Below are 144,179 nucleotides of genomic sequence, written 5' to 3' on the forward strand. Positions count from 1 at the left end.
TTACCGATTTTCGAAATTCCTCATCGAGATCCAAGAACCACTTTTTATTTGCACACATATGATTGCTACATCCTGAGTCAAGGAACCAAACATCTTCTCTCCTTGATTGATTAAGTTCCGCATATGACATCAACAACATTTCTTCTTTCTCCTCAAGCTCGGCATATTTCACTTCCTTCTCCCATTTAGGACACTCATATTGAAAGTTACCTAATTGATGGCACTTATAACACTCAATTATAACCTTGTTGAATGCTTGTTTGCCTCTTCCTCGAAAAGCTCTACGAGCTCAATCGCCTCCTCTTCCACTAGTTCTATCATCATAGGCCACTTTTAATGCTTGCTCACCTCCTCCATGCCAGTTCATCCTTTGCTCATGTACCAAACAACTAATTTGTAACTCGTCAATAGTTAAGGTGTCTAGGTTATTAGACTCCTCAATTAAACACACAACATAGTCGAGCCTTAAGGTCATCGATCTCATGATCTTTTCAATGATTACCACTTACTGCATATTTTCACCATGAATCTTCATCTTGTTTGCTACGGTGAGTGTTTGAGCGAAGTACGCATCAAGACCCTCACCCTTTTTCATATGTAGAATCTCAGACTCCTTCCGAAGAGCTTGGATCTATGCTCTTTTGACTCTTGTGGAACCATGGTACTTCTGCTTCATGGAGTCCTAAATGTGTTTGGCAGTGTCTCTGCTAAGGATCGTCTCCATAATGGTTCGATCAATATCTTGGAACAGATAATTCTTAACCTTCAAATATTTTAGCTTCTGGGCTGTAATTGATTTTTGTTGTACTGTAGTTAGCTTCACTCCTTCTGCTGCAACAAAGACTCCAGTTTCCACCAAACTCCAATACTTCTTTGAGCGAAGAAAATTTTCCATAAGCATGGACCAATGATCGTAATGACTATCAAACTTAGGAATTACAGGTTGAACAAAGTTATTTTCATCTTGCATGCTTTGAATCTCTCTCTTCTCACTCTTCCTTAAGAAAATGCGGTTTCTTTTTTCTCAAAATCAGGCCCCGTGATGGAGCTCTGATACCAGATTATTGTAAACTTTAAACATAAATCAATTCATACAAAATATATGAAATGAATTGTTATTTATTTGAAGCAAAATAGATGGCTTATGGCTTATACAAGCCTTACAATGAGAAAAAATAGGAAACAAACTAATCACGTTTTTCTGATTCTAATAAAGTGGTAAATGACTAAGGAAATAGTCTGACTTTACCAACATGTCCTAAATACTCGGATTTATTAACTGCCTGCACTTTAACAACTTTTGTTGTAACCCTAATAACCCTAACAAAGTAATAAAATAAAATTATTATAAATATTACTATTTATAAATCTAATATTTACGAAACTCTCTCTCTCTCTCTCTCTCTCTCTCTCTCTCTCTCTCTCTCTCTCTCTCTCTCTCTCTCTCTCTCTCTCTCTCTCTCTCTCTCTCTCTCTCTCTCTCTCTCTCTCTCTCTCTCTCTCTCTCTCTCTCTCTCTCTCTCTATATATATATATATCTATATATATATATATATATATATATATATATATATATATATATATATATATATATATATATATATATATATATATATATATATATATATTGAATCATTATGTTGGTAAACTATTTTTAACATATTTGTAAGCTAATTTTAAGGAACATCACTTGATCCTGATCAATTTTTGCATTATTTTCACAAATAGTTTTCTTCTATCCATCAACATCTTTACCTTAATCCTTTCTCCTTCCTCCTTTATAGATAACTCTAAAAGAAAAGTTAATATTAAGTGGTATATTTTCAATGTTAATTCCTTTAAGTTTAATATTGATGGATGTTATTATGGTAATACTGGTTTTGTTATATATGGAAGCCTTATCAACAGGGCCGATCAAATCAACAAAGGCCTGTTCTAATTTAAAAATGGTTTAAATTTTTAAAAAATATAATTATAATAATTAAAAATGACAAATTAAAAATATCATTATATATTAATAAAAAAATAAATTTAATTATAATTGTTTTGATTTTTGGTCAATTTCATTTTTTTATGTATTGAATTTTTCTTTTATATATATATATATATATATATATATATATATATATATATATATATATATATATATATATATATATATATATATATATATATATATATATATGGGTTAAATACACTTTACCCCCTGTAATGTTAGCGAGTTTAGGATTACCCCCCTGGTAAAGTTATTTTTTCAATACCCCCCTTATGTTATGTAGATTCCTTCATAGAACCCCCTAATCTCCAGGTGGCATGGAATCTTGGTTTTTTATTTCAGACGTGGCTTTTTAATTTTTTTATTTTCACATGTGAATCTTCATTAGGTCTCCAGCATGGCATAAACTAGAAATTAGGGTTCCAAATCCATCCCTCTCTCTCTTCGTGAAATCCATCCCTACCCCAAATCCATCCCTCTCTTCATCTTCGTCCGTGTCCCCTTCATCTGGGTTATGGGTGGCAGCAAGGCATCTTCCACGAGTGAAGTTGGAAACGGCTTACCAAGATGTGGATGCAATGAAACCATGAAGTTGTTGGTCTCCAAGTCAATTGAAAACCCCGGTCGCAAATTTTGGAAATGCAGGAATAATATGGTGAGCAATTTTGAAGCATTTTATTATTTTGAGTTTGATTTCGAAATTAATTGTTGGTGGTGTTTGTCTCAAATTGCAGAATGGGTGCGGTTTATTTTTGTGGGATGATTTGGTCAGTGAGTTTGTAGTGAAAGAAACCAATCCGTCCGGATGCCGCCAATGTGAAGTCAACAAGGCTTATTTGATTGAATTTGCTAAAGAGATTGTTGAGGAGATAGATTGCAGAGTCGGAAAGCTTAACAAGTTAGAAAAACTGAAGAAAAAGATTGCAATGGAAAAGAGGAAAAATTTATGGTTAATGTTTGTAATTGGTCTGTCATGGATGTTGATAGCAGCAATGGTTAAGTTAGTCTAATGAGTCTGTCATGTAATTGTTATGTCATTAGTGTTTTTCAGCAATGTAATGTTGAACTTGTAATGTGTTCATCAATGAAATGTAATTTGTTCATCAATCTTAAACTGTCAGTGCAGCATCATTATTTGATTAAACTTTCAGCATTCAATCTACCAATAATGACAGAAAAAAGTTATATCATTATTTGATTAAACTTTCAGCATTCAATCTAACAATTTTATAGTCAGTAATTCTAAAGAAAATATGACATAGTAAACATATAAATAAATTGAAATATATTAATGTAGTCTATCTCTTAAACTTTTTCAGTGCAGAATTCAAGGTGAATGTAATTAAATACTTTGGCTTTTTCTTTAGGTCCTGCAGAATTCATGGTTTTGTTGTAAGATTAGTGCACAGACTAGCCATGGCTCTCTGCAGAATTCATGGTTTATGAAAAACAAGAAAAAAATGTGACAGACTAGCCATTGTGTTTTATAGACAATACACACCAATAATGTTAAACTGATACATTAGAATTGATCATCACAGTAAGTGCATATGTTTGTTACAAAAGGATTACAAAATACATGTCTTCAAAGATCAGTTGGCATTACAAAAGAGTTTTCCAAAAGGATTACAAAATACATAGCAGAAACATAATAATCAGTCCCTCATTTTGAAGTGGGTATGTCTTCATTTTCTGGTAGGGTAATTGGTTTGTCACTAGATATTCCTTCACCTGTTATGGGTCTTTTAAACCAACTCAACTTGATCCTCTCACTTTGCCTTCTTTTGATGATAGGTTTTTTTTCAACCCTTTTTCTGGATTGTTTTGTGATTGAGGCAGCCACACTAGATCCTGTTTGACTCATAATAGTTGGAACAGGCATATCAGTTGGAGGCTGTGGATCAGTTGGAACAGGCATATTTGTTGGAACAATCATATCAGTTGTAGTTGGGGCAGGCATATCAGATGCAGTTGGAACAGGCACATTTGTTGGAACAGTCATATCAGTTGCAGTTGGGGCAGGCATATCAGTTGCAGTTGGAACAGGCACATTTATTGGAACAGTCATATCAGTTGCAGTTGGGGCAGGCATATCAGATGCAGTTGGCATATCATTTGCAGTTGGCATATCAGTTGCAGTTGGCACATGTCCTTTTTTAGGTTTTCTCTACAATGTAAGACACAATGTATGGTTGTCATCACAATGCATATCACAATGAAGAATGTAAGACAGAATGTAGAATGTAAGACAAAATGTATATCACAATGAATTACCTTTCTTTTAAGTGCATTGGGATCCTGAGTGGTAGCCTTACAAGTCATAGCATTGTGACCAAAATTATCACATTTGGTGCACTTATATGCAACACCAGATCTTCTCTTCCTTGCACCATCCTCTCCACTTTCTCTTATCTTAATCTTCTTAGGTCTACCAGGACCATTTTTATATGCAGGTGGTAGAGGTGGTTCCATCTCAACTTCTGGCCACATATCTTGACCATTGATTGGACTTACTGAAAATCCATAACATAGTGCAAACTTTTCTCTTGTGTAACAAGCATCAACAAATTCATCAGGGTTTTGCTTTCTATAACTCAGAGCAGCTACAGCATGCCTACATGGAATTCCTACTAATTCCCAAAAATTACAACTACATGACCTTTTAGCAATGTCAACAATAAATTCATGTGTGTTGTAACTATGTGTAACCTGAAAAGTCTCAGCAATTGACCATGTTGGCAACCAATGACCACTCCTGAACACCTCATTATCTAACCTTCTCCTAGGTATTGGCATCACCTTATGTGGCCAATTTTCTAGTTTACTTGCAGAGGTGGATAACCTATTCATCAGATATTTTCTTATCCACTCACACATTGTGAGTATAGGTTTGTCCCTAGCAGCTAGAATGGTAGCATTAAAAGACTCTGAGATATTATTCATCAATGTATCACATTTAGGGTAAAAAGAAAAGGCATGCTTACACCAGCTTTTGGTAGGAACAGCCATCAACCAAGTCCAAGCATTGGGATCTGCATTCTTCAATTCATTCATCTTTTGGACCCATGCCTGATAGTATGTGGCTTTAGCAGCTCCCATCATTAAATCTCTAATAAGGGCTCCTCCACCAAACCTTTTCTTGAAATTAGCATACAAGTGCCTAAGACATAATCTATGCTCAATAGTATCAGACAATTCTTCAAATACAGCCACAAGTCCCTGATACAAAATAGAAATTTTTTCAACATTTAGAGAATAGAATAATTTGCAACAGAAAGATAGAGTTAAATACATACCTTCTGTTGATCAGAGATAAATACATATCTTCTATCCTGACCAATGTCCTCCATTAGTAGTTGTATAAACCATCTCCAACTCTCCTTTGTTTCATTTTCAACCACACCAAATGCCAAAGGGAAGTATTGATCATTAGCATCCCTGCCTACAGCAATAAGTAACTGTCCACCATACTTGGTCTTTAAGTGACATCCATCAACCCCCACAAATGGTCTGCATCCATGAATAAAGCCTTTCTTACAGCCATCAAAACAGAAATAAAATGACCCAAACCTTGGTTGTATGGATGGACTAGGTCTTTCTACATTTATCTTCACAGTGTTGCCATGGTTTACCCTTCTTAGTTCTTCTGCATACCTCCATATGGAAGCATACTAATTGTCAGCATCACCTTCAATTATCTTCTTGGCAATTAGCTTAGCCCTCCATGCTTTTGCAACAGTAATACCCACAGAATATGTTTGCCTCATATCTTGGATGATGTCTCTTATCCTGACTGTATCAGAAGTTTGCATCCTCTTTACCACATGCTTGGCCACCCACTTTGAGCTAGCAGACTTGTTGTTCAAAACCCTAGCACATGTGTGCTTATGTACAAGTGTTTTTATAGCAAAAGTCTCCTTGTGGCCCACCTTAGAGCATAAGACTAAAAACCCACATTTATGCTTACACACCACCCTTACCCTATCTCCCTCATTTTTCACAAAAGAAATTTCCCTCCCATTAAGCACTGACCACTCACGGATAGCTGCCCTAAAGTCATCAAGTGTGTTGAATTCCATACCCCACTTGAATATAAAGTCTTTGTTTAGATGCTCTTTCCTAAACCTAGCATACTTGGGCCTTTCTTCATCACAAGAATCATCTGGGTCAGAACTATTCAACTCATCACTATAGTATACATCATCTGAATCCATACTCTTATTGGGCTCCTCCATACTGTTATTAGGCTCCCACCTAATAGGCTTAGTAACATCTATTCCTTCAAAACCATCAAAGTAAGCAGTAGCTCTTTCATCTTCACTGTCATCTAACCCCTCTACCTTCTCCTCATCTAACCCATCAATTCCATTATCAGGGGGGTGGTCATCATCATTCACACATTTAGGTTCCCTATCAGCAGGGTCCATGTTCCCAGTACTATGTTCAACATACAAATCTCCTTTCACATTCATTGCACTAAAGTATAGAGCAAAATCATCAACAACATCATCATCTTTCCTAATCAGAAAAAAACCATCTTGAATTTCTAAAACTTTTGTCCATACCCTAACACAATCAGCCTTATACCCTAACCTGTTCAACAACTTCTCAATGTTATCCATGTTCCAATTTGAAACATGTATCCCATTAACTGTCGTATCCGTACCCCCTCTGTATATAATTTCTTCTTCAAAAACCCTGTAAAATTCACCCCCATGGTGGAGTGTAACACTAAAGTGTTGTGAATCCTGTCAATATATTATACCCACATGTCAAAGATTGTTGATTTCAAAATTTTACCCTACGACATTGATGAACTTCAAATTTTTACTAACCTCGGACTTTGGACACTTCACTGAGCTCGTCTTCACTGAGCTGGATCGCTTCTTCGTATTCGCTGAGGTTGTCTTCATCTTCGTCTTCACTGCGGTCGTCTTTCTCGTTTGCTTCGTTCCCTGCATTCTTCTTCTTCGTCTTCGTCTTCCCCTGGAAATTTCGTCTTCGTCTTCCCTGCTATGTTCAGAACCCTAATTTTCTAAGGGGGTATTTGAAATTAAAAAGTGTAAAATGACACATAATCACTTTAACAAAATTAAAAATATGCCAGGTGTAGGACCTCTTATTAGATTCCATGCCACCTGGATATTAGGGGGTTCTATGAAGGAATCTACATAACATAAGGGGGGGTTTACAAAAAATATTTTTACAGGGGGGTAATCCTAAACTCGCTAACATTACAGGGGGGAAAAGTGTATTTAACCCTATATATATTGATTTTTTATGTATTGGGTTAAAAAAAATTTTTTATCAATAGAAGAAAATTGGACTTCTGGAAATTTTAGAGCTTTTTATAATAGAGCTTGTTGCTCCTGTACAGAGCTGACCCGCTTACTAGAGTTCATAAAGATACTTATATTAGAGTTTTTTTTTTGTAATCTTGATCGAACAACTTCTATTTTAACTGAACATCGGGGATTGGTTCATGGTCTTAAACAAACTTGTAAGCTGAGTTTGACTTATATTTTAGTGGAGATGTGCTCTCTTACTGTGGTCAATATTGTCCATTCTAGAAAAACATATAACCTTTATCTTTTGCCTCTTCTTAATGAAGTTTTAGCTCTTATGGATTGTGAGAATTGGAGATTTTGTGAAGCGTGCAGGCAAGCTGATCAATCTTCGCTCTTAGTGGATGTCGAACCTCAAAAAATATGATCATTAACGAAGCGTATCGCAGGCCCGCGAAAAATGTGTTCGAATAAAGTTGCCACCGAACTTTATTTAATTCAATGAAAAAAAAACTATATCGATAAAACCTTTGAAAAGAAAATGGTAATCGCAACCATATTCGGGTTCGGGAGCCGATTACGTAAGGAAAATGTATTAGCACCCCTCATGTTCATTGTATTGTTAGCTTATGCCATTTGTTTTCTTCGAGTTATCACAAAGGAAAAGAGAAAAAGGAAGGGGTCCCAAAAAAGTTTTTTTAATTAATGTGCTTGACAAGATTGCGGGTATCGCTCCTACGTATCTCCAGGTGCGATGGAGAACTCAAGGCTACACAGTTATGGTTAGAAAATGTTTGTTTGTTGGTCGACTTTAGCGAAAGCTATTTTATCACAATCGACAGAAAAACATCGCTTGCCCAAAACAGTTACAGGAGCGGGCGTTTGCATCACATTGAATGGATTTCTACATATCAAAATTCACGGAAAAACGTCACTTATCTTAACTCACACATGTGTGAACGAAGCGTTGTTTTGCATCGTCTTGAGACGAAATATCTTTCGTTTGTGAAAAGGGTTTGAAGATCACGCGGCGACGAGAAAAAGACAAGTTTGATTAGTTAGATTGTTTTTAGGTGGAAGACGAGTATTCGAACATAGAGCTTTATAACATTGTCCAAATATTCGGGGAAGGGGAAAGTCTACATCATCTTTCCTTTTTCTTCTCATTGATTATAAAAATTGTGTGGCGAATTGAGTTGAGGTTCATTTAGCATAAGGCAATTATTTACACAGGGAGCCCTGCAGCATTGCCCAAATAATCGGAAAGGAAGAAGGTGTACGACCATCCTTCTTTTTCCTTCTATAGGAGAATCAAAATTAATTCAAGTAATTATTATGTTTTAATATGGAGGACGAACGTTCGAACATAGAGCTCTACAATATTGCCCAACCATTCGGGGAAGGAGAAAGTCTACACCATCCTTCCTTTTTCATCCACCTTGTTTGTAAAATAAAATGATAAGTATTTAAATTTGATTAAGAAAATACACTCAATATTGATTAGGGTTTGATTTGTGTAAATGAGAAATGATTTGAGAATGATTTGAAGTTAATTTGAAAGTTGAATGAATGGTCAATAAGAAAATGGCTCGACGTTGGATCGAGTTTTTATTATTTATTCTTCTTTTGAAAAGTGATTGATTTTAATCTTGAGTTAGCAAATAACTAAGATAACCAAACAATCAAAAGGAAAGCAATAAAGTTATACAATCAATATAACTCGGGGTAAGGGATACATTTTATCGAATAGGGAATGAAATAAAGATAGGAAATAGAAATAAAATTGACACAAACCAAGCCAAAAGATAGGAGACAGTAGTGTACATGATATATGCACAACACATGTTCATTGTAATTGAATCGAAAGAAGTAAATAAAAAGTGAAGTATGCACGGATCAAGATCATAATATGAGTATGCAAATTGATGTCACATAATGCAAAGACGTGCAAAGCTATTAAAGTAGAGTTCGAGTCTGATTTAAGCGTAACAGCGTTGGATCGTTGTATGCTATCTTGAATCGAATGAATTGCTAACGTGAAATGTATCATCGCAAAATGGAGCGGAATGAGAAAGAACTTGAAATGCTCAAAAATGAAATCGTAATAGAAAGGAAATTTAAAGTGCGCAATGGTAGAGTAAATAGTATCATACCACAATAATGTAAAACTTGCAATTGAAATTGAAATAAAGGTATTACAACAAGACGCATACAAAACCATACGCAATATGCTCAGAGCCGGTTTGGGAATATCGATAACAAAATCAAAATGTCGTACGCAAACATCATAACACGGAGAAATCGTATCAATATATAAAACAAAAATCTAGCAGCATAACAACATATAAATATCGAATTCGCGGATTCAAATCCGACTTATCGCAATCAAAGAAAGTAAAATCAAATAGCAACAACAACATAAGCGAAGTTACATGAATAAAATCTCAAATAGAATTTTACAGCATTAAAATTCAAAATAAAATCTCATGCATTTGCAACATAAAAGAACCGAAAAAAACTTTGCAAAACTGCTTAACACAATGCACATATCATATCGAATCATGGTGCAAGTCTCATAATGTATGCGTCAACTACGTGTTTAGAAGATAAATGAAGTTCCACTTCTGAAATTGTAACACAAATGATAGAAAACAAAATACAGTAGTATGACATAATGTTCATCATTATTAAAAACCATGGACTCCAGAACATCCCGCCAAGAATCGAGTAACCAATGCTCGATACGAAAAGAGACAAGTAAATCTAAATATTAAGTTATTAATGCTTAAACGTAGAACATAGTCCAAACAAGCTCAAGTGAAACTAATATATCAATTATTGCTTGCAACTTTAGTTGCATCTGAACAACTATTGATGTGCAAGTCCTGGTACGCAACCCATATGCTACTCGTTTTTCTACTTGCACTAGTGTTGATCGAAAATGCAAAATGGAATCAACAACAACCAAACATCTGAATAATTAACAGGAGAAAATGAAAACCAACTGACACTATATAAGTTGTTGTTGTGCATATGTTACTGAATCGAGTATAAGTGTGAGTGACTCGTCGAAATGTAGCCTAAAAACATAGTGATGAGTTATGTTGGTGTCGAAACGCAACCTCCAGTTTTGCTATTGTTGAAACACAACCTCCAATTGTGTTGTTGTTGTCACCTAAACCATGTTATCGCGATTTTGTTGTTCGAAATAGAGCTGCGAAAATTGTTGGAGACGAGTTAAGGTGATTACCGGCGAGATGATGGCTTGTGAAGGTTGAATGGCGATGATAGGAGTTGGATTGACGAAGGGTAGTTTTTGGTGGAGGAGTTAACATCAGTGGTTGAGGTTCAAATGTTGTGTAGTTTAAGTTGTGGACGATTGGTTTTTCGGTAGTGGTGTTGGATGTCGGTGAAACTCACGATGGAAGAGTTACATTATTGTGTTTCCATGCGAGGTTATGTTGTTGGAGGGAGATTTCATTGTGGTTGATGTCTGTTTGATTATGAAGGGTGATAGTGTGGCGGTTCAAGGTGGTCCAAGGTGAGATCGATGGAGGGAGTGTTGGAAATAAACCCTTTTTGTGTTTAGGAAAAGTGTGTGGGAGTATTAGAGGCTTGAATAGAAACTTGATAGATAGGAGAATTATTTATGGAAGAGACAGCTTTGTATTTTTGCTTGATACAAAAGTGTAGGATTACATCTCTATTTATAGTACTCTAAGGAGAACTCTAGACACATTAATTCTAGAGATAGACATTCAAAGAGTATTCTAGAAAATATTACAATCTTAAGAAATATCTATACACTCCAAATACCACAAGACTTTTCTAGAAACATTATCCAAAATAAACTAAGCCCAAAAATCAAATAATAAGGTTAGGCCCAGATCAAAAGTTTAATATTTTAACATCCCCCTTAAAGTTTATTTGTGACTCCAAGCATATTCCTTAGCCTCACGAGAGTTTCCAACTTGAGTGGCTTGGTAAAAATATCAGCAGATTGATCTTGAGACAATACATACTTCAACTTCACCTTGTACACCCATCTTATTCCGATTTCTTATGTCCTCGTGGAATTATAGTAAGTTCCCGTGTATTATTATTCGTGATTGACTTGATTTCTTCATCCATGACGTCTCTCCACTTTATGTGTTTTGCCGCTTCTTGATAACTTAGAGGCTTAAAATCACCAAAAAGACAAAAAAATGTTAATGTCATTTCTGTTTTCGGTTACCTCATAAAGCTCTTCAATACTCCTTAGTCGTAGTATCCTCTCACTTGAGCTTGTTTCATCCAACCTTGGTGTTGGTGAGGCCGGTGGTGTAATATGTTCTGTAAGACCCCAATTTTGACCCTAAGATCCCTCATGTTATCTCATCATATGTATTAGCATTGGGATCACACTTTGGCATTCTCCTTACCCCGCTTTCATTGGGTTTGTTTTGGGAGAGATCACCAAGCACCATGTGATCATATCATACTTGTATTTTATCATTTTACTAACCAAAATACCAAAAATATGTCTTTGTATTTTCCTAACTCTTTTGTAGGTAAGGCATGATCCTCATTGATCTATCAAATCCATATCTAGGGTTTGAGACCCTCATGGCTAAGAGCACAACCAAGGATTGATCCACAATGTCTCTAAGCATCACATATGAGTCCCAATGATCTTCACATGTTATATTGATCAAGCTTTCTTCAAGAGTTTGGAGGTGATTTGCCTTGGAAACCCTAGTTTGACTGGGTATCTTGAGTAACTTCTCCAACAAGCTATCTCACCAATTGATCAAATTTATCAAGGTACACTTTAAAATCCATCATCTTATGCATATACGATCTCCCATGAGCCAATAAAGTCAAAATAATTGAAGGTTAACAAGTTGGTTGATGGTGGTTGGCCAGATGAATTCATCTGATCAAAACTGGGTCTCCCTAGACCCTATCTCCTACAATTTTCACCATATGAAAATGATTCCAAGATCAAAGTTACTCTAAATGACATTCCAAACAACTTTCATGTTTCGACCTAGAGCTAGGTTTGCTTGGAAAATCATTTCCTATGTTAAAACATTATAGGTCATTTTGTCTAAACCCTAATTTGAAAGTCAACTTCCCAAGCCCATAACTTGCTCATTTTTTATGATATTAAATATTTCCAAGTTTTAAAATTAAATTCAAAATTTCTACTTAAACTTTTATGTTTATAGTGAGAGCTAATTCAACTTTTATGAGCATGTGATATGAGGAAACATTATAGGTCATTTTTGACCTATACCATTGAACAAATGATTTTTCCAAACTTCAAAAGTGAATAACTCTACAATTCTAAATACAAATGACATTAAATTGGTGACCATTGTTAAGGTCTTTGAAAGAATTACAACTTTGATTAATACACTTTTCTCATTTGAAACTCACATAAAAAGTTAAGCAAGGTGGAATATTGAGATATATGGCTTGACACTTAGAAAAGTTTTCAACATGTTGAAATTTCCAAACTTCCACCTCCAAATTCACCATGATCCAAGTTCCAAATGAAAAAGTGTTCAACATCAAACTTGTTCCCTTGATCTAAGCTTTCCAAAGAACCCAATTTCATGCATTTTGGATAAAGTTTGCAAGGTATGCGCATGGCTTTAACAGAGCTGCATGATTGGAAGAAATCATTTGCCAAAAATCACATTTCACATTGCCTTGACATCCAAGCATGATTTGAACTTCATAACAGATGCAAGTGGACCAAAATGGATTGCTTCATGGGTATGTACACGCCTATGCAAGCTTGTGCATGAAATGTCCAAATTTAGCAATTTTTCAAGTGTGCAAATATCAATCCCAATTGCTATAAATACAGGCCCTTAGAGCTAAATTCAAACACACCTTGCGTGTCAGCTTTGCCCCCCAATTCAAACCCTCTCATTTCAAAGGAAAACCTGATCATTTTCAACTTGAAAATTGAGTTTGAATCTCACTGTTTGGAGATTCAAAAACTCCAGGATCTAAAGCCTTGTACCATTGCTAAACCTCTCATGCAAGCTTCTCAAGTGTGATCAAATCAAGTTTGAAGCAAGCAACATCAAGTTTTGCACATCATTGAAGGTAAATTTCAGAAAACTTCATCTCTTCGATTCTCACTCAATTCTCATCAATTCTCTTGGATCTTTGGTTGTCTAAAGTCCTACCAATGTAGGCAAGAAGATTGAGTTGCTTAGAGGTCAAATCGAAGAAACTCAGTTGACACACCTCAAAATTCAACTCCTCATATCTTTTTATATATTCAGAGTTAGTTAAAATTGAGGTCAGTTTCATGCTCTATGCCATTTTTTCTTTCAGATCATGTCCTCCTTTTTAAGTTTGGTGATGGTTAAGGGTGGACCAGTCCGGTGAAGTCCACCGAAGAAGAAGACAGGAGCTCTGGCTCCAGCGGTGTGTTGGCACGTCTCCCAGCCACAAGATCCATTCAAAATGTTTTAATCCTAAGCGTATATATTGATTACCACGCGTGTGATTAGTTGACTCAAGTGCATGGTGGATTGCGCACGCTCAGCCACTTGATCTGCCACCTCAATTAATGAGGGAGATCAAGTGGCTCACATTTTTTTTTGTTTTTTTTTGTTTGATTTCATTTAATTTTCATTAATTCATATTAATTTTAATATTGATCCAAAAAATATGAGAGTTTCACCAAAAAAATTTAAATAAATTCCTCTTTCATATTCTGAATAAAATTTATTTTTTGGATCATTATTAATATTTTTCATGATTTAATTGATTTTATGATTATTTTTAATTATTTAAAAATACTTTTAAGTCTTTAAAAATTCTGAATTTTTTTCTCCAAAGTCCTTTGACCTTGTTTGACCTATGATAAATCTCATGGCCATTTCTTTGGTGTTTTAATGAGGTTTTAGGAATTTGACAAATCATATTTAATTTAAATGCATTATTTTAGTATTTTTAAATGAAATAAATGTCAAATAATTGTGTTGATCTCTTGTGATAATTTGTGTAAGTTTGACTTATGTTGTTGGGCCTTGGTCAAGGTTGATTTGACTTTGTTAAGTTAATATCATTGGATTTAGGGGATTGATGGAATGTACATTCCATCTCCCAAAATGAATGAATGATATTAATTTGGTAAAAGTCATCCTTTGACCAATTTGAGTTTTGATCCATTCCCCTCCCTCTTCATCTATTTCCCATTCTTTATGCATTCACCTCATTTGGCCTATGATGTCTCTAAATCCTAAGGCTAGTTGATTGTGAAATCAACATAAGTATGGATGAGATTAGACCACCCATTTTGCATATTCTTTTTGTGTGTGGTATATTTCATGAGCATAGTCCATTATACTATGTCTCTAACATGCATTAACACCAAAATTCTATTGTTCGGTCTCAAATAGTTGTGACTTCTACATAAGTCCAATTACGATTGCTTAACATAGCGCTAAATTTTTGACACAAATGGCATATCATTCTAGTTAGTGAGATTACAAGTCTCCCCTCTTTCATGGTATTGTGTGGAGACTTGGCATTTTTTCCTTCCTTTGGAAGATGTCTTGGTTCAAGGATCCATGCTTGTGATAAGTGGGTTGAGTGTTCTCCAAAGAATGACTTAAAATGAAAAGCAAGAAGCAAAACAATACTAAATTCTAAATTCATTAACAACTAACATTTAATTTCAAGCCATTTACTTTAATGCCATTTAATTTCAAGTCTTTATTCATTTGCCATTATTCATACCATTCTAATTGTTCATGTTAATGCCATTTTCACTTTGTCCATTTAAACCATATTGTGTGATATATCTTGTTTGTTTATATTTTGTTTGTTTGAATGGTCTTTGACCATTAATGTACATAATAACAACAAAAACCCTAAAAGACTTTTGTGTGGACTGTTGACTTGATCTTGGACAATTGGACTTAGAATTTAGGCAACATCTCCATGCTAAAGGACTTAGTTAATGCCAACTTTCTGTGAAATCAAGTGCTTGCAATTTGAACTTTATCTGTCACATCTTTGAAGATCCCTTTGAGTTCATCTGCAACATGATCATTGTGAAGTTGTTATTTTGAACCTGTGACTTATGGAATTCATCTACTATATGGGCTATTTAGAAGAAGATCATGGAGTTGCTAAGCTTAGATGTGGCTATCTTTATTTGATGCCTTGCTCTTCAAGTTGATATAATTATGCATTGTGTGTTGCTTGATTCTAAATGTCCAAGGGAATTTGAGTTTCCATATGACATTCTTGTCTATTGGATTGCTATCCATTGGTCAGATCTTTTCAACTCTTAACTTTTAATTTTATGCATAGGATTAGTCTCTTCATATCTTCCCCATTTCTTTAATTTCAAAGTCCCTCCCCCCTTTTTAAAATCTTCTTTGATTGAACTAGTTTTGTTCTAAAACTTTGACCACTTTGCAAAAAATAGAAACTTTGACCTTATGCCATTGCATTTTTTTTAAAACTTCTTTTCTTAATCAAATTTTTAAATAACCTTAATTATACTTGACTTAAACTTTCAAAAAAGCCAAAAAGAACTAACTCATTCAAACCATTTTTAGGCCTTTGTGTCTCTCAAACTTAATTTTTGTTAAAAGCAATGCATATACTTTGAAATTTATACCACAAACTACGAGGTTTTGATCCCTCATTTTTATGTTGGTACGTAGGCACAAGTCTGAAGGTCTTGTCAAACACAAAAATATAATTAATGAATTCTTTTCTCATCCCCCCATTCTATTTGTTTGTATACATCACTTTGTACAAAATACATATGCACACAAAAAAGGGCTCCCTAGGAGTACCTAGGACACTTTGGGTGCTAACACCTTCCCTCTGTGTAACCAACCCCCTTACCTGAAATCTCTGACCTTTTATTAGTTTTGATTTGAAATTTTTTTACTTTTGGGTTTTGTTCGTACTTTTCCCTTTTCCCTTGGAAACAATAAAAGCGCGGTGGCGACTCTGGTTTTATTGACGTCTAGCTTATCCATAGCTTGATTGTCGCATCTCGAAAAATACGATTCCTCGTGATGGTCGCGGAAAAATTTAATGTTCGAACAGAGTCGCCACCGAACTTTATTTATCCCAATGAAGGGATATGGAAATATCGATAAAACCTTTGAAAAATAGAATAATGGTCGTCGCAACCATATTCGGGTTCGGGAATGGATTACGTAAGGGGAAGGTATTAGCACCCCTTACGTCCGTTGTACTCAACGGGAACCTTTTAGTTCTAATTTGCGTTTCGAGTGTTAATTTATGTTTGTTTGTTATCTTTGGGTTATAAAATATTAAAAATAGAAGTGGATGAGAACCTCAGAAAGGGAAAGGGGAGGTTTTTTATTAGTGTGCTCGCGAAGATACAACAATCTCCTGCCTACGTATCCTTATGGTGCAATAAGGAAATCAGAGCATTCGTAGTTCGGGGACTACGGTTGGTTGGTGTTTTTTTAATGAACAATTGTTTAGATCGCATCCTAAAGGCTAAACGTTGACTTGTCTACTCTCGGCGGAGGCTTAAGCATTGGGTTGTTATGCGCATTAGAAAGGATTAAACAGTGTTCTTTCTGAACAGAGTTTTGGTCACACGGGGGTAACAAGTTGACTCAATATGTTTGATGTTTAGTTTGATTGGTTTTGACCGCACGAGGGCGAGGAAAGGATAGGTTTGATATGTTAAGGTATTTTATTGGATGCTGATTACTCGGATGATCGAGTAAGACAACTCGTATCCTAATAATCGGGAAAGGGAAAAGAAGACTCTAAACCGCTTTCTTTTTCATCCTTAATTGTAAAAGGATTTTCATGATGATTAAGGTGTTTTTGAATGGATGACGAATACTCAGATAGTCGAGTAAGACAACTCGTATCCTAATAATCGGGAAAGGGAATAAAAGACTCTAGACCGCTTTCTGTTTCATCTTAGTGATTGTGAAAATAAGTTTGTGTATGGTCGATGTATTTTAGAATAAACAACAAGTGCTCGAATGGCTGAATAAGATGACTCATATCCAAGCATTTGAGAAGAGAAGTTGAAAGCTTAAAACCATCTCCCTTTTCGTATAGTTTGTGATGAGAATGATTTGATTAAGTTATAAGTTGGTGGAAAAATGACAATTGTTCGATTGACCGAGTAAGAGAACTCGTATTCAAACAATTGAGGAGAGAAGTTGAAGACTCAAAGTCATCCCCCTTTTCATTTAGCTTATTATGAAAGTGATTTGACTTACGGTATGAGTTAGCAAAGAAATGACAATAGTTTGACTGACCGAGTAAGAGAACTCGTATTCAAATAATTGAGGAGAGAAGTTGAAAACTCAAAGTCATCTCCCTTTTCATTTCTTATTGTAAAATGATTCAATTTGTTTGTGCTTAGGTGGATAGAAATGACGACTATTTGACTAACCGAGTAAGAGAACTCATATTCAAATAATTGAGGAGAGGAATTGAAAATTCAAAGCCATCCCCCTTTTCATTTCCAAATGAAATGGTGTTTAATTGTGATTGGGTATTTTAATATGATTTGAATGAAAGTACTCGATATTTGATCGAGGTTTTAATTTTCTGTTTTGTGAATAAAATGAATTCTATTTAGTGTATTATTCTTCTACTCGATAAATCGAATAGGTCTCGTTGTAAGAAAGCCCAAGAGTAAGCTATGTGAGATTGATGGCGATGCTTTAAAAGCGATCGACTTACAAAGGGTTTTTGAAAAATTGGCTCGACATTTGAATCGAGAATTGTGTGATTTGTATTTTTTTGAAATTGGTTTGGGTTGATGATGAGATAAGTCGGTCCATTTTTTATTAGCAAAGTTGTTTGATTAAACTTTAATTAAATCGTCTAACTAAGGTAATTATAATTAATTATCAAAATTATTTGATTTAAAAATTAGTACAATCAAATAATTAAGTTAATTAAAATTAATTAACAAAATTATCCTAATTTAATCAAAACTTTAATTAATTGATTTTTTTCAACAAAAAAAGAAGAGAAATAAATGATAATATAAAAAATATGAAATAATCGAATTGAGTCGGTGTGCTCAAACCGGTTTGTACATGGCGACAATGGAATTGAAATGTCGTATGTGGATCAAAACGCGGTGAAATGTACAATTGATTTATTGCAACTTTGACGGTATATCGGCATGAAATTGCCGAATCCGTTGAATAGAGAGAATGTGATTTTGAATACAATGAGATTAATTAAGAACAACACAAAATCATATTTACATATCAGAAGGGTGTATATACTGTACTATAAGACATAATAGCAATTTTGACAAAAGCTAGAACCTAAATAAAAACATTACTCAAAACCAAATGGAAGTCAATTGGAAATACAGTTTTAACTACCATGATTGTGGCTGCTATTTCAAACCATGTAATCAAAATATATAAAAGGTATCACCATTTCTAAAGTTGCTTTCCAATATACACATGATTGAATTCTTATCATGGTCTATTTCATTTCTTTGGTTCTGTTACCGCATGAGTTTAGCGGAATCATATGCGATTTAAGAAAGTATATATAATTAGAACCATTGATTTCTCTTATCAAATATAATAAAAACAAAATAAACTAATTAGTGAAAAATGCAAGATTTTCATAATAACAAAAAAAAATTATAGTTCTAATACTACACCAGTATTGTACTATATTGCACCTAACAATAAAGAAGTCTCAAAATTCATCTAATATGAGAAATTAGCTTATGGATATTAGAAGTTGAAAGAAGCTTTGAGAACATGAGAAATTAGAGCAAAAATGACAGATAAAAGAAAATAACTGTATATAATAAAAAATGAATGAACTTATGATATCATATCTAGAAAAAGAAATAATGAAAGAAGATGAGGTACTTGTTCTTTGAACACAACGACGCCATGAAATCGTAGATTTTGTGTCAGATATGCAAAGTGGTAGTGAGATTGAGCGCCAACAACGAAAAGAGGGAGGATCCGCTTGTTGTTGGACGGTGAATCGGTGGTGAGTGTATGGTTGACTCAAAAATGGCGGTGGAGCTTATGGATGTTGGCGGTGGCACGGGTATCACAAAAGAGACCGATGTTGTTTTTTGGAATAATTAGTAACAGAGGTTTGGTCACCTGTTTGAAGATCTTGGTAGTGAAACAGATGCTCTGATCTTCAGCGACGCTTGCGGCAATGAGGTCTGATTGTGTTCTTTGATTAGGCTAGCTAGATCTTCGTCGAAAGTTAGGGAAACCAACGCGTCGAGGTCTTCGACGGGTAAATGGAAGAGGAGATTCGACGGAGTTGATCATTGAGCTATTGAAAACACGGCGGCACGCGGAGGGTGGTGGTAACGGTTGTTTTCAGGAGAAGGATTTAAGCTTCTTTTTTTTTGCCATTGAAGCGTGATTGTCGTTGGGATCTTATTTCAAACCGTTGGCTCACGTGTTGGCTTGGATGTGTTAGCCTGTAGCAGCTTGGCATTTGGAAGTGTGCTATTGTAGCTAGTAGCAACTGTGGCTTTCGGCGCCGGTGTTTTTGGTAGCTGCAGCTGGTAGCAGCTTTTTTGCAGCGCATTTCCTTTCAGTTTGTTGTAGCAGAGAGAATTAAAGTGGATGAGTGAGGATTGAGTGAGGTTAGCCCGCGTGTAGGTAGGGTGGTAACGTGTAATAATGTAGAGAGTTTTTTTTTTTAGTCATGCTTTTCACTTCTTTTCTTTTGTCTTTCTTTTTGCTTAGAGTGTACAGGGAGAGAAAGAAAAAAAAGTAGGTGACGTTGAGAGAGGTGAGAGAGTGAGTTGTCAAGTGAGTGTGTGGGTACCAATTGTAAAAAATAGGAGTTCAATGCTAATTTCATTTTATTATTTTTTTGAAAACAATTACTATTATTTAAAATTTTCTATTAAAAAATCCTAATAAATTATTCGATTTGAATAATTTCTAATTATTTTAGTTGAATAATTAACCTAACAAAAAATAGTGATCGATTATAAATATAAGCCAGATATAAATTTGCTCGAAAAATTAAATCGTACACACTAAAATGATCAGCACAAAATATACTTATTGAAAAAATACAGTGTTTCTTCAAATGCTGAAATAAATTTTCATCGGTTAAAAGGCTCAGGCGGGTCAAAATGCAACCGAAACAGTCGCTGAAAAATATAACGGGTATACCAGTTTAAACTACATGAATCGTAGGTTAATAATACTGGCATCTGCCATTTTAAATTTGAAATTTTTTACCCGCTGATTCTTGCACGTTCTTGAAAAAAGATTCAACCGATCTGTCTGTATTTTCAATAAATTTATCCTGACTGATATTTTAGGTATTATTAATGATAAAATGCATGTTATGTTGTACATATGATGTAAACTGAAAATTAAATCGAATTTATGAAAATTTAAAATGCCCGGACAAAATTGGGGTATGACAAGAAAACCTCGATCCAATATCGAGTATTTTCATTCAAATCAAATTAACGTATCCAATCACAATCCAATACCATTACATTTGGAAATGAAAAGGGGGATGGTTTTGAGTTTTCAACTCCTCTCCTCGATTGTTTGAATACGAGTTCTCTTACTCGGTTAGTCAAATAGTCGTCATTTCCATCCACCTAAGCATAAACAAATCAAACTATTTCATAATAACAAAACGAAAAGGGAGATGACTTTGAGTCTTCAATTTTTCTCCTCGATTTATTTGAATACAAGTTCTCTTACTTGGTCAGTCAAATAATTGTCGTTTCTCTAAAAACTTCTAAATCAAGATTAAATCAAATTATTTTCACAATAAGCTAAATGAAAAGGGGGTTGACTTTGAGTTTTCAATTTCTCTCCTCAATTGTTTGAATACGAGTTCTCTTACTCGGTCAGTCAAACAATTGTCATTTTTACAAACATACAACTTAATCAAATCATTTCCATAACAAACTGTACGAAAAGGGAGATGGTCTTGAGTTTTCAATTCCTCTTCTCAAATGCTTGGATATGAGTTGTCTTACTCAGTCATTCGAGCACTTGTCGTTTATTCTAAAAATACATCGACCATACATAAACATATTTTTATAATCACTTAGATGAAAGAGAAAGTGGTCTAGAGTTTTCTATTCCTTTTCCCGATTATTAGGATACGAGTTGTCTTACTCGATTATCCGAGTATTCGTCATCCATTTAAAACACCTTAATTATTATCAAATCCTTTCTATAATTAAGGATGAAAAAAGAAAGTGGTCTAGAGTCTTCTATTCCCTTTCCCGACTGTTAGGATACGAGTTGTCTTACTCGACTATCTGAGTAATCGTCATCCAACCAAAAATATCTCAACACAACCAGTCAAACAAAATATCCAACACATTAATCCAACTTGTCGTCCTGTGTGACCAAAACTCTTTTCAGAGAGAACACTGTTAATCTTTTCTAATGCGCACAACAAACTAGTGCTTAAGCCTCCGCCGAGAGTAGACAAGCCAACGTTTAGCCTTTAGAACGCGATCTAAACAGTCGTTCATTAAAAAACACCAACCAACTGTAGTCCCCGAACTACGAATGCTCTGATTTCCTTATTATACCATAAGGATACGTAGGCAGGAGATTGTTGTATCTTCACGAGCACACTAATAAAAAACCTCCCCTTTCCCTTTCTGAGGTTCTCATCCATTTCTATTTTTCAATATCTTATAACCCAGAGATAACAAACAAACATAAATTAACACACGAAACGTACATTAGAACTAAAAGGTTCCCGTTGAGTACAACGAACGTAAGGGGTACTAATACCTTCCCCATACGTAATCCACTCCCGAACCCGAATATGGTTGTGACGACCATTATTCCATTTCCTCAAGGTTTTATCGATATTTTCCTATCCCTTTATTGGGATAAATAAAGTTCGGTGGCGACTCTGTTCGAACATTAAATTTTTCCGCGACCATCGCGAGGAATCGTATTTTTCGAGATGCAACACTTGATGATCATGAATTTACCGCTACATGTTCCTCTATCATTGGTTGTTCCATTTTGTCTTCTTCTTCAAAGTAAGGAAGAAAATCGTACCTATCTTCTTGAACACTCCAATCCCAACAATCTTCTTCTTCGAACTCCGCATCACAACTTATGACGATCTTTCCACTATTTGGATTATAGAGCTTGTACCCTTTGGAGCTTAAGTCGTAACCCACAAATATATACTTCTAACTTTTATCATTGAGCTTTGTTCTCCTTTCATCTGGAACGCGGGTATAGGCAATTCTTCCAAACACTTTGAGGTGAGAGATCCCATGCTTCCAAACACTCCATGCTTCTTGTGGTGTCTTCTCGTGCACTCTTCTTGTTGGGGAACGGTTTGTCAGGTAAACAGTACATGCCACTGCTTCGGTCCAAAACTCTTTCGGCATCTTCTTGCTCTTAAGCATGCTTCACACCATGTTAAGTATGGTCCGATTCTTTCTCTCTGCTACTCCATTTTGTTGAGGTGATCTTGGAACTGTTAGTGGGAGGATGATTCCATGGTCTTCACAATATTTGTGGAACTCATTTGAAATGAACTCTCCTCCTCGGTCAGATCTCATGACCTTAATGGAAAGACCAACTTCTTTCTCCATAAGAGCTTTGAACTTCTTAAAGTTTTCAAACACTTTTGACTTCTCCTTCAAGAAATAAACCCATGTCTTTCTAGAATAATCATCAATAAAGAGGATAAAATATTTACTATTACCAAAAGAGTTTGGATTGATTGGTACACAAACAACGGTGTGTATGAGCTCTAGTGGTTTTGTCGCTCTTGACGTTGATTCCTTTGAAAATATTTTTCGGAATTGCTTCCCAACTAGACATCCTTCATATAGTTGGTCTGGGTGGTTTATACTAGGCAAGCCTCTCACCATCTCCTTCTTTGACAAACATTTTAGACTGTCGAAGTTGAGATGTTTGAATTGTAGATGCCATAGCCACAAAAAGTTGGTATAGCAAGTCTTGAGACACTTTGCAACATCATTTTGAATGTTCAAGAGGAACATTCTATTCTTTGACATAGACACCTTATAAATCAAGTTATGTATACAATCTCTTAAGAAAAGATTGTGTTCTTTCAAGTGGATGTCATAGCCTTTCTCTAATAATTGTCCCAAGCTCAAAATACTATTCTTCATGTTAGGAACATAATAGAAATTGGGTATAAATTGATGACTCCCATTCTTTAAGCATATAAGAATTTTACATTTGCCTTTGACCTGTATCTTTGAGTCATCTCCAAATGATACATTGCCAGTTGTCGCTTCATTGATCTCTACGAACATGCTTCGATCGCCGCACATGTGATTGCTTGCGCCGGTGTTGAGGTACCATTTGTTTATTTTCTCTTCAAGTTGGTTTTGGCACGCAGCAAAAAAGTTTATTCTTCTCCGCCTTTTTCTTCTACAAAGTTAGCTTTCTCCACAACCTTCTTCGAGAATCTACACTCAAATGCATAATGACCTATCTTGTTGTAGTTGAAGCACTTGATTTGTGATTTATCACACCTCGACCATGAATTTCCTCTTCCACGACCTCTTGTTGCTTGTGTATTCCAACTTATTTCTCCATTTTTAGAGTAGTTGTTGTAACCGCCCCTTCCTTCTCCTCCATGTCTTCGTCCACGCCCACGATCTTGGCCACAACCTCATCCTCTTTGGCTCTTGTAATTCGCATAATTTGTTTCCTTTATGTTGACTTATAGTAGTTGCTCCATATCCTCCTTTTGTTTAATTTTTCTATTTTGTTTTTCTTCGTATGCTTGTAAGGAACCCATAAGTTGCTCAATAGTCATGGTCTTTAAATCCTTGTTTTCTTCAATGTTGGTAACAATGAAGTCAAAACTTGGATTTAAAGTGCGAATTATTTTCTCCATGACTTTCACCTCATTAACATCTTCTCCATTTCTTTTAAGTTGATTGACTACAACCAATAATCGAGAAAAATAATCAGAAATTGACTCATACTCTTCCATAAATAAACATTCAAAATCACCTCTAAGAGTTTGAAGACGAATCTTTTTCACATGTTCCACTTCTTTGTTGCAAGTTTGAAGTTTGTCCCATGCTTCTTTGGCCTTCGTTGTGTTGCAGATCTTCTCAAATGTATCTTCATCCACCGATTGATAAATGAGGAAGAGAGCTTTCTTGTCTCTCTTTCTTGACTCCTTCAATGTCTCATTCACACCTTGGCTTAGCGAGGATTCATCTTGCTCCTTGAAGCCTTTCTCAACGATATCCCACACATCTTAAGCTCATAGTAACGCCTTCATCTTGATAGTCTAATTGTCATAGTTATTCTTTGTGAGCATCGAAATTTAGAAAGGGAAACCTCCATTCACCATTTTTTGAGGATCTTGAAGCTCTGATGCCACTTTATTGGAAATAAACCCTTTTTGTGTTTAGGGAAAGTGTGTGGGAATATTAGAGGCTTGAATAGAAACTTGATAGGTAGTAGAATTATTTATGGAAGAGAGAACTTTATATTTTTGCTTGATACAGAAGTGTAGGATTGCATCTCTATTTATAGTACTCTAAGGAGAACTCTAGACACACTAATTCTAGAGAGTTCTTAACTCTAGATATTCAAAGAGTACTCTAGAAAATATTACAATCTTAAGAAATATCTAGACACTCCAAATACTACAAGACTTTTCTAGAAACATTACACAAAATAAACTAAGCCCAAAAATCAAATAATAAGGTTAGGCCCAAATCAAGTTTAATATTTTAACAGGGAGTATGAAGGTGTTTTATAGTTGGATATGGGCAGTGTTTGAACGACGGAGCGGATGAGGTGTTTGAGTGAGAAGGGTTTAGGAAGTGATTTAAAGATGAAGAAGGTGAGCTGAGAGAAGAATGGAGATGATGAGTAAGGAAGACAAAGGTGGTGGTTTGTGTATTCAGAGGAGAAAGATGGTGTGAAATAGAGGACATGTTGGCAGCGAAAACGAATGTGTGCCATTTCTTACTGAAGGAGAAAGAAGATCACGTTATTGAAGGAAAAATGCTTCAAGAGTTTCATCTTTTTTTGTTTCTTCATACCAGTCATCCTCTCTTTCTATATTAAAAAGAAAATTTTCAATCCTCACATAGAAGTATCACGTTATCTCTTTCTATCATCAATTTTGTAAATTTTTGAAAACAAAATCTTCCATCTGGCAACGCGTAAATCGTGTATGGTCCAAAACGGTTCTTCCACTCCCTTCTTTGCAGTTGGCAGCGTGTATGATCACATGGATTGGTCAGCGTGTTTCCTCTTTGCTGTCAAAATAAATTTTGATTTTTTCTAATTCTTTTATTAGTTTTTTTTAACTATAAAAATAAGTTTTTGGATAATTAAATTAAAACAAAATACATTCAAACTAAATAATCTATTAATTCTTATTAATTATGCCGATCATTTTGACTAAAAAATAAAAATAAAAATATCAAAAATGAATAAAAATTGGGCGTAAAAATACTCAAAAAATTAAAATGAATGCACTAAAATGATCAGCGTGAAATAAACATCTGGAAAACATACATGTTTTGATCAAATTTTGAAGTAAAAAATGTCCGATTGAAAGGCTCAAGCTGATTGAAATGTGACCGAAAAAGGAGTCGAAAAAATAAAACGAGCACGTCAGGTTAAACTACGTGAATCATAGATTAATAAAATTGACGTCTGTAAGCTCGATATTTAAATTTTCCTCCTGCTAATTTTACGTACATTTAAGAATTGATTCAATTGGCCTGTCTGTATAACCGAAATTTAATTTTAGTCAACATTTTAGGCATTATACGAGATGAAATGCATTTTATGTTATGTAGATGATGTAAACGTCACGATGTTAGTATATATTTATTGAATGAGAGACAAAATTGAGGTATGACAATGGACACCTTAATATTGTTGACATTCATATCCTCTCTTAGTTTATCTATTCTTCTTGATATTAATAGTAGAGTGGTGTATTTCCCTCGTGTTGTTTCTTAGCTATGTTTGAATTAATGGGATATAACATAGTGGATCAAAATGGAACATAACACAATGAAATGGAGCAGGGAGGAATGGCATATAAATCTCACTCCATTGTTTGAGTATTTTATTAACAATACCCTATTCCATTGCATACACCCCAAATCAGATGAAATAAAAAACGAAGGATTAGATGGGAAGGGATTGCATGGATTTCATCATGTTCCATTCCACTTCATCCATTATTTGCAAATCAAAACAATGTAATCTCATTATTTACCACCCAATTCCTTCCATACCATGGATTCAAACATTTCATTTAGTTTCATATGGTTTGTTTAGAATGGTGATATGCGATGAGATTGGATGAAATGAAGTGATAAATAACGAGATTTCATTGTTTGAATTTGCATATAATTGATGGAGTTAAATCGAACATGATGGAATCCATGCCATCCTATTCCATCCAATCCTTCATTTTTTTGTTTCATTCAATTTGGATTGTATGCAATGGAATGAAAAGCTGATAATAAAATATTATAGAGAGATAAATGCTGTTATGTTTTATTCCTCAACTCAAGGCTGGTTTATTAAGGGGAAACATAATTAATTCTCTCATTAATGGAAAATAAAGGAAAACAAACAGACATAATGGAATTGTCTAGAAAATAATAAAATAGGGAAATATCGATGTATTTTCCAACACCTACCTTAAGTTATTGTGTGTATATATATATATATATATATATATATATATATATATATATATATATATATATATATATATATATATATATATATATATATATATATATATATATAATGCCCAACTTGTCTATCAAATGCTCAAAGGTAGGTTTTACCAAGCTTTTGGTTAGGATATCCGCAGTTTACTGACTTAAAGTCACAAAAGGTAGACATATGATTCCATCATCTAACTTCTCCTTTATGAAATGTCGATCAATCTCAATATGCTTGGTTCTATCATGTTGAACTGAGTTATGAGCTATGCTAATAACAATTTTACTGTCAAAGTATAATTTTAATGGAAACTTAATTTTCATCTTAAGTTCTTATAGAACTCTAAGGATCTATAATCCTTCATAAATACCTTGAGACATAGCTCAAAATCACCTTTTGCACGATTTCTTGCTATAAATCCTTGTTTCTTGCTCCTCCGTGTCATAAGATTACCCCACACATAAGTATAATATCCAGATATTGATATTCTATCTGGTATTGAACATGCCCAATCAACATCAGTGAAGATATACACGTTTCTTTCACTAGTCTTCTTAAAGAATAAGCCTTTTTTTGGGATTTCCCTTCAAATATCTCAGTAAACTATAGAGTGCCTCAAGATGTTCCTCGAAAGGAGAATTCATAAACTGACTTACTACACTAACTGAGAAAGAAATATCAGGTCGGGTGTGTGAGAAATAAATTAGTTTCCTAACCAATCTCTGATATTTTTCAGTATCAACAAGAACATTACCTTCTCCCGAAAGTTTAACATTAGGATCCATAAGAGTATTTGCAGGACGACATCTATCCATCATGTTTCTTTCAATAAGTCTAGAATGTATTTGTATTGTGAAACCATAATATCATTCTTTGACCTAGCAACCTCCAAACCAAGATGATATCTCATGAATCCCAAGTCCTTGATTTCAAAGTGTACTGCTAATTTCTCTTTTTCTCTTTCCATTTTAATTGTATCGTCTTTAGTAAGGACAATATCATTAACATAAACAATAAGGGCAACAAATTCCCATCGTGGGGGAACTTTCTAATAAAGGTATGCTCAACATGTTCTTGAATGTACCCTTGTTTCTTCATGGGTTGAGTGAATTTTTCAAACGAATCTCTAGGGGACTGCTTTAATCCATATAAAGACTTATTTAGTTTGCATACATTTGATCCAAACTTATTTTCAAAGTCAGGAGGAATGTCCATATATACTTCTTCCTCTAGATTGCCATTGAGAAAATCATTCTTACCATCTAACAATTGTATGTGCCAATCCAGGTTAGCAACAAGATAAAATAATTATGATAGTGTTCAATTTTGCAAAAGGAGGAAATGTCCCTGAGTAGTCTATACCATAGGTATGAGTAAAGCCCTTAGCCACCAAACGAGCCATGTACCTTTCAATTGACCCATTTAAATTGTACTTCACAGTAAATCCCTATTTACATTCAACTATTTTCTTGCCATCTGGTAATGTCGTAACACTCCAAGTTTTGTTCTTTTCAAGAGCTTTCATCTCCTCAAGTACAACTTCCCTCCACTTTGGAATATCTAGAGCAACTTGTACACTTTTTGGAATTTCTACACTAGACAACTTTAAGGTGAAGGAAGACAGAGATGAAGACAAATTTGAATATGGTATAAAATTGGAAATGACGTGCTTAGTTCAAAATCTCGCAGGTTTTATAATGGCAACAAGATCATGTATATCATGATACAAAATATGGCTATCAGAAATAAAGATAGACTTACCTTTCCTTTTTTAGGAGGTTGATCATTCCCAGGTTCAGATTCCTAACAGTGTTGACATGTGGACTCATCCCTTTCTCTATGGTGTTTTTTCACAAAAACATCCCCTTTCCAAGTCCTTTTCCCCAATTCAAATCTATTTTCTTAAAGTGGCTCATTGTTTTGTGGCATTTTAATTAGATCATCATTATCATTGTTTTTCAGGATTTTCATTGTTTTGTACAAGAGAAAATGTAGGCTCAGATTCACAAAGTTCCTTACTCATAACATGAGTAGAATCAAATAAAGAATCATGGACATTTTCTATTGGTGTAGAAGTACAAGTCTTTTAACTTTGTGGTACATGCAAAGATAAAAAAAACTCATGTCCTCAATTTAAAACGAGCTTTCCTTTTATGTCCCCCCTTGAAGACGAGTGTCATAAAAAAAGGTTTATTTTCAAAGAATGTAACATCCATAGTGACAAACATTTCTTGTTTTTTTTATCAAAATATTTATATCCCTTTTGGGTTGGGAGTATCAAACAAAAGCACATTTATAGACGTGGTTCAAGTTTTCCAACATTTATGTTCATGAACAAAGACTGTTCAACCAAAGATTTTTAATGTCAAATCAGTTAAAATACGAGTCCTAGAAAAACATTCTTTGAAGGTATTAATTGGATTTTTAAAATTGAGAATTTTGGAGGGTATTTTGTTAATTAAATATGCATCTGTTAAAACAGCTCCGCCCTACAAATAATTTTGTACTTTATTCGAGAAAAGTAAAGCTCTAGCAACCTCCAATAAATGTCATTTTTTTTGGCAACTCCATTTTGTTGAGGAGTATTATGACATGAATTATGATGTACAATCATTTTTTTAGAAAAAAATCATCCAACATAGTGTTAAATTATTCTTTGTCATTATCAATTCTAAAGACTTGGATATTTGTTTGAAATTGATTCTGCATCATTGTAAAAAAATTCTTTACAACTTGACAAACATCTGATTTCCCCTTTAACAAGTATGCCCAACATACTCTTGAATGGTCATATATAAATGTGATAAACAATTTTTTGAGAGAGTCTGTACTTGTACGGTTTGGGCCCTAAACATCATCGTGAAACATAGAAAAAGGTTTTAATGATTTATAAGGTTGTATTGGACATTGGGAACGACGATGCTTTGCAAACTCACATGCTTCACATTTAAATGAAGAAAAGTTTTTATTATGAAATAACTTAGAAAATAAGTGTTTTAAGTAACAAAAACTAGGATGACCTAATCATAAATGTCATACCATAAAAATGTCATATTTATTATTCAAAGCAGAAAAATACTCAAAACGAGAACTTATTGTTTTTAAAGGTAATTGTGATGCAAATCCAATGTCAAGGTAGTAGAGGCCTTCACTCTTCTTAGAACTGCCAATCATCTTCCTCAAGTTTAAATCTTGAAACACACATTGAGATGGGAAAAATTAGTTTTATAATTTATATCTTGGACTAATTTACTAACGAACATTAAATTGCATGATAAGTTAGGAACATGAAGGATATTTTTAAGAGTTAACACCGAAGACAACACAACTGACCATTTACATGCAATGGCTGAAAATGAGCCATCTGCGATTTTTCTTTTATGATTACCTGTACATGGACTATATGAAGAGAATAAAGTAGATTCACTTGTCATGTGATCATAGGAACTTGCATCTACTATCCAAGTATGACTATGACTGACACTAAGATATACAAAATTACATTTTGTTTCTATAGAACAAGAAGGAGTTGGAGACTCGAGACGTTTGAACAATTTGTCTAGTTATTCTATAGTGATTGGAAGTTGAGTTGAAGAGGATTGTTGCCCTTGATCATAATTACTAGCTAGAAATGCACGACCATTTTTCTTATTCTAGTTAGGAGGGTTTCCTTTGAGTTTCTAACAGGTTTCACGCGTATGCCATTCACGCTTGCGGTGATCACACCGAAGAACTTTGTCTGACCTTTTTCCCTGGCGAGGTTCCTAGTAGCCAAAGGCGAGCCTTCAAATTCAGAGCTCCGTGGTGTCTTGCCCATCATAATTTCTTGTCGTGCCTCCTCCCTTCTTATTTCTGCAAAATTTTCACGAAGAGTTGGCAATGACATTTTTTCCTAAAACTCTACCTCTTACCTTATCAAGATCTTATTTAGCCCATTGAGAAACATGAAGACACAATCATTTTCTCTCCTCTTTAGAATAAAATAATATCATATGCGCACCTCCAATTATCATCATAACAAAGATCCAACTCTTGTCACAAGGCCAACAACTCATTGTAATAAGCAGTTACACTCATGTCACCTTGTTTTGCATGCCATAACTTTGATTTTAAACCAAAAATTTGGAAAGAGTTTTTAATATCTGAGTATGTTTCCTTAACAACTTCTAACACATCCTTTGTAGAAGGCAAAAACATGTAAGACTTACATATTATAGTTCCTATCAAGCTTACCATCCAAGCAATAATCAAGGAGTTTTCAGACTTTCATTATTTGTAAAGAGGGTTTCCTCTTATGGTTCAGCTATTGCTCTTGTTAAAAAATCGCTTCCATTTGTTATCCAATACCAAGTGAATGGTTTGGGCCCATTCATTATAGTTATTTCCATTCATCTTAAGAATATTTATCTTGAGGGAGTACGAGGAACTCTCTTGGTCATTACAACCTATGTTGGAATTATTGTCACCATAAATATTATTGTTCTTGTTTCCATTGTTGCCGCGATTATCGTCGTTGTTTGCGACCACCTCCATTTTCTATGGTATTCCATCTCCTCAACCACCGATGTTTCCTTTGCCACTGCCATTTTCGCGTCCACCACCATCGCAACCACCGCCATCTCCTCTGCCACCACCATTTTCGCGGCCGCCATTATGCTCTACGCCTGACTCAGGTGGTTGTTCGCCATGGTTCAGTGTAGGCATGTGTTGGGGAAGACCACCTGTTATGATTCGCCATAAAAGACTAAACATGTATGTGAAGCAGGTCAGGTAAGGAAACAGGTTGAACATAGATTTTTTACAGTTGTGGAAAATTTTACATTTGCACCCCTAACCTAGTGCTTTGGTACTATATTGAGAGATAATAGGTAAAATGTTGTTATGTTTTATTCCTCAGCTCAAGGCTGTATTATAAAGAGGGAATACAATTAATTCTCTTCTTAATTGGAAAGAAATGAAAATAAACGGACATAATGGAATTGTCTAGAAAAAATAAAATAAATAAATATCGATGTATTTTCCAACAAATACCCAAACAGATTGAGATTTATATTCTCTTCCTCTTAGCTTCATTTCTTTAGGGTATGTTTGGATTGATGTAATGAAATGAATTGGTATAACCATATGTTCCATTGTTTGGATTAATTAAAAATGGATGGAATGGACCAAAGAACCTGATGTAATGCATTTCATCATATTCTATCATTTTTTTTACTTTTTGATTTAGGCGGAATGATAAAATTTCTCTATTCCGTCATAAAGTACCCAAAACAATGGAATGTTATCTTTATTTCATTCTGCTCCACTCCACTTCATTCCACTCCATTGCATTCAGTTGCACTCTATTCTATCCCATTCGTTTTATCGTATATAAACATAATATTATGTTTCATTATGCTCCACTCCGTTATGTTTCATCGACCCAAAAAAAAAATTTAACCGACCCTTCTTATTTAAAAAATATCAATGATTGATTCATTAAAAAAATTATGTAAGTTGAATAATATATATAAGGCTTAATATCATTTTAGTCGTATCTTAGCCTCGATCATGTAAATTTTTTACCCATTCTACTCCACTCCATTATGTTTCATCATCCATTTTCTCTTAAAGAATTAAGAGATGCGTGTAAATTTTTTTTTAAGTTAATGAATTAAAATAACTAAAAAAAATTTAACAATAAAGTTTTTATAAAATTTCTAAAAATATCAGAATTAGCCCAGGTTCACCGTGTCGGAAATCAGTGAGTTTGAACTCAAGACCCTGAAGAAACAACGAAATGGTGAAGGGCGTAATCGGAGAAGAAACCCGATTCCAACCCATTGAGGATCGTCTCACCAAATCCGCATCTCCAGCTGAGGCACTTTCTCTCTCTTCAACAATCTCCCTCTCTCTCTCTCTCTCTCTCTCAACAATCTCTCTCCCAACTATCTAACTAACCAACTTCACTGCAGGTAGGTCTACTGATCGGAAAATTCAGCTCCACTTTGGATCGTCTTTTCCTCTTCGATTTGATTCCAACTCCTCCCAATGATTCCGGCGACCCCGCTTCTTCCATCACACAACCCGATAAGAAAACCGCTTCCAAATCAAAATCTCAAACCCCCGATTCTTCTTCTTTGTTCATTGATAAGGATTGGGTTTCCGAACACGCTCGTCAGGTTCATTTATACTCTCTCTATTTAATCATAACGATTATTGTTTTTTGATGTTTGCATTTGCTGATTTTGATTTCAATTGTGTTCTTGTTTAGGTTTCGAGAATGTTAGTCGGTGGTATTAAGGTTGTTGGTGTGTATGTTTGGGTCAGTGATAATGCTTTCAAGAATTCAACCATAATGCTTTGCCAGGTATATACATGTTACTAAGTTCCGGTTAATTTGTAGCTATAAGCAATAATCCAGACCAGAGTAGTCAATAGCGGCGCTATCTCACAATAACGGAGTGGAGCGGAGGCCAACCACTATGGAAAGAGCCTTAGCGGTGCAGATCACTATAGCGGCGCAGCCTAATATAGGGTAAATAGAGGGATAGCGGAGCAGAGCGGTTTCCCTCTGAAAAACCAAAACTACCCTTAAAGAGTCACATGTGCTTTGATTTATGAATATTTTATGAGTTGAGTTATTTGTTTAATTTTACATCAAACATATGTTTATAATTATTATATGTAATTTGTCCAAAAAATGATCAAATAGAGCAGCATCCCACTATATGTTATCCCGCTATCCCACTTTTGGGGTTGGCCAGTCCGCGCCGCTATCCGCGAATCACTACTCTGATCCAGTCATAGTTGTCCAATACAACACTAATATTGACACAGACACTAATACTAATATAATTTCAGATGATGGAGGTAATTAAACATAACCACACGTGTTGGTGTCATACACCGGAGGCGTCTTAATCCGACGGTGCTACATAAGCTCTCTAGGTTCGGTATTTAGTCACTTTTTACCCTTTTTCTGCCTTGCAGACAGTGAAAGGAGTTGCTGAAGCAGCACCACTTTCAGAGGCTAACTGGGGTGAAAGACTGCTTCTTCACATTTGTTATGGCCCGAGAAGGTAACCCGAATTCTTCTATTTTGTTACACTTCCAAAGGGGCTTTTTAGATTATAATATATATTTTTTGTTTCTGGTGTGATTTGGTGTTTGTTCTATTACTATGTGCAGGTGGAATTGTAGAAACTGCTCACTATCTTCAAATATTACATCTAGTAGTCTACGCCCTTGTGAATTTAAACTGGGGAAGGTCTTAAGTTCTTTCCAAACTTTTAGATGCATGCACAACTTTAACCTTAGGTAACAACTTCACAAATTTAGGATATTCTTCTATTTAATGACTAGAATTCAACCGCTCTTAATATTGAGTTTTTTTTATACGGCATCATGTCTTACAAGGTTACCTATATTGCATGATGGTGCATCCAAGTTCCAGACATTGAGTGATGTTCTTCATCATGCAATATCTCTTCATGCCAAAGAGCTTTCAGATGCAAAAGCCCTGATCGATGGTAAATTGGTAAACTATTTTACTTCTCAAGTTTCTTTTTACCTTTCGCTATTGTTATCATTAGTCAGAAGTAAGAAGCAATTATGTTGTCGATTCCTTAGTTGTAACATGTATGCCTCCTATGACATGTGTATTTATTGTGATACACTAGCTTTCTGACCTGAATATGCATGCCCAAAATGGTTTTTGTAAGCAGATTTAGTTTTGAACTTTCAATAAGAGTAACATTTCAATATCCACAATCTGCAAGATATAGCTTTCATGTGCATCAAGATATTGGGTTAGTGATGTCGATGACGGAGAGCCAAAATTCCGCCATACCGGCCGCTTTGCGGCACCGTTATAATTGTTGCGGAAAAAACTGCAATATGGGCCGTTGTTTACAATTGCAGCAAGCCCCAAAAGCACCATGTATATCCGCCATAGCGGCCATTGCGCTGCTAATTGATAACACTGTATTGGGTGGAGGCTGCACTGCAACTATTGAGGTTGTTAGAATATAACAAAAGTATCATATTACATCTTGATATTATCTTAAACTGCCGGATAAGATTAGTTTCTTCTTAGAGTATCTGTCAAGGTTAGTTTTTATGAGTTATTATTGCCATCTGTTTCCCTGTTCAATTAGGATTAGGAGTCTTCTATTGTATCCCTATTAGCAAGGGTTAGTGCTAAATTTTTTTGTACCATCTGATCATTTGTCATAACCATATTTAAGACTCAATTATAACATACTAGAATGGTGAAGATAATTGAAGAAAATAAAAATGAATAAAATGTAGATTTGTAAGCAGGTCAGAAAATTATAAGCTACCACTTATAGACATAATGATGTTCATAGTTCATTTCCCACATGATATAATATTAAGAGAGGTTGCTATTATTTGTGGTTTGGACTGGAATTTCTTCAAAGTATAATATATACTCGTTTGTATAAAAAGAAGTTTAACATGCAAATTTTGTTACGAAAGCATTTTTCTTCCACCCACTCTAGATTTTGTTAATCTTCCTCTGATTTTTGTTTTTCTATCTCTTCTCCCACATGTACGTTTGCATTGCATTAAACTGTACGAGACATTTCTCTGTTATCATTTTTCATTAAAAATGTTTATTTTTCTACAACTTTAGGTTCTTGATAATGAGCCATGCTCATCAGATGGTGTGCATGAAGTTGAATTGCTTATACCATTTTTGAATAATAGTTCTATTGAAGGTATATTTTCCTTCAATCTTATATCATATGAATATTCTCGTTACATTAGCTCTTATTATTTTTCCAGTTGGTTTAGAACTTCATTTTCTAACATTAATTGTTAATATCTTATAAAGCATACAGCCAAAAAGATGTTTCTGGTATTCTTTCCTTTTGTGGCACAATTTGTTCTTTTGCATACCTGAATTCAAAAGAGCCAATCTCACAAGCTGTGACTGATATAAAGGTGAGTAATAATACATGATGAAACTTCTGCTCTTTTATTCAAGGGCTCTTTAAGTTTGGCATTTGTTTGGAAATATCTTACCGAAGTATGGTTATTTGATGTACTCCCTCTCATGTGTTTATAAAGTTAAGTGATAACTTCACTGACTCCTCTTTATCACTTCTGGATCTTTTCTAATATTGTCATGGATCACAATTATGTGCATAGGGAGATATCATTACGAGCCTGCAGAGTAGATTGGATATAATCCGTGATGAGACAGATGTTGATTCAGATAACCATCATGATGTTGGAAGGCAAGTAAGTGATGATGATGTATCAGTTGAAAAGCCCGTTTCCCAACTTGTGCTGCATTTATTGAGGTAACTAGTTTGTGGTAGTATCTACAATATACCATTCATTGATATACTCAAATTTTCTGTTCTAAGAAAACAGTATCTAGTGTATATACTTGTTCCTGAGTCCTTATGTATGCAATTAGATGCTTCATTGCCTTCTAAGTTTTTATCATCTGCTACTGGATGGTGCAATTAGATGCTCCCTTGCCTTATAAGTTTTTATCATAATTTACTAGATGATTTATTTGGCGATGACGAGGATATTACATCATTTTTTAAGGCTATTGCATTTAATGACTTGAATTATTGTTCACAGCAGTGTTGTCAAATTGGGGCCATGGCGGATTGCGGTTGCGGGAATTAAACATAGTGCCATGGAAAATCTGTGGCGTTGTGGATTTTACATTGCGGCCGCCACGGGTTTAACGGTCATGGCGGTATGGTGGAAATTATATATATTTTTTTAAATCTGAAAAATTATTGTCTTTTTTACCCCACCAGAAAGAGAATCAGACCCGAAAGATTATAATTGTGGTTAAATACTAATAACACCTATTTAATAATAGAAATACTCTAATTAAATATTTATAAAACCAAAACACTCTAACCTTACCATTTTACACACCACAATCTTTCCACAAACTTTTCTTTTCTTCTTCTCCCTCTTTTTTGAGATCCGAGTGTGAAGAAGAAAGGTCTTGGAGAATGGAAAGGTTATAGTGTTTTGGTTTTATAAATATTTAGAGTATTACTATTATTAAACAAGGGTTATTAGTATCTAACCACTATTATAATTCGTTTGGGTCTGTTTACTGGTTGGGTAAAAAAACAAAAAACCGACAAGAATTTTCAAATTTAAAAAATATGCAATTTCAGCCATGAGTGTTAAACTCATGGCTGCCGCAATGGTGCCACAATACAAAATCTACAACGCCACATCTTTTCCATGACACTATTTTGAATTTTCGCAACCGCAATCCGTCATGGCCGCAATTTGACAACACTGGCTACAACAGAGACAATGTTTGCTGATGTGCTTAAACTTAATAGGGGGCAATGGTTTCTCCTTTCTCAGTGGGATCATCAACTATCAACTAGCATCTCCTGTAAATTGTTATTTTGGCTTCTGAAGATTTCATTAAATAATAAATCTATTATTATTTTTTGACAGAAAAGAATGCAGTCTTCCCTTTCCTAGAAGAGTTTTCGCACCATGGTTAGCAGGAACATATGTCTGTGATTACTTGCAGCCTTCTGAGACGGTTGAGGTTTGGTTTCTATCTGTGTGTGAATTTTGTTTACATGTCTGATTTAGTTTTAAAGTCAATTACTTGCGATTTGTTCTTAGGTTTTAAAAGATCACTGTATGGAGTTGTTATCCATGAAAGCTCCAACGGAGGTCTCTACAATTTTGGAACCAGAAAAAGAAGATGTATCTTTCAAATCTAAATCTTTCTGGGATGTAGCAGTGCCCTCTTATTCAGAAACTCACCTCGTGGAGGACAAGTTGAAACTCGATGGCAGAGGAGAGAGTTCTAGTAATAAATCGGCGAAGTCAGGTCAAATTAGTGTTGTAGCTGCTGGCCTCATCCTTCTACTGTCTGTCTTAGTTGGTTTTGTGTTATTTGTCCTTAAGGGTTGATGGCTTTATCTCTGCATAAATTCTCTCATCTCTCCACAACATGAATGCACATTTCACATAGTTTTCAAAACTGCAGGCTTTGATAACTTTTATACTTTCGAACTTTACAGCAGCAGGTTTGGAATTTGTTTTTGAAGGAATGAGGAAGATCTTGCCCAATCGATTTTCAATACTCTTTTCATGGTATCAACAGCTGTAACAAAATCATCATCATGTACTTGTGGATTATGGACAATTTAATTTCAATTTTATAGCAATAATAGCAGGATAAATATTAGACTTAAAAAAGGACGGTATAAATATTATACTGTATAATGATGAAATAAGATGCAATGCATATGCTCTTAAAACATGTCTTCCTCTGTTTTTGTCTTTAAGATTACAAAAATGGTGTCTTTTAAATTATAAAAATCACGTGTTTGTTTTTAATATTTAAAAATTGCTCAATGATGAACTTAATATTTGACTGGACATCAAGAGTAAAAATATAAATTTAGGGGCTTTTGATGCTAAAGATATGATAGTGCAAGATATGATAAAAAGTTGGTAAAAATAAGATAGATTAAAATTTATTCTATTATGTTTTCTTATTTAAAGTTGTAGATTTATAAGGATCATCAAAATATAGATTTATAAATTTATTTTATTTGTGTTTTGCTAAATATAAAAATTAAAATTTTATTCATTTTATTTTACTCAATTTATTTTGAGATGATTCTATTTAGTTTTAATTTTAATAGGTTTGAGCTTAGCAATTATTTAGAGTACTGAAGAGAGGGGTAGTTTAATTGGTTAGTGCTAGTTGAACTAAAGATTAAATGAATTGGAGTGGAAAAGAAGAAAAATAATACTAAGAATTAAACTACTCTGCCACCATGAGCCTTTTGCCTCTACCACCAAGCTGTCTCCAAATAGATTTCTCTGCTTATTCATATGAATTGAAAGTCCCCGAATTCTTTTGAAACCCTGTTTTTTCTCTTTTCTTAAAACTAAAATCGTATCATGTTTGAGGAAAATATTTTGTTACAGAGATGGTTAATTGAACTTGTTATGATTTTGAGTTGTAAATTTTTTTTGTTTGAGACCCTAGCCTTCCATTTAACTTTCAAAAGTGAGACATTCTTTTTGGTATTAGACAAAATTTTATAAAAAAAAAAGTAAAAATGGTGAAAACCCTTGTTATGTTAAAATTTGATTCGGAGATGCACATTTGGATGCACAAAATTAGGGGTGGCAAACGGGCATGCCCGCCCCGCAAAAGCCCGCAAAAAAACGGGGTGGGGCGATCATAGTTGAGGATGCGAGCCTAAAACTTAGACTCACCCCGCAAAAAAGTGAGGGCGGGGCGGAGAAAGTCCGCGGGCACTGCACTCTTTAAGCTTAAAAATGCAAAATTTTATGTAAATACACATGCCCGCAAAAGCCCGCGAAAAAAACGGGGCGGGGCGGGACAAACACATTTGAGGGTGATAGCCTAAATCCTTGGCCAGCCCCGTATAAAAATGCGGGCAAAACGGGCATGCCCAGCGGGCCGAGCCCGTTTTGCCACCCCTACACAAAATGTTGATTTGGAGATGCATTTCTATAACTCCCCTTAGTTCATTAATTAGTGAGATTTTCGAAGATACATCTTCAAAATATGCCCTGTTAGATCAAAGCAGAAACAATGATAGAACGAAAAATTAACATAAACGTTATATAAATTTAACATTACATGTTATTAAAAATAGGTGGTTCGAGACGTTGCAACATTCTTATAATATATTTGACTGATATTTGAATCATCGCATCCACTTCAATTAGACTCTTTGTTGAGTAACAGTAAAAGATATTTTACATCAACTTCAAATCATCACCCGTCTTTAGTTCAAGCATGATGAACCACATCTTCTCTTCGTTGTCTATCGAGGATGAACGATACTCGAGCTTGACAACTTTCTGATTTTCTGGATATCATAAGAGAATATTCAATTTAGTTTTCCGATCGACAAAAAATATATTCTAGCAGATCCAAAATTAAAGTGGAGTTTCAACTTATATATCAAATATCTAAAGATACTACCAAACTTCCAACTATGCCCTTTTTGTTCAAAATATTTACACATGCAAAAGGGCAATGATAAATGTCCACAATAATCCCACATTTCCTTCGATCCCTCAAAGACAAGTGACATTAGTAATAGGGTTTTTTTTACCGAGATAACCCACTTTTTCGAAAAAAATCCCAAAATACCCCAGTTTTTCAGAAAATTTCCCAATCTACCCCACTTTTAGGAGGAGGCGCCAATTGAATTGGCGACTCCCTTAAAAAAGCCTCAAATGGAAAAACCTCCAACATGAAAGTTGTAGATCTTTTCAAGACAATTAATTTGGACATAAATTTTACATCATTTGGATTTTTTATGAGAAAGTTATGGGCAGTTGAAGTTGGACTTCTGAGTTTTTCAACTGTTATCTGACCTATAATATTTTGTATTATTGCATGTGTTTTTGTTAGAGTTATAAACTTTTGTCCAATATAACAACTGAAGTAGACATCTTAAATTTTCCAATGCACTTGGTCCCACCTCAAAATAATTAAAAATGAGTGAGTTAGGTCCTTGCGAACTTGACCCAAAATTAGGGTTTTTGTCAAAACATGTGTATGTGAATTTTGCCAAAACGGACCAACTTCAAGCCCTTCTGTTTGAATGATAAAAACCTCAAATGACAAAACCTTCAACATAAAAGTTGTAGATCTTTTCAAGATAATGAATTTGGACTAAAAGTTTGCATCATTTGCATTTTTTTGAGAAAGGTATGGGCACCTGAACTTGGACTCTTTGACATTTCAACTGTTATCTGACGTATAATGTTTTGCATTATCCCATGTGTTTCTTTTAGAATTATGAAATTTTGTCCAACATAACATTTGAAGTAGACATCTCAAATTTTGTAATGCACTTAGTCCCACCTCAAAATAATTAAAAATGAGTGAGTTAGGTCCTTGCGAACTTGACCCAAAATTAGGGTTTCTGTCAAAACATGTGTATGTGAATTTTGCCAAAAGGGACCAACTTCAAGCCCTTCTGTTTGAATGATAAAACCCTTAAATGACAAAACCTTCAACATAAAAGTTGTACATATTTTTAAGACAATGAATTTGGACTAAAATTTTGCATCATTTGCATTTTTTTTGAGAAAGGTATGGGCACCTGAACTTGGACTCTTTGACATTTCAATTGTTATGTGGCCTATAATGTTTTGTATTATGACATGTGTTTATTTTTGAATTATAAAATTTTGTCCAACATAACAATTTAAGTAGACATCTCAAACTTTCCAATGCACTTTGTCCCACCTCAAAATCATAAAAAATGAGTGAGTTAGGTTCTTGGGTAGTTGACCCAAAATTAGGGTTTCAGTCAAAATATGTGTATGTGAATTTTGCCAAAATGGAGTTTAGACAAAGAAACCTAATGTTTGGAGTTTACACAAAGATAAATTTGATATAATACGACTTGATATTAATAAAATTTGGAGTTTACAGAAAGAATCCTAATGGTGATGACCGGGATCACCTAACCGACCTCCGGTCCCACATCCCCTAGCTACCCTAACCCTTGGCCCTAACCCACGTTGACGATTCTGCACCGGTGTTTGTTCATCTGATGGTCCAGGAGCGTCATTACCTCCTACAGGAGAAGATGCGTTGAGGTATTCAGCCAACTCAGCATAGTCTTCAGTATTCAATGATGGTGTACCGACGTAGCTGAGCTCATGACCCATGCCAGAGAAGTTGGGGTGTGGTTGACTCATGGATGGGCGACCGGGACGGTTGAAGGGAGACATGGGTGTGAATGATGGGTCTAGGAAAGGTTGGAAAGGTTGTTGGTGTGTTTGGAAGAGATATGGTTGTGGGATGTTTTGGTATTGTGATGTTTGGGGTTCTTGGCTACGGTAGGAGGAGGGGCGGTTAGTGTTTTGGCTAAGGCGACTTTGGTAGGGTGATGGTGTGGGTGCGAAGCGATGTTCGGTCTGAGGTTGATGGTCCATTTGTTGGTGGTGGTATGGGGGATGTTCTTGGTATTGGGGTTGGGTGAATGACATGTTTTGGTTGTATGTTTGTGTGTTTGTGGAACGGAAAGTTTGACGGATAGGTGGTTGTGAGTAACCGGGCTGAGAATGTTGTTGGGGGTTAGATGTTGATCCTTCTTGTGTGTAACTTGTCTGGCGTGGGTCGTAGATGTACATATCATCGGTGATGAATTGAAATCCAACCGATCTGTACCAAGCCATATAAGTACGACTTGGTTTTACCTCATTTGGCATGACTGCGTCAGTTAAGACATGGTCATGACGGTGCTTCCACTTGCGACACTCCGATCTTGCGAAGGTTTGCCAAGGGTTGAAGTTCCATTGGTCGTTCACTTTACGCATATGCCATTCTCCTAGGCTAGCTGGGGGATCTGGGATATTCTGGACCATACCGAACTGCAGCTTCACACGATCGGTGTTGTGCATCTCCACTGTTGTGAACCGTATTATCGGTGTGCATGCTGTCCATACGGCTGCGTCTTCAGGGTTGACCTCATGCTCATGATCCAGATTAAGGTATGGACGCCAAATGAACTGAAATGTTAAAGAAGATAGGATTTAAATGAATGTAGAAAAAGTCAACATAATATGACGAAGTAATGAAGTTATTTTGCTTATGTCTGTCGGTCGAAGGTGATCCAACAGGTTGCGATACTGAGTAATACAATGTCTCGGACATCTGCTGTAACTCATACCGCGTGCCGACCATCTACACCAAAAAGTTAAAATAAATTAGTTATAGGTACTAAACTGTAAGGAAGTAAGTAAAGATATAACAATTTAAACAACTTACTTTTTTGCATATGGAAAAGTGAAAGGGTTGTTATTGACCGGTGCTAGAGACGGTAGTCTTGACCATCCCCATGCTTGTAGCAAAACAACACATCTAGAAAATGTAGATGTGTCTTTGTGGGAGTTTTTGCACAACGAACTATAGAGATAGGCTAGACATGCGGATCCCCAACTGTAACTACCTATTCTATCTACATGTCTAAGTAGAGGTAAGTACATAATATGCATGCTAGAACCACTACCTTCGGGAAATAAAAAGGATCCTAGTAACAACATAATGTAACACCTAGTTTTTATTATTCGAGCATCTTCGGTAGAATGCTCATCTAAATATAAACTATTATAATATGACTTTAGGCGTGAGAGTAGTATACCTTGACCTCTAGCATTATCATCTAACAAATCAGTTTCTAAAAGCTCCATGCAAATTGAACTTGCATAGTTGGTCTTACCATTAACAACTTTGCCTTCAATTCGTAGTCCTAAAAGCATGTAGACGTCTTCCAACGTCACGGTACACTCACCGGTTGGAAACCAAAATGTGTGTGTCTCTGGCCTCCATCTTTCGCATAAGGCTAGAATGAACTTGTTATCTATAGACCAAGACATAATCTTGCTAATCTGACCAAAACCGGCGAGTTCAACATAAGGTTGAATCATCGGGTCCATTGGGACAAATTCGTGGACTCGAGTTCGAAACCTTGATACATCCTATAATAGAAATAATATAACACTTGACTAAGTTGGTATTTCAAAATAAAATGGGGTTGGTGGAGATGAAACATAAAAAATTAGTATAAGAAAAAACTTACGTATGTTGCGATGTTTGCAACTGTTCCTCTGTGTGCTTCGTCCATTGTGAGTAAAGACATATTGTTGGGGAGTTGGTGTAGATGAAATTGGAAGATGTTGTTGAAGATGAAATTGTAAAAGAAGTATTGTAGATGAAGTAGTGAGAATGTTGGTGTGGAAGAATTGTTGAAGGAGTGGATGTATTTATAGGCAAATGGATGAGAGCATAAAAATTTGTGTTTGCATGGTGTCTCCACCTCATTTGGCGACCATGTACAATCCTAAAGAGGGGGCGCCATTCAAATTGGCGACACCATAGGTACATGAATGCAAGGCTAGTTCTAAATGCTTGGTTTCGAGGACTGACTCCATGGGGTCACCACTTGAATTGGCGACCATGTACAAGCCTTAAGTGTAGGCACCAAACCAATTAGCGACACCATCTGCATGTCTGACACGTGGCATTCTTGTCTCATGCATGCTGAACAACTCACTTGTGGATGGCTTGCATGATTGACACATCATCTCTGACTATGTTACATGTCCGACACGTGTCTGTCTTATCTCCTGCATGCTGATAACTAGCTTCTTGATAGCTTGCATGGTTGACACATCATCTCAGACTGTCTTGCATGACTGACACATCATCTAAGACCTAGCTTACATGTCAGATACGTGGCTGTCCGGTCTCCTGCATGCTGAAGAGTCACTTGTTGATAGCTTGCATGGTTGACACATCAACTCACACTGTCTTGCATGACAGACACATCATCTCATGACTAGCTAGCATGCTTGACACATCAGCTCACACTGTCTTGCATGACAGACACATCATCTCATGACTAGCTAGCATGCTTGACACATCAACTCACACTGTCTTGCATGACAGACACATCATCTCAGAACTGGCTTGCATGCTTGACACATTATCTCAGAGTAGCTTCAATGTCCGACAATCATCTCAGAACTAGCTAGCATGTGAGACACTGATACCATCTATTTAAGTGTCTTACTATCAACATCCAAGACACTTCACTCACATTCATCTGCACTTGCAAAATAGTTTTCATCTCCAAAATGTCATCTTCATCATTATACAGTGTCAATGTTCACTGCAACGGTGAAACTTTTGAGTCTGAGCTTCATGGTTTTTGTTTTAGAAACACTGATACCATTAGAATCACGGTGAAGAGAAATGCAACCTTTTTGCATTTGAAAAAAAGAATACAATCCTTTATAGGATCAGGTATTGTGTCAAAGATCACATATCAAAATCCTATATTTTTTGAGAATGGTCAATGCAAGTTTTTCCCCCTTAAGGCACGAGACGATGAAGATGTTGAAAACATGTTTCTTAGTCATGAACATTCAGGCATGGATTGTATCGAGTTGTACATTACTCTACAACCATGTATACCGTCTCAACAATCTCAACTAACCGATCAGGATGCAGCTGGTGAAGATGCTGCAGATGATGCACAATGGTCAGATGAACTCAACCCAGAAGCAGAAGTAAAAGTCGGCGTTGTTGATGAAGAAGAAGAGGAGACCGAGATACAGGTTGATCACATGCTGAACAACGACGATGAAGATGATGCTCAACCACCACCAATACCTCCTAGTCATGCCTATAATCCTCCTCAACATATGACAAATATTGATCTTCACGACGATGAAACATCCGACAGTGTCTTCTATAATCTGTATCCGAGACCAGTAGGCGAATTAAAGGTGGGAGATATGTTTCGTACCAAAGAAGAATGTCTCTTGGCAATCAAAAAATTCCACATGAACAACTTTGCTGACTTTACAGTGAAACACACTGATTCTAGAAGGTATGTTATCGAATGTCGTAACATGCTTTGTAAGTTTCGTTTGACTGCATCTTACAAGAAGAAAAATGACTCTTGGGAGATCGCTTCAATAGACCCACCGCACAGTTGCATTTCAACTAACGTTGAACAAGATCACCGTAAACTGAGCACAACTTTGATATGTCAAGACATTCTGCCATTGGTAAATAAAGACCCATCAGTGAAGGTGAGTATAATTATATCCCATATCCGAACAACATATAATTATACTCCATCTTATAAGAAAGCATGGATTGCAAGGACAAAGGCTGTTGAACAGGTTTTCGGCAACTGGGAGGATTCATTCAAGGAATTACCACGGTTTTTATGGGCACTAAAAACTTATGTCCCGGGAAATGTGGCAATTATGGAGACAGTGCCAGCAATGATGCCAGACGGAACCTGTGCTACAGGTAATAGAATATTTCACCGTCTCTTTTGGGCATTTGACCCGTGCATCAAAGGTTTCGCTTTCTGCAAACCTCTCTTGCAAATTGATGGCACTTGGTTATACGGAAAATACAAGGGTACTTTGCTCATGGCGGTTGCACAAGACGGTAACAACAATGTATTTCCCATTGCCTTTGCTCTTGTTGAAGGTGAAACGGCTGGTGGATGGGGTTTCTTTCTTCGACATCTCAGAACGCATGTCGCTCCACAAGCCAATCTATGTTTGATTTCTGATAGACATGCTGCCATTGAAAGTGCCGACAACAACCATGACAACGGATGGCATGATCCTCCTTCTATACATGTCTACTGTATCAGACACATTGCACAAAACTTCATGCATGCTATAAAAGATAAGAATCTTCGCAAGAAGGTGGTGAATGCTGGGTATGCTTTAACTCAACCGTCATTTCAATATTATCGTGATGAAATTCGACTGTCTAATGAAGACGCGGGGAGATGGATAAATAACATCCCAGTAGAGCAGTGGACAAGAGCATTTGACGGTGGTTGTCGATGGGGCCACATGACAATAAACATTGTGGAATGCATGAACGGGGTTTTCAAAGGAATTCGAAATCTGCCGATAACCGCCTTGGTAAGATCAACCTATTATAGGTTGGCTTCTATGTTCGCAACCAGAGGTGAAAGATAGAGTGCAGTGTTAATGTCCGGACAAGTATTCAGTGAGTGTTGCATGAAGGTCATGAAAGAGGAGAGCATCAAAGCTACGACACACGCTGTAACAGTGTTTGACCGTCATAGACAAAATTTCAGCGTCCAGGAAACAATGGGCAACAACGAGGGGAGACCAAATTTAGCCTACGCTGTTAGACTACACAGAAGTTGGTGCGATTGTGGAAAATTTCAGGCCTTCCGCATACCTTGCTCCCATGTCATTGCAGCATGCGCTTATACTCGTCAAGACGCTTACACCCATTTATCTGATGTGTACAAGGCCAACACCATCATGAATGTATATAGTCAAAGCTTTTCAGTACTACCAATGGAGGATTACTGGCCTCCATATGAAGGAGATATTGTTTGGCACAATGAAGAGATGCGTAGAAAGAAGAAAGGAAGGCCAAACAGCACACGTATCAGAACAGAGATGGATTCCATAGATAAACTGATAAGATTATGTAGTATCTGTCGTCAACCAGGACACAACAAAAACAACTGTCCCAATCAAGGAGCATCATCTAGATCTTAAGCTTTTTATAACATTGTATCTAGATCTTAAGCTTTTTGTAACATTGTATTTCTGTAACAATCAATCATTATATATCATTAAGTTCTTGTTACAACGAGTTTCATAACCAACATCAGTACAAAACATCTGAAAACATAAATAATTCTAACTGATTACAACAATCAAATTAATGTCGTCTCGACCGAACATCATTTCCCTAGCATCCTTATCAGTCTTCATTCGCACCCAACCAAAGATATTGTCAAGTCTCTCAATACTTCTGATTTTTTCCCCTTCTGGTATTTTCCCGTCTAACCATTGAACCAGCTCCCTCTTCAGTTGATCTAACGTGGTGATGTTCCAAAACAGCATCAGCAATTGAGGTTTGTCTCTCGCATAAATCACCTTACCGTATCGGCGACGAATACCAAACATGATAGCCAAATGATTATATGAGTTGTGAAACAATTGGTCACATAACGCATCTATTTATAAGACAAAAAAGGCATTTTATGAGGGAGTCGCCAATTGAGTTGGCACCTCCTCTTAAAACCTACACATAGGCGCCAATTGGATTGGCTAGGGCACCTGCCCTAGCCAATCCAATTGGCGCCTCCATTCAAGTTTTAACAACAGTCGCCATATGAACAACTTTCATGTTCATCAAAAATCCATTTGAAACTTGGAAGCTCATCATTCATTTCAAAACATTATAGGTCATTTTGACAGAAACCCTAATTTTGGGTCAAGTTCGCAGGGACCTAACTCATTCATTTTTAATTATTTTGAGGTGGGACCAAGTGCATTGGAAAATTTAAGATGCCTACTTCAAATGTTATGTTGGACAAAATTTCATATTTCTAAAAGAAACACATGCGATAATGCAAGACATTATAGGTCAGATAATAGTTGAAAAACTCAGAAGTCCAACTTCAACTACCCATAACTTTCTCATAAAAACTCCAAATGATGCAAACTTTATGTCCAAATTCATTGTCTTGAAAAGATCTACAACTTGCATGTTGGAGGTTTTTCCATTTGAAGCTTTTTTAAGAGAGTCGCCAATTGAATTGGCGCCTCCTCTTAAAAATTACACATAGGCGCCAATTGGATTGGCTAGGGCAGGTGCCCTAGCCAATCCAATTGGCGCCTCCTTGCAATTTTTAAGAGGAGTCGCCAATTCAATTGGCGCCTCCTCCTAAAAGTGGGGTAGATTGGGAAATTTTCTGAAAACTGGGGTATTTTGGGATTTTTTCCGAAAAAGTGGGTTATCTCGGTAAAAAAACCTAGTAATAGGACCTCTCATTTTAAAATTTCAAATATCTCCCACCTTTTTTTTCCAAATTTTCTCACTTTAATATAATTCTCTCTCTCTTTATTTTCTCTTCCCTTTTTTTTAAATATAAATAAAAAAAATTAAACTTCTTTTTAATGTAATAAATAAAAACACATAACAATGTTGAATTTCAAAACACACAAATTTAGTCTCAAAAGAAAAACATTATTATTTTATAATTATTAAAAAACTATTCATACTTGTTAACAAATTATTTATAGTTATAAAATTAATAAATTATTTAGACAACTAACGAATCATTATCAACACAATATCTATTTTATTTTTAATTAATAATTTATATAATTATTGTTTATTTTACAATTAAGTATTTCACTTCAAATAGACATGTGTATCTAAACATATTTTATATTGTATCAAATTAAATAATACTCCATAAGTGGCACAACTAACTTTTTATATAACGAGTCGCTGTGAACAATATCTATTTTATTTAAATAAACACGTGTATTTATTTAGAAAAAAATTATTTATTTTTAAATATCAAAATTTCCTTTTTTTTCCTTTCTTTTGTATGGGTACTTAATACAATTGAATTTATATGATCATGATTCCTTTTATAAATATGTAGCTCATTTATATTTTATACCGAATCAAATTGGATAATACTCAATAATAGTAAATATAACTAACTTTTCATCTCATGGATCATTATCAGGACAATATTTATTTTATTTTAATCAACAATTGTGATTTTTAGAGATAATTTTTTTTTCTCCTTTCAACAAATTCTTTTTTTTTCTTTCAAATTTTTATGTGTATTTAAATAGATCTTATATCATATTAAATAAATTTACCCGTGCAGACGCACATGTATCTTTCTAGTTATGCCATTGAAATACACAAATGTATGATGTGGATATGTAATCATTATGGTTAGTGTTAAAAAAATGAAATTAGAGACCCTATTTATAGAAGTTGTATAGCAATAAGACCTTACAAATATGATCATATTTGCATGAAATACTTCAAAGATACATATTCAGATATGCCTTTTTTCTCTTTCAAAAAGTAAGGATCTCCCGAAGAAGCATTTTCGGATAATCCCCTATTTTGTTTTTTTAATTAATAAAAAAAGTGCATTCAGAGATGCATCTCTGAATCTACCCAAAAATTATGCAGAACAGAACCATGCTAATTATGCAAAGCAAAATTTGAAAAACAAAAAATGTCCAAAAAATACCATCCAATTTTACAATATTATGTCGTGTGCTACTTACAAAAAGTGTTACTTTGAGTTGGTGAACGCATCAAAACATATGTTAGAGAGTCTGGAAAATGTGAGTCAACATGTTCAAATTATGAAGGAGACCGTCTCGTGGAGTTGTCACTTTGAGTTGGTTTTACTTTTTTAGGGGCACTTTTTGTTTTAACGGGTTCCGACCGTGGTTTCAAATTCGATGTTTCTGGATATGCAATCTCCCTAAGTTGCTCTTTGATGTGCAATTTCATGATGTCATCAACTTTCATGAATCTCTCTTGGATCACTTTCCACTCGATCATGATATATATGTTTGATTTATCATGCTTCATCACACCATCATTATCAAAATGAAGCCTTGTCCAGTGAGTGCAAACTTCTTCCATACATATTAGTTTTTAAGTTTCAACTTCTTTAAGATAAGCGAGACTGTTGATCTGGTAATCTTTGCACATTCTGCATGGCCTCGCTTTGAGATTTCTTTAGCTTGCCTAAGCGAGGTTGTTGTCTTTGCACAACTGAGAGTTTATGCGTGCTCTCGCTTTGAGCTCACTTTGGTTTGACTAAGTAAAAGTGTTGTTTTTGAAGAATTTTGAGTTTCTGTTTGCTCTGGCTCTGGGCTCTCTTTGGAGCTCGCTTTGAAACTCGTTTTGAGCTCGTTATGCGAGGTTGCTGAAACTTACTTCCTTGCTTTGCTTGACCAATCTTCTTGACTTGCACAAACACGTACAAAATTGGTTGGAATTAGGTGTAAAAGGTAGAAACTAATAATTTTCCTAATAAAACTAGTATTTCCACTATAGTTGGATTTTTGATAAGAAAAACTTGTGAAACAAGTTAATAAGTGTCCTCGTTCAATACATTTACCATATTTTGACACTTATCATTTATGCCACCGTAAAAACATCCGACCGCGTCATATTATCTGGTATTTTCTTGAAATCATATGTGTGATGTTCAGAACTGTCACAAGTGGAGCAAATAATTTAAAGACCTTCATACTGCACGTTGTGCCAGTGGTCATTAACATTGACCTTTTCGACAACCGACAAAGTCAGATTAATCTCCACGCAAATTCTCGCAAACTTTTCTCTTCCTACATTCAAAATAAGATGTAATGTTCGCTATATGCTCTTAAAACACGTCTTCCTATGTTTTTGTCTTTAAGATTACAAAAACGGTGTCTTTTAAATTGTTAAAATATTGTGTTTCTGATTTTAATATTTAAAAATTGCTCAATGATGAACATAATTATAGTATTTTACTTGACATCAAGAGTATAAATATCAATTTGAGGTCTTTTTGATGCTCAAGATATGATAGGGGATGAAATATGATAAAAAGTTGATAAGAATAAGATAGAGATAAGGTTAAATTTATTCTATCATGTTTTTTTTGAGTTGTTAATATATAAGAATCAACAAAACTAGTTTTATAAATTTTTTCTATTGTTGTTTTTAACTAAATAGAGAAATTAAAGTCTTACTCATTTTATTTTGTGATTATTTTATTAGAATTGAAAATCCTGTGGAAACCCTAATTTTTCTCTTGTCATAAAACTAAAACTAGATCTTGTTTTGAGGAAAAATAATTTGTTATAAAGATGGTTAATTGGCCTCTGTTCTGATTTTGAGTTGTAAATTTAGAGCATTTCTCTTTCCACCCTTATATGTGCATACAACACCCTTGAAAATCCAAAACTACCCTTCATGTGTCCGGAGATGCATCTCCGGATGCACCAAAAATCACGCCAACCTTTTCTTTTCTAAGTTTCACCTCAGTTTTAAAAAAATTATGGTCCGTAGATGCATCTCTGTGTATTGTTTGGGTGTACTCGGAGATGCATCTCAAAAATGCCCCCTGAATCATTTCAGAACATGACCATTGTCCCAACATCATAATTTTTTGAGGTCAACTTATATTAAAGTAAAATCAAAATAAAATGAAGTTATATTAAAGTTAAATAAAAGCAAGAAGTCATACATTATTCCAAAAAGTCAAGACTATACATAACATTTGTTCGAAAATACAAAAAATAATACATCCAAACATAAACTAACTATTGGGTAATGTCTAACCCCATCTCTTCTCCTCCTGTATTGCACGACATTATGTAACTCGGAAACCATGAGCTCCACGAGGGCCAACTGGATAGTACCATCCTTAAAGAGTCATGCATCTATGGCTCATCTACCTATCTCCGTAACATGTCAACATGTCATCGTTACACTATAAATCTACTCATCATGAACCTCAAGTATCTCCTGGTTAATTGGCCTAGGTGGTATTCCAGGAGCGTCTGGTGTCACGATAGGATGTGACACCCTATAGAATCATGTCATGTAGCCCTTGATATAAGCCTAATGTACATGAGCTGGCTTCCGACGACACTGCTATGATACCTGATGACTCTCGAAATCATCCAGCATCGCTTGTAGATCCCAGTGGCAGACCCTGGGAGAAGAGGATTCACTAGGAGGTCTCGGAATAATCTGCAAGTAGCCAAACTGGTGTATCACTCGCTCGGGAAGATAAAGATACATAAGAGATGATCCACATGCCAATCATAAGGAGTATAAGGAAATGACGTTAAACTGACGTGTCTGACGGTGACCCTCGTATGGGTAGAAGCAAACGTCATTTGGTACCATACACCAAGATAGACTCTGAATTGGTCGACCACACCATTCCCCCTGTATGGAATAAAAGTGGTTGTACGTGACCAATCATCATTGTTGGTAGGTGCAACTTCCCATCCGATGATGCGAGGGAAATGAGAGATGACCCATCCCTAAAAGTGATTCAGATACAATATTAATAACAAATGTAACAAATGATATATAGAAATATTAGTAAAAAGAAATTACCGTAAGAAACATGCACTCTTTGTCATATGCTTTGTCTTCCAAAGGCAACTGTCGCCCATCTTCAAGTACAAGTAGATCAAACATGCGCCCCCTAGTTGTACTTGTGAATCACAGTCAGGTCGGTTAAGTACTTAAGGTAGACCACATCGAGATAAGTTGAACTTTTGTCCATAAACATGGATTACGCCTCGCTTTAGAATTTGCACCCTCGTGTTTGAACTTGCAACCCCACGTTGCAATTCGTGTCTCTCATATCTTTTCGACCGTTTCACCATCGATTAAACCATTTTTAATATCAAAACAAAAACATTTAATCATTTTCAAACATCTTTCATAAATCAGATGAAAAAGGAACACAATTTAATGTCTACTACTCTTTTCCTCGATTGTTTGGATACGAGCTATCTAGCTCGAGCATTCGAGCATTCGCCATCCGTTTAAAACTCCTAACCTAATTCATCTTGAACCTCTTCCTTAATCGAATCTTAAGTGATCTTATTTTCATAATAAATCGAACAAAAGGAACGATTTAGTGTCTACTATTCTTTTCCTCTGAATGCTTGGATACGAGTCATATAGCTTGGCCATTCAAGTATTCGTCTTCCATTCAAAATATCTTAATGATATCTAACCCTTTTACAATTAATTGGGTGAAAAAGGAACACTTTAGTGTCTACTACTCTTTTCCCCGATTATTTGAATCCGAGTTGTCTAACTCGACCATCCGAGCATTCGTCATCCATTCAAAAACATCTTAACCAATCAAAATTGTCTTTCCTTTCCCCCAATCAAAAACCTTTTCACAAATGAACACTGTTTAGTCCATTCTACCGCGATACAAACAAACGCTTAAGTTTCCTATGCGCGAGCATACAATCAATGTTTAACCGCTAGAAAGCGACCTAAATATTTGTGCACTAAAATCAATCAACCAACACTAATTTTCTACCATGAACTACATAGATTTAAGTTCTCCATCGCACCTAGGGATACGTAGGAGTGAGATTCAACGTCTCGCCAAGCATTATAACAAAAAATCCAAAAATATAATTTGTCATGTTAGAACTACGTCACTTTGATTTTCTCATTGCACCTGAGGATACGTAGGAGCAAGACTCGCAATCTTGTTAATCACCATAATATTTTTTTTACGACCTTTTCCTTTTTCTTTTCAGATTTCAATAACTCAAAGAAAACAAATAAACATTCTATCGCAAATCTAACTAAATGGTTCATGTTGAGTATAACAGATGTGAGGGATGCTAATACATTCCCCTCGCATAATCGACTCCCGAACCCGAATTTGATTACGATAATCATTTCATTTTTATTTAAGGGTTTTTATCAATATTTCCCTTTCCTTTTCGAATAAATAAATTTCGGTGACGACTCTGTTATCATTATAAGTATGCGAGCGCTCGTGATATTTTTTGCACCGCGACAGCTGGCGGCTCTCCAAAGAGAGTAGAGCCTAATTTAGTTAATTTTGCAATGAGCGTTAGCTTTGTTTACTTGCTTTCTTCTACCTTCTTTTCTTTATCTCTTTTATGTTATTAATATTGTCTACCTGCTATTATTTTCTCTTTGTTTTTATTTTGAGAGTTTTATCGATATTTTCTCTTTCCTTTTGGAATAAATAAAGTTCGGTGGCGACTCTATTTATCATCTCGAGCGTGTGAGCGCTCCAGTTCATTTTTCATGTCGCGATAATATGAAAGAACAGCGTCTGGAGATGCATCTCCGGACCACCTACAACAGTTTGAATAAATGTTGTTTACGGAGATGCATCTTCGAACACATCTTTTACGCATATGAAAATGCATCTACGAATTAAATTTTGACATAATAGGGTGTCTCTTCAATTTGGACTGAGAAATGACTAAAATAGGTGCATCCGAAGATGCATATTAGGACGCTATGAGCATTATGATCTTTTCATAGTGGTGTGAGATAACACTTTAGGGTGGAAAGAATTTTTGTTCTAAATTTATATACCTTAACTTTGGTTTAAACCCTAACCCTCCATATCACTTTCAAAACTGAATTTGGGCTTGTTCACTAAAAACAATTGGTAGAGTTAAGAGCTTAAAAGCTCATATAAAAATTCTTCATCAAGAAAAAATTCACAGAAATTAAAGCACAAGATAAATGATCCAAATTGAAGAAATCGTAAGATAAAGTGAAAGAGATATTAAAAAAAACAAGAAAACTTGAGAAACATGTATTGATGAGTTAAAATACTTAAAAGCAACCATTAAAGAGGTCTTAAGAATCTACCCTAAAGGTCAACTTATAATTCCAAGGGAGTGTACACAAAATTGTGTGATGAATGGTTATCATATACCAATAAAAAGTTAAGTCATAATCAATGTTTTGAAGACGTTCCATTTGATGCGTGAAGGAGAATTTGTCATGGTATAAATTATGGTAGGACAAATATTGAATTGACTCTTGCTATGTTGTTGTATCATATTGATTGGAGACACTTCCTAATGGAATGAATAGTGAGGATTTGGATATGACTGAGCTATTTGGAGCAGTTATAAGAAAATATGACTTGTAATTGATTTCAATTATTTCTTTCATTGCAATAGTGCTGAAAAGTGGAAACTTTCCATGGTAAGGAAAAATTTAGGAATTAATTTAGGGGCTACTTTGTACGCCCATAGGGGAAAAAATAAAAAGTGTCCATGAAATCCGAAAATACATCTTTGGCTAGACCTATAATACACACACTTCAGCACTTTGTAAGTGAACCACCCTCATTTTATCTAAAACTAGTTCAGAGATACTTCTTTGTAACAATGTTAGGGTGATTATGTAAATATACGGAGATATATCTCCGGAATAAGCTCTATTTTGTCAAACCAAAAATAATTGTGCAATTGAAAGAACAACATAAATTAGCATCAAAATACTTAACATTACAAAGATAATTTCTATCATAGATTTAACATTACATTACATTACGAATAAATAGTTCAAGACGTTTTGACATTTTTAGAATACCTTCGATTGATATTGCAATCGTCGCATCCACTTCAATCAGACCCTTTGTTTCGTAATAGTAAAATGGACTCCACATAACCTTTAAATCTCCATGCATCTTCAACTCAAACTTATTGAATTGTATCTTCCATTCGACGTCAAACGAGGATGAACGATACTCGAGCTTGACAACTCTTTGATGGTCTGAATATCGTAGGAGATTATCCAATTTGGATTTCAGATCGACGAGAGGTGTGTCCTCGGTGACTCTAAATTGAAGCGGGGCTTTGCGCCATTAAAATACACAATGCAAGATGACAATATGTATTCATTCTAGTGTGGTGTGTTTTTGTAAACAACATGAGATGAGATATCCCATATTTATACAAGTTTTAGATAATTATGGACCTTAGAAATCCTATCATGTCTCAAAGGATATTTCAGATATGTATTTCCGAACACATCCTTTTTTTTAATATCCTTTTTCGTCCTGTATGTTTATCCCGAGGTTCATTTTGGTCCCTTAACTTAAAAAAAGTCCACATTGGTCCCTTAAGTCATCAAAACGTACCATATTAGTCCTTTTTGTGTAATTAGCAATGAATTAGCGACCAAGTTTTGAGTTTTTCTGTCGCTAATTTGACGAAAAGAAATAATATGACATATTTAGAAAAGTTAATGGACTAGTATGGACCTTTTATAGTTAAAAGACCAAAATGAACCTTGAGGTTAACATACGGGACCAAAGAGGATATTATACATTTTCTCTCTCTTCAAAATTAGGGTTTCTACAGAGATGCATTTTCAAATTATCCCTTGTTTTGTAGTTTTTGCAATTAAAATGGGGTGAGTCCGAAAATGCATCTCCGGAATCGCCCGACAGACCCGCTGTTCGTGCAGAACCAGTTATATGCACAGACAAAGATAATAGTTTGAAACATAACTTTTTTCTTCTAATTCGAAATGGAATTTTTTCCTAGAAACCGTATCTTGTCAGATTAATAGACACCCTATATTATATGCACTTGATATGTGACCCATATCAGGGAAGCACATCCAGTTTTTCACCAGTGTCGAACCGCTAACACAAGGAATAAGAGCATTGTCAATTGCATCGAAATGTTATTTTTTCCTATATAGAGATGTGTATGATTCCCTACGTGTCTTTTAACTCTTTGAGAAGTTGTTGGCGAACAAGAGTGTGATTATTCTCTCCTTTATCGAGCAAAGATGACATACATTTGGGATGACCTACTAATTTATGACACAATTCGTGATTATATACCAGAAACCACATTAAATTTCCATGTACTATTTGCCTTAAGGTATCCACGCACCCTAAAAGGGCACTCACACTTTCTCGTTTCTTTGTCATCCTATTTCAACTTTCGAATAGGTTGTTAGTATGTACTTGCCACTTTTTTTACATCTTATTGTTACAAATGTATGCTTATATCATAACCACTATCAGACCTCCAAATTACAACGCCAAACCCCAATTTGCCGGCCTCCGTGCGGATCCATTTGAGCATATGTTCTCAAATAAAAACTCATGTTTACTTGTAATTTGTTCACGAACATCTACCTCAACATCAACCGCTTTAACATCTACCTTGATATCAACAGGTTTAACATCATTTTCGACATCAACCAATTTAACATTATCCTTCACTACACCCAACTTAACATCCATAAACACAATAGATTTGGGAAAAATAATAGGGTGCACCATATCTACGACCAATCATAAAAGAAAAATAGATTTCATATTCAAATTCAACTTTATAACTATCTGGAAGTGCATATCCAGGACACATGCAACCTAATCCGAAAGTGCATCTATGGGCCAAATGTTCATTTTTCACAGCAAAACCAAATTAAAATTAGCAATAAGGAAGGAAATACATGTACATTACCTTGAATTCCAACTTCTTTTGCTCCTTTTGATGTGATAAAACACAAGAATGATGTTTTGAGTGCAAAATTTGATTGAAAGTGGAAGGATGTTTTTTAAGGGTTTTGAAAAAAAATGTAGTTTGATAATGAGGAATAAGAACATGCAAGGTGGTGTTTTATTCAATTTCCCATTTGACGAGTCAAGAAATTTATTTTTGGATTTTTCAATGAGTTGTGAAATTAACAAGCTCAATGAATGAATACACATCCAATGAGATTTAAGGGGTTATACGAAAATGCATCTTCGTATTTACCCTTTCACCGATATGGAAATGCATTTCCAAACTAGTTTTTGGAAAAAATGGGCCTGTCTCACTTGCAATGTCTTTTTTATGTATATTTGGTGCGTCTGGAAGTGCATTTCCAAAATATGAGAATGGCGAAGGCGGATTTCCAAAGGATGGTCCTTCATCCCATGAGGTGGGAAAATTAACCCCCTTAAATTACTATCTTCATGGGCCTAATAACTCCACATCATTGATAATATATATAAGGGATTGTTTACTACACCCTTAGTGATGCTTCCACAACTCGATGAAAAATAAATAATGTTTTTAAAATTCAGAAATTCACTTTCAAACGCACAAAAAATGTACACATCCCAATCAAGTTACAAAAACAGAGCAAAACGAAGTTGAACAAATTCGAAACTATATTTCCATAAGCCTCATCTCTTATCTCTCTCAAACACATGTAACCCATTTTCTTTAAACTTCCTTATTATTTTCTCCCATTCATCTCTAAATTATATAGCACTCTTCCCTGTTTCCTGCAATTTCTTTCTTCAATCCACCATTGCTCTTCTTTTCCAATGTTTGCACTTGATTCCTATTACTTATTTCCTTTGTCTCTCCATTGTTAGTTTTCTTCTTCGTTTCTATTTTTTTAGCTTAAAATCCTTTTTGGGCCCATATCTTAACTTCAGGGTTCATTTTGATCCCTTAATTTAAAAAAGGTCCATATTGGTCCATTAACTCTTCAAAAAGTTACGTGTTAGTCCTTTATGTCTAATTAACGATAAATTTAGCAACCAATTTTTGAGTTTTTCCGTCGCTAATAACATCAAAAGGACTAAAAATATTTAGAAACATTTTGAAGAGTTAAGGGATCAATATAGTTTTTTCTTAAATTAAGGGATCAAAATAAACTCCAAGGTTAAGATATAGGACTAAAAAGGGTATTAAACCTTTATTTTTATTTCTATTTTTTATTTTTAATTATCAATCACCATTTTTTATTTCATAAGGAAAAAATCACTCTCAATGTCTCATAATCACATTACTTTATAGGATTTTATTGAAAAATATACTTTTATTAATTAATCATCAAAACACAAGCAAACATTCAAGGCAAATTTATGCTTACAGTATTTCTACTTATACGAAAATACAATTCCAAACAATTTTTTTATTTTTAAATTAAGAGTGTCCCACTTACAATATGTTTTGATGTGCATTAGGCGTGTTCAAAAATGTACTTCTAAAATTTTGAAAGGACAATTTTGAGATTCATTAGGTTGTTTCTTTGATGTAGGAAGACTGGCCGTATGTATCTAAGAACAAGTCGCGCATCAGAAATGTTCGGCTGCCTTTGTGTAAATTTGACGTCTGATGTTAGAATGACTATTATTATACCTTTTGCGGTGATATATGAGCATTTTTAAGTCATCTGAGTTTGCTAGAATGACATATATATATATATATATATATATATATATATATATATATATATATATATATATATATATATATATATATATATATATATATATATATATATATATATATATATATATATATATATATATATATATATATATATATATATATATAAGGCCCCTCTTCCATTTCAAGTGGTAAAAGCTTGATAGCATGATATTATCATAGTAATAATTATTAATGCATGAGACACTTTTAGTGGGGGGAGAGAGAGAGAGAGAGAGAGAGAGAGAGAGAGAGAGAGAGAGAGAGAGAGAGAGAGAGAGAGAGAGAGAGAGAGAGAGAGAGAGAGAGAGAGAGAGAGAGAGAGAGAGAGAGAGAGAGAGAGAGAGAGTAAGGAAATAAGGATTGATATTATTGAGTGTTGATTATGTTACAAAATTGAATTACAAAGTATCTATTTATATACACCTAAGTGATTTGACTACTAATAACAAATATTACAACCCTAAATTTTAATTAACTTTGGACTTGGGCCTCACACAACTTCAATTATATTACATATCTCAACATACCTCTATAATCCAAGTTGTCAAACATACGGTAATTATAGTCGATTTGAATTATTCCTAATTTCTTTCTTAAATTTAGGAATCTGTCGATCTTCAATTCTTTGGTGAAAATGTCGGTCAATTGTGCTTCACTTGAGCAATGTCTCACTTCAAGTTTACATCAATTTACCTTCTCTCTAAGGAAATGAAATCTAGCTCCGATGTTCTTACTCCTTCCATGTTGAAATGGATTCTTCTCCAAATTTATGACTGACTTGTTGTCGATCTGCAACACCAGATTTTTCTTCACTTCGACCTTCATCTCTTCCAACACAGATTTGATCCAGATTGCTTGACACACAACATATGGTCCTGCTATGTATTCATTCTCAAACGATGACAATGCCACCACAGGTTGCTTTCTTGAGCACCATGAGATTAGGGAACCAAATACTTGAAAGAAATCACTAATTGTGCTTATTCAATTTTCCTTATCTCCACACCAATCATCATCTAAATAGCAAGTAACCATAACTTTTAGGCTTTCAAAGTCTCGTCGAAATAGAATTATATAGTTTATCGATCCTTTTAAGTATCTAAGGATTCTTCTTATAGCCTTCTTGTGTGACACCCTTGGTTAACTCATGTATCTGCTCACTAATCCGACTGAGAAGCCTATATCAAGTCGAATGTTACACACATATCTCAGAGATTCAACAATTTATTTGAACAAAGTTGCATCGACTTTGTCTTCCTCTCCATGCTTCTCTAACTTTAAATTTGGTTTGACAGGCAAAGATGCAGGAGTTGAATCATCCATCTTGAATCTCTTTAGTATCTCTTTGACATACTATCTTTGATGTAGCATCATATCTTGCTTATACATTTTGAAATTCCATGCCTTGGAAATAATACGAGTTTCCTAGATCCGACATTTCAAATTCCCTCATCATCCGCTCTTTGAACTTCGACAAGTTCTCCAAGCTATTTCCATCTACTAACAAGTCCTCGACATATAACAGGTGATTGTTATATCGTGTTCCACAACCTGAACATAGACACCCATACCCATATTTTCATTTGACAAATCCTAATTCGACTAAGTATGAGTCAATCTTCTTATTCCATTCCCTAGGTGTCTACTTGAGTCCATAGAGTACTTTGTGTAACTTGTATACATTCCTTGCTTCCTCCTGAATCAAAAACCCAGGAGGTTGTGTGACATAGACTTATTCGTCTAAGGGACCATTCAAAAATGATGATTTCACATCTAAGTGAAATGTCGACCAACCTTGCTTACATGCCAAGGCGACTACTAGTCGAACAATCTCCAATCTTGCTACTGGTGTGTATACTTCAGAGTAGTCGACTCCTGCTCTCTAAAGAAAGCCTCGAGCTACCAATCTTGCCTTATGTCTTGCTATCGATCCATTAACAGTGTGCTTCAACTTGAACACCCACTTCACTTTGATAGCTTTTGTATGTGTTGGCAATTCGACTAACTCCCATGTGTTGTTTCTTTTGATTGCTTGTAACTCTTTGACCATATCTGACTTCCACTGTTTATCATTTAAGGCTTCTCTATAGTTGATTGGTTCAACACATGTAAGTAAGGAGAAATGAACTAATTTTCCATCTGGTGTGACTTCATCATCACTAGTCACTTCATAGTATTGAAGTCTTGTTGGACGAGCTCTAGGTCTTTGAGGTTTTTGACTAGCTACACCATCTTCTACTTTGAATGTGTCGAGCATGTCAGCAACTGATTTGACTTAGATTGGAATATCGACAATATCTTCGACTTCGACATTATTACTTGCTTCGTCTAAATCATAGATAATCAATGGCTTTTCAATTGCATCACTAGGATTCCAATCCCAGGCAAAATTTTCATTAATCATAATATCTCGACTCATCATGATCTTCTGATTAATTGGATTGAATAACCTGTATGCACCGGTTTTATGATATTCTACCAGAATCACAGGTTCATTCTTATCATCAAGCTTCCTTCTTCTAGCATCAGGAACATGCTTGTAACAAATAGAGCCAAACACCTTTAGATGACTCACTGATGGTCGTTTGCCACTCCAAACTTTTTAAGGAACCTTGTTCTTCAACTTCTTGGTAGGGAACCTGTTCAAAATATAGATAGCAACGGAAACATCTTCACCCAATAAGGATTTTGGCAAATTCTTCTGCTTCAGCATGCATCTTGCCATGTCCAATATGATCATGTTTCTTCTTTTTGCTATTCCATTATGTTGAGGCGTATAAAGAGAAGTTACCTAATGATCAATACCATGTTCTACACAAAATTCCTCAAACATGTTTGATGTATATTCGTAACCTCGATATGTTCACAAAACCTTGACCTTCTTTTCACTTTGGTTTTCGACAAGTGTTTTGAATCTCTTAAATATTGAAAATACTTCGTCCTTTCGCTTGATCACATAGATCCAAAGCTTTTGACTATACTCATCAAAAAATGAGACAAAATACTTATTTCCACCAATGGTATGATCCTCAAATGGGTCCCATACATCTGAATGTACCACTTCTATCATGCAAGAGGATCTCATTGGCACGGTCAAAATGAAATACTTTCTGGATTGCTTTCCGACTTAGCAACCTTCATAAAGTTTTTCAGGCATCTCAAGACTTGGTATACCAATTACTATCTATTGAGTAATAAGTTGATTGAGTAATCGAAAGTTCAAATGTTCACACCTCAAATGCCACAACCAACTATGCTTGTGGTCGACAATAGTTTTTAGACATTGTACTTCAGTCAAAATGATCATGGTTTTGAATATCATATTCTTCAACAAAGGAGTTTTTAAGACCAAATTATTCTGAGTGTCGAACAGTTCCAAGGCTCCATCTTTCATAATCACTGAGAAACCTTTTTCGACCAGATGTCTAATACTTAGAAGATTGCACTTCATTCCAGGTACATATAGTACATCTTTGATCATAACTTTTCTTCCATTGCTCCTTTGAATAAATATGTTGCCAGTACCTTCTTCTTGCAATGAGCTATTATCAACAAGTTTGACCTTGCTCTTCTTCGACGAGTCGAAATCTGCTAACCACACTTTTCGACTAATCATGGGACTCAAGCGGCCAGAGTTGAGGAACCAGATCTTAGAGTCAACATGGTCATATACAACTACAACTATAACCACCATATCTTCATAGTCATCTAAATCTTGGCGTGCAAGGTTCGCTTCTTCCTCCTTGCCTTTTGACGCTCTCTTGTCTTAGTTGTACCAACAATTCTTGGCCAAGTGACCCCATTTTTCACAGTTATAACATTGCACACTTTTTTTCTCTTTGTCTTTCTAATAGGAGTTTCCTTATCCTCTTTTTGAGGATTTAGAAGCCCTATCATTGACCTTATGCTTTTGAGGGTTCGACAAAGACTTCTTGCTCCGAGTCTTGTCTCATTTGCCTTTGAACTTGTCGGAACCACCATGCTTCTTCCAAGCCTGAGCCTATAATGCTTGTATCGAATCTTGAACCCATTTCCTTTCGAAAATCCTAATCTCATGTGCCCCAAAGAACCAACAAAATCTTCCACTTTCATGGTTTCAAGATTGTTGGATTCTTAAATGGCTACGATAACATGATCAAAGTGAGAGATAAACATACACATTACCTTCTCAAATATCATCTTATTAGTTAGGGTTTCACCACAACCCTTCATGATATGGACGAGATTTTTCACCTTTGACACATAACCTGTAATCTTTTCATCTTCTCCCACCTGCAGCAATTCATACTGCCGTCGCAAAGTCTGCAGTTTGACGACTTTGACTTTTTCACTTCCTTCATAGTACTTGACAAGAATATCCCATACCTCCTTCGCCGATTCAACATGTGAGATCTTGTCAAAATTTTCCAAATCTACCACTGATTGAATGCAATATGCAGCATTGTAGTCTTTCTTTTTTGCCTCCTTGTCCGCACTCTCTGAGCATCAGTTGCATTCTCAGCAAGCTCAGTGGCGCCATTAGTAACCACTTCTTGGGTTTCATGAAAGTCGAACAAGGACTGCATATGTTTTCTTCACCGGATCCAATTCTTGCTGTCAAGAATTTGAAGAGAATTTGGAGTGCCATTAGTACCATTCATCTTTGCAACGATTGATTAATAACCCACGATCCCAGAAACAAAAACACTGACGTGTGATTCTTGAAAACACGATAAAAAATCTAACTGGAGCTCTAAATAGTAATTTGTTAGTGTGTGATAAACTTTTAATGAGGAGAGAAAGAGAGAGAACAAGAAAATAAGGAATGATATTATTGAATACTGGTTATGTTACAAAAAAGAATTACAAAATATCTATTTATATACACCTAAGTGACTTGACTACAAAATAACAAATATAAAAATCCTAAACTCTAATTAACTTTGAACTTGGACCTCATGCAACTTGAATTATATTACATATCTCAACAATAAGTCACTACACTACTGCTGCATATACAATCACAAATAAGATTAGGTGCATTTGGCAAGTTTTAGCATCTCGATATCAAATAATATTATAAAATCAAATGTTTATTTTAAATATAATATTGACACGATCAGAGTTGTCAGATTCAAATTTTTACCTTAATTTGTTTTGCCCGAATAAAATCGTAAAGTTTATCTCATATTAAAATTATATATATATATATATATATATATATATATATATATATATATATATATATATATATATATATATATATATATATATATATATAGTAAATGTATTAATAATTTAAAATTTTAATTTAATTATAAAAAATATACTAAATCATCCTGATAAAATATAATATTCATAAATTTGTACTATCAAATTACATACATTATCCACCAAATCATAAAAAGTAACATTCAAAAGATTATTCAAAAAACAAGAGTTTTATAAGTTTTTCAGGTTCAAAAAAACAAGTGTTTTCATTTTCATCTTCAACTTAATTGAAAGTTCAATCCTTCTGCAACATCAACTTCGTTAGTGTCTTCATCTTCAACTTGATCAAATTCTTGAAATTTTTGCCCAAATAACCAAAATTTTCAAATAAATACCCAAACTAACTCACATTCCCACATATTTTTCAAACTAACCCACTGTCAAACAAAAAAAAGTTCAATACAAAGGTGACGTCAATTCAATTGGCGATAATGTACAAAAATTAAGAGGTGTCGTCAATCCAATTGGCGAAGTGTACAAACACAGAGGAGGGAGAATACACTCTCTCTTCTGTGTCTGTACACTGTAACTAATTGGATTGTCGACTCCTCTTAATTTTTGTACACTTTCGCCAATTGAATTGACGTCATCTTGTGTGTTGAATTTTTTTGTTTAAAAGTGGATTAGTTTGAGAAATACTTGGGAACGTGGGTTAGTCTGGGTATTTATTTTAAAAAGTTGGTTATTTGAATTATTTTATCCAAATTCTTCTTCAAAATATAATGGACATTTTAAAAATTGACAAAAAAAGGTAAAATCGGGTCAAAGAGAAAATCCAACAATTTTACACGATTTCACCGATTTTCAAGCAATTTAAATCGTTTAACATCACCATAAGAGACGATTTTACATAAAAAAAAATTTTTACCTGTGATTTAACATATAAAATGCTAATTTAAAAACATGAAATATATAGAATATAAGTTTTAACCATGATTTTAACTAGCTCAGACACAATTGATTTTAGTGACGTCACTAAGTGCCACATCTTAAATCGTACTAGATTAAACCCCACAAAAAAAATTGCACGACAAGTGTCACTCACTTGTTTAATCCTACTAAATTTTTTATTTTATATCTTAGGGAATTTAACATGTCACTCCCGGGTTATACTTGGTACCCCTATAATATACATGCTTTTACTGTTATGCCCTCGCCTAAAATTACCGTTTTTCATAAAGCATGAGTAAATAGCAGAAATTTCAAAACTACACCAACAGTTTTGTAAAAATGTGCAAAAATACCAGTAACTTCACAAAAAATATTGGCAACTCCTGTTTTCTATTAAGAAATACCGACATTTTGAAATTTCTCGTATTGATATACCAGTATTTTTGAAATATATGGTATTTAACAAAAAGTTCCGGAATTTTTGAAAAATTCGATAGAGATTGAGGTATTGAATTTTTTTTCTCATTAATTTTGTGAAATAAATGTCCAAATAAAAGATATATATAAAATGAAAAATATGCTACATATACGAATACAAAACAAATTATGATGACTTCCTAACTTCGTATTCCTAGTCCCTAATACGTCCCGCATATGTTGTTTCCCATGCTTTTGCATCTTCAATATGGTTTTCTCTCCAACGACAATGACAAAAGGCAATGGAGAATCAAGTTTCACCTTTACCTGAACCTAATGATTATTGTTGACAAAACCAACAACAATGATTTTATGCCTACTCGTATACATAGCTGGAGCTACGACAATGGGGAAGGTGAGCCAAATACGACATTGTATCTATAAGCAATAGGGTAACACATATCAGGAATCATCATTCATTTATCCATACCCTTCACACCCAAGGTATCTACTCGCAACACAATCTTAACTGTAGAGACAATGTCATAGAATAATTGAGAATACAATTGAGGGTGTTGATGAACTTGAGCATCTAACTGCGTCCGAACCAAAGACCATGACTATTCGCCTCATCCAAGTAGAGCTGCAATAACACGAAAACCATAATTTCCATGTTTACCAACATCAACAATATCATCAATCTATGTATGTAAGAAATGAGGAATCTGAGAGAAGCAAACATGTCTCAAAGATTCGGTGGACAGTTGACTTCCTGCCGACATACTTCATGGTTGACTTCCAGTTTGTTTTGTGCATGATCTCTTCGTAGTCTGTCTCCCTTGCGAGCCCTCAACATACTCCTACTGTGAAGGATCATGATGCACACCGCTCTCTTCACCCTTTATGCTCTTATAAACTCCTTTTTTTGGCTTGTACTTCACTGGCGGTGGACACATAGAAGTTATGGATGGATGTGTTAGTTCCTGAATCTTTTTCTTCATCTCCATCTATCCTACAATATCCAAAGTATTGAATCCACCCTAAAAACCATAAATAGAAAGATATGTTAAATCATGTTTAGTAATGTAATAACATCAAACTCACATCCATGTAGTTGCTCGTTGTTGTGTTCCCTAAATGAGGGATTTTATTAGTCCAAGCAGCAACAAACCTTTCTTTATAAGGTGTCAACCATGTTTCACGTACTTACTTAACAGATAAAGGATATCAGCACAAACAACCTCAAAGTGCTTCAACTGTTCCACAAATTCAATCTCTCTATTTGAATACATGATGTTGTTCCATATATGTATGTCATGTTCTTGTCTTTCTGATTTAACATACTCCTTATACTTCATACTAACGTTTTTTGAAATATGGAATGAACACAACAGATTAGTTGAGTTTGGAAACACAACTTGCATGACATTCACCAACGCAAGTTCCCGGTTCATCATTACAATCTTTGGTAGCAAATTCTCGGAAGAGAACAACTCTTTGATCTTCTCCAATGTCCATGTGAAATGCTCATCCCTATCATCTCTCAAACAGACAAAGCCAATTGAAAACGTCAACTTCGTTGACGTAACACCAACAATCTCAAGTAGTGGTAGTCGATACCTGTAGGATCACGATGCATAATCACTAATCAACAACTAACCAACAATCAAATAAATCAAAATCCTCATTTTTAAAGTAGTGGTAGCCATTACCTATTCATTTTGTATGTGCAATAAAAAATCAACATCAAATAAAACATATTCAACAACTTCACTGAATCAGGATGTGTCAAAAAGATATCAACAAGAACATTTGAGTCGCCCCTATTTCTAGTCTAATACATGTATTTCTCTCCATGAATAAGACTCAACAACATTTGCATTTCCGTCAATGGGCATCTCTTGCTTGTATTGTATGTAGCTCTAGCCTTATACACTTGGATAACGCTCGTGAGATTTTCTGATTCTCTGTCTTTCAAAACAACAACCATGTACCTTGGAGCCACATTATACTTCGTCATGTCATTCATAAATTGTCTTTCATGCTCTTTTAGACGGTCCAATATGTCATGGCTATCTAAATCCTTAGATTGTTGATGGTTGTGAAACCCACACCTAACCATCACCTTCCAACCGCTACCACTTGTCATTGGTCTCCGTCTAAAAGTACATTTTTCATACTATAAATGCCTTTTGAGGAATTATTGCTTTCAGATGTATTCCTCCTTTTATAGTTTCCTCCTCTCTCACAACCCATAATCAATTTATTTCTCCTCTCTCGCATCTCATTTGCGATATAAGAACGAACAATGACAACAATAATACCATATTATTTATCAATGGACTGTGCCTATAATAATTCTTCAGACTTTGAGGGAAATATCTTTCATTTTCAACATATAAAGAGTAAAATATCAATATCATAGGGACGAAGGTTTTATTTTTTGAACAGGTTAAAAAGAAAACATTCAGCATCGATAGTGTAGAACTGCATATAATCTGTTCAAGCCAAAATTATCGATAATATTTTTGATTTTTTCAAACAATTACCAAAAATTTTAAATTTTTCGATATTTCTTTGTCAATAATTTCAAAAAATTTGATAAAATTGTATGTTTTTTTCTAGAATATACCGAATTTTCTTATATTTCTGATATAAATGGAAACATTCTACAAAATGCCAAAAAAAAAATAGTACCGAAATTTTCGTCTTTAACTACCAGAATTTTTAAAAATTACAGCTTAAAATAACATGATACATAATTCAAACAACAAAATAGAATGTAATAGATCTATTTATGGCCGCTCTCGCTCCATTTCATTCACAAAGCCTAAAATTTCAAATAACAATTGATTCACATTCAAATTTCAAATTTCAAATAAGTAACACTACTTTTACCATGGTTCTGAATTTGGTCACCTTTTTGGCTACTACTATCAATTTTCACAAATATCCTTTCTTTCTGAGGTGAAAGAAGGGGTCAGCGATTAAAATGTATGATGAGAAAAACAGGAAGGGAACTGGGAAAGTAAAAGAACATCTCTATTATATTTCCATGTAAAAATCAATGGCCATTAATGAATGTTAAACTGGAGCAATCGTTGTCATCATCATCTTGAAAAGTTGACACCTAGCTTTCTTTGCAGAAATCATATAACTGAAGAAAATCTTCTCATGTTACTTTGTTGGCTCATTCGCAGAATGTTTCTCGTCAGCAACATCACTGGGAAGGTCAAGGCCGTGTGGAATCTTGCCAGGATAGTTGGTAGAGGACTCATTTGATCCAATCATCCTGCAAAATTGAAAACTCAGAAACTGTTTTTTCTGCAGAAGTTTTAGTATAAGTTGTTCGGTAAATAAGATGCTCACCCTCTATCGATGATAACCACTGATCGCAGCTCACAGTTAGCAAAGCTGTTGAAAAAGAAAGGCAAAATTTTACAAAGCCACCTTATTATTAATTATCTGTCATATATCCCCAAATTTGGATTCATAAAAAAACAGTTTGAAATACCAAACAGTGCATCGAACCAGAGAGACATTCAAATTATAGACAGTCCGGATTCAAGGTTCAACTAGTTGAACCGGTCGGTTCAATTTTTAGAACATTGTAAGAAAACATTACTTTTAGATGAATACTTACTGTGTGCAGATTTCACTCTTCACATTTGGATGGCAATCATTTCCAAAAGCACTTAGAGTATGAAAAAGAAAACCACTGTGAGTAACAACAGCAATCTCTTTTTCTTTACGTGTCCACAACCTGGATCAATACAGAAATATGAATAGAATAGATATAATCATAGTAGACTAATATAACTATCTGTTTCAGATGTTGTGCAATGCACTAGAAAGATGAAAACCGAACTGGGACACCATAGGCATTGTCTTGATGTCTTAACATTATCAAATTAAGTGCAAAAGGGTAAAAAAGTCAATGTTTTCAACCAATTAGAAAAAATCAGGTTAAATCTTGACCATAGTAATGTGGACCTTTTTTTCAGTATGCTCAAGCTTTTGGCTCTCCCTACCTTTTTTTTCAATAACAGTCTTGTTAAATATGCATAGTCACCGATATGAAACATGACTTATTTAATCACTTACCATTCCAAAAATTTCAATCCCCGGGCAGCAACTTCTTCATTCTTCTCTCTAATATCAGGTTTCCACAAAATGTCGTCATCAGACTCTACCTAAACATAGTTCGTACAAAGCATGAGTCCTGTCTAACCAAATATCAATCATACCTTAGCTATTATCCACTTTTTGACTAATCAAAATAGATCACTTACCAGTGAAAAATCAATTGCTGGAAACATATTCTTGTACTCAGTGATGTCCCTTCTCTTATCACAAGGATGCACCCCCTAAATTACCCAAAAAAAAAAGCATAACACAGAAACAAAGTTTAATACAATGCCATTCTTTTATAAATAATAAAATATAGTATCCATTCAATTTTGAAACTTCTCTTTGCTCATCATAACCTAATCTAATTACTAGCTAGTAGCTACATGATAGAAAACAACTGACTGAAATTAGGAAAATCTTTGTATAACAGTAGAAGTTGGGCAAGGTTATTTTGGACTTCTCTACTTCTTTAAATTAGAATTTGCGCCCAACAATATTTTTAAAAGCTCTTGATAAATAAAAGTAGCTTATTTTGTGCATATACACATATGAAGAGCAGTCTCTTACTACCCTCTCAAATAACAAACCCATCAGTATAAGCCGATAGGCCCTAAGAATTTTGAAAACCAGTCATGTCGATCCATTGCTCAATAGGAAAAGAAAGGAAAAATATCTAGTCAGAAACTCATGGTTTGCAGGTGGCGCGATATCAAATCTAGGTAGACTTTGATACCATCTTAGAGTTTGAAATGGCCCAAACTCAAATCCAAAATCTAACTCAAGTGGTGAGAAACTAAGAATTGCATAAGCCTTATAAGAACTACTTTGACCATATTTATAGTTAATGTGGGATCCAACACACACCCCATGTCTTCATCCTAATCAACAACCTTGAAACTATTTAACATGACTTGCAAATCTCATTTAAAGATAAATTAAAGTAAAATGAATTGGATTAAAGAGTTAAAAGTAAGGGACTGGGAAATATATCTTACCACAGCTCCCAATAAACTGATATAATGATTTCTATTAAATTCAAGAAACAAACAGCAAATGATCAAACACAATATGACATCATTTTCCAGATTAATCAAGAAAACAAACGGATGATTGACGTAATTAGTTGATACAATAGCCCAGACTCTATACTCCAAAGCAATAAAATCTTTATCATACCAAATGCTCTCGGCAAAGCTCCACTGCTGTAAATGGTGGCGAATTCTGACTAGAAATTGCAGAACGACTGCTATTCCCCACATTGTGATTCATCAGAGGAGTGGCATCAATCACATCAGTGTTTTCCCCACCACCAAAGACTCCAACTGCTGTTTGCATGGTCCTGAAATGAAATGTCTAGCAATTTGAATAACCCCCTCACCCTACCAGAACTTGAAGGGAAAAAAATCTAGCAGAACACTCTTGTTTGTTTACAGATTTGCAAAAAAATAAACATTCTGTGAAAATATCAGTGTGATCCCACAAAGATTACATAATATGATACATTTTCTCTGAATGTTTGTGCTCCGTTAGATTTTTGTCAATAAGAGTCATAAAATAGGCGTTGGCAGAAACTTCAGAGTTTCATTCACCCTAGGAAAATCAGTAAAACATTAGACTTTAATAATAATTTAATATTTGTTGTTTTACATATGGTCATTTGAGTTCATTCTGTCCTTTCAATTCACATCGCCTATAAGTAACAAATCTTGACAAAATGCGACTAGTACCAAAACTATGGGAATCCCAAATTACAATCAAACTATACCTTAACAAGGGGGAAACAATAACTAGCTCAATTCTTTCGGAAAGACCGCTTCCCTTAACATGCTCTCTCAGATTATCAACCTGTCATATAGAGCAACAAATATTGTACCATGATTTTCAAAAGTTAACCTGAAAAATCGAGGGAAGAACCAGCTAGAGAGAGAACTATACTATAATGAGATGATCGCCAAGACAAATTTCTTTCATGAGAAACAAACTGCCGATATACTAAGGCATAACGCTGATACCAAATTCTACAGAAAGTCTACAGCATTTTTCTTCTTAACTGGGAGATTATACATTACGCAACAATTTTTTTTTTCATTCTGAAGATCAGCATCTTATGAAATATCTATAATAAATATTATACAAAAATGGAAGGAAAACGGGCAACAAGCTGTGCCGCTACCCCTTTTTGGACAGCATTTACCTGTTTCCAGCCGAGAGGGGTCAGGCTTGCATCAAGAAGATCATAAGATAAGTACGCCTTTGGGTCCTTCTCTCCTTCAACATTGTGAAACCCTTGGGCATGCCTAACCTATATTCAAGATTGGATAAGTTCACAGTTGACAATAATACTATTGAAATAAAGCAAATGATCTTCTCAATAACTAAAACATAACATACTCCAATGCACAAAGCTAAAGTTGCCACAAACCAGGTGAAGAGTTTTACAACGGTGCAACGGATAAAGAATGCCTTGACCCGAGGAAGTATCCATATCTACAGAGACAGGAAAGGAAAGCCGAAAAGAAAGGGTGACTGCCAAAGTTCATCAAACTAGTGTACTGTATAAAAGCAAAACTGCGAGCCCATATATTGTCTTCCTGAAATATAACCAATAGCTCTAAAAGCACACAACACAAGTTTGTTGATTACCCCTCCATCTTAACAATAAGTGATACATTTTCAAAAACAAGTTTGCAACTGAACTATATAAATTATTATTATTATATGCATCAGTCCCAGGTCATTTTTTTCTGCTTTCATTGCCAGCCATGGCAACTAACTACCTACTTGATAAGGTTCGTAGTTATCCATGTCTTAGAGATTCAACAAAGTTTTACGTTGACTATCGACTGCCTAACACAACCCTCTCCTTTTATCCGGACTTAAAATTGGCTATGCATAGCAAAGCTAACCTAGACACAATTATTACTCTTTTTTCTTTTATGGTATCACGAAACGGGAGTTTTCCTAGCACTCCTCTTATGTTAATGAAATAAAGAAGTCACTAAAATCTCGTAGTCTTGAGTTTATAATTTATTTTTTATTAGGTTATAATTTTTTAATAGACAAATTTAAATAGCTTATAACTTACTTCCTTTGTTTTTTTTTATTATACATTATTTTGAGAAAAATATTTGTACCAAATTATAAATTATTTTACAATTTAAAATGAATTATTAATATTATTTTTCCTATTATAATCTTAAATATTTATAATTCTTTATTTCTTTCAAATTTTTTCATTGTTTCATATAAAATTCTTCATAATTTCTCATTTAAATTATTACACTTCTAAACATGGTGAAATTGGTCAACAAAGTTTTAAGTTGACTTGTCTGGCAAATCCCTACTTGAAAAGGAACGATCAATTTCAATTTTTAATATTATCTTTTTCAATTTTACCTTTTAATTAATATTTTTTCATCATTCCCTGTTCATCCGCTATAAACTAGGTTCTATATGCTATAGTTCCACCAATATTTTCTTTGTATCTATCTTTCTATTAAGTGGAATCGCTATATCGACCTATCCTACACAACGAAAATTAAACTTCAAGCCTGATCTCGCTTCAACTAATCACAACGATGATTTCAAGAGTTGATTCAATAGTATAATTAACGCCAATAAAATAAAAGAGCATGCTGAAAAGAATAAAACAGGTAAATCTAAAGAAAAATAAAGGAAAAACGAAGAAAACGAAGCATATCGAAAACCAGTAGGGTACTATTTCTACATAATAACCGAAAACGAACAATTCCTCACAGATTCATCGTCACTGGTATTATATTATCGAAAAAACTAGATCGTTGAAGATTAATTTGAAGCAAAGAGCATCGAAAACGTGTATGAGAGAATTCATATACGTAACAGAAGCGAAGAAGAAGAAGATAGGAGCGAGAGAGAAAAGGAAGTGTACCTGATGCGGTTGAACAAGAAGAGATGCGAAATGAATGGGAAGAACGTTGAGGTGCGCGGTGGCGAGAATGTGAAATACGAGTAGGGACAAGATTGGAATTATATGATAAGATAGGGGTATTTGGAGGAGTTAGCAGAGTAATAGGCATGGCGTGAGTGGAATAATAACTGAATAGAATAGAATATATTTGCCGAATTTGTCTGAACCAACAACTGCCTCTTTGGATGGCTTATCATTCGGTTCACACATGCCACGTCATCGGATGACTCACACGTTTAACTACTATCCAATTTTTTTAAAAGTTAATTTAATTTTCTTCTTTCATCCTTTAAAAATAAATAAATTAGTATTGATGTGTTAAAAATTGTTTGGTTAAACCAATTCAATGGATACTTGTGCAAGGACATCGAATGCATCAGATGTATGAACGTAAGTTCGAACATGGGACAACCTATTTATTCATCTTTAAAAGTGAATTTCAACCACTAACTTATTTAAGATTAAATATATTTTTGGTCCTCATAAATATTGTGATTTTCACTTGTAGTCTCTCAAAAAATTTCGTTCAAAAAATTATCCTTTTAATATTTTTCGTCCCTCCAATCAACGTCTGTTAACAAAAGTTGATGTGATACGCCACGTGTAAGTTTTTTAGTGATTGGACACAAACATGGCAATGCCAATGTGACAAAGTAGCCGACTTAGAATACTGCATGGCTAAGGTCAACACCATACTTGAACCCATAAAATTCGTAGCTAAAATCATAGTTGATTTGTAGTAAATTCAAAAACTAGAAAATATATCTAATTTTGTTTACTATTCGTTAATGATTTTCATTGAGTCATCTTTATTAAACGGGAGAGCGATGGAAAAAAATTGATTGGTGGATATATATGTTTAAAACAAACAAAAAAGGTCCCGTTGCGAAGAGAGAAATTCAAGTTAACATCTATGATAGAAAATATGGAAGGTCACGTTGTGGAGAAGACTTACGCACACCAGTAGGGATGATTGACCAAATAGAGGATAGTCTATAAACCAAACCATTGAGAATTATTTTGATTTAAACAGTTTATCGTTAGACATGATTCATTATGAGACATTAGGATTGTTATATTCGATTAGCAAACCCTACTTAATGTGAAAAGGATTTGGGTATTGCAGTTCATAAACTATCACGAATAGTTGTACTGGTGCAAACAATGTACCAATAACAGAGAAAAGGTTAGAGAATTCATTTTACTGTTAGAATATGGTATGTTAATTTTGCATGGTTTTATTCTCTTTTGGGATGTGGGAGTCTTGTAGTATCTTTTCTTAATTCTGTAATAGTGTTTCTTTTTGGCAATTCACTATTATTTTCTAAATCATGTTTATAGTGCTCCTATAGACTTTTAATAATTTGTTTTAGATCGATACTATTGGAATTAAATCTAAAATTTTGAGTAATTCCGAGTTAATTTTGATGAACAAGATTCAATCACACCGATCAAATTTCCTCTTATTCTTCACTCTTCACTCAAGTGAATCAACCAACCTTGAGTGATAGATTGCATTGTTGCATAATTATGATGAGAACAAGAAAAGGTAATTGAATTGGAAGGGTTAGGGTTTATCAAGAGAGGGTAGAAGATGAATTGATTATGCAGAGTTTTTCTCTGGTCACAAACGGTGACTCTTTATTCCTTTTGCAACTGCAAAATTCCAGTGTCTACAATAATAGGGGTTACTATCTATTTATAGATTTTGGGCTTACTTGCTTCTCAAGTAAGGCACAAAATTAACCTAACTAACTAAGCTAAACAAACAAATAAAGTTAAGTCTAACATTACTGTCGAGACACCTTTCGACATTTTGACACCTAAGTGATTCGTCACTTCCTTAGTTCTGTCGAGCAACTTGCTTCGACACAAGGAATTACAATTCAACATACCATATAATTCATTGTGACTAAGCTATCTACATTCATCACATACCTTAACTTCTTAAACACTTAGACCTGCACTCCCTTCGTCATGATGTCTGCAATCTGATTCTCAGTTCTATAATGTTCCAAGTTCAACTATGTTTTTGCTACCTACCCTCGAAGATAGTGAAACCTTATTTTAATGTGTTTGCTTCGTCCATGTGCTATCGGATTCTTCGCCAGATTGATAGCAGATATGTTGTAGATCTTCATAGTAATCGCTCCATGATTCTTCCCTATAATCTCTTCGACCAAATTCACCATCCAAGTTGCTTGACAAGCACAAAAATAAGCATATATGTATTATGCTTCACACGACGACAATGTCACTACTGGTTCCTTTCTTGAACTCCAAGCAACTGATGCACCACCTAGCATAAACACATATCCAGTTATGGATTTTCTATCCTCAGCATCACTACACCTACTTGAGTCGATGTATTTCACTAGTTTGCATTCTTTTCCTTCATCAGTTGCAGGAAATAAAATTCCATAGTCGAGAGTTCCTTTGCGATGCCTTAATATCCTATTTGTTGCTGCTAGGTGTGATACCTTTGACTTCTGCATGAATATACTCACCATACCTACACCATATGCTAGACCAGGCCTTATGTTACAAAGGTATCGAAGTGATCAAATGAGTCTTTTGTACTGTGTTGGATCGACATCATCTTCATCTATGTCTTTCGACATACGCAATCTAGGATCAACTGGAGTCGAAGTTGGGTTGCAATCTTGCATCTTAAATCTTTTGAGTATTTCATCTGGATATCTTCTTTAGTGCATCATCAAGCATATGCCACTCTTGTAGAATTCGATGCCAAGGAAATATGAGAAATTTCCCAGATATGACATTTCAAACTCATCACTTAGGTCATGTTTGAAATCTTCAATCTCCTTCTTGTTGTTGGTGTAAGCCCTAGTGGCCAATACTTTTGGTACTTGTATCGAATTATTTATTAATAATAAAATGCTTTTTTCTTTATTATGTTTGTTTAATAAAATCCATAGAATAACTAGTCCGTTTAATGTATCAAGTGTGACTTAATCATGAGATCCCATTAAACATAAGGACATTAATCTTAAAATATCCATAGTCGAGCTTTGTTGTGAAGTGGGATAGCATTAGAGCATTAAGACTATTATGTATATAGACTGATGATCACATCTCATGGATCATGGATAATGAGTTATCAAATCTTAAACATATGTATGAATATTAGGAGTAATATTTATACTGGATTGACCCGCTATGAGAGTACTATATAGAATGTTATGCAAAGTGTCATAAATTATTCTCATGGTGATAGTGGTGTATACCACCCTTCGACCTGAAACCACTATGGACCCTAGATGTAGAGTCGAGTGCTTTATTGCTGATCAAACATTGTCCGTAACTGGATGACCATAAAGATAGTTGATGGGTACTCAACGAAGCATGCTGAGGGACATGAGTGACCTAGATGGAATTTGTCCATCCTGCATAACAGGATGAGTGTCTAAGGGCCCAATATTGAACTGGAAAAGGATGACATGATCTATGTCTTGTGTTCAATATAGACATAAGGGCAAAAGGGTAATTATACACATAAGTATTATCACAAAAGGATTTGTCAAATTACATGACATTTTCGTGTCTTGGGTAACAGTGATGTGTTGCTAGATATTATTCACTGTTTTATTATGTTAAATACGTGATTTAATATAATTGTCAATGCCGCGAAAACCTACATGGTCACACACAAAAGAAAGAATTGATGAGACATAAAGTAAATAAGGAACACTGTAAGGTACGGTGCACCTAAGTGAATTGTAGATCATCGTAAGGTACAATGCACTTAAGTAGAATAGGAAATATGGTAAGGTACCACGCACTTAAGTGAATTTAGTATATCATAAGATATGGGCCACATACACTTAAGTGAGCTTTTTAGCTTACAGCCCACACAAGTGGTTCTATAAATAGAACCCTTGTGCAGAAGCATTTAAACAGATGAAAATTTCGTCTCTCTCTCTCTCTCTCACACACACACACACACACACACATACACACACACACACACACACACACACACTCAAAGCCTTCATTCGTAACAGCTAGCACTGAGACTGAAGGAATTCATTCGTGTGCACTGAGTAGAGGGGTTGTCACCATTCAACATTCGTGATCACTTTTTCGATCTGCATCAAGGGTTTCAATCGCCACAAGAGGTAACGATTCTATCACTGATCATGCCCATTCGTAAGGATCACTAAAGTAGAAATTTTTAATTTTCGTTGCGTTTTGGATCACTATTATCCTTCAGTGGTATCAAGCCACTTACGAAAACATGCATCTGATAGCTGTTTATTTTCTGTATTTTCTGTATTAATACGGTTAAAAGACAAAATGAATCAAAGAATAAACGAGTAATTAAATTTGGCATCATGTGTGTACGATTTGGATGATTGATGTTGACTATGCTTCAGAATCCGACGTTAGTATGGTGAAGCAACGATACATAGACCGTCCATAGGTTAAACAATTTAGATCGATCAAGTTATATATATGATATAAGTAATTCTGATGCAAAATACGGTATATATGATATATTGTGTCTCTTTCGTTCATTCAAACACTTAATGGTTGTTTTCCTTTGAGCGATCAATGGTCATTTGCTTCGGAATCCGAAGAAAGTATGGTGAAGCAATGACGTGTTGATCAATCATACTGAATTAACAATTGAGGTGTGTTTGACGGTACGAAATTGGTGCATTAGGGTTCATGACAGTACAAGGGTAGTGCAATCAAAGAGTTATGCGGTTAGGGTTGTGACTGCGCAAGAGTTGTGCTTTAAAGTATCAAGTGTTGATGCGAAAATAGACTTCAAATGAATTGTTCATTAAAATTTTGCATCAGGGCACTTCCCCTGCAACCCCGCAGGAGGCGCTGCCCCTAGACCCCCGTCTGCTGAACGGTCAGCGGAACCACCGTGTGCTGGCCGGGCAGCGAAACCCCGGACTAACTATGCGTAGTGTGATCAGTCGCCGAAATTTAATTTTATTTATTTAATTAACAAAATTTAAATTAATAATAATAATAATAATATGTTTATTATTATTGTCTTGTGGTGATCGGTTATGGCCTTAGTTTTCCTTTATTTTGTTTTGGGATTTTAAAATACGACCTATGTGTCGCGCCTCTCTTTTAATCTTTTAATGTGACTTATTTTCTCATCTCACTCCCTCGTATGTAAAACGAGTTTCTTTTATGTAATGTAATGTTATGAAGAAAGAGAAAAATACAATATCAAAGGAGGACAACCTTGAAGATCTTGCTTAGAGAAGCTTAGATCGTTATTAGGTTAGCTTAAGTTCTCTCATTGGCTTGGGAGAACAATTGCGTCAGGGGCCATAACTGTTTCATTTTATATGTGTATTGATGCATGTGAATGTATGTTGTTGCATGTGAGAGACGATTTATATGATAAATAAGCCGGTGAGATCAGAATAATTGCAAATTCCCTTAAATTAAATATTAAGTTTATGCTTTCCAAGTTTTAGCACTCATCAAGACTAGTATCAAATAATGTAGGTTTCGCCTACGCGAGGTGCATGTTCTATATTAGTAAGGTGCGATGGGATAATTGTAATATCCAGTTGCTAAAACAATGGGTCAAACTTAACTAAAAAAATTATAATAAGATTATATACGTTTAGTAGCCAGAGTTGGAAATGATCCATGTGATGGATTGGAATAAGAAGTTATTCACCCAACTAAAATATTCGAGAGTTGTATTAGATACAATTGAAAGGAGTTCCTACCTAAATAACCCAATTTTGTGTAATCCGCCTACGCGAACTTAAAACAAAGTGAAATGTGGATCTCGACCCACTAGAAAATCTTCCAACGGGATTTTCCGAATCAAATGGTGAGGGTCATTTGTTTTGAGTAAAATAGTTGGAGCATATTTAATTAAAGGCCTAATTAAATATGTTATTTTAGCGATACTTATATTTTCATTATTTTTCATGTAGATTACCATGACAACAAACACCTCTAACAATATTTTACGATCAATCCTTGATAAGGAAAAATTGTCTGGGACAAATTTTTTGGATTGACACCGAAATCTGAGGATTGTCCTCAAACATGATAGAAAATTGTATGTCTTGGAGAAACCTGTTCCTGAAGAGGAACCTCCTAGTTCCGCACCTAAGGCAGAAATAGATGCTTATAAGAAGGATGTCAGTGATGCCAATGAAACTTCTTGCCTCATGCTAGCTACCGTGAACTCAGAGTTGCAAAAGCAACATGAGAACATGGCAGCGTTCGATATGATCAAACACTTGAAGATGCTCTATCTAGAGCAGGCAAGGCATGAAAGGTTTGAAGTTTCAAAATTCCTTTTTCAAGGAGCGTTAGCTGAGGGAGCCCCTGTAGGTCCCCATGTTCTCAAGACGATTAGGTATGTGGAGAACCTTGAGAGGTTGGGTTTTCCCCTCAGAAAGGAAATTGCGATTGATTTGATCTTGCAATCATTGCCAGATAGCTTCATTCATTTTGTCCTTAATTTCAATATGAATGATATGGAAAAATATCTTCCTGAACTGCTAGCCATGTTAAGAACTGCTGAGCAGAATCTGAAGTCAAAAGGGAAGCCCATTCTGATGATCGGAAATGGAAAGAGAAAGAACAAAAGACCCACTAAGCAGGGTGGTAAAGGGAAAGGCAAGAAAGTTGCCAAACCCAAACCCACAACTCCTGCTTTGAATCCTAGTGGAGGAATATCAAAGGAAGGCCCTTGCTTCCATTGCGGTAAGACCAGACACTGGAAGAGAAACTGCTCAAAGTACCTAGAAGATAAGAAGAATGGAGTAGAGACTTCAACTTCAGGTATTTTTGTTATTGAAATTAATTTATCTACTTCTGCATCATGGGTATTAGATACTGGATGTGGTTCTCACATTTGTACCAATGTGCAGAGGCTAAAAAGGAGTAGAGATTTGGAAAAAGGTGAAGTTGACCAACGAGTTGGCAATGGAGAAAAGGTGGTTGCTTTAGCCGTAGGAACTTATGTATTGACTTTACATAGTGGTTTAATAATCCAGTTAGAGAACTGTTATTATGTACCTGCGATTAACAGGAATATTATTTCTGTTTCTTGTTTAGACAAGTTTGGTTTTTCATTTATAATAAAGAATAATTGTTGCTCCATTTATCGGAATGATATATTCCATGTTATTGCACAAATGAACAATGGATCATATGTCCTTGATCTTGAAACGCCTATTTATAACATTAATAATAAAAGGATGAAACCTAATGAGTTAAATCCAACTTACCTTTGGCATTGTCGATTAGGCCACATAAATGAGAAACACATTTCCAAACTCCATAAAGATGGACTCTTGGACTCTTTTGATTATGAATCATATGAGACATGCATATTTGTTTAATTGGAAAGATGACAAAGTCTCCATTCATAGGAAAAGGTGAAAGAGCTAATGATCTTTTGGCCCTCATACATACTGATGTATATGGACCATTGAACATACCAGCCAGATGAGGTTTTCAGTACTTCATCATATTTACTGATGATTTCAGTAAATATAGTTATGTGTATTTAATGAAACACAAATCAGAGTCCTTTGAAAAGTTCAAGGAACTCAAGAATGAAGTACAAAACCAAATAGGTAAGAATATTGAAACTCTTTGATCAAATCAAGGTGGTGAATATTTAAGCTTAGTGTTTGATGACCATCTGAAAGAGTGTGGGATTCTATCCCAACTTACTCCTCCTGGAACACCCTAATGGAACGGTGTATCTGAGAGAAGAAATCGAACCTTGTTAGACATGGTCCGATCCATGATGAGTCACGCCGATCTTCCAAACTTCTTTTGGGGACATGCACTATTGACAGCAGCTTACACACTTAACCGTGTTCCATCCAAAACGTTTGTGAAGACACCATATGAGATATGGAGTGGTAAGAATCCACATATGTCTTACATGAAGATTTGGGGTTCCAAAGTTTATGTGAAACGACAAATTTCAACTAAGCTTGAGCCCAAATCCGACAAATGCTTATTTGTGGGGTATCCTAAAGAAACAAGAGGGTATTACTTCTACAATCCTTCTGACGGCAAAGTGTTTGTCGCTTGAACTGGAGTTTTCCTAGAAAAGGATTTTATTTCCAAAGGAATAAGTGGGAGGAAAGTAGAGCTTGAAGAAATTCAAGAATCACAAAGCATTGATAAACCTATGGAGGAATTAGAGTAGGAAACGCAAGTAATTGTGGAAGAGCAACCTGCTCAAGTTCAACAAGACCAGTGTAGGTCAAGCAGGATATGTCACCTACCTGAGATATATGATTATCTCATAACTGATCAAGGTGATGTATTACTCATGGATCAAAATGAGCTTGTGACCTACCAAGAGGCCATAACTGGTCCCGAGTCTGAGAAATGGCTAGAAGCCATGAAATATGAAATGGATTCTATGTACACAAACCAGGTTTGGACCTTTGTAGAGCCTCATGTGGGAGTTAGCCCTAAAGGATGCAAGTGGGTCTTCAAAAAGAAGACTGACATGGATGGTAAGATACATACCTATAAGGCAAGACTGGTTACAAAAGGATATAAACAAATTCATGGGGTTGACTATGATGAAACCTTTTCACCAGTTGCAATGCTTAAATCTGTTCAGATTTTACTTGCTATCACTGCATATCATGATTATGAAATATGGAAGATGGATGTCAAAATTGATTTCCTTAATGGGAATCTTCTTGAGGATGTGTACATGACACAACCTGAAGGATTTGATATACCAGAAGAAGCCCAAAAGATATGTAAGTTACAAAGATTAATCTATGGATTGAAGCAAGCTTCTAGAAGCTGGAATCTTCGTTTTGATGAAACAATAAAACAATATGGATTCATCAAGAATGAAGATGATCCTTGTGTCTACAAGAAGGTTAGTGGGAGCATGATCGTCTTCCTGGTATTATATGTAGATGATATATTACTCATTGGAAATGATGTCCCTACCTTGCAATAAGTAAAGTCTTGGTTGGGGAAATGCGTTTCTATGAAGGACCTAAGTGAAGTAGCCTATATATTAGGAAGAAGGATCTATAGGGATAAATCACAAAAACTGCTTGGCCTAAGTCAGAGTACATACATAGACAAAGTGTGAGACGCTTTAATATGCATGATTCTAAGAAAGGATTCATACCTATGCAACATGGCTTGTGTCTATCAAAAACATAATCCCCTTCAACTAAGGAGTAAAGGGGTCGTATGAATAAGATTCCATATGCATCTACAATAGGATCTATCATGTATGCCATGTTATATACTCGACCAGATGTCTCGTATGCTTTAAGTGCAACGAGTAGGTACCAATCTGATCCCGGTGATGCTCATTGGGTAGCTGTCAAGAATATCCTTAAGTATTTGAGAAGGACTAAGGACTCATTCTTGATATATGGAGGTCAGGAAGAGCTTGCTGTAATTGGATACATAGATGTTAGCTTCCATACAGATAAGGATGACTTTAAATCATAATCTGGTTATGGTTTTGCGTAAACGGTGGCGCTGTGAGCTGGAAAAGTTCAAAGCAAGATACAGTTGCTGATTCTACAACCGAGGCCGAGTATACTGCTGCCTCAAGTGCAATAAAGGAAGATGTTTGGATCAAAAAGTTCATTAGTGAACTTGGCATAATTCATAGCATTGTGGATCCCTTTGATCTCTATTGTGATAACAATGGTGTTATCACACAAGCTACGAAGCCTAGATCTCACCAACGATCCAAAAACATACTTAGGCATTATCACCTCATTCGATAGATAATAGATAGAGGAGATGTGAAAATATGCAGAGTACCTACACTTGACAATATTGCTGACCCACTGACAAAGCCTCCTGCACAAAAGAAGCATGATGGCCATATTAGATCTATGGGCATTAGGGGTATGCCTGATTGGCTCTAGTGCTAGTGGGAGATTATTGGTGTAAGCCCTAGAGGCCAATAATTTTGGTACTTGTATCGAATTATTTATTAATAATTAAAGTCTTTTTTCTTTATTATGTTTGTTTAATAAAGTCCCTAGAATAGCTAGTCCGTTTAATGTGTCAAGTGTGACTTAATCATGAGATCCCATTAAACATAAGGACATTGTTCTTAAAATATCCGTAGTCGAGCTTTGTTGTGAAGTGGGATAACAATAAAGCATTAAGATTATTATGTATATAGACTGATGATCACATCTCATAAATCATGGATAAGGAGTTATCAAGTCATAAACATAGGTATGAATATTAGGAGTAATATTTATACTGGATTGACCCGCTATAAGAATACTATATAGAATGTTCTGCAAAGTGTCATAAGTTAGTCTCATGGTGATAGTGGTGTATACCACCCTTCAAACTGAAACCACTATGGACCCTAGATGTAGAGTCGAGTGCTTTATTGCTGATCAAACATTGTCCGTAACTGGATGACCATAAAGATAGTTGATGGGTACTCAACGAAGCATGTAGAGGGACCTGAGTGACCTAGATGGAATTTGCCCATCCTGCGTAATAGGATAAATGTCTAAGGGCCCAATATTGAACTGGACAAGGATGACACGATCTATATCTTGTGTTCAATATAGACATAAGGGCAAAAGGGTAATTATACATATAATTATTATCACAAAAGGATTTGTCAAATCACATGACATTTTTGTGTCTTGGGTAGCAGTGATGTGTTGCTAGATATTGTTCACTGTTTATTTTGTTAAATACGTTATTTAATATAATTGTCAATGCCGCGAAAACCTACAGGGTCACACAGAAAAGGAAGGATTGATGAGAGATAAAGTAAATCTGGAACACCGTAAGGTACGGTGCACTTAAGTGAATTATAGAACATCGTAAGGTACGGTGCACTTAAGTAGAATACTAAATATGGTAAGGTACCACACACTTAAGTGATTTTGATATATCATAAGATATGGGCCACATACACTTAAGTGAGCTTTTTAGCTTACAACTCACACAAGTGGTTCTATAAATAGAACCCTTGTGCAGAAGCATTTGAACAGATGAAAATTTAGTTTCGCTCTCTCTCTCTCTCTCTCTCTCACTCACTCACTCAAAGCCTTCATTCATAGCAGCTAGCACTGATACTGAAGGAATCCGTTCGTGTGGACTGAGTAGAGGCGTTGTCACCATTCAACGTTTGTGATCACTCCTTCGATCTGCATCAAGGGTTTCAATCGCCACAAGAGGTGACGATTCTATCACTTATCATGCCCATTCGTAAGGATCACTAAAGGAGAAATTTTTAATTTCCGTTGCGTTTTGGATCGCTATTCTCCTTTAGTGGTATCCGAGCCACTTACGAAACCATGCATCTGATAGCTGTTTATTTTCTGTATTAATATGATTAAAAGACAGAATGAATCAAAGAATAAATGAGTAATTAAATTTGGCATCATGTGTGTACGATTTGGATGATTGATGTTGATTATGCTTCGAAATTCGATGTTAGTATGGTGAAGCAGTGATACATCGATCGTCCATAGGTTAAACAATTTAGATCGATCAAGTTATATATATGATATAAGTAATACTGATGCAAAATACGGTATATATGATATATTGTTTCTCTTCCGTTCATTCAAACACTTAATGGTTGTTTTCCTTTGAGCGATCAATGGTCATTTGCTTCAGAATCCGAAGAAAGTATGGTGAAGCAATGACATGTTGATCAATCATACTGAATTAACAATCGAGGTGTGTTTGACGGTATGAAATTGGTGCATTAGGGTTCACGAGGGTATAAGGGTTGTGGAGTCAAAGTGTTATGCGATTTGGGTTGTGACTGCGCAAGAGTTGTGCTTTAAAGTATCAAGTGTTGATGCAAAAATCAACTTCAAATGAATTGTTCATTAAAATTTTGCATCGGGGCACTACCCCTGCAACCCCGCAGGGGGCGCTGCCCCTAGACCCCCGTCTGCTGAACGGGCAGCGAAACCACCGTCTGTTGACTGGGCAGCGGAACCCCCGGCTAACCCTGCGTAGGGTGATCAGTCGCCGTAATTTAATTTTGTTTATTTAATTAACAAAATTTAAATTAATAATAATAATGTGTTTATTATTATTGTCTTGTGGTGATCGGTTATGGCCTTAGTTTTCCTTTATTTTGTTTTGGGATTTTAAAATACGACCTACGTGTCGTGTCTCTCTTTTAATCTCTTAATGTAACTTCTTTTCTCATCTCACTCCCTCGTATGTAAAATGAGTTTCTTTTATGTAATGTAATATTTTGAAGAAAGAGAAGAATACAATATCAAAGGAGGACAACCTTGAAGGTCTTGCTTGGAGAAACTTAGATCGTTATTAGGTTAGCTTAGGTTCTCTCATTGGCTTGGCAGAACAATTACGCTAGGGGCCATAACTGTTTCATTTTATATGTAAGTTGATGCATGTGAATGTATGTTGATGCATGTGAGAGACTATTTATATGATAAATAAGCCGGTGAGATCAGAATAATTGCAAATTCCCTCAAATTAAATATTAAGTTTACGCTTTCAAAGTTTTAGCAGTCATCAAGACTAGTATCATATAATGTAGGGTTCGCCTACGCGAGGTGCATGTTCTATATTAGTAAGGTGCGATGGGATAATTGTAATATCCAATTGCTAAAACAATGGGTCAAACTTAACTAAACAAATTATAATAAGATTATATACGTTTAGAAGCAAGAGTTGGAAATGATCCATGTGATGGATTGGAATAAGAAGATATTCACCCAACTAAAATATTCGAGAGTTGTATTAGATACAATTGGAAGGAGTTCCTACCTAAATAACCTAGTTTTGTGTAATCCGCCTACGCTGACTTTAAACAAAGTGAAATGTGGATCTCGACCCACTAGAAAATCTTCCAACGGGATTTTTCGAACCAAATGGTGAGGGTCATTTGTTTTGAGTAAAATAGTGGGAGCATATTTAATTAAAGTCCTAATTAAACATGTTATTTTAGCGATAATTATATTTTCATTATTTTTCATGTAGATTAACATGACAACAAACACCTCTAAAAATATTTTACGATCAATCCTTGATAAAGAAAAATTGTCTGAGACAAATTTTCTGGATTGGCACCAAAATCTAAGGATTGTCCTCAAACATGATAGACAACTGTATGTCTTTGAGAAACCTGTTCCTCAAGAAGAACCTCGTAGTTTTGAACCTAAGGCAGAAAGAGATGCTTATAAAAAGCATGTCGGTGATGCCAATGAAACTGCATGTCGAGGTGGTGAATATTTAACATTAGAGTTTGATGACCATCTGAAAGAGTGTGGGATTATATCCCAAATTACTCCTTCTGGAACACCCCAATTGAACGGTGTATCTGAGAGAAGAAATCGAACGTTGTTAGACATGGTCCGACCGATGATGAATCACACCGATCTTCCAAACTCCTTTTTGGGACATGCACTATTGACAACATCTTACACACTTAACCGTGTTCCATCCAAAAAGGTTGAGAAGACACCATATGAGATATGGAGTGGTAAGAAACCACAAATGTCTTACATGAAGATTTGGGATTGCGAAGTTTATGTGAAACGACAAATTTCAACTAAGCTTGAGCCCAAATATGACAAATGCTTATTTGTGGGGTATCCCAAAGAAACAAGAGGGTATTACTTCTACAATCCTTCTGAGGGCAAAGTGTTTGTCGCACGAACTGGAGTTTTCCTATAAAGGGATTTTTTTTCTAAAGGAATCAGTGGGAGGAAAATAGAGCTTGAAGAAATTCAAGAATGACAAAGCACTGATACACGTACGGAGGAATTAGAGTATGAAACACAAGTAGTTATGGAAGAGCAATCTGCTAAAGTAGAACAAGACCAGTGTAGGTCAAGCAGGATACGTCACCTACCTGAGAGATATGGATATCTCATAACTGATCAAGGTGATATATTACTCATGGATCAAGAAGAGCTTGTGACCTACCAAGAGGCCATAACTGGTCCAGAGTATGAGAAGTGGCTAGAAGCCATGAAATCTGAAATGGATTCCATGTACACAAACCAAGTTTGCACCTTGGTAGAGCCTCATGTAGGAGTTAACCTTATAGGATGCAAGTGGGTCTTCAAAAATAAGACTGACATGAACGGTAAGGTACATACCTATAAGGCAAGACTGGTTGCAAAAGGATATAAACAAATTCACGGGGTTGAGTATGATGAAACCTTTTCACCAGTTGCAATGCTTAAATTTGTTCGAATTTTACTTGCTATCGTTGCATATCATGATTATGAAATATGGCGGATGGATGTCAAAACTGATTTCCTTAATGGGAATCTTCTTGAGGATGTGTACATGATACAACCTGAAGGATTTGATATACCAGAAGAAGCCCAAAAGATATGTAAGTTACAAAGATTAATCTATGGATTGAAGCAAGCTTCTAGAAGCTGGAATCTTCATTTTGATGAAACAGTAAAACAATATGGATTCATCAAGAATGAAGATGAGCCTTGTGTCTACAAGAAGGTTAGTGGGAGCATGATCGTCTTCATGGTATTATATGTAGATGACATATTACTCATTGGAAACGATGTCCCTACCCTGCAACAAGTAAAGTCTTGGCTGGGGAAATGCTTTTCTATGAAGGACCTAGGTGAAGCAGCCTATATATTAGGAAAAAGGATTTATAGGGATAAATCACAAAAACTGATTGCCCTAAGTCAGAGTACATACATAGACAAAGTGCTGAGACGCTTTAATATGCATGATTCAAAGAAAGGATTCATACCTATGCAACATGGCCTGTGTCTATCGAAAACACAATCCCCTCAACTAAGGAAGAAAGGGATCGGATGAATGAGATTGCATATGCATCTGCAATAGGATCTATCATGTATGCCATGTTATGTACTCGACCAGATGTCTCGTATGCTTTAAGTGCAACGAGTAGGTACCAATCTGATCCCGATGATGCTCATTGGGCAACTGTCAAGAATATCCTTAAGTATTTGAGAAGGACTAAGGACTCATTCTTGATATATGGAGGTCAGAAAGAGCTTGCTATAATTGGATACACAGATGTCAGCTTCCATACAGATAAGGATGAGTTTAGATCGCAATCTGATTATGTGTTTTGCTTAAACGGTGGCGCTGTGAGCTGGAAAAGTTCAAAGCAAGATACAATTGCTGGTTCTACAACCTAGGCCGAGTATATTGCTGCCTCAAGTGCAGCAAAGGAAGCTGTTTGGATCAAAAAGTTCATTAGTGAACTTGGCATAGTTCATAGCATTGTGGATCCCATTGATCTCTATTGTGATAACAATGTTGTTATCACACAAGCTAAGGAGCCTAGATCTCACCAACGATCCAAACACATACTTAGGCGTAATCACCTCATTCAAGAGATAATAGATAGAGGAGATGTGAAAATATGCAGAGTACCTACACTTGACAATATTGCTGACCCACTGACAAAATCTCTTGCACAACAGAAGCATGATGGCCATAGTAGATCTATGGGCATTAGGGGTATGCCCGATTGGCTCTAGTGCTAGTGGGATATTGTTGGTGTAAGCCCTAGAGGCCAATACTTTTGGTACTTGTTACGAATTATTTATTAATAATAAAAGGCTTTTTTCTTTATTATGTTTGTTTAATAAAGTCCCTAGAATAGCTAGTCCGTTTAATGTATCAAGTGTGACTTAATCATGAGATCCCATTAAACATAAGGACACTATTCTTAAAATATCCGTAGTCGAGATTTGTTGTGAAGTGGGATAACATTAAAGCATTAAGACTATTATGTATATAGACTGATGATCACATCTCATGTATCATGGATAAGGAGTTATCAAGTCTTAAACATAAGTATGAATATTAGGAGTAATATTTATACTAGATTGACCCGCTATAAGAATACTATATAGAATGTTATGCAAAGTGTCATAAGTTATTCTCATGGTGATAGTGGTGTATACGACCCTTCGACCTGAAACCACTATGAACCCTAGATGTAGAGTCGAGTGCTTTATTGCTGATCAAACATTGTCCGTAACTGGATGACCATAAAGACAGTTGATGGGTACTCAAAGAAAGCATGCTGAGGGACATGAGTAACCTAGATGGAATTTTTCCATCCTGCGTAACATAATGAATGTCTAAGAGCCCAATATTGAACTGGACAAGGATGCCATGATCTATGTCTTGTGTTCAATATAAACATAAGGGTAAAAGGGTAATTATACACATAAGTATTATCATAAAAGGATTTGTCAGATCACATGATATTTTCGTGTCTTGGGTAACAGTGATGTGTTGCTAGATACCTCTCACTGTTTATTATGTTAAATACGTGATTTAATATAATTTCCAATGCTGCGAAAACCTACAGGGTCACACACAAAAGGACGAATTGATGAGAGATAGAGTAAATAAAGAACACCGTAAGGTACGATGCACTTAAGTGAATTTTAGAACATCTAAGGTACGATGCACTTAAGTGAATTTTAGAACATCTAAGGTACGATGCACTTAAGTAGAATACGAAATATGGTAAGGTACCACGCGCTTAATTGATTTTGGTATATCATAAGATATGGGTCACATACATTTAAGTGGGCTTTTTAGCTTACAACCCAAATAAATGGTTCTATAAATAGAACCCTTGTGCAGAAGCATTTGAACAGATGAAAATTTCGTTTCTCTCTCTCTCACTCAGTTAAAGCTTTCATTCGTAGTAGCTAGCACTGAGACTGAAGGAATTCGTTCGTGTAGACTGAGTAGAGGCGTTGTCACCATTCAACGTTTCTGATCACTCATTCGATCTGCATCAAGGGTTTCAATCGCTACAAGAGGTAACGATTCTATCACTGGTCATGCCCACTCGTAAGGATCACTAAAGGGGAAATTTTTAATTTCCGCTGCGTTTTGGATCGCTATTCTCCTTCACTTGCAACTTCCTGTTATTAACAAGTCATTGACATAGAGACATAGTATAAAACATTCACTATTTCTTCTTCTTACATATACTCCATGCTCAGTTATGCACTTCATAAATTCCTTCTCCCTTAGGAAACTGTCTATCTTCTTATTCCAAGCTCTTGGAGCTTGCTTAAGTTCATACAGGGCTTTATGTTGCCTGTATATCTTGCTTCCTTCGCCATGTTTCACAAATCCAACTGGTTGTACAACATAAACTTCTTTAGATAAGGGGCCATTCAGGAATGCACATTTAACATTCATTTGACATATGTGCCAATTGTTCATGTTTGCTAGACCAACAACCAACCTGATTGTTTCAATCCTAGCGACACGTGCAAAAACTTCGTCGAAGTCAATTCCTTCCTTTTGAATAAATCCTTTCACCACAAGTCTCACTTTGTGTCAAGTTACTTCTCCTTTGGGATTCAACTTTACCTTGTATACCCACTTCACATCGATTGCATTCTTGTCTTGAGGCAACTTGATAAGTGACCAAATGTTATTGTCTCCGATGGACTTCAATTACTCATTCATTGCTTTCACCCACCTAGAATCCTTCAATGCCTCAATTGCATTGACTGGTTCGATATCTGCATAAAAAGCATAGTATACCAGCTCAACTTCATCATCAACCATATCATTTGATGTAATCACACATTCTTGCAACCTTGCAGGAACATGTATTGTTTTTTGAGGCCTGCTTGTACTTGCTTGACCTCTGACTTTTTCCTGTCGAACTTCTCTTTCGACTTCACTTGTTGGTTCTTTACATAAGATTCTCACTAAATTCTTCTTTACATTTTCAGTTCAATCCCATTCCTTAAGTTCATCCATGATCACGTCCCTGCTGATCACTACTTTCTTGTGCACTAGGTCGAACAACTTGTAACCTCAAATCGAATAATATCCTATTAGGATCATCTGACTCGATTTGTCATCAAGTTTTATTCTCAACTAGTCTAGAACATGTCTATGTGATATATATCTAAATACCTTCAGATGACTTAAGCTAGGCTTAACACCAGACCAACATTCTTTTGGTGTAATTCCTTCTAGCTTCTTTGTCGGGCATCTGTTCAAAATATATGTTGCTGTCGACACAACTTCTCCCCATAATTCTTTGGGTAGAGGCTTGCCTTTCAAAATACTTCTTACCATATTCACGATGGTTTTATTCTTTCTTTCTACCGTTATATTCTGTTGTGGAGTGTAGGATGGCACCATCTCATGCACAATCCCTTTTTTTGCACATAATGGGTCGAAGTCTTTCGACATATATTCTCCATCACCATCAATTGTCAAAATCTTGAGCTTTCGACCACTTTATCTTTCGATCATATATTTAAACTTGGAAAATAACTCGATCACTTCACTTTTCTTCTTGATAAGATAAGTCCATAGTTTTCGACTGAAATCATCTATGAATGTGACAAAGTATCTGTTACCTTCAATCGAATCCACATGGATAGGACCACATACATCAAAGTATATGATTTCAAGAATTGTCTTCGAATTGCTTCCTGCATCCTTGTTAAAGTTGTTCTTGTACTGCTTCACCTGCACACATTCTTCACACACTTCCTTTGGAATGCCGATTTCTGGTACCCCGAAACTATATTCCTTCTCTTCAGATCTCTGATGTCTTTGAAATTGAGATGACCAAATCTATAATGGCATATCTATTCATCCCTGTTAGCTGTAGTTTCAAGGCACTTGTGCTCCATCACTTTAAGTTAAATTCTGAAGGTTCTATTTTGAGACATAGGTGCCTTCAAGGTTAACCTTCCACTTGAGTTAAGAACTCTCACCATCTTCTCTTTGATCGACACTTTGTAGTACTTTTCGACCAAATTCCCTATGTTGAGCAAATTACTTTTCATGCCTGGTATGTATAGTACATTGGAGATTACTGACCTTTTGCCATCTTTCCTCATAATCAGAATATCACCAATACCTTCAGCTGTTAGAGTATTGCCATTTGCAAATTTTACCATGTTCTTCATTGAGGGTTCATGTTGATAAACAAATATTTTCTACCAGTCATGTGTGATGAGCATCCTGAGTCCAAGTACCATTGGTCCTGGAATCTTTCTTCATCTCTGTTGTGACCATCAACAACATCTCTTCTTCTACATGCTTTGCAAACTTTGCATCAGTTTCCTGATTCTTCTGTTTTTTAGGATAATCACTTGAGTAGTAACCATTCTTTTGACAATTGAAACACTGAATGTGACTTTTATTAGGTTTTCGACCACCACCTCTTCCTCTACCTACAAAACCTCCTCTTTGGTTACTTTGGTATGAGGGTCTTCTCTGATTCGATCACCCTAATTTTTGCTGATTTCAACCAGTCGAATTGTTGTAGCCTCATTTACCTTTATTGTCGAGCCACTTCCTTTTGCCTTTCTTTTCTCTTCTTGATTGCACTGACAAAGCCACATCACTCTTCGATTTACCTGCAGCTCTTTCAGTTATTCTTTGCTCATGAGATTCAAGCGTAACTTGAAGCTCTTCCTTTGTCAATATTGACAAATCTTTCGACTCTTATATGGATACTACCATGTGGTCAAAATTTGGAGTCAATGAACCCAAGATCTTTGAAACAACTGATCTTGATGTCAACACTTCTCCACATACCTTGATTTGATTCACCAGTTTTGTAACCCTAGTGAAAAAATCAGTTATGTTTTCATTGTTTTCCATCTGAAGCAATTCATACGTTCTTCTGTGAGTTTGTAACCTCACATTCTTCGCCTCCAAATGATTTTTCCAAAATTTCCCATGCTTCTTTCGCTGATTCAACATCACTAACCTTTTCGAAATTATCAGAATCAACACATTGATGAATTATAAAGAGAGCTTTATCATCTTTCTTCTTCAATTCTTTGTGTGCAGCCTTTTCTTCATCTACCACGTTTGCTGCAAGCGATGTCACTCTCTCATTCACAAGATCTCAAAGATCTTGATAGCAAAAAACAACATTTATCTGCTTGCACCAATTCTCATAATTTTGATTCTTCAGAATTGGGAGACTCGTCGGAAAATGCATGTTTGGATGATTCGACGTGTTATGCTTCCAAGAATCGCTCAGTCAGTGCTCTAGATACTAGATGTTGGAATTAAACCCAAAACTTTGACTAATTTCGAGTCAATCTTGGTGAACATGATTTAATCACACATATCAAATTTCCTCTTGTTCTCCACTCTTCATTCGAGTGAATCAACCAATCTTAGTTGATAGATTGTATGTTGCACAATGATGATGAAAACAAGAAAAGAAAATTAAATTAAGGGAAAGAAGAGGGTTAAGGTTTATCGAGAGAGGAAAGAAAATGAATTGATTATGTAGAGTTTTTCTCTGCTCACAAACTGTGATTCTTTATTCCTTTTGTAACAACAAAATTCAAGTGTCTACAATAATAAGGGTTACTCCCTATTTATAGATTTTAGGCTTGCTTGCTTTTCAAGCAAGACTCAAAACTAACCTAACTAACTTAACTAAACAAACAAAGTCAAGTCTAACATCACTATCGAGATATCCTTTGACATTTTAACACCTAAGTGATTCGACACTTGTTTACCTATGTCGAGCAACATGCTTCAACACAAAAAATTACAATTCAACAGATATGAAATTGGACCGATGATCTTGTAGAGTTTTTATAATTTCACTTTTTTTTAATATACATGAATGTTTGAATGTTAATTTGTCATTTTCAAGTTGTCATTGTCCTTAGTTTTCTTAACATTTTTTCTGAATCTTCATAAACATTGATATATTTTTTTTTTATCATTTAGTGACAGGTGAAAGATTAATAGCATGTTTGGTTTAGCTTTTCACCAATCAAATTCACGTTCAAATGCCACTCTGCCGTGATTTTCTAGAAGCTCCAAAAGGTAGTTTCTGTGTAAACGTGAAAAGCTACCGTGATTTTTTAAAATTCAACGTTAAACCAAACACACTATAAAGCTCCAATTTCCATCCCATTTTTGCTTCTATAGAATAGAGCTAAACCACTTTTCCCTTTTTTTTCCACTGTACACATTATTAGATTTCACAATTTCGCACTCAGATCAAACTAGCTTGTTTATATTCATTGAAAACAAACATTTTAATATCGAAAATCGAGATATATTACTTTTGTCCATTAACCTTGTTTTTATGGTACTTAATATTTTTGTGTTTGGGTGACAACTCTTGGGACATCAAAAGTTCTTGAGGCCATTGGCCGCTGCAGCTCAACAGGAGGCGCCAGCGGAAGGCATTGGATACTTGACCCTGTTGACGGCACTGGATCACCATGTTCAAGGTCTGAAAGTTTTTTTTATAGATATTATCTTGTTGGTGATTAGAGTTTGATTTTATATGGTAGTCTACGACCTAATCTCTAATAGAAAAATTATTATTACGATGACATATGCAATGATTAGATTTCTCTATCTCTAGGTTTTCTTAGATTAAAGATCCTCGACATGCCTCATTCTTCTGGTGGACCTCCATTGATGCTGGTAAGTCTGTTTATTGTATTCTTTTTGTGGAAGAAAAAGAGCTTAGCGAATGTAATTAGAAATTGTACCAGCATGATGTTGCACAGTCTTGAAGCAGTAGCAAATGCATATTGAATATTAGATATTAGAAAGTTAGAAACCTGTTTTAGTGGCTATTATTCAAATTTGTCAACTATTTTACAAAATCATCACTGTATGGCTGCGTTTGTTACAGCTTTTTTTTCAAAAAAATCTATTTTTTTATTAAAAAATCATTTCTAAAAATTTTAAGAGTGTTTGTTTCAGATTTTTTAAAAATGATTATGTTAAAAATGATTTTTTAATTAAAAATGAAAAGCTGATCCAAGTAGCTTTTACATTTCCATTTTGCAATAGATGAGAGAGAAAATGCAAATACAAAACACGGAAGGTTTCATCCAAAGCAAAGTTACATAGTTATCCTTAAACTTTCTGAAAATTCTGGAAAATACCCTTCGAGGATTTAGCTTCATTTTGTTCAGAATTGTGAACAGTGTCGTCTTCTTCCCTCTGCTTCAATGGCGGCGTGAGCAGTGCCGTCTTCTTCTTCTTTGCACCAGGTAAAAATTATCACGAATCTTCTCCTTCTTTAATGTTATCTGGGATTTTCAATTTTTCAACTTATTTTGTTAAATTTGTAATATAGGGTTTTCAACTTATTTTAAAATTGAATTCTGGAACTTGAAGTTATTGGTAATTCAGGTTAGAACTCTTTGTCATGGTTAATAGTGAAATTCATGGTATGAACAATTTAAATGTGGTAGCATATTGTCATGGGTTGGATGTAGTTGCTTAGAGTTGTTTGTTTGCTAATTGTTCTGTTCTTGAAATATCTCATGTGAGCAATTGCTTCACCTAAGGCCGATGCCAAAATGGTGATTAAATTTTTAAAGAAAAACATATTCTCACGTTTTGGTGTGCCTCGGGTGTTAATAAGTGATGGATGATCACACTTTTACAATACACCTTTGGAATTTTTTTTACAATATTATGGTGTAAAGCATAAGGTGACTACTCCCTACCATCCACAAGCGAATGGTCAGACGGAAGTTTCTAACCGGGAAGTTAAGCAGATCCTGGAAAAAACAGTCTCGAGTTCAAGAAAAGATTGGCCATTAAAATTGGATGAAGCTTTGTGGGCGTATCGTACCGCCTACAAAGCTCCTATTGGACTAACTCCATTTCAGATGGTATATGGGAAGACTTGTCATCTTCCGGTGGAAATGGAGCATAGAGCACTATGGGCTCTCAAATTCTTGAACTTTGACTCCACTTTAGCTGGAGAGAAAAGAAAAGGACAACTCCATGAATTGGAGGAATCACGAAACAACACTTACCATTCAAACAAATTGTACAAGGAAAAAGTGAAAGCGTACCATGATGGAAAGGTCCGTCATAAAGTGTTTAAAGTTGGACAAATGGTACTGCTTTTCAACTCAAGATTGAAGTTGTTCCCTGGTAAGCTAAAGTCAAAGTGGTCAGGATCGTTTGTTGTCAAGGAGGTGGGCAACTATGGGGCCATTGTGGTTGAGGATCCAAAGTCACATGAGAGCTGGACTGTAAATGGACAAAGACTAAAAGTATACCATAGTGGCGAAGTGAATCGGGATGTCTGTGTCATTTCTCTAACCGGACCGAGATAATCATTGAACCGTCGAGCTCAAAACGACGTTAAACAAAGCGCTTGTTGGGAGGCAACCCAACGTTGTAAGTTTGCATTTAAAATTTTGTCAATTCAGTTGTTAAGATACTCTATTGTGTTTCTTTTTATGTGAAATTGGGTTCTGTCCACTGCCAATAATTTTTTGAAAAAAATTCCTTCAGTTCGCCCCGCGAACAGCCTTCGCCTCGCGAACTGAATGGAAAACTTCAGGTTGGCGCCGCGAATAGAGTCCGCCCAGTGAACTGAGCGTGGCAGAACCTTTTAAGTTCTGTTTTATGTTATTTTCATTTCATTTTTATTTTCACAAACTCAAAATTCTCTTCATCAACCTCACTACCCCACTTTTAAAAAAATCAACTATTCCTCTCCATTTCCAAAATCCCAACTTGTTACCAAGAACCAAGTCAAATTCAACAAGGTATGTGTGCTTTCTCTTCCCGTTCCCTTTTTGTTCCTCATGTAGGTGAAATATGGTTTTGCTAAAATTTGAAGTAGATGCTGAAAATAACCTTGCATGTCTATAGAGGACTCAAATTAGGATTGAATTAGGGATTGTGGTTATGATTATTGAAAGGCACCTATGAATTAGGGATTGTAGGCGTGAGCAGTAGAAACCCTAGAAGGCACCTGTGGTTTTCCTGGTTCGCAGGGTTCGCGCCGCGAACTGGGAAATTCCAATTTCATGATTTCTGCTTTTGAATGCTAACTTCTTTTATGGCTTTTGTGTGGTTGTTCTGATTTTTGTTGCAGATGTCAAAACGAACAAAAACCACGGGTGCCGGTCCTTCTCGTTCCGTGCGACGATTCACAAGTGATGAGCATGAAGAGAGATTCGACAAATTGATCAAACGAACCATTCAACTGGAAAGATTCATCCGCTTGTCGCCGGGTGGAACTTATAGGAAGTTGGTGTCGAATTTTGAAAGAAGAAAGTGGAATAAGATTTGTGAACTAGAGCCGGAAATAAATTATGACATTGTGCGTGAGTTCTACACCAATGCTCTTCAGCTGGAAGAGGGAGTGGCATTTCACTATCAGACAAGAGTGAGTGGAAAGACCATTTCCTTCAGCAGAGATGCGATCAACGCGTATTTAGGTAATCCTCTCATCTTGGCGGAGAAGGGGCGGTGCGAGTACTGTGCCAAAGAAATGGCCAACGATTGGGACCTTCCGAATGTGAGAGCTCACCTATGCCTTGAATGAAGGACTTATGATTTAAATGATCAGGGATTCCTAAAGTCGTGGAAGAGAGAAAGTTTGAACTTGGAAGCAAGGGCATATTTGGTGCTTCTATTGAATAATATCCGGCCAAGGAGCCATAACACCACCATTCCATTGGATGTAGGATGCCTATTGTACTACATCATGATTGGTAAATCTGTAGATGTGGCATCCATCATTGTGGGGGAAATGCGCAAAGTGGCTACTAGCGGGAGAAAGTTCGGTGGGAAAGCGGGTGTTCTAACATATCCGAGGCTGATTATGGGACTTTGCCGAAGGGCAAATGTTCCCATTCCGGATGAGGTAGACTTGTCTATCACTAGTGTTATTAACAATGCTTATGGGACTTCTTCCTCTAGACCTCGAGCCCGCAGTACTCCAGTATTCGATCAGATGGCGTTCGCTAATTATTGCTGTGAGAGCTTTGAGGCCTCTAGGAGGTCTCAATTGTAACACCCCAAACTGCTTTCAGGGTTACCGACTGACCCCACAAACCAACACGGGTCTTTTCAGCATGCTTTTTCATCACTCACATGCTTTCCGAGAAACTTCCCAGAAGGTCACCCATCCCAATACTACTCAAAGTCAAGCACGCTTAACTATGTAGTTCTTATTGGTCAGGCTACCGAAAAGAAGATGCATCTTGTTGGTATAGGTAGTACCAATTAATCTTTATAAGCCTTCATTCAACCATACAGTCCCATACCTGCATAGAAGAAAGACGGGGATCAAAGAAATGGAAATTGTGTAGAGTTGAGTGTTTGGGAATGCTCCCTTAGGATAGACATTTTTGTTGAATTCTCTTAATCATATCCTTTCTTGTAACCCAAGCCACATTACAACCCTTGAAAGACCTCTTGATTCTCATTTTTCACATGATTTGGTATTTGTTTTGATGCGCATGATTCGAGTTGTTGTTGATTTAATTGCTTGGAAGAGTGAAAGTAAACCTTCATGTTATTCATCATTATTATGATGTGTGTATAAGTTTGATTCAATTTTGACATGTATGGCTTTGAATTCCTTAGTATGATTTATGCACCCAACCATTGCTCTTATTCATGTTTTGTCTAGCATTGAGATAGGTGGATTGAGAAAGTGCCATACACTTTTGAACCATTTGAATGTCATTGGTTAATCCTTGTTTCAATCTTTTGTTTCATTGCTTTGGTTGTGTTGGTGAAAACTTTTGTTTAGGGACAAACAAAATGGTAAGTTGGGGAGAGTTGTTAGGGACCAATTAGTACTACTTTCCATATAATTTTATTGGTCCCTTTTACCAATTTTTAATTTAATTACACACTTTTATCCTCTCAATTTTATTGGTCCCTTTTGTATAATAACAACCAATCTCTGTGGATACGATATTAAAATATTTGTCGGAAATATACTTTTCAACAAGGGCTGAGAGAAAACACAAACATATTGTTGAATTTGGCCTGACATTACTAGCACAAGCCAAAATGCCCTTACACTATTGGTGGGAAGATTTCTCCACGACAGTTTATCTCATAAACAGTCTGCCGTCTCTAGTCACTCAAAATGAAAGTCCTTACTCACTAATCTTTAGAAAGGAACCCAACTACAACTCCCTAAAACCCTTTGGGTGTGCTTGTTATCCCTGTCTCAAGCCCTATAATCAGCACAAACAGCAGTTTCACACAACCAGATGTGTGTTCTTGGGCTATAGTAACTCCCACAAAGGATACAAATGCATAAACTCTCATGGAAGAATCTTCACCTCAAGACATGTTGTCTTCAATGAAGAACACTTTCCATTCCATGATGGGTTTCTCAATACAAGAAGTCCCTTGAAAACACTAACTGAATGTCCATCTGCCTCTTTTTCTTTGCCTACTGCAGGTAGCTCACATACTAGAGAAGCAACACCTTCAGATGACAACAATCCTGATGTCGAACAAGAACAAGTCAGTCCAACTACAAATGATTCAACAAGGAACATTCCAATTTCACATGACCTTGTTGAACCAAGCACAACCATCAACACTCATTGGACTAGGAGCAAGGCTGGAATTCACAAGCCAAAGCTGCCATATGTTGGGTTAGCTGAAACCTGCACAGATGAGAAGGAACCAGAAAATGTCACATAAGCACTTACAAGACCACAGTGGAAAGAAGCTATGGGTAATGAGTATCGGGAACTCATGTCAAATCAAACCTGGGTTTTGGTACCATATCAAGGCCAGGAAAACATCATTGATTCTAAATGGGTCTTCAAGACCAAGTACAAAGCAGATGGGACAATTGAAAGGAGAAAGGCAAGATTAGTTGCAAAAGGATTTCAACAAACAGCTGGACTAGATTATGAAGAGACCTTCAGCCCAGTTGTCAAGGCCAGTACAGTTTGAATCATACTCTCAATTGCAGTGCATCTCAATTGGCAAGTCAAACAGTTGGACATAAACAATGCATTCCTTAATGGCTACCTCAAAGAGACTGTGTTTATGCATAAACCAGAGGGATTTGTTGACTCAACTAAAACTGAACATGTCTGCAAGTTATCTAAGGCAATCTATGGATTAAAACAGGCCCCAAGAGCCTAGTTTGACAGGCTTAAAAATGCCTTACTCAATTGGGGTTTCAAGAACACAAAAAGTGATTCCTCACTCTTCACTTTAAGAGGTACATACCACATCACCTTTCTACTTATATATGTGGATGATATAATTGTCACAAGGAACAACACCATATTTTTAGAATCCTTCATCAAACAACTCAATGTTGTGTTTTCCCTTAAGGACCTTGGTCCACTACACTACTTCTTAGGCATAGAAGCTCAAAGAGATGCATCTGGTATGTACTTAAAGCAATCGAAATACATAGGAGACGTCCTGAGAAAATTCAAAATGGAAAATGCTTTATCTTGTCCAACACCTATGGTAATTGGCAAGCAATTTACAGCTGAAGGGGAGAGGTTAAAAGACCCAACCGTGTTCAGACAAGCTATAGGAGCATTGCAATACTTAACAAATACAAGGCCTAACATATCATTCTCAGTTAACAAGCTCAGCCAATTCATGAGCTCTCCCACTATAGATAACTGGCAAGGCATCATAAGAATATTGAGATATCTTTAAGGTACCATCCAACACTGTCTACACATTAAACCATCCACTGACTTGGACTTAACAGGCTTCTCAGATGCAGATTGTGCCACAAGTGTGGACGATAGAAAATCCATGACAGGTCAATGTGTCTTCCTTGGTGAAACACTTGTTTCTTGGTCCTCAAGTAAAAGGTAGTTTCAAGATCTAGTACATAATCAGAATATAGAGCACTGGCTGACCTAGCTGCTGAAATAGCATGGACTCGTTCACTCCTCGATGAGCTAAAACTCCCTCTGCCAAGAAAACCAACACTGTGGTGTGATAACTTGAGTGCCAAGGCATTAGCTTCAAATCCAGTTATGCATGCTCGATCCAAACACATTGAAATTGATGTGCACTACATCCGAGACCAAGTGCTGCGAAATGAGATTGTTGTGGCCTATGTTCCATCAACTGATCAAATTGCTGACTGCCTCACTAAAGCATTAACTCGCACACGATTCAACCAACTCAAAGACAAACTTGGGGTGACTTCCTCACACATCAGTTTCAAGGGGGGAATTAGAGACAAGATCCCTTAATGTGTGGATCCAATAATTTACCTTGACACTGTCAATCAATATAATTAGTGTAATTACTGTCAGCATTATTTGTTGCCTTATTTGCTTGTAGCATCTTAATTCTAGCCTTAATCATAGGATCATGTATCTGCCAGTGTTTGCTATATATATATATATTGTACACTGTAATCACCAGAATATACAATAATATTATTCTTTACCTATCATTACATTTCCAACTAACATATCATAAATTGTTTCCAATAAACTCGCATTAACATTCTTACAATTACTTGTGCTATTAGATAAATTCAAATAAGATAATCCAAACAAATCCATAAGACATATCAGCACTTATGTTTTAAGTTGTTAGTGCTAATTAAGTTGTTTATCCAAAAATAGAAAAACATGACAAAGTTCTTGTCAAATTTTCAACAAGATCCACCAATGTTGGTTTTTTTACAAAAATAACTCAGTTTTTCAAAAAAAATCTCAAAATAACTCTATTTTTAAAAAAAAATCCCAAACTACCCCACTTTTAGAAGAAGGCGCCAATCCAATTGGCGACTCCTCTTAAAAATAGAGTGCATGCGTCAATTGGATTGGCTAGGGCATATGGTGCAGCCAATTCAATTGACGCCTATGTGTATTTTTCCAAAGGAGGCGCCCATGTGTATTTTTCCAAAGGAGGCGCCAATTGGATTGACACCTCAGTGTATTTTGCAATTTTTTTTGTTATAAATAGATGTGTTGTGTGAATCATTTTTCCACATCTTATTTCATCATTTGACAATCATGTTTGGTGTTCGTCGCCGCTATGGAAAGGTGATTTATGCGAGAGACAAACCTCAGATGTTGATGCTCTTCTGGAACATCACTACTTTCGATCAACTGAAGAGGGAGCTGGTTCGTTGTTTAGATGTGAAAATACCAAAAGGGAAAAAAATTATAAGTGTTGAGAGACTCAACAGTATCTTTGGTTGGGTGCGAATGAAAATTGATAAGGATGCTAGGGAAATGATGTTCGGACGAGATGACATCACTTTGATTGTTGTAATTAGTTAGACATATTTTGTTTTTAGTTTGCTTATGTTGTAGTGATGTTTGTTGTGAACCTCGTTATAACAAAAAGTTAATGATATATATAACAATTGAGGGTTACAAAAATCCAATGTTACAAAAAGATTATGACCCAGATGATGCTCCTAGATTGGGACAATTGTTCTTATTGTGTCCTGGTTGATGATAAATACTACATAGTCTTATCATTTTATCTGTCGTATCCATTTCTGTCCTGATACGTGTGCTGTTTAGCCGTCCTTTTTTCTTTCTACGCATATCGTCATTATGCCAAACTATGTCACCTTCATATGAAGGCCAGTATTCCTCCATTGGTAGCACCGAAAAGCTTTTATTATAGACATTCATGATAGTGATGGCCTTGTACACATCAGATAGATGGTTGTAAGCGTCCTGGTTAATATGGGCGCATACTGCAATGACATGGGAGCAAGGAATACGGAAGGCCTGGAATTTTCCACAGTCGCACCAACTTCTGTTAAGTTTGACAACATAGACTAAATTTGGTCTCTCCTCGTTGTGGTTCATTGTTTCCTGCACGCTGAAACTTTGCCTATGATGGTCAAAGACTATTACAGCGTGTGTGTTAGCCTTGATGCTCTCCTATTTCATGACTTTCATGCAACACTCACTGAATACTTGCCCAGACATTAACACCGCACTCCATCTTTCACCTCTGGTTGCAAACGTAGAAGCCAACCTATAATAGGTTGATCTGACCAAGGCAGTTATTGATATTTATAATGCCTTTGAATACGCCGTTCATGCATTCTACAAGGTTTATTGTCATGTGGCCCCATCGACAGCCTCCGTCAAATGCCCTTGTCCACTGCTCTACTGGTATGTTATTCAACCATCTTCCCGCATCTTCATTAGACAGTCTAATTTCATCACGGTAATATTGAAATGATGGTTGAGTTAGAGCATACCCAACATTCACCACCTTCTTGCGAAGGTTCTTATCTTTTATTACACGCATGAAGTTTTGTGCAATATGTCTAATGCAATAGACATGGGTAGAAGGAGGATCAAGCCATCCGTTGTCATGGTTATTGTAGGCATTCTCAATGGTAGCATGTCTATCAGAAATCAAACAGATATTGGCTTGTGGAGCCAGATTCATTCTGAGATGTCGAAGAAAGAAACTCCAACCACCAGCAGTCTCACCTTCAACTAGAGCAAAGGCAATGGGAAAGACATTGTTGTTGCCGTTTTGTGCAACCGCCATAAGCAAAGTACCCTTGTATTTGTAGTATAACCATGTTCCATCAATTTGAATAGTAGGTTTGCAGAATGCAAAACCTTTGATGCATGGGTCAAACGCCCAAAAGAGACGGTGAAAGATTCTATTACCAGTAACATAGGTTCCGTCTGGCGTCATTGCTGGCAATGTCTCCATAATTTCCACAGTTCCTGGGACATATGTTTCTAGTGCCCATAAAAACCGTGGCAATTCTTTGTATGAATCCTCCCAGTTGCCGAATACATGTTCAACAACCTTTGTCCTTGCAATCCATGCTTTCTTGTAAGATGGAGTATAATTATATATTATTCTGATATGAGATATAATTATACTCACCTTCACTGATGGGTATTTGTTAATAAGCGGCAGAATGTCTTGACATATCAATGCAACACTTAATTTACGGTGATCTTGTTCGACGTTAGTTGCAATGCAACTGTGAGGTGGGTCTATTGAAGCTATCTCCCAAGAGTCGCTTTTCTTTTTGTAGGATGCAACCAACTGAAACTTACAAAGAATGTTACGAGATTCGATGACATACCTTCTCGAATCTGTGCGTTTCATTGTAAAATCAGCAGAGTTGTTAATATGGAATTTTTTGATAGCTCTCACACATTCTTCTTTAGTGCGGAACATGTCTCCCACCTTTAACTCGCCTTCTGACCGTGGATCGGGTTATAGAAAACACTGTTGGATGTTTCATCGTCATGCATATCCATGTTTGTCATATGTTGAGGCAGATTATAGATATGACTAGGAGGTAATGGCGTTGGTTGAACATCATCTTCAATGTCGTTGTTCAACATATGATCGACCTGTATCTCGGTCTCCTCTTCTTCTTCATCAACGATGTTGACTTTTGCTTCTGCTTCTGGGTCGACGTCATCTAAGTATTGTGAATCAAATTCATCAAATTCATCCTGACTGGTTATTTGAGATTGCTGAGATGGTATACTTGGTTGAAGAGTAATATACAACTCAATACAATTGCAGCCAGAATGTTCATGACTAACAAACATGTATTTAACATCTTCATCATCCCTTACCTTAAGCGGGGAAAACTTGCATTGATTGTTCTAAAAAAATATTGGATTTTGATACGTTATCTTTAACACAGTACCAGATCATATGCAGGATTGAATTCATTTTTTCAATGCAAGAAATTTGCATTTCTCTTGATCGTAAGTCGAATGGTATCGGTGTTTCGAAAATAAAATCCGTATAACTCAGACTCGTATGTCTCACCATTGCAGTGAACATTGACACTATATTTCAGTGAAGATGACATTGTGATATTTCTGATGCAGATGAAAATTAATTTCTTGCTGTAGATGAATGTGCGTTGATTGTTGGATGTTGATAGTAAGACACTTAAATAGGTAAGTGATGTGTCTAACATGCAAGCTAGTCTGAAGTGATGTGTCAAACATGCAAGCGAGTCCGAAGTGATGTGTCCAGCATGCAAGAGATAGGAAAGCCACGTGTCAAACATGCAAGCTAGTCCAAAGTGATGCGTCCATCATACAAGAGAGAGGAAATCCACGTGTCACACATGCAAGTACTAGCTCCAAATGAATTGGCGCCTCCTTACAATCCTTGCACATGGGCGCCAATCCATTTGGCTACACCATGTCTTGCATGCATGCATACCTCGTAACCAAGCATGCAGAGATAGGCGTGTCATGCATGAGCCTATGGAGGCGACAATTTGAATGGCGATACCATTTAAAAAATGCACATGGGCGCCAATTCATTTGGCTACCACATGCAAACACATTTTTCTATGCTTCACACTTTTGCCTATAAATAGGAATGTACCTCTAACATTTCTTCCACACCATCACTCACTACTTCCTCTACAACATCAAATCTTTCATCTGCAACAACCTTTTTCATCTGCACCAACCTTTTTCATCTCCGACAAGATGTCTATCCTCACAATGGGCGAATCGCACAGAGGAACAGTTACAAATATATCAACTTATGTAAGTGTTGTATTCTTTTGTTATTTGTCTAGAGTACCATTTCAATAACATATCAACTTAGTAAAGTATTTTCTTGTTTCTTTTATAGGATTATTCAAGGTTCCGTACTCGGGTCCACGAATATGTCCACATGGACCCGATGATTCAACCGTATGTCGAACTCGCCGGTTTTGGACATATAAGAAAAATTATGTCTTGGTCGGTGGATAATAAATTCATTCTTGCGTTATGCGAAAGATGGCATCCCGAGATACACACATTCTGGTTTCCAACCGGTGAGTGTACCGTGACATTAGAAGACGTCTACATGATATTGGGACTGCCTATTGAAGGTAAAGCTGTAAATGGTAAAACCAACTATGCGAATTCAATTTGCATGGACCTCTTGGATACTGATTTGTTAGATGATAACTCAAGATGTCAAGGTATACTCCTTTCACACCTTACGTCATATTATAACAGTTTACATTTAGATGAGCATTCTACCGAAGAGGCTCGAATAATAAAAACTAGGTGTTACATTATGCTTTTAATTGGTTCTTTTTTATTTCCCGAAGGTAATGGTTCTAGTATGCATGTTATGTATTTACCTTTACTAAGACATGTAGATAGAATAGGAAGTTATAGTTGGGGATCCGCTTGTCTGGCCTATAGCTCTTTGTGTAAAAATTCACACAAAGATACATCTACCTTTTTTGGATGTGCTGTTTTGCTTCAAGCATGGGGTTGGTCAAGACTACCGTCCCTAGCGCCCGTCAACAACAACCCTTTTACATTTCTGTATGCACAAAAGTAAGTTGTTTAAAATGCTATATATTTACTTACTTTAACGATTATTATCTCTAACTAATATTTTTACCTTTATGGTGCAGATGGTCGGCACGTGGTATGAGTTATAACAGATGTCTTAGACACTGTATTACCCAGTATCACAATCTCTTGGATCACCTTCGTCCGACAGATGTATGGATAATAACCTCATTATTTCGTTATAATTTGTTAACTTCTTCTACCAAGTTTATAATCTAAGTTACTTTCACATTTCAGTTCATTTGGTGTCCATACCTAAATTTGGATCACAACCATGAAGTCAACGAAGAAGACGCAACCGTATGGACTGCATGCACACCGATCATAAGATTCATAACTGTGGAGATGCACAACAGTGATCGTGTGAAGTTGCAGTTCAATATGCTTCAACACATCCCGGATCCCCCCGGCAAACTAGGAGAATGGCATATGCGCAAAGTTAATGACCAATGGAAATTTAATCCATGGCAAAGCTTCGCCAGTTCTGAGTGTCGCAAAAGGAAGCACCGCCATGACCATGTCTTAACTGACGCAATGATTCCTAATGAAGAAAAACCAAGTCGTACTTATATGGCTTGGTACATATCAGTTGGTTTTGATTTTATCGCCGAGGATATGTACTTATACGACCCACACCAACAAACTTACACACCACATGCCTCAACATCTAACCCCCAACAACATTGTCAGACCGCCTACATATAACCCCCTATCTGTCAAACTTTCCGCTCCACAAACACACAAACATACAACCCTAACATGCCATACACCTAACGACAATATCAAGAGCATACCCCGTACCACCACCAACAAATAGACCATCAACCAGAGACTCAACATCGCTTCGCACCCAACACATCACCCTACCAAAGCCGCCTTAGCCAGACTATGGCAATACACTTTCGATGCATACTCAAGACTATACTGATTTGTCTGACTATCTTAACATGCCATCTCCTGCAGTTGGTAGTGATGTTCCTGGCCCCTCAGATGCTCAAACACCAGTGGTGAATCATCAATGCGGGTTAGGACCACGGGTTCGGGTAGCTAGGGGATGTGGGACCGGAGGTCGGTTAGGTGATCCCGGTCATCAACATTAGTATTTTTTGTGTAAACGAGAATTTATATTAATATGAATTGGTCCTATTTCGAAAATATGTATCACGTAGACTGCTTAACAAAAAATTGCAAAATACATTGAGGTGCCAATCCAATTGGCGCCTCCTTTGGAAAAATACACATGGGCGTCAATTGAATTGGCTGCACCATGTGCCATAGCCAATCCAATTGGCGTCTGCACTCTATTTTTAAGAGGAGTCGCCAATTGGATTGACGCCTCCTCCTAAAAGTGGGGTAGCTTGGGATTTTTTTAAAAAAATTGGGTTATTTTGGTAAAAAATTCACCAATGTCCTTGTCATAATTTATCAAGCAAAGAACATCATAAGATACCATAGAGAGAAGATATCATCAGAATATAAATATATATTTTCTAAATTTGTAAAAACTTACCAAATAGAGACTATTCAAGCACTTATAACACCCTTCAAGACCTTGAAAACCATTGACATGTTTGTCTTAAAACCATTGACATGTTTGTCACTACTCAAAACAATTGTTTGTACCAAAGAAGATAGATGTTTTGGCAACCAAACATAATGATAGACATGATATCAAATAGAATTTCAGAAATTGACAAGGCTGCAAATGAAAATGAAGTTTGTAAAAATAATATTTTACTTGATATTAAACTAACCAGTGTCTTAGTACAAAGGATGGGGACAACAAATACGAAAGACAAGATAAGCATAATTGATTTTACATGTTGATTGAAAGATAACCATATCCATTGAGTGAGTCAAAGTAAGCAGAGAGACAGGTTGAGTACTCGTAAATGTTTGAGCACGTTTTCTGAATTTTCCAGATAGAAGTTGGAAGTTAGAACGATGGTCGTGTAAAAGAAAATTTTAATTTGGTTATGTTTGATTGTTATTATGTGACTTATTTTCTGTTGATATATGCAGTTGCAGGCGAGTTACTTGAGGACAAACTATGATTCAAGTTTGGGATTGTGATGACAGTCCGTCATTGCATAAATTTAGTGGAAGAATAGAACCAAAACAAGTGAAAGATGAGCTAAAATGAAGAAGGAAGACCAATGAATGAGGAAAAAATAGATAAGTATGAAGAAATTAGACTTAGTGAAAAATTGGATGAAATAGAGAGCAAAACAGGCAACTTTCGGGAAAAATCACGCGCACCATCACGCGTGCGATTGTTAGCTGAGATTTTGATGCCAAGGTTAGATTAAGTATGATGGAAAAAATAAATATTTTTAGGATGTTTTGACTTAGAAAAGAAGTATTTTGGGAGATCTTAGTCGAAGAGGTCCTTTGTATAAGAGGGAAATACTGGTTTTAAGACTTAGAAATATTTCTGAGTTTAGACTGCAACTTCGACGGAAGCAATATTGAGGTTGCGTTCGACGAAAGGTTTTAAATTTTGAATAGGATGATAACTATATTTTGTCCTTATCCATTATCTAAAAGGAAACGTGTAAAGCTATGGCGAAGTGAAGGCATGCAAGCGAAACGTGTCATTTTCTGGAGAAAAGACCGTTGATAGCGGTTATTTTCGACTTAGTATAAATAAATGTCTTAGTGTATAGGATTTTAGTGTGTTCAATCATTGTACAAATACTCACAAATTACTCTAAGTATCTAAGTGTGTTTGAAAAACGAGTTCGTTGAGAATGTACGTATGAATCACCATATTTTTATTTCAATTGAAGTCATTTGCAGTTTATCAATTATTTTTTCTTATTGCAATTTACTTTGAAGTTCTTTATTTTAATTCCTTCATAAATTCTGCATTTTACTTTTGAACTTTAAACAACATTCTCAAATCACGGGCATTGTCGAAGTGTTCATAGACTTTCAAATATAAGTTAGCAAGAGCACATATCCTAGGGTTCACTGGTTGATCCTGTAAAGTAAACCATTTTTGGAGACCTGAGCTTGTTTACAAATTTTCACGGTAAACAAATTGGCACGTCCAGTGGGACGATGCTATTGTTAAAACATTTTTCTTTTTGAATATTTTTGTATAAGTTCTTCATTTTACTATCTCTCTAACTTCGTTGCATGAGAGTAAGAAGTCGTAAAATAGCCACAAACAACGAGGAAAGACTAAGGAGAGGATACGTAAGGAGGATGGTAAATCAAAATCCATAAAATAATCAAAATCCACCCAATAATAATGGATAACCACCCTCTTCATCTTCGACAGAGGGAACTACGGTTGCAGCGTCTGTATCTGAACCTGTACCATCTACGACAAGTACGACGCCTGTGTAGCCGATTGCCCAAAGTGGACCTATTTTGTCTTATGGATGGACACATGGTCTACTAGTGACCCCCCCCTCCAGTGGGGAATAACTTATTCAAGCCTTATATGTCTGGATTCTCAATGCCTTTAAATGGTCGCGAACAGCCTTATGGCATGCCAACTTCGATGATGGCAAGTTTGCACAATATAACATCAACGTTTACAGAACCAGTGGTGAACACGACTTCGCCACTACAAGGATCTAGTTCAACCATTAATAACATGATTAGAATGAGTCAACCCTTAGGGATGGGATTTCCTATCCACACGTATGATCTTACCAACAATTCTGCGGCAGTAATAAGGTAGCAGATGGACGAAAGCAACCATGAAATGGTCCAAATGTTGGCTAACCAAATGGGTACAATATTTAACCCTTTGATCCAAAACACTATCCAAACAAACCAACAGATGGCAGCGCAGATGACGCACATTGCTTATTTTTGTGGTATCCCACAACCTCCCTGACATCCCCAGAGGAAGTGGATGATAGAAAATCAGAGGATAACCCTTAAAGAAGACCCCACCATTAACCAATTCCAACAAAACCAAAGAAACGTACCCTAGGCGAACATGGTAAATCAGGGAGTAGGAGTTGAACCCTTAGGTCCTAAGCCACAAATCCCAAGGGAGAGACAACAAAGGGTAGTAATGGTGAATAGGAACAAAGATGTTATCGAAGTCATACATCATATTTGACGTGATGATATGGCGGTAGACAATAACCTGGCAGCCATGGTCGAAAGAATCATGGCGCGAAATGGGGTGAATGTTGACCTTCATATGCCAAATTACACATCACCATTGTATAAATATATTCTGCAATCAGAATTACCCCCTAGGTGGAAAGTCCCCAAGTTTACTAAGTTTTCTGGGGACACTAATGAGTCCACTGTCGAACACGTTGCGAGGTACCTAATTGAAGCAGGGGAAATTGCTAATAACGAGAACCTAAGGATTAACTACTTCCCAAGTTCCCTTACAAAGAATTCCTTTACGTGGTTCACCATGTTGCCAGCAAATTCAATCCATGATTGGACTCGACTGGAAAGATTGTTCCATGAACAATTCCAGATAGGACAGTCGAAGATCAATTTGAAGGAATTGGCCAGTGTTAAACAAAAATTCTCTGAACCAATAGATGATTATTTGAATAGATTCTGTTTGCTTAAGGTCAGATGTTTTACACAAGTTCCTGAGCATGAATTGGTCGAAATAGCCGTTGGTGGCCTTGATTATTCCATTAGGAAGAAACTAGATATCCAATATCTAAGGGACATGGTCCAATTGGCTGACAGAGTTCGACAGGTATAACGCCTGAAGGATGAAAAGGCTAGAGCAAATAAGAAAAACATGAGGGAAATAATAGACTATGTTGAATTGGATGAAGATGATCCAGAAACGTATAGTGGTCCTTTAAATTTCGAAGAAAGCGAAGTTGACCTCGCTGAACTAAAGCAAGGACTGCCTTATTCCTAAAAAGTCCTGGCGCCTTCGAATGCGAAAAAGCCAGTCGAACCAGAAAAGAGTGATATTTTCCCTAAGAAAACATACACCTTCGACGTCACCAAGTGTGACGAGATTTTTGATTTATTAGTTAAATATGGCTAGACGATACTGCCTCCTGGTGCTAAAATACCTCATATATAACAAAGAAAAAAGAGGGGGGTTTTGTAAATATCATAATTTTTTGGGCCATAAAAATTTGCAATGTTTTCTTTTTAGGGATCTTGTGAAGAAGACTATCAGAGACGAAAGGCTCAAGTTTGGAGACAAGTCAAAGTCTCAAATGAGGATTGATTCAGATCCTCTCCAGGTGGCAGGCACCTACTTGACTGAACCATATTTTGTTTATATGGTGGAAGTGTCTGAGGGTTGCGCCAAGAAAGTTGTAATGGTCGAAGCTACTGAAGGTTTCAACCAAGGAGTCAACTAAGGATTCAACAAGGGAACCACTGAGGGTTCCATTTAGGGAGTCAATTAAGGCTTCGACAAGGGAACCACTAAGGGTTCCATTCAAGGAGTCACTGAAGGCTTCAACAAGCGGATCATTGAGGGTTTCAGTCAAATGATCACAACAAATGAAACTACTGAAGGTTTCAGACAGATTAACAACATAACTAAGGCCACTGAAGGCCTTAGAGTCAAGTTACATGATTTAGACATCACTAGGGGTGCCAGCTTAGTGGTTAACATGGTCGAAGCGACCCAAGAGACTACAATGGAGGTGGACGAACAAAGCCTCAGGCAAGAGGAGTATGTCAAAGTAGCTTATCCCAAGCAAGATGAAAACTTGGTCAAATTCTTCATCGATACCAGAGAAATAAATTCAAGGTGATGTTGTGCCCAAGGTGCAACTCATATTTTGATAGAAAGGCAGCAGAAAACGTCGAGGGGGTTTGACTAGCCAAAATAGGAGAAAATGGAGAGACACTAACAACCTCTTTGCCTTCGGCATGGGGGGAGTACCCAGGAAGAAAGAGCAAGGAAGACCAGGACCCCATGGCAACAAACCAGCCACCTTCAAGCCTACAGATGATGCCCCTAAAGGTAAGTGGGTGAATCCTATCGAAAGAGGGGAGCAAGGCCATAAGAAGTGGCAAAACTTTGAAGTAGAGAGGGGTTCCTTACTGGCATACCGTAAGGAATTCCAAACCTCAAAATAGTTAGCCTATCGCTCTGAAAACTCCAAGGAAAAAACCATATGTCAAGGTCTCAATGAAGGAGACAACAAAGGAGAAGAAAGGCTGAGCGAGAGGCTGGAGAAAAAGCAAAGGTCGAATCAAGTAGTAATGTACCCCTTAAACAAGACAAGAACAAAGTTAAGAAGCCTGTCGAAAGGAAGCTCTTTTCCTCTCAAAAGGAGGAATCTGGAGAGAAGCCTGACCAAGCAGTAGTAGAAGATGATATGCTGACAGATGATTTCGACATAGATTCAGAGCCATCATTGGATATCACATGTAATATGGTGTTTTTGTTGGCTAGGGAATACGACCAAGTTATGGAGATAGAGGAACCTGAGGATGCAACTGATTTGGAAATGGCCAGGCATAAGCCAGTTTTCTATTACATAATGAACAATGGATGCGTGGAAGAGAAAAATGCCTTTTTTGAGAGGTCCGACAAAGGAATGAAGAACCACTTAAATCCTCTGCTTATTAAGGGCAAAATGGAAAATGTTTGAGTGAATAAGATCTTAGTAGATGGTGGAGTGGTTGTGAATTTGATGTTGTATTACATGTTGAAAAGAATAGGGAAAATGATATTAACACTAAACCCTATAATATGGTTCTATCGAACTATGAGGGAAAAATTGGTACTACAATAGGGGTAATCCAAGTGGACCTCACAGTTGGAACCATCACAAGGCCAACCATGTTTATGGTCATAACGTCAAAAGCCAACTATAATCTTCTTTGGGGTCGAGAATGGATCCATGGTATTGGTGCAGTCCCTTATTCACTACATCAACGAATTTCAATATGGAAAAATGATGGAATAATGGAGAATATTGAGCCGGGCCAAAGTTATTACATGGCGGAAGTCAACTAAGTGGATAAAAGGCACTTTGACAAACACCTGTCACACATTGCCCCATGTAATCCTGCAAGGTTCGACTTTACGCCCACTGACAACGCGTTCTGTTCCCTTTACCTACACTCAATCTATGGGTTCCAATGGGATAAGGAGGTAGTAAGTGAGGAAGATTTGAGATTTTGAGGAACATAAGAAATCTTACCAAATGGCTAGGGAAATGAATTTGATGACGATGTCTGAGTCAAAGACATTGGAAAAGATTTCGTCTTATATAGTCAAAAACAAATTAAATACGACCTTAGAGGCTGAAGTCAAATACACGGTTGTCGAAACCATGAGATATGAAGCGCACTTAGAAGGTCCTGGTAAGGACTTCAAGCCAGAAACACCTGATAAAGTTCAAGATGAAGTGCAAGGCCAGAGGCTCGTCGCCATTTATGATGACGAGCCTTTGGGTTTCGAAAAGGATCCATTGGAAAATGACATAAAAATGCTAGCACAAGATCCTTTAAAAGAGATCGACTTGGGAGAGGGGGCAACCAAAAGACCAACATACATAAGTTCCAACATTATCCTTGAACTCAAGGTCGAAGTAATCCAGTTGTTGGAAGAGTACAATGACTGCTTCGCCTGGGATTACAATGATATGTCGAGTTTAAGCAGGGACCTGGTCGAACTAAAGTTGCCCATAAAGCCTAGGAAGAAGCCAATCAAGTAGACTCCAAAATGTTTCGCACCTGAAGTTCTGTCGAAAATCAAGGAAGAGGTCGAAAGGCTTCTCAAATGTGAATTCATTCATACGACCAGGTATGTCGAATGGATTGCTAACATTGTACAAATCATTAAGAAAAATGGAACTTTGAGGGTTTTCATTTGACTTCAGATATTTGAAGGTTGCAACCCCAAAGGATGAATATCCAATGCCCGTAGCAGAAATGCTTGTTGACTTCGCTGCAGAGTACGAATATCTTAGTAAGCTCGAAGAATATTCTAGGTATAACCATATTTTCATTACTGACGAATATGTGCCAAAAACAACATTTTGATGTCCTAGAGCCTTAGGCACCTACGAATGGGTGGTGATGCCTTTTGGCCCAAAAAATACAGGGGCAACTTATCAAAGAGAAATGAACTCTATATTTCATGACTTTATTGAAACTTTCATGCAAATTTATATTGATGACATTGTGGTTAAGTCTGTTTCGGGAAGAAGTCATATAGACCATCTTCAACAATCGAAAGAATGAGGAAACAAGGTCTAAAGATGAATCCTCTTAAATGTGATTTTTGTGGGTAGGTTGTGAATTTTCTAGGCTTTTTGGTCCATAAGAAATGAATCAAAATTAACCAAAATAAGACCATGGCCATCATGGAAGCAAAAGCACCATCAATGAAGAAGGAACTGCAGTCGCTGCTAGGAAAGATCAACTTTCTAAGGAGGTTTATCTCAAACTTAAGTGGCAAGACTCAAGCCTTCTCACCTCTACTTCAACTCAAGAAGGAAGGTTTTGAATGGGGGCAAGTGCAACAAGAGGATTTTGACAAGATTAAAGACTACCTTGTTCATCCTCCAATTATAACGCCTCCTTGTAGGAATAGAAGTATGAGATTGTACATATCTGCATCTGATATGACTTTAGGGAGCATGTTGGCTCAAGAGGATGAAAATGGCGTTGAAAGAGCCACTTACTACCTTAGTAGAGTCTTAAATGATGTAGAAACTAGATATAGTACAGTCAAAAAGTTATGTCTATGTCTATTGTTGATTCTAAGTGTTGGCAGCAATTTTGGTAAAACAAAGAGTGTTCACAAGATGTCATGTGTGATGTCTTAACATGAGATATCCTATGTACCTGCTGGAGTTAAAGAACATGTGCAAGCAGGATTGTTTCAGAATGCCACATACAATGACAAGGCTTCTGATATTGGTTGTACCTGCTGGAGCTTATATGGAAGACATGTTCATGCAGGATTGTTTCAGATGACATACACAATGTCATGGTATCTGATATGGTTGTACCTGCTATAAAAGGAAATTGGATTATGCAGGATTTTTCTAGGATGTCAGACCCGATGTCATGACATCCTGTACACAGAACATTCAGTATGAATGTCTGGTGTTTTGTGATTGCACAAGTATTGGCAATCATTGGTTGATTGAAGATATGGCTACCTGGCGCATTCAATCAGGGATTTCAACCCGATTTGATTATTTTACAAAGAGATCTATACAGCTGTTATAAAAAGATTTGATTGGAAAATATATTTAGGGTTTTCAAGATATCCAAGCCCAGCAGATTGCTTCTATAAAAAGGGGCTTAGAAAACCTGTTTGAACACACAACCAAGACTGAGCGAAATTTAGAGAGAGAGCTAGGGTTTGTGTCTGTAGGTCATTCAAGTCATCCATTGATGATTGAATTGGACTGATTTGTCTTCTTGATCAAAGTTGTGAAGCAAGATCAAGAGTGTGTCTTCTTGATTGAAACTGTGAAGTAAAATCAAGAGTTTTGTAATTGAAAACTATTTTCTTTTCACAAGGATTGTTGTTTAAAATCACGGGTGTGTGATTGTAAGGGAAGTGAGTGGGTTCTCATATCTAAGAGTGCTTAGGTAGAAGTTGCACGGGTAGAGATTAGGTGAGAAAGACTGTAACTTATTGAAGTGTACGGATAGTCTTTGAAATAATTCTATTATAGTGAATTTCCTTCCTAGCTTGGTAGCCCCCAGACGTAGGTGAGTTGCACCGAACTGGGTTAACAATTGCTTGTGTGATTTGCTTTACAAATCTGTTTATATTTCCATTGTGTATTAACAGATATTAATGTCGTAACATCACCTTCGACATCTTATATCTGATACCAGAATTTCAATTGGTATCAGAGAAGACATCCTGCTCTGGCTCTGGGTGAGATCTAGGGAGAACACTTTCTGGTACAATGGAGATGGATGGATGATTTGTTCATAGGCCACCAATTTTGGATGGTTCTAACTATGACTATTGGTAACCAAGAATGGTAGCCTTTTTAAAATCCCTTGATAACAAGGCGTGGAAAGCTGTCTTGACAGGCTGGGTGCATCCTGTTGTTACTAAAGAAGGAGAAGCCACTACTGAGAAAAAGCCTGAAGAACAATGGTCCAAGGAGGAGGATGACCTAACCCTTGGGAATTCTAAAGCTTTGAATGCCATCTTCAATGGAGTGGACAAGAACATCTTCAGATTGGTAAACAATTGTGAAATAGCTAAAGATGCTTGGGACATTCTCAAGACCACTCATGAAGGCACATCCAGGGTAAAGATGTCTAGACTACATCTACTCACCTCCAAGTTTGAAAACTTAAGGATGAAAGAAGAAGAGAATATTCATGAATTTCACATGAGTATCCTTGAAATTGCTAATGCCTCAGGAGTCCTGGGAGAAAAGATGACAGATGAAAAACTGGTAAGAAAAATTCTCAGGTCACTCCCCAAGAGATTTGCTATGAAGGTAACTGCAATAGAAGAATCTCAAGACATCTCCAACATGAGGGTAGATGAGCTAATTGGTTCCCTCTAAACCTTTGAGTTAGGGTTAAATGATGGTGTTGAAAGGAAAACAAAGAGCATTGCCTTCATGTCAAACACAGAAGAGGATAAGAGTCAGGAGGGTGATGAAGATCTTGTCAATGAAGTAGCTATGTTGGGAAGGCAGTTCAATAAACTGTTGAAAAAGATGGATGTAAGATCAAAGGCAAATGTTAAGAACATCTCATCTGACATCAGTAAATCCAACAATGCTGGAAGAAGAGCAAGAGCAGATGAGAAGCTCAAAGAAGGAAAAGAGGTTCAGTGCTATGAATGTGATGGGTATGGACACATCAGGACTGAATGTGGTACCTATCTCAAGAAGCAGAAGATGAGTCTTGCTGCCACCTGGTCAGATGAGAGTGATACAGAGGAGGCTGCAAATCTTGTGACTGCTTTGACAGGAAGATGGGAATATGATGAAGACTCAAGTGATGGTGAAGTAACCTTTGAGGAATTGGCCTCTACCTACAGAGAGTTGTGTCAGAAAAGTGTAGAGCTGAACAAGCAGTCTTTAAACCAGAAGAAAGACATAACTCAACTTGAGAATGAGAAGGTAGAATACTTGGAAACCATCTCCAAATTGAAAACAGAAGATGTGGCTCTAAAGGTCAAGCTAGATGAAGATCAACAAGTTGAGAGCCAGAAGATAGTTCAACTAGAGAAAGAAAAAGCAGAACAAGAGGAAACCATCTTCAAGCTAAAAACTGAAGTTGTGCTCTTAAACTCAAAACTAGAAGAGACAACCAAGTATGTAAGAATGTTGAACAATGGATCTGACTCCTTAGACAAGATTCTTCAAACTGGACAAATCACAGGAGTCAAATCTGGAATAGGGTACCATAAAACTAAGGCTAAAAGTAGTTACACTGGCTGCAAACCTAAAGCTAAACCCAAATGCAGCAATAGTAAGAGCAGTTCTAAGATGTCACATCATATGTCACATCATCAGAAGAAAGAACAGCAGAAAGACAAACACCAAAGATGGAGATGTCATTACTGTGAGAAATTTGGACACTCAAGGCCCTTCTGCTATAAGTTGTATGGTTACCCTACCCCCTTTCATCAACATCATCAGAAGAGAAAACAGCAGAATGGCAAACACCAAAGATGGAGATGTCAATACTATAGGAAATCTGGACACTCTAGGTCTTCCTGTTATAAGCTGTATGGTTATCCTAGCCATGTTCATCAACAGACTCACTATCAACCCAGACCCACACATTACAGGCCTATCAACAAGAAGCAATGGGTTCCTAAGACTAATGTTACAAGTCTAATGGCTCACAAAGAAGAGTGGTATTTTGATAGTGGATGCTCTAGACACATGACTGAGAACTCAGACTTAATAACTGATCTTCACCCTCATGACTTAAGCTATGTAACCTTTGGTGATGGAGCTAAAGGTGAAATAAAGGGGATAGGCCAGCTTGAGTGTCATGGAGCTCCTAAACTTGACAATATTCTACTGGTTAAGGGCTTGACTTCAAATTTAATAAGCATCAGTCAGCTAGGGGATCAAGGTCTGAATATCATCTTCACTAAAACTGAATGTCTGATTGTGAACAAAGACAGTGTAGTAATTATGAAAGGAATCAGGATCAACAACAACTGCTACATTTGGAGCTCTCAAATGGATAACCCCTCTAAGATGAGTATAGTTGCAAGAAGAATCGTCAAGGGAAAGGAAAAGTGTCAGATAAGGATGCTAAGACCTAACCTCAAGGAAGAAAAGGTCATGATGGCCCAAACACCTGAACATATGACTGGTGGTATGAAGTCTGAAGCTGGAACAGAGACACAAGGGACTATTGAGATAAATAAAATATCAGTTGAAAGCAACAATGCCCAACCAGGGTGGATGAAATTACTGATAATTGTCTACAATGTCACATTCGATGCTATGACATTGTATTATGACAACCTGTATGCCACATCTATGTCCAAAGATCATATTCAGCACAACTGGACCAAGTACATTATTTGCTTTCATTACTCATGTAGAAAATATGTGGAAAACAAACTCATAGTTCTACAACATGAAATACAACTAACCAACAGGACTGCAAAGGATTTGTATGATGTCCAACTGAAAGATGAAAAGGGAAAATTAGGGGCTTGGCTTCTTGAGAAAATATGGCAATTAATGTGGAGTGGAAAAGGCAAGAAAAATATTGTCTGCCCAATGAAAAGAAAAAGCCACATTAATAATGAATCATCTCCTAGTATTGGAAATAGCATCCATTTCATTAGCACGCCCTGCCTGAATACAATTTTTTCTATCTTCATCATTCTACTCAGAGAACCTCTGCTAGGGCAAAGAAACTCTTCTCAGAAGTTCAACAACATGTCTCAACATCCATCAACATCCAGCTCAAAACCCTTTCATATAAGAACTTCCTCCATGGAAATTTTAGATGAAGATCTGATGGACGTAACCCCTCTGCGCATGATACCTGGTGACGTTTCAGGCTCCCTTTCCATGGCCGAAGCTAAGCAAGGTAGCACTCCAGAAAAATCTCCTGATAAAAAGGACATGCACTCTACTGATCGCATCATAAGAAACCTAGTTACTGAGATACTGAATGAAGAGCATGGAGTCAAGGACATTTTTACCCCTTTATCCAGAAGGGACCCCTCTCCTGAGGAGGAAACCCAAGCTGAAAAAGATGATGACTCATCTAAAACAGAGAAGGAAGTAGCTGCTGAGGGACTATGTTCTCTTAGAAAAAACTTACCTAGCATGTCCCCTAATACTGCTCAGGACATTGAGGAAGAAAGGTCTGAGGAAGAAGATGACATGTTGGTCAATCTTGTGAAAACAAGTGTAGCAAAAAGACTGAGAAAAAGGAAGAGTATTGCTGAGATAAGAACTGACAGGAAAGAGAAAAGGGTTGCCGGTATAGGTCCCTCCAAAGTTTGGAGTAAAGTAGAGGTCAGGAAAAAGAAAGAAAGTGAGAGTTCTGAATCTGATGAGAATGTCGAAGACGATGTCCCAGACATCTCCTTTGACAAAAGAAAGACTGTAAAGAAGTCTTCCAATAGAATTTCTACTGAGCACTTAGACAAATGGAGGTTTGTCACTCAGAGAAGGGTTGCAGTTGAAAGAGAATTGGGGAAAGAAACTGTTGAAGTGAAGGAAGTAATGGAGTTAATCAAGGCAGTTGGTCTTATGAAAACTGTGACTGCTCTGCCTCAATGCTATGAGGGGCTAGTCAAAGAATTCATTGTAAACATTCCTGAGGAAAGTTATGAGGTCTGCAAAGTGGTTGTTAGGGGTAAGTGTGTAAAACTTTCACCAACCATCATCAACAGATTCCTAGGGAGAGGAACAAATGGAGGGGTAGATCTAGAGACCACAGATAATGAGATCTGTAGGATGATCATAGCTGGCCAGGTTAAGGAATGACCTAGTAGGAAACACCTATCAGCTAGTAAACTAACTGTCAAGTATGCCATCTTACACAAGATTGGTTCAGCAAATTGGGTACCTACTAATCACATATCTACCATCTCCATTGCTCTTGGGAGGATCATTCATGCCATTGGAACTAAGATGAATTATGACTTTGGAAAGTTTGTGTTTGATCAAACCATCAGGCATGCCTCCACCAATGTTGTAAAGTTGCCCATTGCATTCCCATCTATCATCTGTGGCATCATCCTGAGTCAACAACCAGGAATCCTGAGTACAAGTGGCATTCCAAGTAGGAGAAAATCCCCTCTGTCCATTCATTACAAGCTGTTTGAGGGAAGTCATGTCAATGATGTCATGACATCTACAAGAAGGGAACCTGCATCTCAAGGGAACCTAATTGACCAACTAAGAGAAACCTGCAGGGAATTGGAGAATGGTATAAATGTGGCCAAAGCAAGAAAAGAAGCCTTGGAAGCTCTTATTTATAGCCTGGAAAAGGAGGAGATAGAAAAAGCTGGTAAGGACTCAGAGGCAAAAGCACAGTCCTGTACCAACTCTGAAAGCTCTGATGGCTCTGAAGATGAAGAAGAAGGCGAAGATGATACTTCTTCCACTGATTGATGGTTCCTCCTCTTGTTTGTTAAAGAATGAAGACGGTAAAGCTGGTGGGTCTGATGTTCTGGGAGATGTTCTGCTGCTGCTGCAATATGGAGTTATTTGTTTTTATATTTTGTGGCAGTCCTCTTGATTCCTGTTATGTAATATTTAGGGCTCTTAATGAGTTCCTTGGATTTGTTCATTATTCTAGCTATCACAGCTGTGTTTAATGTTGTTGTGTACTTCCTGAATATTCTGTTTTAACATGCTTTCTCTGCTAGGCTAATAGACATTTATTTTGTCTGATTGGTCACCTTTGGTCAATTTTGACTAAAAAGGGGGAGAAGTGCTTGATATGGAAGTTGGATGTGGCTGAACAGAAGTACAACTATTATTGAAAGAGGTGCACAGGTGCTGATGTTGAAGCAGATGTCAGTATGACATTCTGGCTGGTACAGGTGCTGGAGTTACAGTAGCTGTTATATTTGATGCATGCACAGATTTAGGGGGAGGAGAAGTACCCTTGTGCATGTGTGTATTACTAGTAGCCATAGCTAGTAATTGTTTTGCTTCTGCTGCTGATTAGACTTCTGTTATGTTGTTTAACTGCTGATAGTTTGCCTTGTGAACAAAAAGGACAAATATATGTTTTAGCCAAAATTTGCCAAAGAGGGAGTTTGTTGATTCTAAGTGTTGACAACAGTTTTGGTAAAACAAAGAGTGTTCACAAGATGTCATGTGTGATGTCTTAACATGAGATATCCTATGTACCTGCTGGAGTTAAAGAACATGTGCAAGCAGGATTGTTTCAGAATGCCACATACAATGACAAGGCTTCTGATATTGGTTGTACCTGCTGGAGCTTATATGGAAGACATGTTCATGCAGGATTGTTTCAGATGACATACACAATGTCATGGTATCTGATATGGTTGTACCTGCTATAAAAGGAAATTGGATTATGCAGGATTTTTTTAGGATGTCATACCCGATGTCATGACATCTTGTACACAGAATATTCAGTATGAATGTCTGGTGTTTTGTGATTGCACAAGTATTGGCCATCATTGGTTGATTGAAGATATGGCTAGCTGGCGCATTCAATCAAGGATTTCAACCAGATTTGATTATTTTCCAAAGAGATCTATACAGCTGTTATAAAAAGATTTGATTGGAAAATATATTTAGGGTTTTCAAGATATCCAAGCCCAGCAGATTGCTTCTATAAAAAGGGGCTTAGAAAACCTGTTTGAACACACAACCAAGACTGAGCGAAATTTAGAGAGAGAGCTAGGGTTTGTGTCTGTAGGTCATTCAAGTCATCCATTGATGATTGAATTGGACTGATTTATCTTCTTGATCAAAGCTGTGAAGCAAGATCAAGAGTGTGTCTTCTTGATTGAAACTGTGAAGTAAAATCAAGAGTTTGTAATTGAAAAGTATTTTCTTTTCACAAGGATTGTTGTTTAAAATCACGGGTGTGTAATTGTAAGGGAAGTGAGTGGGTTCTCATATCTAAGAGTGCTTAGGTAGAAGTTGCACGGGTAGAGATTAGGTGAGAAAGACTGTAACTTGTTGAAGTGTACGGATAGTCTTTGAACTAATTCTATTATAGTGAATTTCCTTCCTGGCTTGGTAGCCCCCAGATGTAGGTGAGTTGCACCGAACTAGGTTAACAAGTGCTTGTGTGATTTGCTTTACAATTCTGTTTATATTTCCATTGTGTATTAACAGATATTAGTGTCGTAACATCACCTTCGACTTCTTATATCAGATACCAGAATTTCATCTATATCTATCATGTACAAAATTGAAGCATTATATAAAGACATTTGATGTTTATGTTTCGTCTCACTTCGACATTATTAAACATATGTGTCGCAACGCGAAAAACAACCGGAGGGGAAAATACAAAGCCGCCACCGACGATATTCATCCTATGACGGAAAGGGAGCGCATGACTAACCTCAGAAAGGGAAAGGAACGGTCTTACGACCAGAGATTACAAGGTACGGGAGTCGGTTACGCAAGGGAAAGGATTAGCACCCCCTCACGTCCGCCGTACTCGACGGGATCCACGCTCGAAAGATAGCTCAAAGAAAAGGAAAGGGTTGCTAGTAAACTGCTCAAAGAAACTGCACAAACTGGAATAATAAACAGGTGGGGGAGAGAAAGAAGACGGAGGAAGTGGACTCGGCAGGATGTTGCATCTTGGGCCTACATAGTTTGTCAGAAACAAACATCAGAGTCAAGGTAGTTCGGGGAAAGGAGACATGCTCGCTAAGACATCGCATCCTATACCTACGTATCTTCTCTATCTAGAGGAGAATCAGAGCACTCGTAGCTCGGCTAACGCACGCTGAAACAGGACACCAAAAGGGGACGCTGAGACGTCAAAAGAAACACCCAAAAGGAAACAGAATGTCAATACATGGACTTACACCCGACTCCCAACAATAACAAACGCTAACCAACGAACACCAAAGAAAAAGGTTATCAGAACGAACCCCAACAAAGTAACCAAATATCCAGAATAAATTCCCGATATGTATAACCAGTCACCACAAATGAACCCCAAAGATGAACCCCAATATGAACCCCAAGTAATAATGGAAAAAATCCCCCAAGTCAATATAGGCGAACCCCGAACGGATAACAGGTAAGCAAAGTGAACCCCAACTAGTGAACCCCGAATAATAACAGAAGAAATCCCCCAAGGTATGAACATACAACACCCACACACGCTGAACAAACGAGTACTCACACCAAAGAAAACAAATGCTAGAAACAAAGGCACATAACGGTAAACACAAGTTGAGGATAAGGGTGAACAAACTGGGACTCAACAATGTAAGAGGGAAAGAGGAAACGACACAAATATAAAAGAAAACAACTAAAGGGTGAACACACACGAAAACAAAGAAAAGGGTGCCCGGAGAGATTGCTCTCAACCTCCTGCCTACGTATCTCATCTGGTATGAGAATCAGGGCAACGTAGTTCCCCTCACCAGGGGTAAAACACTCTCCTAACCAGAGACCGGGGAAACAACAAACTAATAGGGAGGCTAAGACTCGAGCCTAATAGTTGTCATGCAATCAATATCCCTAAGTTGAGATCTCTAACAAGAACTTAACTCATCCTGGAAGCGAGTCAACTCAAGTCTAAACCCTACATACGTTCAACTTCCTCAGAAGTTAATCGTACGACTCCTACAGAAATGGAGATGAGAAGAGGAAAGCAAATAAACACACCAACACAAGTAAACAAACATCACACACTATATCCATACAAGAGGCTCAAACAATGGGTGGGCTTTAGTCAAGAGGGAGTGCTCAACCTCGACAAACAAGCCAAACTGTAAAGGGTAATCTGTAGCTCTTAACCACTAACATTGAACGTCAGGGTGAAGTTGATCAAAGTTTAAATGAGGATGAGACCTCATGCTCTTAACCCTGGCCAGGGTGAGCTCATGACACAGAAAGCGGGGGGATCCAGAAAGTGGGATCCTTTTCCACTTGACAGACTCTGGACAAAAGATCTGGGGCACATGTTCAGAAGCATCATCACGTAGTGCGAGCATAAAGAACGACACACTGAATAACGGGGAATCGGTTACAGATCCCTACCTTCCGTCAATTGCCTCTTCCATTGGAGGTCTTATCAAATATAACACATGCCTCTTCTTGGAGGTCTTTTGGCATAATTTTAAACAAACACAAACAGAGCCTCTGAAGGAGGACTTGCCAGCAAAATGCCTGCCAAAAAGGTGACAGGACTCCAGACTACATGAAGTAAGAAGCTAACTACCTGAGTGGTGTGTCAACCACAATCCAATGCTCAAGTAAGAGCTAAAGCAAGTAAGCAACTAAGGTACCTGTACAAAGACTAAACAGTTAGTACTTCAGTCATAAAACCAGAAGACAAGCAGTGAAACCCTCTAACAATTACACAATTCAATGCATAAGTGCCCTAACACTCGAATGAGCTCATGAGCTCACCACATCAATTAAAACCCTACAAAACAAAAATAGGTCAGAACTCAATGCATTTTGTATCTCACAAGGTGAGAACAAACCCAATCATCAATGATGAGTATTCAAACCTGAAACAAGAGACAAAGTTAGTTTATGTACATCCAATCAACACAACAAAGCATAAACAAACAATGGCATGAGATGAATGGAATCAAGATCACCCCAAGTTAGAAGTAGGGTCCTTCAAATGACCACCCAATAATCCATACTCCAATGATCCAAAATCAACCATAAACCCCTTGAAAACTCAAGTAGAACAAGCTTGCACTCAAAACTTGCTCACAATGGCTTCATACCTCTTCAAACACTTCTTAAAGCCTCCAAAAGATATGAGAACCCCAAACAAACTCCAACCAATGATCACAAGCCCCAAACAGAACTATATGAACCCCTAAACATCAACCACCAAGGCCAAAGATCCACCATACTTCAAATACCATTCAATTACTTCAAAAGCTCCAAAATAGGCTTAAATCACTTCAACAAGTCACCATAAGCCTCAAATCATTCCAAAGTTCACAATTCAGTAGGATCATGCTTCTAAAATCATCTCTAATGAGTCACAAATCCAACTTAGAAGCCCATCAATTCATCTCATACCAATAAGAACCTCCATCCCCTCAATACCTTATAAGTCTCCTTGAGAATTCACTTGTGTTCCCAACCTTCAAATAAGCACCAGATAATGTATGACTTGAATGAATGCGCCAATCCAATGACTCAAGACTCACAAATCAGGTATCAAGCCAATGCAAAAGAGGCAAGGGCTCACACCACAAAGAAGACCCCAAATCAAGTCAAAGAATGGACCAAGAGCAAACCCTAAAATTGGGTCAAAACCCTAGTACAAAGACAAGATTCAAAACCTAACCAAATGACCAATTCAGGACCCACCCTATTGCACATCACATATTCAAACACTCCCTCCAATGTCCTCAAAAAGACCAACATCAAATCCATGATCAAGTATCTCAACTTGCCTATGCAATGTAATGACCAAAAATATGCACAAAATGAACTTCCAACTTAGAAAATTCATATCAAATCAGAAATGCATGCAATGACTTTGGGATTTTTTGTATAAGTTCCTTATGCCATGAATGTTCAATATGCAAAAGATTAAGTCCAGAATGATGCAAATGCTATGTGAACAAAAATGCACCAATACAATGTCAAAAATGTGACACAAATTGTCACATTTTTCTCTATGTGTCAAAAATGATGATAACATGTGAGAAAAAATCCAAACCAGTGACCAATAATTCATGTCATGTATGAATGTCATGTATGCAAAGGAGTGGATCAAAAGGTTCAAAATTGAGGATTTCACAATACATTGAATGCACTAGGTCAATTTGGCACAATATTGATTCAAAAATTCCCACCTAAAGATCCAGACTTCAAAAATTCTTGATCTTAACACCATAAAAAAGTAGACACAAATACAAAAATATCAAAAAAAATTGGGACTCAATTGGACAATGTTTGGATTTTTTATAAATTAAACAAAATGACCAAAATAATTGCAATATAAAATAGAAAAAGGAGGGAAACGAATTATTTGAATTAAATCAGGAAAAACATAGACCACTGGATCTGGCGTGTATCTGAGATCAATGGTCCACATTCAAACTAGTGAAATGCACCGTTTCACTAATTGAGTCACCCACCCCAGTCAGCATTCAACGCCTGCGTGTACTTAGTCAAACAAATTTCATCCAATCAACCTTCCACGCATTGAACCACATGGCGCACACTCAGCAAAACCCTAGTTATAACACAGACGCCGGAGCTCCGCTCCGGTCGTCTTCCCCGGCGAGTTCTCGGTGGCTCCCACGGTGGCGCCACCCTAAAATTTTCCAAATATTCATCAGACCAGTGTCATTCCACTCAGATTTCCACGCTGATTCCAAAAATCATACTAGATTCTCCTAATTCTTCCTAGGTTTTGCAATTCGAAGAGGAGAAGTTTTCAGATCCAAACTTCCAGTCACAATGAAATCCTTAATATTCACTCAATCTCAATTCTAACCACATATTCATGACCTACGCAGCAAGATCTTCTATTCTATAACCTAAAAACAGCAAAAAAAAGAGTGAAAATGGAGTTTGAAATCCACTCAAGAGCAACCAAGGGTCAGGATTTGAAGGTTGTTTTGCTTGCATCTTAAGCAAAGAATGAATAGTGAAGATTTGCTTAATTTTGAACATGTGTGAAACAAGGAACATACACGCCTCTTCCATGCATGGCAAGGGCTCATTTTTACTCAAATATGGTCTATGAAGAAGGCTGAAGTGAATCCTTGCCTTGGTTCTTTGTGAATCTTGATTTGTAGCATGATATCATCCTTAGAACAAATGTGAAATAATGTGACTTTTAACCATGATTCCTTGAGGCTTAGATTGCAAAATTGAGTCAAATCATGTCATTTTGAGATGCCTTGAACATGAGGAGCACTTTGCAAAAAGAATGAACCAATTTGGAGCATTATATCAAAAGTTATGCCATTTTGAATTTCCATGCACACTTTGTGATCAAATGACCATAACTCCTGAACCATTCATCATATGGACATGAATTAGGACTTTTTGGAAAGGGACTACAAAGATCTACAACTTTCATGTTCACCAAAAATCCATTTGAAACTTCTTTGATATTGAAAAGTCAAGTTGAAAGTGGACCAAAAACTTGCCAAATTTGGGAACTTTGAATTATAGGTCATTTTCCATTTTTAGTAACTTTTTCCATGACCTTTGAATCTTCAAGATGGACGTTTAGAATGATGAATAGACACCATTTGAACATGATTGAGGTGTCTCAACTCATTTCCCCACCTCATAGCCCTCAGTTGACTGCACAGTTGACTTTTGGTCCTCAGATGACCTTGAAATGTCTTAATCAACTTGAGCCTCTACCACTTGGTGAAATCGCTTCAAAATGAAACCCTAGCTCATGTAAGCTCCTTATAATAATCATGTGATCCTCATCCCAAGAAAATACCCCATCTCTTTGAGAAACCCTAGTTGGAAGAACTGCATTGATTAGGGTTGACCAGAGGTCACAACCCTAATCCAGAGGAACTTGAGGATGAACTCTGAAACCCTTGATGATGATAGAACCATGATGACGGTGATATATCCTTGCAGATAAGATGATGCTCAAGACCTTTGAAGAATCAAGAAACCCTAATTGGAGCCCATACCCTCAGATGGTTGATGATCAATTCATAGAGACCCTCAGGCTTGAATCACCTAACTTCCCCATCTTTTGAAAAGACTTTGGAGGATGACCTTCTCATTTTCATATGAGATGCAAAATGAAATGCCTAATGCCCTAAAACATGAAATGCAATGCTCCAAACTAGTCTCAAGAAGAGGATGGCAAATTTTGAGGTGTTACAGCTGCCCCTATTCAATCCACTATGAACCTGTTGATATGAACAACCTCGGCTTTCAGATGACCAGGGTGAAGAGTGGTTGAATACCAAGAACAAACGAACAATTTGCGCTCCACTGGAAATTTTCTTTTTGTTATTATCTTTTTGCTTTTCTTGAACCCCAAAAAACTTCTTTAATTTGTTTTCTTGGACCCCTACACAAATATTTTTCTTTCGCGCGGATGATCCCTGATCACCGCATTTGAACCCCGACAACTCCATGTCACCCTTGCTGCCAAACAATGAACCTCGTTCTCCATTTGAACCCCAATCACCTGATGATAACTCTCGATCGTCGTTGTGAACCCCACTCTCCAGAAGACACCCTGTGTCTCCTTTTCTCCATTTGAACCCCGTTCTCCATTCTCTTGCGATAATTCCGTTGGCAACGTCGGAAATAACACCAACCACCACTCTTATGGCGGCATACCAGAGGGTACACCTTCACAAAAGGAAGGTAACATGTGCATTTCTTCCCTTGAAGACACCCATAACGACTTCTCTTGGCCTCGCCAAAGTCTAAGGTGTCACATGATCAGAAGACAATCCTGAGGACCTCATCCCGGATACAATCTTCAATTCTAATCTCCATCTCAAGTTGAACCCCATTCTTCAGAAAATGCCCAGCACTTCCTTTTCTCCTGGTGGACCCCAATCTTCGCGTTGATCGCGTAACGTTCTCCAATCTTCATTTCCATCTCCGAACGACGAAATCTCTTCCTCCAATATCGCGCTACTGAGGAATACTGTTGATTCGAAATCACGATGCCAAACTCCTCAGAGTAACATCTTCACCAACCATCTAAACCAACTCTCAAACGGTAACCACGGCTCGAGACTAGCTTATGCTTGCAATGTTGATGCATGAGTTTTACAGCGTAATGCTCCATAACCATGGAAATGCTACGCAATTAGTTATGTGATATGCTATGCTTCTCTAAATGATGAATGCATAAAAAGTATCCCCCTCAGGGGACGGCACGAGCAACTCTGTTGAGGAACTCGATATCGCTCCAATCTCCAACCCTGCTTGGGATAACACTAATGCCGATGAAAGAGTAACCCTCACTGGGGATGACCTCAACTGAACTCGATCTGCTTGGGGGAAGAAAATCTACCAACGCACACCCCTGCCGGGGGAACAACAACCTTCAGGCCTGGCTGCTGAGGAAACAACGACCCCGATCCCGCTGGGGAGATACGGAATATTTGACACTGAACACCCGTCGACTCGTGGAACACTGGTATTCACCATCTAACCACAGTGTCAATTTTCCACTTTTGAGAGCTCCCGGACTCATCCGGTCTTTTCCGATTCACCACCTTATACTCTCGACTTCTCCCTACTTCAAGAAATCGACCTCCTTAGATTCGTGCCAACTCTCCAGTCTTCAGACTTTGAAGAGTCTTCTTGATTAATCCTCTAGGATCGTCATAATTCTTTCGCCGTCTCTACACCATTCTTCAATTCCTCGTCCCTGATCGGACCACAAAGGAATCTTTTGTCAAAAAGAAACGCTTCGCACCATAACATGCAAGTGAGTGAAAATAACCAACAACACCTGCAAAAGAGATCGTCAGATAAAACGTGCCTCAGGCGCGCCAAAATTTCAACACCCAGGTTACTCAACCTTCCGAATAAGATTTCAAGTTTCAATCCTCTAAACATGCATTGGAAGAGACCCTTACATCTCAAAATGCAAAGATTCTTATCAAAATAAATGGATGTTTTTGCAATCAAAGCGGTAATGAAAACAGAAACAAAATTATTTGACTGAATATACATTTTATTGATTGGAAAAGGTGGCTCGTAACTGAGCAGTACACAGGAAGCAATCCCTGAAAAGAGGTAATTGCGCACAAAAGGAAAATCTATCCTAATGGCAATGTGAACCCGTGATCTCATCAAGTTCCAACCCGGTTACAACCCATATATCCTCAAGACTCTCCGCGCTTTCTGCCTTCCGAAACAAGACGCTTCCGACCGATCTCCGCTTTTAGATTATCCATGTGTCATATCCAAAGTACAAACGACCATGCTAGACGCAGTTGTTCGTTTCACTCCCTCTTTTGCCTGGACCGCCCTTTCGGGTTTTCAGTCCACCGGGATACCCTTTTTTGCCCAAGCCGCCCTTGTGGGGTTTTCGACCAGCCGGGTGTACAGTTTTTTTTCTTTTTATCCCTAATTTTTGCCCGAACCTTTTTCATTTTCATTTTTTTTTGGTTCGCCGGGATGCCCATTTTTGCCTGGACTATTTTATTCTTTCCGTCCATCGGGTCTCTTATACGAAGTATTTTTTAACTGCGTCCGCATTCACAGGGGATGGAAAATCCTCACCATCCATGGTCGTCAACAACAAGGCTCCGCTAGAGAAAACCTTCTTGACCACGAATGGACCTTCATAATTGGGTGTCCACTTGCCCCGATGATCGTTCTGAGGAGGAAGGATCCTTTTCAACACCATATCTCCCACATGGTACACACGAAGTCGCACCCTTCGGTCAAAAGCACGCTTCATTCGCTGCTGGTACAACTGCCCATGACAAATGGCCGCCAGCCTCTTTTCCTCAATCAGGCTCAACTCTTCATACCAAGTTCTTACCCATTCAGCCTCTTCCAATTTCACATCCATCAAGACTCTCAATGACGGAATCTGGACCTCAACTGGTAGACAGCTTCCATCCCATACACAAGCGAGAAAGGCGTTGCCCCAGTAGATGTACGCACTGAGGTTCGATACCCATGCAATGCAAACAGCAACATCTCGTGTCAATCCTTATAGGTCATGACCATTTTTTGCACAATCTTCTTAATATTCTTATTAGTCGCCTCGACTGCCCCATTCATCTTTGGACGATAAGGAGAAGAATTGTGATGCTCGATCTTGAACTCCCGGCACAGTTCTACCATCATCTTGTTGTTGAGATTAGAACCATTATCAGTGATGATTCTTTCGGGAACCCCATATCTGCAAATGATGTCTCTTTTTCAGGAACCTGGCCACGACCTGTTTTGTCACGTTTGCATAAGACGCCGCTTCCACCCACTTGGTGAAGTAATCAATAGCCACTAATATGAACCAGTGCCCATTGGAAGTCGTAGGCTCGATCTTTCCGATCATATCAATGCCCCACATAGCAAACGGCCACGGAGACGACATCAAACTCAACGGATTTGGAGGCACGTGCACCTTGTCAGCATAAATCTGGCATTTATGACATTTCCGCACAAAGTTGCAACACTGAGCCTCCATTGTCATCCAGTAATATCCAGCCCTTAGCAACCTTTTCACCATCGCATTCCCGCTGGCGTGGGTACCAAACGATCCTTCGTGCACCTCTTTCATCAATTGGCTTGCTTCTTTGTCATCGATACATCTGAGCAAAACCCAATCAAAATTCCTCTTGTATAAAACCCCATCTTTATTCAGATAGAACGCCATGGCCAACCTCCTCAGAGTCTTTCGGTCCTTCTTAGACGCTCCCTCGGGATACTCTTGGGTCTCCAAATAACGCTTGATGTCATAATACCACTGCTTTTTATCATCAAGCATTGTTTCGACAACAAACACATAAGCCGGTCTATCCAGCCGTCCCACCTCAACACTAGGAACTTGATTCCACCACTGCATTTTAATCAAAGCGGCCAGAGTAGCCAAGGCATTTGCTAAAGGATTTTCTTCCCTCGGCACATGGTGTAATTCCACCTTGGTGAAGAACGTCAACAATCTCCTCGTATAATCCCGGTATGGAATTAAGTGGGATTGATGCGTATGCCATTTCCCGTTAACCTGGTTCACAACCAAAGCTGAATCTCCATAAATAACAAGGTTCTTGATTCGTAGATCAATCGCCTCTTCGACACTTAAGATACAAGCTTCGTATTCAGCCACATTATTGGTGCATTCAAATGTTAGTCGGGCAACAAAAGGAATGTGGGATCCCTTCGGCGTAACCAAAACAGCACCAACTCCGCTACCATTCACGTTAACGGCCCCATCAAACATTAGAATCCATTCGGACTCAGGGTCAGGCCCCTCCTCCGGGACAGATTCCTCACAATCTTTCGATTTGAGAAACATGATGCCCTCATCAGGGAACTCAAATTTCATCGGTTGATAATCCTCAATGGGTTGCTGGGTGAGGTAATCAGACAACACACTCCCCTTTATTGCTTTTTGAGAAGTGTACTGGATATCGTATTCAGTCAAAATCATTTGCCATCTCGTAACCCGTCCAGTCAATGCTGGCTTCTCAAATATATACTTGATCGGATCCATCTTGGAAATCAACAAAGTGGTATGAACCAGCATATACTGTCTCAGTCGGCGAGCAACCCATGCCAAAGCGCAACAAGTTTTCTCGAGCAGTGAATATCTTGTTTCACAGTCGGTAAACTTTTTGCTAAGGTAGTAAATTGCATGCTCTTTTCGACCAGACTCGTCATGCTGCCCTAGTACACACCCCATAGACCCCTCAAGGACTGTCAAGTACAGGATTAACGGTCTCCCCTCCACAGGAGGCATCAGAATCGGGGGCTCCTGCAAATATTCTTTTATTTTTTTCAAATGCCGCCTGGTAATCATCATTCCACCTGACCGTTTGATCTTTTCTCAACAACTTGAATATGGGTTCATACGTGGCTGTTAGATGAGACATGAACCGTGAAATGTAGTTCAATCTACCTAAGAAACCACAAACCTCTTTTTCCGTTCTCGATTCAAGCATTTCTTGTATCGCTTTTGCTTTAGCAGGATCAACCTCGATTCCTCTTACACTTACGATAAACCCTAGCAACTTGTCGGAACCACACTCCAAAAGTGCACTTAATCGGATTCAACCTCAATTTGAATTGTCTCAACCGGTCAAACAACTTGGCCAAGTCTACCAGATGCCATTCTTCTGTTTGTAACTTCGCTATCATGTCATCAACATAGCATTCGATCTCATTATGAATCATATCATGAAACAAGGTCACCATAGCTCTTCGATACGTGGCACCGGCGTTCTTGAGACCGAATGGCATCACCTTATAACAAAAAGTGCCCCATGGTGTGATGAACGTTGTTTTCTCCATATCATCTGGCGACATTTTAATTTGATTATAGCCAGAAAAGCCATCCATGAAGGAAAACACCGAGAATTGAGATGTATTATCCACCAACACATCGATGTGAGGTAACGGGAAATCATCTTTCGGGCTAGCTCTATTCAAATCCCGGTAGTCCATACACATCCTCACCTTTCCATCCTTCTTCGGTACCGGCACAATGTTCGCGACCCAAGGCGGATAATTAGTGACAGCCAGGAAACCAACATCCAACTGCTTTTGTACCCCCTCTTTGATTTTCATGGCCATCTCGGGTCGAGTTCTGCGCAACTTCTGCTTTACTGGAGGACAATCTTCTCACAATGGCAACTTATGTACAACAATATTGGTATCCAACCCTGGCATATCTTGATAAGACCAGGCGAAGATATCAACATACTCTTTCAACAGTGCTACCATTCTGCTCTTAACATTCATCTCCAAAGCGGCCCCAATTTTTACTTCCTTTCTGACCTCCTTGGTGCCTAGATTAACAATCTCAACTTGCTCCTCGTGCGGTTGAATCACCTTCTCCTCTTGTTTCAACAACCTGGCTAACTCTTTCGGCAGTTCACAATATTCTTCGCCTTCTTCTTCGGCATGATAGATCGGGTTGTCGAAGTCATATAGGGGTGTAACAGAATTGTCATCAATGAGATCCGGAGAATAATCGCGTCTGCATGAATGTTGATTCATGCGTTGCTTTAGAGTCGGAACGAGACAAATTAAAAGGAAGGAAAATGAAAATAAACATTGCCATTTTTATTATATTATTATTTTTTTTAACTGCAAAAATAAATGAAAAACAGAGAACACCGCTTTTAATGCGAAAAACATCCGTTTATTAATGATGCAAATACTGCAAAATGAAACACATGAGGTGGCCCTTACAATGGACCATTACGTTTCGGGCAAAACGTATGGCTTTCATGCAAACAGAATTAACAAACAAAAATATTACTCTTCACGCAGAGTAACAGTGATGATCTTTTCGGCTTTCCAGTTCTGGATCTCCATTCCTGGTACGCACGGTTTTATCCATGAGTCGAGCTCGCAGTCACTATCAGTCTCTTCACCCACAGCACAGATACGGCCTGGGTCTAGCATTCCAGCACTGGTGAATGTGAACGGTTGGCGACGACCTTTATTCTGTCCAGACGAGCCTTGGCCTGACTGATAACCAATCCCAAACTTATCCTCCTTCACCGCGACATCTATCATTCTTCCCCAACCTGGGGCCTCTCCACTTTTCACCACCTCCACAGCCTGTTTATAAGAAGCAATGGACGGCTTCTTCTCTCTTTCGGTGAAAACGGCATTCTCCACCTTGACGGTTTCGAAAGCCTGGCTTGGTGTTTCGAATATTTCACCGTCCATTTCCACATACTTAAATGATGACAACTGGCTGACAAAAATATCCTCCTCACCGCGAACTGTCACGACTTGCCCATCCAAGACATACTTTAACTTCTAATGTAGAGTCGATGTTACTGCCCCAGCAGCATGTATCCATGGACGGCCCAACAAACAGCTGTACGCCGGCTGAATGTCCATGACACAAAACACATATTTGAACACCTCAGGACCAATCTTTACGGGGAGCTCAACTTCCCCGAACACAGCCCTTTTAGAGCCATCGAACGCTCTAACCACCAGATCAGTAGGCCTCAAAATCAATCCCTCACAGTCCAATTTAGCCAAGGCCTTCTTAGGCAACACATTGAGTGACGAGCCCGTATCAATCAAAACATGCGAAAGCACATCTCCTTTACACTCCATCAAAATGTGTAGTGCCTTATTGTGATTGTGCCCGTCCATAGTAAGATCGAGATCAGTGAAACCCAACCCGTGGCTGGCATTAACACTCGATACCACTGTCTCTAATTGATTGACTGTAATCTCCTGCGGGACGTAGGCCCTCTTCAAGATCTTCAACAAAGCATCTCTATGACCTTCTGAACTCAACAGCAAAGATAAGATCGAAATTTTGGACGGAGTCTGCTACAAATGATCAATAAGTTTGTACTCAGACTTCTTAATAATTCTCAAAAACTCCTCGGCTTCAGCGTCAAACTTACTTTCCGGCTCAAGAGGCGCCTGTGCCGCTCTAGGAGTATCCTCATTCACCACCTGCTTTTCTTTTGCCCTGGCTAAAGCCTCGGCCTTATCTCTCTGTTATTTTTCTACATCACCACCTCTCAACATGTTAGGCGCAAACAACCTCCCGCTGCGAGTGAAACCACTAAGCCCGGCATTGTCCACCTTTGAAACGGCGATGTCAACTTCAACTTGATCTTCCTTCTTTTCCCCATTGCAATACACATCACCACCATAGTCCCATGGCACAGCACCATCACTTTCATACGGAATAGGTCCAGGTACCGTGATGGTAATTGGAGCCACATCTGCTGGCACTGACAAATGGACAGGATCGAAATAAATGGTTATCGTTGAAATATCCTCATTCTCCAAAGCAACTTTCTCGAATCGGAGACTTCCCTCATCCATCATTTTCTGAATCGTCTCCCTCAACGTTACACACCCATTTGCAGTTACAGTACAAGCAGCACAGTAATTATCACAACCAGGAAAAACTCCATTCTTTAACAAATGATTCTTGACCACAGACATTGGGGTCCTCAACCGATCTACATCCGTCACCCCGATTTTACTTTTATCCTCAGAAATTACATTCACCGTCATCTGACCATGCATCGGTATGGGATTAGCATTAACATTCGGCGTTGGTGCAAAATTGATGGCTTTGGAATCCACCAAGTCTTGAACAACATGCTTAAAGGCTTTACAACCCTCAATATTGTGCCCGAGAGCACTAGAATGGAACTCGCACTTGACGTTCTCATCATAACTTGCAGGCCTCTGATCTGGTCTTAACGGAGCTAACGTCCTCAACTGCACCAACCTGAGATCCTTCAACCTCTTCAACAGAAGGGCATATGTCATGGGTGGCCTATCAAACTGGCGATCTGCCATCCTTCCCCTAACTTGGTACCCAGCCCTTTGTGTTCTCTGCTGAGGTGGCTGTTGTTGTTGTTGCTATTGTTGTTGTGCGGGTTGATTACCAGCAGGAATCGTTACTGCAGCAGCATGCTGGTAGTAATGATCCCTACCGTGTCCTCTTTGGGCATACACAGCACTCGAGTCACCCTCTTTCTTGCGCTGACCATTTCCGAAGGGCTTCTTCAATCCAGACGACGGAGCATTTCCTTGTATTTTTCCCATTTTCAACCAGCTTTCAATCCTCTCACCAGCCACTACTATATCCGCAAAACCAGTAACTGGACATCCCACCATCCTCTCAGCAAAAGTCCCCTGAAGAGTACCCATGAACAAGTCCGACATTTCCCGATCCACTAATGGGGGTTGAACCCTGGCAGCCAACTCTCTCCACCTTTGTGCATACTCTTTAAACCCCTCGTTCGGCTTTTGAGAAATACCCTGCAACTGGGTACGACTTGGTGCCATGTCAGCGTTGAATTGGTATTGTTTGAAGAAAGCATCCCCCAAATCCTACCAGCTCTTTATATCTGACGATCTCAGCTTGGTGTACCACTCGAGAGACCCGCCAGATAAGCTATCCTGGAAAAAGTACATCCAGAGCTTCTGATCCATGGTGTAGGCAGATATCTTTCGAACAAAGGCCTGAATATGAGTTTCCGGGCAAGAACTTCCATTGTACTTATCAAACGTGGGCACCTTGAACTTCTGTGGGATCACAATCCCCTCAACCAACCCCATATTTGTCATGTTAATAGTCCCAGGAGCGGTATGGCTTTCCAGAGCCCTAATCTTTTCTGCTAGTACCTGAATCTCTTTGTTTGGCAGTTAAACACCATACCGACCGAACTGCTCATTCAACATAGAGAACTGATCCTCTTCTTTATCCTCCACAGCCCCAAAGAAAGGAGAAAACTGAGTTTCCTTCAGAGTGTTGCCAACATGACCTGGGCCACTGTAACACCCTTCTAAAATACCCCAAATATTTAATTAAAATAATAAACATATATCAGAGTAATTATGCAGTTAAGGGTGTCACACAATCATTCACACCATGTTCCAAAATAACTGTCATGCTCTTTATTAAATCAATTAAACATTTGCATAAATCGCAGCGGATATAATTCAAATTAATCAAAACATGTAACATACTACATGTAAACTGGTTCAACAATCTTTCACAACATAATTAAAAAGGTTCCCTCCCGATGTTACATCTATCAGAGCACGACCCACTAAGGAGACTACACTAGACTCCAAGCATTCGCTTCTACTCAACTCATTTCTCGTTACCTGAAAAATAGTTGTAAGGGTGAGTTCCTCAATCAATATAATAAGCATTATAGAATATAATGTCATGTTAAGTAATTTAACACATTAATCACCCTAATCACAACATACAATCAGTAACAGCACATCAGCTCAACATCATACTCAACACCAACATAAAGCACAAGTATAATCTCAAATCATACTCCCTAACAACACAAACACACGTATAATATTGGAATACATCCATTCATATTATACGCCATACATACATTATGCAATGAGACTCCACACATGCGGTACCGACTATTCTTGAACATATAGTTCAAGCTCACCGATCCCTCCAGATACGGCTACTAAGCTCACTAGCCCCACTCATTTGAGACCTAGTGACTCACTCACTAATTCCTCACCATGGGAATTAGCTACAGCCCCGAAGGCTAGACTATGCACACTAATCATCTAGCATGCAAACATCAACAACAAACCCACAATGGTTCACTCACTAATTCCTCACCATGGGAATTAGCTACAGCCCCAAAGGCTATGCTATGCACGCTAATCATCTAGCAATGCAGCATCAACAACAATTCACAACGGACATATGCTCACACTCTAAGCCATACAACAGTCCATTCACACATACATGCATAATACATACATTCACATTATTATGCATACCATCATACATCATCAACACATGTATCAACACATCATTATCATGTAAATCAATTAAACACAGTATTAGCACACTCTACTAATACCTATACTGCTCAAAACAGCGGGAAATAATCCCTATTACATCCCATGCCAACATAGGCCAACTCTCAATTATGTACACCACATTAAATTAACAATTTTTCCATACTGCAACAGTGTTAACCGGTTAACGCCCTGGGTTAACCGGTTAACGCAGGCAAAACAGCACATTTTCACAAATTATAACAGTGTTAACCGGTTAACACCCTGGGTTAACCGGTTAACGCAGACAAAACAGTAGTTCCTGCGCTAACACCAGGCAGAATGCAGAATTCTCCGCATTTTCCGCCGTTGGAGGACTTCCGGACCTCCGATTCCGATTCCGTAAAAAGCTATACGTTCGGAATTTCACAACTAACCCAAACACAGATTCAATTACAGTCTAAATACAATTTATCCAACATAAGTCTTCAGCATCAATAATCCCAATTAGGGTCAAATTAACGGCTTATCACTACCCATCACATTTTATCCCATAATACCCATTAATCGACGATAAACCCCCCTTACCTGAGTTAATTCGGCGAATCTTTGAGCTCCAAGCTTTTCTCTCTTCAACCTTCAGCCCTTGCTCTGTCTCTTTGCCCTTTTCCTCTTTCACGATCGTTTCTCTGTTTTTCACGTAGAAACCTTTTTACTCCAAATAGGCTCTTTTCCTTATTTCCAACATATATATATTTTCCAATAATAATAATAATAATAAAATTTCCAATTATTTAATTAAATTAATAAACAAATTATTAACTCAATTTAAATAATTATTTTATTATTATCGGGGTGTTACAACTCTCCCCCACTAAAAGAGTTTTCGTCCTCGAAAACATACCTCAAGCGAACAACTCTGGGTAAGACTCCTTCATCTTACTCTCCAGTTCCCAAGTCACATTGCCACCTGCTGGTCCTCCCCAAGCTACCTTCACCAAGGCAATCTCTTTACCCCGCAACTGCTTCAACTCTCGATCCTCAATCCTCATAGGTGATGTTTCAACAGTCAGGTTATCTCTCACCTGTACGTCATCTACTTGGACTACATGCGACGGATCATGAATGTACCTCCTCAACTGAGACACATGAAAAACCTCATGCAAATTCGCAAGCGACGGCGGTAAAGCGACACGATAGGCTACCTCCCCTATCCTCTCCAAAATCTGATAAGGACCAATAAATCGAGGTGTCAACTTCTTCGACTTCAAAGCTCGACCAACGCCAGTTATCGGAGTAACACGAAGAAACACATGATCTCCCTCTTGGAACTCAAGTGACTTCCTCCTCTTATCATGATAACTCTTCTGACGACTCTGAGCAATTTTCATCTTCTCCTGAATCATCTTAATCTTTTCGGTAGTCTGTTGAACAATCTCCGGTCCAACCACAGCACTTTCACCGGACTCATACCAACATAACGGTGTCCGACATCTCCTACCATACAAAGCTTCAAACGGTGCCATACCAATGCTCGAATGAAAGCTATTGTTGTAGGTAAACTCAATCAAAGGCAAATAACAATCCCAAGTACCTCCCTTTTCCAAAACACAAGCCCTCAAAAGATCCTCCAGTGACTGAATCGTCCTCTCAGTCTGACCATCAGTCTGCGGATGATATGCAGAACTCAATCTCAGCTTAGTTCCCAAAGCCTTCTGCAAACCTTCCCAGAATTTCGATGTAAATCTAGGATCTCTGTCCGAAACAATACTCGACGGAATACCATGCAAACTTACAATCTTCTCAATATACAACTCGGCTAGTCTCTCTAACGGATAATCCATTCTGATCGGAATGAAATGAGCCGATTTCGTCAATCTATCAACAATCACCCAAATAGCTTCAAAATTCCTACTTGTCCTCGGCAACCCAGAAACAAAATCCATACTGATACTATCCCACTTCCACTCTGGAATAGCCAACGGTTGCATTAGCCCAGACGGCTTCTGATGCTCAATCTTCGACTTCTGACAAGTCAAACAGGAATAAACAAAACTTGCAATTTCCCTTTTCATTCCCGACCACCAAAATAACTTTTTCAAATCATGATACATTTTCGTAGCTCCAGGATGAATACTCAAGCCACTACGATGTCCTTCCTCCAGAATACTCTTCTTAAGTTCGGTAACATCCGGAATACACACCCGATTACCAAATTTCAAAACACCTTTCTCATCAACTCTGAATTCACCACCTTGACCTTGATTCACTAAAGTTAACTTATCAACCAAAAACACATCGGATTTCTGACCCTCTCTGATCTCATCCAGAATACCACTTGTTAACTTCAACATTCCCAATTTAACACTATTGTGAGTACTCTCACACACCAAACTCAAGTCTCTAAACTGCTCAATCAGATCCAATTCCTTAACCATTAACATAGACATATGCAATGATTTCCGACTCAATGCATCAGCCACTACATTTGCTTTACCCGGATGGTAATTCAAACCAAAGTCATAATCCTTCAGAAATTCTAACCATCTCCTCTGTCTCATATTCAGTTCTTTCTGATCAAACAAATACTTTAAACTTTTATGGTCACTGAAAACCTCAAATCTTGATCCATACAAGTAATGCCTCCATAACTTCAGAACAAATACCACAGCTGCCAACTCTAAATCATGTGTCGGATAGTTCCTTTCATGAACCCTCAGCTGTCTCGAAGCATAAGCTATAACCTGCTTATTCTGCATCAACACACCACCCAAACCCAACAATGAAGCATCACAGTAAACCTCAAATGGTTCCGACGAACTCGGTAATATCAGAATAGGAGCACTAGTTAACCTTCTCTTTAACTCTTGGAAACCTTCTTCACATTTTGAGTCCCAAACAAATGCTTGCCCCTTTCTAGTCAACATCGTCAACGGTAACGCCAACTTAGAAAATCCCTCAATGAACTTCCTATAATAACCAGCCAATCCAAGAAAACTTCGAATCTCAGCAACAGACTTCGGAGCTTCCCACTTAGACACCGCTTCTATCTTAGAAGGGTCAACAGCAACACCACCTCTTGAAATCACATGACCAAGAAAACTAACCTCTTCTAACCAAAATTCACACTTGGATAGTTTAGCAAACAACTTCTTTTCTCGTAGAACTTCTAAAACCACTCTCAAATGCTCAGCATGCTCTTCTTCAGATTTCGAATACACCAAAATGTCATCAATAAACACCACAACAAACTGGTCTAGGTACGGATGGAAAATCCTATTCATATACTCCATGAATACTCCAGGCGCATTAGTCACACCAAAAGGCATTTCAGAATACTCATAATGTCCATACCTTGTTCTGAAAGCAGTCTTCTGAATATCCTCAGTTTTCACACGTATCTGATGATATCCCGATCTCAAATCTATCTTGCTGAACACACTCGCACCAACCAACTGATCCATCAAATCATCAATCCTCGGCAAAGGATACCGATTCTTGATCGTCACTTTATTCAGTTGCCTGTAGTCCACACACAACCTCATAGTACCTTCTTTCTTCTTAACCAACAACACTGGTGCACCCCACGGTGACACACTCGGACGAATAAACTTCTTATCCAACAGATCTTCCAGCTGACTCTTCAATTCAGCTAACTCAACAGCAGACATACGATACGGAGCCATCGATATCGGTCTAGTACCAGGTACCAAATCAATCGAGAACTCAACTTCACGCTCTGGCGGTAATTCATTCACTTCTTCCGGAAATACATCAGGAAAGTCACACACCACGGCTAGATCGCCAATTACCAGTTTATCTTTAGCCTCCAAAGTCGCTAACAGCATAAACAACTCTGCTCCCATCTGCGACTTCCTCATTCACCTGTCTGGCTGATAGAAACAAACTCTTTCCTTCTTCAATCTCAGGAAATATCACAGTCTTATCAAAACAATTGATAGAAACTCGGTTAAACACCAACCAGTTCATTCCCAAGATAACATCAATCTGCACTAGTGGAAGACACACAAGGTCTATCCCAAAGTCTCTACCAAAAATACTCAAAGGACAATTCAAACAAACTGAAGTAGTAGTCACTGAACCCTTCGCAGGAGTATCAATCACCATACTACCATACATCTTAGATATCTCTAACTTAAGTTTCACAGCACAATCCAAAGATATAAAGGAATGTGTAGCACCGGTGTCAATAATAGCTACAAGAGGAAAGCCATTAATATAACACGTACCTCTGATCAAACGATCATCTGTAGAAGTCTCAGAACCCGATAAAGCATAGACCTTGCCTCCTGACTGATTCTCTTTCTTCGGCTTAGGACACTGTGGACTGATATGACCCAACTCTCCACAGTTGAAACAAGTTACAGTCTTCAACCGACACTCTGCAGCCAAATGACCACCTTTACCACACTTGAAACACTTCATCTCAGCACTGGTACACTCATGGACCCGATGTCCAGCCCGACCACATCTATAACACTTAACAGGAGCACTAGAGTCTCCCCCACTAGGCCTCTTCATCCCACTCTGCTTCTGGAAACCTTTGCCAGCTGCATACAGTTTCCCACGATCATTCTGATTCTTGCCTTTCCTATCAACCCTTTGCTGATAGCTCTCTGCTCTGGCTTTGGAATCCTGTTCAAAAATCCTGCAACAGTCAACCAAGTCAGAAAACACTCTGATCCGCTGATATCCAATAGCCTGTTTGATCTCGGGACGCAACCCGTTCTCAAACTTCACACATTTCGAAAATTCTCCAGCAGCCTCACTATAGGGAGTGTAATACTTCGACAGTTCTGTGAACTTAGCAACATACTCAGTAACAGACCTGTTACCCTGCTTCAATTCCAAAAACTCTATCTCTTTCTTTCCTCTGACATCCTCTGGAAAGTACTTCCTCAGGAATCTCTCTCTGAACACAGCCCAAGTGATCTCAGCATTTCCAGCAGATTCCAACTCAGTGCGGGTAGCAACCCACCAATCATCTGCTTCTTCTGACAGCATATGCGTACCGAACCTGACCTTCTGGTTATCGGCACACTCAGTCACTCGGAAGATCCTCTCGATCTCCTTCAACCACTTCTGAGCGCCATCTGGATCGTATGCTCCCTTGAACATTGGAGGATTGTTCTTCTGGAACTCACTCAGTTGACGAGCAGCTCCCATTCCCACAACATTCGGATTCCCTCCAAGTACTCCAGCTAGCATACCCAGAGCCTCAGCAATCGCAGCATCATCTCTACCTCTTCCA

General features: G+C 37.0%; 5 protein-coding genes across 7 annotated transcripts; 4 read left to right on the forward strand and 1 right to left on the reverse strand.

Moving 5' to 3' along the window:
• Positions 1-2,424: 2,424 nt before the first annotated feature.
• LOC127078658 (uncharacterized) lies at positions 2,425-3,006 on the forward strand. The gene is made up of 2 exons (XM_051019092.1): positions 2,425-2,651; positions 2,731-3,006. Exons 1-2 carry the CDS (start codon positions 2,511-2,513, stop codon positions 3,004-3,006), a joined length of 417 nt encoding a protein of 138 aa, XP_050875049.1. The 5' UTR covers positions 2,425-2,510.
• A 29,623-nt stretch (positions 3,007-32,629) lies between these two features.
• Positions 32,630-38,271, forward strand: LOC127084008 (uncharacterized). The gene is made up of 11 exons (XM_051024378.1): positions 32,630-32,850; positions 32,945-33,151; positions 33,244-33,339; positions 33,963-34,051; positions 34,161-34,289; positions 34,389-34,509; positions 35,629-35,713; positions 35,830-35,939; positions 36,147-36,301; positions 37,449-37,545; positions 37,626-38,271. Exons 1-11 carry the CDS (start codon positions 32,770-32,772, stop codon positions 37,917-37,919), a joined length of 1,464 nt encoding a protein of 487 aa, XP_050880335.1. The 5' UTR covers positions 32,630-32,769; the 3' UTR covers positions 37,920-38,271.
• Positions 38,272-68,544: 30,273 nt separating this feature from the next.
• On the reverse strand, positions 68,545-73,948 carry LOC127083226 (phosphoglycerate mutase-like protein 1). Of its 3 annotated transcripts, none has more exons than XM_051023508.1 (10): positions 73,750-73,948; positions 72,262-72,326; positions 72,034-72,141; positions 71,605-71,684; positions 71,016-71,178; positions 70,001-70,075; positions 69,813-69,901; positions 69,352-69,471; positions 69,078-69,122; positions 68,545-69,000 (listed from the first exon to the last, which is right to left on the reverse strand). In XM_051023508.1, exons 1-10 carry the CDS (start codon positions 73,895-73,897, stop codon positions 68,886-68,888), a joined length of 1,008 nt encoding a protein of 335 aa, XP_050879465.1. In that variant the 5' UTR covers positions 73,898-73,948; the 3' UTR covers positions 68,545-68,885. The 3 variants fall into 3 exon arrangements, with proteins under 3 accessions (XP_050879465.1, XP_050879466.1, XP_050879467.1); XM_051023509.1 differs by having other exon boundaries at positions 72,262-72,430; positions 73,750-73,894; XM_051023510.1 differs by having other exon boundaries at positions 72,231-72,326; positions 73,750-73,840.
• Positions 73,949-105,947: 31,999 nt separating this feature from the next.
• LOC127078659 (protein MAINTENANCE OF MERISTEMS-like) lies at positions 105,948-106,872 on the forward strand. The gene is made up of 3 exons (XM_051019093.1): positions 105,948-106,067; positions 106,156-106,528; positions 106,865-106,872. Exons 1-3 carry the CDS (start codon positions 106,008-106,010, stop codon positions 106,870-106,872), a joined length of 441 nt encoding a protein of 146 aa, XP_050875050.1. The 5' UTR covers positions 105,948-106,007.
• A 72-nt stretch (positions 106,873-106,944) lies between these two features.
• LOC127088032 (protein MAIN-LIKE 2-like) lies at positions 106,945-107,869 on the forward strand. Its single transcript, XM_051028944.1, has 2 exons — positions 106,945-107,030; positions 107,115-107,869. The coding sequence occupies exons 1-2, from the start codon at positions 106,956-106,958 to the stop codon at positions 107,580-107,582; spliced, it is 543 nt and encodes a 180-aa protein (XP_050884901.1). The 5' UTR covers positions 106,945-106,955; the 3' UTR covers positions 107,583-107,869.
• Positions 107,870-144,179: the final 36,310 nt, after the last annotated feature.

The sequence above is a fragment of the Lathyrus oleraceus genome, chromosome 5, assembly GCF_024323335.1.
Source record: "Lathyrus oleraceus cultivar Zhongwan6 chromosome 5, CAAS_Psat_ZW6_1.0, whole genome shotgun sequence".
In the NCBI taxonomy this organism is placed as follows: Eukaryota; Viridiplantae; Streptophyta; class Magnoliopsida; order Fabales; family Fabaceae; genus Lathyrus; species Lathyrus oleraceus.

Excerpts from the sequence above, each read along its gene's own strand:
- LOC127078658 (XM_051019092.1), top strand. The coding sequence starts at position 2,511 with ATGGGTGGCAGCAAGGCATCTTCCACGAGTGAAGTTGGAAACGGCTTA. Across the intron at positions 2,652-2,730 it reads GGAAATGCAGGAATAATATG|AATGGGTGCGGTTTATTTTT; the intron begins GTGAGCAATTTT and ends CTCAAATTGCAG.
- LOC127084008 (XM_051024378.1), top strand. The coding sequence starts at position 32,770 with ATGGTGAAGGGCGTAATCGGAGAAGAAACCCGATTCCAACCCATTGAG. Across the intron at positions 32,851-32,944 it reads AATCCGCATCTCCAGCTGAG|GTAGGTCTACTGATCGGAAA; the intron begins GCACTTTCTCTC and ends ACTTCACTGCAG. Across the intron at positions 36,302-37,448 it reads CTTGTGCTGCATTTATTGAG|AAAAGAATGCAGTCTTCCCT; the intron begins GTAACTAGTTTG and ends ATTTTTTGACAG.
- LOC127083226 (XM_051023508.1), bottom strand. The coding sequence starts at position 73,897 with ATGCCTATTACTCTGCTAACTCCTCCAAATACCCCTATCTTATCATAT. Across the intron at positions 69,472-69,812 it reads GGATTGAAATTTTTGGAATG|GTTGTGGACACGTAAAGAAA; the intron begins GTAAGTGATTAA and ends GTATTGATCCAG. Across the intron at positions 69,001-69,077 it reads GTGGTTATCATCGATAGAGG|GATGATTGGATCAAATGAGT; the intron begins GTGAGCATCTTA and ends TCAATTTTGCAG.
- LOC127078659 (XM_051019093.1), top strand. The coding sequence starts at position 106,008 with ATGTCTATCCTCACAATGGGCGAATCGCACAGAGGAACAGTTACAAAT. Across the intron at positions 106,068-106,155 it reads TTACAAATATATCAACTTAT|GATTATTCAAGGTTCCGTAC; the intron begins GTAAGTGTTGTA and ends TTTCTTTTATAG.
- LOC127088032 (XM_051028944.1), top strand. The coding sequence starts at position 106,956 with ATGAGTTATAACAGATGTCTTAGACACTGTATTACCCAGTATCACAAT. Across the intron at positions 107,031-107,114 it reads ATCACCTTCGTCCGACAGAT|TTCATTTGGTGTCCATACCT; the intron begins GTATGGATAATA and ends TTCACATTTCAG.